This window comes from Poecilia mexicana, unplaced genomic scaffold (assembly GCF_051168715.1).
Source record: "Poecilia mexicana isolate PSO_F unplaced genomic scaffold, ASM5116871v1 scaffold_6, whole genome shotgun sequence".
Classification (NCBI taxonomy): Eukaryota; Metazoa; Chordata; class Actinopteri; order Cyprinodontiformes; family Poeciliidae; genus Poecilia; species Poecilia mexicana.
In genome coordinates, this window is record NW_028263375.1 from 4,733,954 (window position 1) to 4,871,648 (window position 137,695).

General features: G+C 41.7%; 1 protein-coding gene and 1 long non-coding RNA gene across 3 annotated transcripts; one reads left to right on the forward strand and one right to left on the reverse strand.

Annotated features, from left to right (window-relative positions):
* Window positions 1-1,223: 1,223 nt before the first annotated feature.
* tmtc2b (transmembrane O-mannosyltransferase targeting cadherins 2b) lies at window positions 1,224-94,698 on the reverse strand. The gene is made up of 12 exons (XM_015000261.2): window positions 94,052-94,698; window positions 50,767-51,343; window positions 30,917-31,745; window positions 28,628-28,742; window positions 28,202-28,287; window positions 25,001-25,185; window positions 23,653-23,731; window positions 20,861-20,982; window positions 15,303-15,384; window positions 14,156-14,270; window positions 11,653-11,716; window positions 1,224-5,439 (listed from the first exon to the last, which is right to left on the reverse strand). Exons 1-12 carry the CDS (start codon window positions 94,132-94,134, stop codon window positions 5,260-5,262), a joined length of 2,517 nt encoding a protein of 838 aa, XP_014855747.2. The 5' UTR covers window positions 94,135-94,698; the 3' UTR covers window positions 1,224-5,259.
* Window positions 94,699-114,389: 19,691 nt separating this feature from the next.
* Window positions 114,390-118,380, forward strand: LOC148158602 (uncharacterized). Of its 2 annotated transcripts, none has more exons than XR_015762997.1 (4): window positions 114,390-115,299; window positions 116,086-116,179; window positions 116,746-116,901; window positions 117,683-118,380. It is a non-coding gene; the product is annotated as an uncharacterized LOC148158602 (long non-coding RNA). The 2 variants fall into 2 exon arrangements; XR_015762998.1 differs by having other exon boundaries at window positions 114,390-115,096.
* Window positions 118,381-137,695: the final 19,315 nt, after the last annotated feature.

Consider the following 137,695-nt stretch of genomic DNA (forward strand, 5'->3'; position numbering starts at 1 on the left):
TTTTGGCCTATGAATGAATACTTTATCCTTGATGATTTTGGGCCCTGTGACAAAACGTTTGGTCACCAGTGCTCTAGAGTTTTACTTTTTAATCACATAATAATTCATAGATCTGCACCTGGCTCTGCAAGAACATATTAAATCTTTCAACTGCTTTCTACACCATGAAAGATGAAATGTGTTCTTGTTCCTCCACAGACTCAGTTTCTCACCTCTGTTGTGATAAGAAGAGTCAAAGCGAAAGAGACGGCGTCGGTGGCGTCCGGTCCAATAAGGAAAGCCTGGAGAGCTTGGATCAGGGGAGCAGACGTGAGAAGCATCACTCGGCAGACTGTTTTGTTCACAGGGACGGCCCGGTGCTGATCAGCGGGGTCTGAGCTGTGGGGGCGGCTGGAAGTGGAGCTCAGCCGCCATGTGTTCACACTGCGCTGCCCCTTTTCCATATGGGATTATTTACATGTCGGCTTTGTTGTTGAAAGATCAAAGCGGGGCAGAGATGCAGCTGAGATGATTTTATGACACATTTTAGCAAATTTGCGAGGGGAGGATTTTATAATGGCCCGTAAACCCTGCTGCACAGCAGAGCACCACATTAACTCTAATATCCCACAGGAATAAAAAACTACCTCACTGAAGCTGTGGACTGAAAACCTGGCAGATAGTTTTTTTTTGATAAGTGATGTTATTGAGGGATCCCCAACATGGACATACAGTAAACTGGACTTATTAATATAATGTGTACTCAGTGCAAATAATACACCGCTTCCTTAGTTTGTGTTTCTATTATGTTTGAATACAAATGATATGGCCTAAAAATGCTGAACAAACTGTTATTTTTCATGAAAAGCATAACTTTTAACATAATGGGCAGATTTTTGCTCATTGAATTTATACATTTCTAACTGAAGTACATGATTTATCTCTCCACAAACAGATTAGCAGTTAGCCGCTGAGCTAGCGAGGAAACTGGTATGTTAGCTCCGAAATGCTAACACAGTAGAACAACTATTTCACTCTCAAAAGCAAATGTTATATATAAAAACTTTATGGGAATCATGCATATGCGCTTGGTGAACATTACCAACCTGTAATTAAACAAAAGAAAGACGGAGACTCTTTAATGTTTGTGCTCTTCTTCATGCTAATCCCACGATGAAGACCTTTAGTTTTATACCAGTGAGCAGAAATATCAAATGCTTTGTGAAAAAACAGGATGAAAAGGCTTCTTCTTGCACATTGTTCAGTTTTTATTTTACAAAAAAGGAGGACAGGGCTACAAATCCTGATAATTTATACAAATACAACACATTTCAAAAATAAATTTTAATTTAGTAAATTCTCTGTGAACAAGTTTCTGCAATAGCCCACTGCTTGAGATCCCTGAGCAGAGACACAGAGTGAAACACTTTTTCTTTTCACACCTTCTTACAGACATTAAAAATCTTGTTTCCTCATCAACACTTTAAATATTTACACCAGGAATGAGTGTATGGATGTGTGAGGGAGGCAGGAAATCAACGCCAACTCTTAACGTTTCCTTACCACCATCACAGTAAAGAAACAGCACCGTGCAGACGACAACGTGACTGCTTCACATAAAGTCTCAGCCTCCTGAAGCAGGTGTTGTGTAAATAGCTACATTAGCCGTGTTTGTGAATTTTCTTCAGTAATGACCAGAAACGTGCAGAAGCTCCATCAAATGATCTTCCTTCATTTTACATGTGAAAAAAACAACACAGTTCCAGCTGGTTCTGTTAACAGCTGGGATCAGAATCGTCCCAGTTGGACCCTTCATTAGAATCAACGCTACACACAGTGCTATAAAAAAGTTTCTCCAACAAGTTTTTTACTGTCTGCTGTTTCAGAATATCAAAGAAATGTTAAAATCAGCACAGATAATCTGAATACATGCAGAAAACAGAGTGTATAAACGATTATTTCAATTAATGAAGGCATTTAAAGGTTATGTGGAAATGAGTCAGAGTGAGTTTTGAATCACTCTGAAAAATTGGGTTATTTCAGCCATATTGGAGGGTTTTTGAGTATGAACCAAATGCTTATCATAGCACAGTATACTAAACGGGAGATATGAAAAAGCTACTTTTTTAGCCCTTAAATACATTTTGTTGTGTAGGAAAGTTGGATTTAGTCTCTCCTGGAGCTGCATAGATATCGTTATATTCTGTTTATAAAGTATTTGCTGCAGAACTGCTAAACAAGGTCATGGGTTTCCTTGTTTTTGCAGATTTTGTCTTGGGGAACCCATGACCCAAACGCAGTCAGTGACATTCTTGGTGCTAACATAACTCTAACTGTGCCTTGTTTACAACACGTGTTCATTCATAATGTGGTGACATTTCCTGGCTCCAACCTGAAAGGCTGGATGGATAAGTCATGTGTTGTTGACATCTTTTAATAAATTTGGCAGTGAAAAGTTTTTGCGTAACAAGCTAATCAAATCTCTGCTATCTGCAAATTACAAAATGACAGACCAGAGTGAAATCATCATTTTAGTTGTACTTTGTTTGTCCAGTTATCTTTGCCTGAAAGAAAGGTTGTCTGTTTAATTCTGAAACACTTAAGTGACAATAAAAAAACTACAGAGATCTTTGAAGGAAATACTTTTCCAGAGCACTGTATGAGCCTTAATAGTAGCTTTAAAGTGCAGTAAAATAAAAACAACACAAGCATGTTTGTTCTCAGTTTGATAAAGATTTCATAATTCACTTTGTAAAATATTTCAATCTTGTTCCAGTTGGTTTTGTGCTTTATAAACTCAGATTTTTTTTTAGAATATTTAAGTGATTCAGCTACTTTGTGGGGACAAATGAGAACAACATTCAGCTTCCAGTCAGTCTGTCTGTCTCCAACAGACAGACTGACTGGAAGCTGCTGTCCGCAGTAAACTCTAATCACCTTCATAAAGAGTGACTTTGGGGGAAACCCAGACCCGCTAGATCAAAAAGAAATGTGCTATATAATACTCTTGTAATAAACATGAGAATAGATTGGGATATTTAAAAGCTGACAGCACAAAACCGATGGTCCAGCTGATGAAAAGACTCAACAGGAAGTATCTGAGGTCTTGATCCCGATCATTTAACAACGCCTCTATCTGGAATCCGATCTGGTACCTGGGTTTAGCTCTGGACAGTGGTGGGCACCGCTAACTAAAAATGTCAGCTGACCGTAAATATTAGTTCAGGTAACTTTCTGCACCAACATAGCATTGAGCAGAAGCTAATGCTTAAGTGCTAAATTCAACATGTTGGTACCCAACGTGCAACAATGACACAATATGTTACAGCTTAGTACATCGCCCTCAACAGGGTGGAGTTGTCATTACACGCCTAACAGTACGGTTCGCTCTTCACAAAGGAATTTTTATTTTTCACTCATGGTTTCAGTTTTATAGTTGAGTTTTGCTAAATCTGTTGCTAATTTTGCCTAAAGGTAGGGCTTCAGTCAGAAAACACTGGACATTTTAAACTATTTACTGTAGAACTACAGCAGTGCATTCTGGGTAAAGAATGAACTTGCTGCACTGCACCATGAGTGAAGAACATAGGATATAAAAACACTGGATATATGCACCTTGTTCAAGGTATTTATGTCAACAATCCTCAGTGGATTCTGTTCACCTGTGTAGATGTACATTAGTAACTGCTATGAATTCATTGTATTTTATTTTTGATAATGTTTTGAGAAAAACAATTGTGAGGACAGGAAGTGGAACAGTCTTCACACACTTCAAAATAAGAGCATGAAGAAAAATGTCTGACAACTTGAGGAATTCTTGACAGTTGATAAAAACTTCAACTCAGATGATGAACTTTATTTAACTTAAAGTTTCCAAAACAGGCAACTAAATTAGAATGTATCTGAAAATATTAATTTAAGAGAAGCTGAGTGTGTTAAGTGTTTTCAAAGTTAGCAAAAATGCTAACGCGCTAAATGAAAAATTAGCTCTGCTAATAGCATGCATGTACCCACCACTGGTTCTGGATACCACTAATCACAGGTATCAGAGCAATAACTCTATGAATAGGACTGGGGCCAACAAATAACAAATACTGTACAAACTTTAATGAAGGTGCTCTTTCTTTTACTAAAAACTGACAAAAACAACCAAATATATGAAAACTAGACAAAATATATACAGATGAGACCTAAGAACAGCTTTAAGGATACCGAAAACCCTTCACCGTATTGTGACAAGCCAAACTCACTCAGGTATGGAGCTACAGTTTGCTGTGTTGTTCTGTGTACTAAAACATGGCAGCTATATATTAATATTTATTCAAACACAATGACATAACTTTACCTAAGCATAAAGGCATTTAAACATTTCCCTTTCAAAGAGCTGTGACTCTGTGTTGATCTATGTAAGGATAAAAGTTGGACACTAGCTTAGCGTTAGCTTAGCATTTCCTTTTGGCTGGTCGAACTCTTTTGTTGCAGGTCCTGTTGAGCTTCTTGGAACCTGGGAAGGTTTTCCATCTGCAACCTGAAGCTTTCAGCTTTTAATGGTGATGGTAGTTTAATATTTAGAAGTGAGGAATAAAAATACCACTGGAATGAAGACCATTTCAAAGCTTGCTAAAACAGATTAGTGAGGTTAACTGCAGCCCTTTGGAGGCCTTACAGACTCTTATTGTGCTGAAATAGATACTCTGCATTCCCTTTTTATGTTTTTCTCTGAATATCAGGACAGTTGCTACTTTAGGAATCAATATGTGGTGCAATTTCAGATTAAAGTGAGAATGAGAAGGTTTAAAAGCAGAGACTATAAATTAAATTTTAAGAAGTTAAATTGTGTCCAGTTCTTCATATGTACCTTCTTTCCTTCATTTTCAAGAAAAAAACATGAAGTGAAACTAAAATTTGACAGAAAGTCCTTCAGTGCTCCCCTCTGTGTTTTTCATACCTCATTCTGCGGCAGCGATGAACCTGTGGCTTCACTTTAACTTGAAGTATTCTTGAATAAAAAATGAAAGCAGTAAATCTGCAGAAAGGAATCCAGATATCACGCAGGGCCTTCCTGACTGTAAGCAATCCTGAGCAAAGCTGCAGGCCTGAGGTGTTTGCAGAGCTCAGAGATGATTAGTGGGGGGAGGCTGTTCGGCACATCGTGTCTCTGCAAACGTCCTCCCTCGGTCTCTTCCTTCTCTCCTGGATGAGAAAACAGAACGAGGGCACGTAGGCCGCCCGTCTCCCCGGGTCTGGAGCGCAGATGGTGTGTAGGCGGGACGGGAGATCTCAGGGAGTCGTGGTCCTCAGGCCCTGCTTCTCCATGATGTTCCAAAGCTTACGTAAATTCGACTGGGTGATGGTGTCGTCTGGTTTCAGCTGAAGAGCCCGGAGGTAATTGGCTTCGGCTTCTTGCAGTTTCCCGTTGAGGTGGAGGATCGCTCCGAGGTTCATCAGAGCTGCAGGGTACTGAGGCAAACACAAATGACCATTTTAGGATCCAATCAGCTGTCGTTGAGATATTTAGTTGGTGTACAGGAGCTACTAACTACCTGAAGTTTTCTACTATGCTTCCTTGAACAGGTTAGGATAAGTCTATGGACTAAACAAAACATGTTCATGACATTTTCTGCACAAAACCATTCTTAGATGATGATATTTCAGTCTGCCTAAAACAACAGAGTGAGCTGTTTTAGGGCCTCTGTTGCTTTAAATCCAAATAAGCTGCTGCTGGCCACGCCCCCCAACTCATCGTTTACATTTATGTGTGAAAATGGCTGCAAACAGATGCACAATTATATAAACATACAAGAATGCAGCAAGTGGTTTCTGGATGGCAAGTCAACAGCAAAACATTGACCTTATCCAGCAGCCATTGTACAGCGGTTAAACCAGCTGATCAAACGTGCTGGAGCTCAGCTTGGGTTGCCAGGTGACAGGTGGAGCTCAGCTTGGGTTGCCAGGTGACAGGTGGAGCTCAGTTTGGGTTGCCAGGTTACGGCAGAGTGCTTATTGATTGTGACTCAATCAGGAGTTCTTTGAAACAGTCCATTTTCCAGACACTAAAAAACATGAACTTACAACCAAAAACACGGCTGAGTGGTTTTTTAAAGTGCTTTGGTTGTTTTCAGAAACAGTTGAGACCTAAACTGTACAACAATATGCAAAACATAAGTTTTGCATAAATGTTCACCTCTAATAGTCGACAACCAAAACTTCATCACCGATGTCAAACTTTATTCAACTGAAAGATTAATAAACAACTGAGTAAATTAACACACTGAATGCACAATGTGCTAAATGTTTTTAAAGCTAGAAAAAACATAAACGCGTTAAACAACAAAGTGACGGATTAGCAGATTAGTGGATGTGTGTCCAAAACTGGAAACAAAAGTCAAAAACTAAATCTGACAGAAATTCTGTGGGGTCCCTTTAAGAGAGGAGTAGAAAAATCCTGACAAATCAGAGCGTTTGGAAGAGTTACTAATTACTAACTCAGTATGCTGGATGCTGACTGAGTTCTGCCAAAGACGACTGGACCTGCAAACGAATCGATCCGATCAGCTAAAAGCTTCCTGAGAAAGAGCTGACATACTGTCTAAACCTGATGTGTTTAGACTGGAGACATAATGAGATTAGAAATTCACATTTCACCACATCAGTGCTGATGAATAATGCAGCCTGTCTGTTCATACTGAATATTTTAGCAGGGAATGATTTGTGGTTCATCGTCTTTTCTCTGAGTGACGACATGGAGGCAGTAAAACTCCAAAAAACACAAACGCTGAATTTCCTCACAGGCATCTCAGCTTCTGTTACAAACATCTGATCCTGCAGATGATTCAAAGTGTTACATGATATGCTCTTTAGCCGTAGTGGAGCATTGAGCCATCATAGCAGAGCCTCAGCGATACGAGCGCGCCGTTGTCAGATCGGCCGAACTGCGCGGCGTTTGGGAAGAACGTCGCCGCGCCTGTTCCTGCGTCTGGTCTGCGGCCATCGATGTCAGAGGGAGCAGCCGCCGCTTTGAAGTGGCTCAAGATGTTTATTTCTGCTGGTGCCAATGGGCAAAGTCATAATCAGTGTGACGGATGAGTCATGGAGATATAAGTACAGGAAAAGTGCCTCGGGTGCAATCATGTCAAGACCAAGAAGTATGTAGGCCAAGGGAGGGGCAACATCTGATCACCATTTTGGTTAGACATGTGGAAAAAATGCCTCATGCAGCAGAGCAGCTCCGGGTCTGCTGCTGAGTTTATCAGCATTTCTGCATTTCACAGAAGAAAAATCATTTTGTTCCTTGAAATCTATGTTTTCCATGTAATTATTAACCACTGAGACGTCTCTTTAATCAGCTGAGGTTAATTTAATCTCTGAATAAATGCAGCTGTTCTGGTGTTGGAGAACAAGCTGCAGAGGAGACATGCAGATCTACTGGGACACGGACGTCAACCTGGGCTGACAGCAAGGACAGGTAAAACCACCTGGTAACTGTGGAGGAGCTGCAGAGAGCTACAACTCAGGTAGCAGAAAACTAAAATCTTCAACTCTAAACATACAGGAGCAGCTGCAGCAAAGCGTGGGCCACAAAGGACTCAGGGGGGCAAATATAAATACATGCCACACTTTTCAGATTTTTCTTGGTAAAAAAAATCCTAAAACCAAACATTGTTTCCCTTCCATGTCACAATGATGAATGTTTTGTTTAGATCGTCAGAAAAAACCTCAAGCAGATTGTGATTGTAACAGAATATGAACAAAGGGGCAGAATGATGCAGAGCGACTTTTTAAAGCTTTACATCATGTTAAAATGTTATCCTCTCATCACAAAACTACCTGCAGTGTTGCTTTGATTCAGACATGCATGACTGAGGAATCTTCCAATCTAACACAAGTTTTTAGAAATTGTACTGTTTCCATCAATCTTTCCTTATGCAACACTTCAAAATAAAAAATGTTGATGGAAACAGCTATAGTTACATCGTGCTATAAAATGTCACAATGTGCCAGGAAAGTACACAACAGCCCTCGTTTAAAGGGTGTGGTTACTTTTGCAAAGCTCTGTGTCTGTATGTATGAGTGGAATAATTAGCAAAATAATCAGAAATATGTCAAATTTGGGTTACAAGACATTTCTACCTCCCAGAAATGAAAAGACTGAGATGTGGGGAAACTTAATGACTGGAAAATTAATTGTCGATTTTGAATGAATTATTCTCAATTGAGAATCAAACTAACAAATAAGATAAACTTTGTTGTTATTGGCTGCCCTGTGGCCTGGTCTGAGCGACCTCCTGCCGTCACTTCGGGACTCTGGCTGAATCTCCGCTGCCTCTCCTTCATGCTGCAGAAGGAGCTGCAGCTCTGCGACGTAATGGCTGCTGTCACTCTGAGACTGTTTGTGCAATAAATTACCTTCAGCTTGACCTCACCGCTTTAGGGCCACACCACAAAATAATGCTTGGGGATGGATTGTTTATACACATGGACGTGATTTGAAGTAATAGTAGTAATGAACAGACCTCACACAAACACTGCATCCAACATCTCCAGGTGACAAATAGGTGTTTATCGTATAACTATAACTTTAATGTTTTACTAAAGATTCAGAGTGCAGTCGCATTTTATTGTGAGTTTGTGAGCTAAGTGGGTTTAAATGGTGCATTAATCATAACTCCAGGGAGAAAAGCCTTGACTGGAAAACGAAATGGTAAAATAATAACCTGCCTGGCCTCTCGACACGGGCGGCGTAAGTTAAAGGAGAAAAGGTTCACTGAACAAATACAAATGCTTATTTTTTTAGATTGAAATCAATTTAAAATGTGCAGATTCAACTAAATTCAAAATGTTTTCATTTTCTTGTTTAAAACCTCAAATGCATCTGAAGTGAGCAACCAGAGGTAAAACGCAGGAAACTTCAGATTAAAAGCATAGAGGTGAAGATTCCCATCGGCTCGTCTGAATTTATGCATTAAATAAAGTTAGAAGTTTAAAGAGAACAACAACAACTAAAATCTACTGTTATGTGTTTGAAACTTTAAAATGATAAACAAAATAAACAGTATTTGAGCAAAAATATTTATTTTAAAATATCTGCAAAACCAAGTTGTCTTAATTTGAATTCCATAAATCTTCCTTCATGTCCAGAACAATCTTCTGCCTTTTTCACTTCATATATCTGAGACGTTTTTTTTTCCTGGCTCCCCCAGATTCAGCAGAAAGTTGCTGTTTTCAGAAGCCTTTATTTCTCTTCATCCCTCATTTCCTCCTGCGCTGCTGCGTCTCCGGGCAGAGCAGAAGAGCCAGGGCCACATGGCAAACTGACGGAGGAAAGGCTTGACCTTCATGACTTTAGAAAGAATTTGAAGGCATAAGAAGGAAAAAGGCTGCAGGTTGCAGAGACCAGATGGTTCTGACCGAGAATCAAACTGGATTTATCTCCTGCTGAAGGACTTGGTTGGGAATGGTTCTCTCAGCCTGACAGCGCGCATATGCAACATGATTAATGCAAAACAGCTGCGCTGATTAAGAGCCGAGTAAATTATACCGTGCATCTTCCTTTTGCTGCGGTGGTGTAGGAAGATGTGAAGCCGTGATACAAAAGTTTGGTAACACCTTCCCACATCTGACGGTTCAGTTTTCATCATTTGATCACAATTAGGAAAACTGCCACGACTACAAAGAGATTCACTGTTAGTTTAACAACAAACTTTATCTGAGACACATTCAACAGGATGTTTAGTTTTTATTAGTTTAAATAAAACACACAGTGTCATTCCCACTGCAATGCATCCTGGGTAGATGGCGCTAGGTGCTATGAAGCTAGCCCTGTCAAGCCAGAACAGTATTTATTGCTCAATTAGAAACCTTCAGCCCTTCCAGTTTGAACTGGGAGGATTTGAAACAGAAGGAAATGGAGAAATAACGAGTAGAAATGAAGACAAGGACGAAACAGAGGAAGAGGAGAGAGTCCTGTTGGTTTTTCTGCTGCTGCTGAAACGCCGACCTGAAAGGAGAGCCAACGCTGCACAATGCTGATTATGCTAACTGTGCTTACAGTTAGCATCGGGATCAAAAATTTTCTCAAATATATTAGAATGGTTTGTTACAAAGACTCTCACTTTAAGCATCCATTCATTACTTTTAATTTGTTTTGGTGTTTGCTACTGCACATCCAGAGTGCAAATCGACTCGTTGACACGTGATGAAAACCGCATCATTTTGTTCACAGAGAGTGATTTACCTTCCTTTCTCTGTTTGTCTCCACATAAATATTTTTATATTTTCATATTCATCTCATAGTGTGGTGAATCCTGCCAGCTGCTGGCTGTTCCTGTTTTTCACTCAGTCATAGGATGAGTTAAAGCTCTAAACCATCATGGATACTTACTGTATAAATGTTGTCTGACAACAAAATGGATTAATAATCAGTAACATGATTAAAAATCACAGAGCCTGTTGTTTTACTGTTTAACAATCTGTTTGCATTTCTCCTGGAGCCGCGGCTGAGCCAGCAGTAGGCGGAGCCAAAGCTGCATCTTGTTTTGATGTGGTGAACTGAAAGGTTCCTGACTCATGCAGCGACTTTCACAACAGAACCGCGTCTGTTTTTAACGCCATGCAGCCTGGAGATCCTGCTCTGCTGGGATCCACTGCATCAGCAGGATTCTCTGGATTCTCTATAAACCACGTCAAACAGGAAATCTCCTCGTTTTTCCAGTTTCAGACTAATAAAATTCTTTTCATACAGGGGTGAATCCTTCCAAGTCTTTATTTTCAGAAATGATCTTATTTTGGATTCTTAGTGATTATTACTGACATTCTACTGCCCTGACACACAGGTCATCAACCTGCGGCTTCCACACTGGTTCTCATTGATTTTGGATAAAAATTACTACCTCTGATAAATGCAAGGTTTAGCAGTTTTTTCTAGTTTTTTCATTATAATTGCATCTACTGACACAACAGGATGTCATGTCCTCACGGTGGGAACCTGGTGCTTTATAGTATTTTCCACACACATCAAAACATTGCAAAAGTTTTTCAGCTGAATTCTTGCAGCTTCAGGATGAGGCAGATTTCTCTCATTTGTTCTGGGTTTTAATTAGATGTTTGGAGAGAAATCTGACTTTAATTTGACATTTTTACCACCAAACCTACTCAGATCTGAACTCAGTGACTTCTGTGGAGTCCTGCCTGCTCTTGTTTGACAGCGTTTCTTCATATTTTACCCGGGTTTGTGTGCAGAAAAGGCCAAACTATGATTCCTGTAAAACATTGTAAAGATGTATTTGATCATTAATCCACAGCTGTCTGTTTCCAATCAGCGCCGGGAAACAAACAGGATGACCGCATGCTAAACACACTCCCCCCCTCAAACAAGCGGACCCGTCCTGTCAGTTTCAGGATCCCCGTCCTCCGGCTCGGTGTTCGTATCATTATTCTTTCCAATCTGCTTACTCCGGCCCCTCCTTTGAACTTGTTGATGGATGTTGCACAAGCAAACCTCTGAGCTCAGGAAAACCCAAGAACTCATTATTCTGAGCAGGACTGACAATGAATCCAGTTGTTAGAGGCAGAACGGCCAGTAATGATATTGGAAAGTCAGTCTGACCGTAATTGCAGCGCGTCCATCAAAGTAAAAGGTAATGAGGAGGAATAGCAAGTCAAGGCTTTACTCACGTTGGGTCTCAGGCTCGCTGCTTGTCCGTAATACTTCTCGGCTGCTTCATTGAGCTTGGCTTGTCTGAAAAGGGAAAAACAGGGAGAGGCGATCGTTAGTCAGTTTTATTGCTGCTGGCTTTGGCCCAGGCCTTGAACCCGGAGTGTTTACCGGTTCCCAGGGGTCATGGAGAAAATAACACGGAGGAACTGCATGAAGAAACGCAACGAGAACTTTCTGCTTTCTGCTCAAACCTGCAAATCACCCGACTGCTTCAGGATGAAAATCAGATTTACGGATTACGGCCTGAGGGTTCTTTACTTGAGGAGTTTCAGTCAGTCATTCACATCCAGTTGATTTGGGATGTTTGGTTCACTGGATATTCAAGAAAAATTCACTTCAACGAGATAAAAGAATACTGATGGATTTCAAGCGGTTATTTCAGTTCATTTTGATAAAAACCTCAAATTCAGAGTCTTCAAAAATGTTAATATTACATGAGACCAATTAAAAAGTATTTTTAACACAGAAATGTTTAGCTATGACGGTGGAGACAGCTGCTCATTGGAGGCTACAAATAAACACAGTCTGAGTCATAAGTAGTCGGTGTTTATTGCAGTTCAATATATTCAAAGATATTCAAAAAAGAAAACATGATTACTTTGTCATGAGATTAAAATGAATAAATGATAGATACAAAGAAAACGTCTCATTTCACTGTGAAACAGGATTTGAGGAAAGGTCGTTTGTCAGGATCTTTACCTAAAAATGCGACGCCTGAGATCAGCTCTGCAGTCGAGTCATAAATATTGTGTTTTATTTAAAGTCTGTGGTGTTTCGTTCTCAAACAGCAGCAACGTTTCCTTTATCTGAACTAATGCAGAACCACCTTCAGGATCCACAGCTGCAGGTTTTTCCCTAGTGGCAGTAACGCCTAATTGCAAATAATTTCCCTCTGACAAAGTCAAGGACAGCGGCTGGACGGCTGAGTGAGCAGCGCCTGATATTACCTGGATCAAAGCCGGCGGCCGTCTGGACCCACTGCTTCATTTAGGATGTCAAAGTCTGTTAGCGAACCGACGTCAGAGAGGACTCAGGATTCAGGTCAGAGGCTTCAGAGTGAGACTCCATAAATCCTGGTGAGTTTATAACCAATCAGATTTCTGCTGGTTTTAATTTAATGTCTTCACTTTGAACCTGGATATTAACTGTGCTGGGCACACTTCCGCTAATCCACTAAGGTGCTAAAATCACAGCTAATTTTTGCTAACTGTGAAAACTCTTAGCGCACTTAGCTGAGCTTCTCCTAAATGAATGTTTCCTGATAAATTCTAAATTATTTGGCTGTTTTGTAAACTTTCTGCTAAATAAATTTTGACATCTGTGTTGAAATTTTGGATACTGACTGTCAAATCTAACTTACATTCAGGCTCTTATTTTGAAGTAGCTTTGGGGCACTCTGTTTGGATTTCCAACGACCAGCTCAAGATTTAGATTGGAGGTTTATTGAACGGCCGATTTAACCACCTGAGAGAAAAAGTGCCTGAAAGGAGACATGGTCACACAAAGCAAAAAGTTTTGTTTTACTCTGAATTAAAACGACAACTGCTTTGTAATATTTGGCTTTACCCAACTCCTAACCATGAAACAGTTTTTAATATCAGTCATAACCTGGGAAAAAAGGCAAAAACCTTAAAAATTCAAACATGTACCCTGGCATTTCTACGTTCACATTTTCAGCGATGAGTTAAAGGAGGCAGGCGGGAATTATTAGTTCAGAATCCAAATGCTGACGCCCCGAAAACCCCAGAGAGCCATAAACAACATTTACACACTGGTAAGTATCTGCTTCTCCCTGTGATCTCTTCTCTTCTCCTGCACAGATTCACTTCTGTCTGCATCTAGTAGGTCTTTCCACGTCCGTGTCCAACACAAACACATAAAGAGCCGGAGCTGCAGAAGAGCAGGACCCCATGCCAAGCAGGCGGAGATGAGTTCAACCCAAGCATTGCCTGAGAGACTCCTAGGCTTCCAGCGGTCTCTACGCTGAAGTCTGTTCGCGGTGGATCCCGCAGGATCCCAACGATGACGCATGAGAAGTTTTAACTAAGATGTCTCTGCTGGTTGAAGTTGTGTTCAGCATTGACGCTTTTTCCAATCATGACTCATGTTCACCGACTCTCCGGCTGCAGAGCTTTTCTGCTCAGCCTCATCAAACAAACACATTTCCAAGTGAGACTCAGATCCAGAGACAGCTGAAGCTTGAACATCTCTCGCTGCGATGAGTTAAAGCTTCAGTTCTGGATTCCACCACCGTTCAGAGAGAGAGGGATTACAACGTCCAGCCAAGAAAATCACGCAGGCGGAGGAATGGAGTAAGCCCTCGGATAAAGCGTGCAGACACACTGCTTTCGGCCCAGCCAAGGAAAACCATTCTGGAATACTGTGCAGCATCTGCGTGCGCGCACCTAGACCGCGGAAATCAAAAATAAGACAGAGAGAGGTCTGTGTTGATGGCCTTACCTGAGCATGTGAGCGGCGCTGAACACCACATCAAACTCCCCTCCGTCGAGGCGGGCGGCCGTCTTCGCCATCTCTGCTGCTTCCAGGAGCCGTGACTCTTCCAGTAAAAACTGACCTGCAGGAGAAAACAGCAGTACTGTTAAAACATGAGCAGATCCTCCTGAAGGCGCAGAGGGACACGCTGTAACAACGTTTACTTTGGCTCAGGCCTGCGCTGGAACACCAGATAGGAACTTTACTAACCATCCCTGTTTGATCAGATTAGCTGACCCTGATAGATCAGTGGATGTTTGGTCAAAACGTTTCTTGGAAAAGATTTTAACTTTCATAGGCATACCTGCCTTACAGTGAACCTCTGATGGGATCAAGGAGGACCAGCAAGGCTGCAGATTTAGGGATCCTTGGAAGGTCCAGAATAAAGAGGAATTATCACCGTGTTTGACTTTGTTAGCACCGTCACCGCCGAACCTCCCACTGACCTTCAGCAGATTGCCTGACTGACCTCAGGGACGTTTCTCAACCACTTCTGACTGAAGTCACAAAAAGCTCAGTGGCTTCGGAGGCTTTTTTTTTTGTATGCATACATTTAGGTTTGGAATGTCACCAACATCGGTAAAAAATAAAATGTATCTATTTTTTACATTTCTAAATTTTTTCTGATCTTCCCTCCAACTTTCTGAGGTCCACTAGTGTCTTCATGGTAAACCCTGTCCCATAACATCTTTATATCAATACAAAATATAATTTTCTTATATTTTGTATTGACAGTCAGCTGACATCTTTAAAGAAAAATATGATTAATTTAACATGATAATAAAACTGAATGTTTATAAGAGATTTAAAAATGATGGAAGACCAGAGAGACGCTGAAATCGTCACGTTCCATGTCCGCATCAAACTGAAGTGAACAATGAGAGGAAGTCATCCTCTGTTCTCATAAAACTCTCTAACCACACACAGATAGAGATCCTTGATGTTTGGAGGGAGACGTGACAAAAAGGGTCAACAAACACTTGTCCAAACAGGCGTCCAAAATGTGTAAATTCCTGCCTTTGTGCAGAACGTCTTCAACAGCCAAATCAAATAACTGAGCTGTGAGAATAAAAAGTCAGGATGTGTCAATTTGAAATAAAAACAGAAATCCCACCGTAATGCATGTAGCAGTTGCCCTTAGTGGGATCCAGTTGGATGGCCTTCAGGAAGTAGCGCTCAGCTTCTGTTTTCTGCCCCTGAGAGGGAAGGATTAGAAGCAGCGTCATTATTTCTGCACCCACTTCTCAAAGCTGCTCATTATGAAAACACCAAGGTCTGCTCAGCAGCCCAGATACCTCTGCATGAACCCAATGCCCTGCACCTCAACCACAGGCTGCTGCAACAATAAATCCCAATAAACGGACATGAAACATGGGAACCACAAGTGTTATTCTCTCCTCCTCACGTGTCATCCGTCAAAAGTGCACAGTGTCATGTTTGGCCCAGAGAAGGCTCGTTCATTACCGCTTTAATCTGAGGGAGAAACACTTCCAGAGCAGAAGCATCGGAGGCCAGCATGTGTGTGTCTGTGTGTGTGTGGCCTGATGAAACAGGACAGTGTGTGGAAAGTGTGTGAGCGCAGCCAAAGAGAACCTTATGGGTCTGCAGGGACTTGGAGACTCAGATATTTATAAGGATCACACAAGTTTTATTCAATCGAACGGTTACTCCGGCCTTTAGAGAGACGAGTGAATCAATACTGGAGGCTGTTGGAACAGCAGGTTTGAAACTCTTCAGATGCACAGAGCTCCTTTACTCTCTGCAGACTGGAACAAGGAACCAATCACAGCTCAGACCGACCAGAGCAAGCAGAAAATCTGAGGATGTTTAACACCTGAAAGCCCAGTAGACTCGGTTCGATTGGAGACGAGAACAGCAGCATCTGCTGCATCTCCAGCTGCTGTGGTTCTTTCTCTCTGCTCCGAGTCAAACCAACCTGTTCCCCTCCTGGCCTGTGGGGGCGCTGCACCAAGAACCACTGAAAAAACCTCTGAAGCGCAACGTCCTTCTTCACCAAATGGAAACAAAAATGGAGTCAGATTTTAGCACTTGGAGGATTTCTCTTTTGTCTTTGGTAAAAGACATTTCTCCCGCTATTGCTAGGCTAATGTGTTTGTTTTGTTTGTATTTACCCAGAATGCCCTGCGCTGTAGTCCACTTCCTGCTTTTGGAGTGGTCTCCAGTCTCCCAGGTGTTCACATATGTATTCAAACCAAACCAGAGTTTATTTCAACCGAACCCAGACCGGCGTTTGCATTCAGATTTTCCCAGCCGAACCGGATTTCTAGACAAACGGACTGGAGTTGGATTAAGGCAGACTGGAATTGGATTAAGGCGGACTGGAGTTGGATTAAGGCGGACTGGAGTTGGATTAAGGCAGACTGGAGTTGGATTAAGGCAGACTGGTGTTGGATTAATGCGGACTGGTGTTGGATTAATGCGGACTGGTGTTGGATTAAGGCGGACTGGAGTTGGATTAAGGCGGACTGGAGTTGGATTAAGGCAGACTGGTGTTGGATTAAGGCGGACTGGAGTTGGATTAAGGCGGACTGGAGTTGGATTAAGGCAGACTGGTGTTGGATTAATGCGGACTGGTGTTGGATTAAGGCGGACTGGAGTTGGATTAAGGCGGACTGGAGTTGGATTAAGGCAGACTGGTGTTGGATTAATGCGGACTGGTGTTGGATTAAGGCGGACTAGTGTTGGATTAATGCGGACTGGTGTTGGATTAAGGCGGACTGATGTTGGATTAAGGCAGACTGGTGTTGGATTAATGCGGATTGGAGTTGGATTAAGGCGGACTGGAGTTGGATTAAGGCGGACTGGTGTTGGATTAATGCGGACTGGTGTTGGATTAATGTGGACTGCAGTTGGATTAAGGTGGACTGGAGTTGGATTAAGGCGGACTGATGTTGGATTAAGGCAGACTGGTGTTGGATTAATGCGGACTGGAGTTGGATTAAGGCGGACTGGAGTTGGATTAAGGCAGACTGGTGTTGGATTAATGCGGACTGGTGTTGGATTAATGTGGACTGGAGTTGGATTAAGGTGGACTGGAGTTGGATTAAGGTGGACTGGAGTTGGATTAAGGTGGACTGGAGTTGGATTAAGGCGGACTGGAGTTGGATTAAGGCGGACTGGAGTTGGATTAAGGCGGACTGGAGTTGGATTAATGTGGACTGGAGTTGGATTAATGTGGACTGGAGTTGGATTAATGTGGACTGGAGTTGGATTAAGGCGGACTGGAGTTGGATTAAGGCAGACTGGTGTTGGATTAATGCGGACTGCAGTTGGATTAAGGTGGACTGCAGTTGGATTAAGGTGGACTGGAGTTGGATTAAGGTGGACTGGAGTTGGATTAAGGTGGACTGGAGTTGGATTAAGGCGGACTGGAGTTGGATTAAGGCGGACTGGAGTTGGATTAAGGCGGACTGGAGTTGGATTAATGTGGACTGGAGTTGGATTAATGCGGACTGGAGTTGGATTAAGGTGGACTGGAGTTGGATTAAGGCGGACTGGAATTGGATTAAGGTGGACTGGAGTTGGATTAAGGCGGACTGGAATTGGATTAAGGCAGACTGGTGTTGGATTAATGCGGACTGGTGTTGGATTAAGGCGGACTGGTGTTGGATTAAGGCGGACTGGTGTTGGATTAATGCGGACTGGTGTTGGATTAAGGCGGACTGGAATTGGATTAAGGTGGACTGGAGTTGGATTAAGGCGGACTGGAATTGGATTAAGGCAGACTGGTGTTGGATTAATGCGGACTGGTGTTGGATTAAGGCGGACTGGAATTGGATTAAGGCGGACTGGAGTTGGATTAATGCGGACTGGAGTTGGATTAAGGCAGACTGGTGTTGGATTAATGCGGACTGGTGTTGGATTAATGCGGACTGGTGTTGGATTAAGGCGGACTGGAGTTGGATTAAGGCGGACTGGAGTTGGATTAAGGCAGACTGGTGTTGGATTAATGCGGACTGGTGTTGGATTAAGGCGGACTAGTGTTGGATTAATGCGGACTGGTGTTGGATTAAGGCGGACTGGTGTTGGATTAAGGCGGACTGGAGTTGGATTAAGGCAGACTGAACACTTGAGTTCATGAATGTTTTATGTTTACATAGTTTGGCTGTGGATGGAAAATGAGTTCAGTTTGGTTCCGGTTTCCACTGGAAACTTTGCATTCATCTGTTTCTGCTACGCTCATGAAGAAAATGCTGCTTAGTTTGTCGATAGTTTTTGATTACAATGACATTAATTACAGATCCTGAATTAATTAAATGAAAAGTTTCATACAGTGAGTTATGCTCCATTTAAAAACCACATCTTCTACTCTAAAAATCAGGTACATGTTTACCAGGCACTGAGCTGGTGGTGTACTAGTCTGGGTCAAAGTTCATGTCTGAGCAGTATCACATCTGTGCGTTTTTGTTCTGGTCTGGATGGAGGGATGGGTGCCTTTAAGGCCCAAACGCATTAAGAACAGACTTAGAAAAACAGAACAACGTCCTCAGAGGTAGGAAAACGCAGAGAAACTTTTGCAAATGAATGTTCCTGAGATGAGTCCGCTGTTAGGTTCTCTTCCTCTTGTTGTGAGAGAAAATCGAAAGCATAATAAAGCCAACAGGGGGTTGAAAAGACGGATGAGAAAAGCAGCTGTATGCGCTCTTCCTCTTGCTCCAAACATGCCGAGCTCACTGCAGATTCCTCACACCTTAAATCCCTGATAGCATCAGGCGAGCTGCAGATGCAGCTCCGACTCTGATGTCCGCTTCGTGTTAGCCGAGGAAGTGACGGAAATATGGCAGAAAAATGTCAACATGCGTCCCAGCAGGCAGCGCCTTCATGACCTGAAACCCAGGACTGATCTTCATCATGAACTTCTTCATCACTCCAGATGTCAGCTACCATCCTCAGTGACTCCTCTGTGACCCCTGTGTGACCCTGTGTGACCATGTGTGACCCCTGTGTGACCCTGCAGCAGAGCGCCATCCTGCAGCCTCCCTGCAGCTTGCGGGGAAGTGAACCTGAAACCCAGGCAGCATCTGAAGTGTCTTCATCATGAAGAGTTGTTCCTCAGGGAGCGAAGGCTGAGGGCTGCAGGCCGGTCCACTTCCTGCTCTGCGTTTGATCATTTAAACCTGCTGACATGCGAGGCGGCAGCTAAAGGCTGTGATCAGGAGCTGCATGCAGGCAGCAACGGGCAGCGATGATCGTCCTGAAGGTCTGAACTCTGTTTTCACCTCAAACCAGCTCACACAGCGACTCTTAGCTCATCTGTTTGTTCAGACAGCAAAAGAACAGAAAACTCATCCAGCCTGATGCTCAAAACCCAATTTAAACTCATTATGCAATGATTACCAGCACGATAACACAGGCAGGTTATGTCAGAACAAAACAGGGTTTATATTCAGATTAAGACAATTTTCCTTTGCTATTACAATGATGTAAATGTAAATGGAATTATTGTTTTAGCTTTGCTAAAATGTAAAACCTGAATTTATGCCAAACTATTTTCTGGATCTGTTGACATGAACAGAACCTCTGAACGACCAGCTCCAGGTTTTACTCCTCAGGTTCTGCATGGATCTATCAGCCGACCTCACAGTGTGATAGATATGGATCCTTGGGTGTTGCTAGGTGTTACAGACAGAGCTGAACTTTTCCTCTCCTTAATTTAACAGCAGAGAAAGCAGCATCGACATTTACTTTAGGTTTTGGTTATTAAACCTAAACTTTTAAACTTTTGGAGAACAAAGATTCCCTGCAAGATTCCAAGACTGATAAGTGAGGATAACAAGGAGAAAGCTGGACATGCACCAATCAAACACTTGATAGCTGATCAGTGATCAATACTGAAAAATCTGATTTTATTTTCAATCATTAAATGCATCAAACTAATAATTCCCATCATTTTTCAAACATAAATACAAGAAACAGAATCATCCATCCATCCATCCATCCATCCATCCATCCATCCAGACAGACAGACAGACAGACAGACAGACAGACAGACAGACAGACAGACAGACAGACAGACAGACAGACAGACGAAATTTTAACTTCTGTTCAGGTGGAAAATTCAGAGTTCAGGAAGTTTTCAGTAGGAATCAAAACATTGCCTTTTATTCACGTCTGTTCCTTTAGGGCCAGACAGTGAGAGAGAGAGAGATTCAATAAAAGATGAATCTTTAGAAACTTTTTCTGCTCATTGAGATGCAGAAGGAAGCCAAGCAGCTACTTTTTTATTTTTCACTATGTTTTAGGAAGTTGGCTTTCTGTTTCTTCAAAGATACAACATGAATGAGATTTAACTGAAAGAAGGTTTTAATGTTGAGCTGAAACCTAAACCTGAGTTTGGGTTCTTCAGTTACTATCCTGAAACGTCTGGCTGCTGCAGTGCAGCTGAATCCCCTCATCAGCAGCCTTTCATTCAGCTCTGCAGGCTGAATGAATGTCTGGCATGTTGGAGAAGAGACAAGAGGAAATAACACAGGAGGACTGGCGCTTCATTCCACCACTATCAATATTGTGATGAGGAAACCTCTCCACAGAAACATAACTGTGAAATAAGAGATAATGAGCTAAAACTAGTTGCTGCATTGAATTACAGAACATCCTGTAAGCTGAGTGTGATCCAGATTACTTATTCCGGAGCTTCAAGTGAAGTCTTACTGTGATAGCCAGGAGTTTTCCGTAGGTGAGGTGAGCAGGAATGTGGTCCGGCTTGGCTCTCAGCGACTCCCTGTACCAGTGCTCCGCTTCAGGCAGCTTGTTCAGGCGCATGTAGGCTTCACCTGGGGGTCAGAAGGTCAGATCAGGCGTCACGGAGTCACAGGCCAAGACACCAAACTGCTTCCTGCTCTTCTTCTGGTGACAGTCCTCACAAACGGTGGCCGACAGGCGCAACAAGGAGCTGCAAGAGCCAGACGCTTCAAAACACACAACAGACGCAACAGAAAAACACAGCAACCAAAAAATACCCAGAAAACAGACAAAAAACCTACAACCAACAAAACAAATGCAAATGGAAAACGATGCAACAACAAACAAAATTCTGCAACAACAGGAGCAAGAGGGGAAACGCCACAATGAGTAAAAACAGCAGCAAAAATGAAAAGCTGCAAACTCACTGACGAGAAAGTTTGTTACACTTCATGTCTTTTTCATCAGCATCTTAACTTACATAATATTACTGATTCCAGACTCCCCCTAGTGGCCTGGAGGACTTCCTTATTATGTAGCGAGTTGGCAACATTTTATGCATGCAGTTGTTTTTGCAGTTTGCAGCGTTTCCCTGTTAGCATCTCCTTCCTGTGTCTGCTGATTTTTCATTCACATTTTTTTATTAATTGCAGGTTTTTGGTTCTATTTTTTGTGACTCAGTTTTTATTTGCAGCGTTTTTCTGTTGCATTTCTGTTTTTGTGTTTTGGAGTTTGCATCATCCATGTGTTTTACTGTTGATGTGTGTTTGTACGTGTCGGCCACTGCACTCATAGTCAAAGACTGACTGAGTTATTTTTACGTCCCACAGACAAATACAAAAACATAAATACATAAAGTTCATCTGATGTTAGATAGCAGCCTGAAGAATTGTTTGAAACGTTCTGAACCCGTTAAAAGGTTTCCTCTGTTAACGGGTAGTTTTTCCTCTCCACTGTTGCCACATGCATGCTCAGTCACAGCAATGACTCAACACGTGACTGCGTGCTGTCGCCCCCTGCTGGTGCAGAGGAATGAATTCTGTAAGTCAATGGCTCGATGGGCTGCTGAGTTTCCTTAGAACATTTTTAAGATTATTTTAATAATGAACTGAAAGTGATTGAACTGAAATGCCTTTGTTAAAATGGCTTTATAGAAATAAAATAAACTGAATAGAATTGAATGGAGCTGCAGTCTGGGAGGCAGTGTGTTAAAACTTGCTGATTTAAATAATGGATTATTTCATATAAATTTACAGCGGGTTAGAATTGGAAAATTAAGAATATGGCTCCATCTATTCAGCCTTGTTTTTATCAGGTTGAAAATCCATTATTTATGTTACATTATCATGAATGCGGTTGCCGAGAAACTGAGATTTATAGGAGACAAACGTTTTCTTCAGAAACCACACGGTTTCCATTCTGTCATTTCTTTTTCATATTCCCATGTCTACTATGCAAGTTCTGAAACTCAACCCGAGTCCTTAACCTCGTTTTGGATTCAATAAGGGAGCCCTGCGGTTACTCCAATAAATAATTATTGCTGTAACCTTAATCTAATCTGAGTGTCTGTACAGTGAGGTTTATCTGGATTCTGTTATTTGCAGGTTTTTATCTCTGACCTCCTGTTTTATTGATGGCTCTGCTCCCTGGCAGAGGTTCTGTGTCTGAGATAAGCACAAAAACTAACATGCAATTAGAAGTGACACTGAGTCCAAGGAGCTGCGAACCGGTTTGAGAGTGAGCAGCATTCCTGAGCCCACCAGAGAGCGTTGGAGGGAGACCAGCAGGGTGCAGATTACCACCCAGGTCTGCCTCTGATGAAAGCTGCTGCTCGCTGGCGTCTGACAAGCAGCATGAGAGGAGCAAAGTGAGCGAAACTGGAAACAGATATGAGCACCAGAGCCAAATGTGCAAATCAGTCCAGCGAGGAAGCGGCACTAAGCAGCAGAAATCACAGATCTCTGGCCCAGCGCCTCCATTTGAAACGCCGTGTCGCCCCTTAATGGTGCCGGGAGCTTTAATCAACGTTTTGACATAATCTCCAAAGCTCTGTCATATTGTATTCTGCCAACACACAAACAAGCCCGGGGCATTACCAGGTCTGGATTACAGACATCCCAGGTTTCAACTGTTTGTCTCTTTGTGTAAATATTAAACGGCAAAGGTTTGAAAGGAAGAAGTGGGAAGGTTAGAGGAAAGATAATGAAATCAAGAGCAGAGGAATGAGTCTGAGAACAGCTGGTGTGCAGCTGCAGTCCAACAACCAGAGCTGCAGATTAAATCTCTTCAACATGTTAACAAAAACCTATTACTGCCTTGTTAAAACAGGTTTTTCTGTCAGAACGCCCCCGTTCAGGTCAAACTTCTCGTTTCACAATGTGAGAAGGGATAACTTTGATTTGTTTTCTGAGGCGGTTATTGAGCTATATGAATATCTTTACTTTCCTGGGTTTTTTCTTAGCTTCAGCTCCATACCATGTTGGTTTACCATTAGCTTCTGCTAATATTGTGTTGGTGCAACGCTTTAGCATTAGATCCAAATATACTGTGTCAGTATAGCACTTTAGCATTAGCTTCCCATAAATAGCGTGTTTGCTTGTCCACCATTGCTCACAGGGAAGCAGCGTGTTTGAGGCGTTACCTTAATGCAGGTTCACAGGAATCAACCCAAACATTGTGAATGATCATCATCTGGGATTTCTCAGACTGTTTAAAGGGACAGTAATATTGATTTATTCTCCCTGAAACAAAAGCACACTCACCCAGCATGTTGTAGAGGCTCTGCGGTGCAAATTGCCTTGGCATTTTCTGTATTGCTTCTTTAAACATGGAGATCGCCTCCTGCGAAAGAAACAATGAAATGAGAAAAAGAAGGTGGGGGATGTTTGTGTAAGAAAAAGCAGATAGATCCTCCCAGATAAAAAAAAAAAAAAACTGGCTTTGGGGAACAAGAGGCTGCTCCGGCGCGGCTGGGTCCGGCCAATATGAATAAATTGGGGGTCTCCGGTTGGGTGGTTCATACAGAGCTGAGCACAAAGCCTCCATCCTGCGAGTCACGGCTGTTAGCACAACCAGAACAGAGCTGGTTACTGACGGTGGTACAGCGGATGTGGTGCATGTCAACCGACTGACCTCAGAGGACCCCCGGGTTTAAATGGGGACTGTTTTAGGCTCAAGCATGCAAACAGTTTATAAAGTACAAAACCAGCAGAACTACAGCTGCAGCTTTGATTGAATCTACAGCGTCACTGCTTATGCTCAATATAAATGTGCAGCATTGGAAAAACGGCCATTTTAGCCGAGCCCACTGGGTCTTTAGGGGCATGAAATAGAGTGAATTTGTTCAGAACAGCCTGAGGATTATCTGTGCAAACACAACGTCCCTTATGACAGAAGCAATTTAAAAAAATGTCCGTATAAAAGCAAGTGTTTTACTCCCCTGAAGGCTCCGTCAGCAGCATCCTGCGTTTCGTCTCAGTTACTGTGGTTTGAAATCATAACGCTTTTCATTATGAAGGGAATGAAAAGCACTTCAACTCCCGCAGTAGCAGGACATTTATCAGACAAAAACATAAAAAATAAAATGGATCTACACTGCTGTACAAAGTATAACATCAATATCCAACTGATAACAAAAAACTAAATGGAATTTACATAAAAAATTACAAGAATTAACAATTTATCTCACTTTAGAAATAGAAATTTCTCACTATTTTTTAAAAGAAAATCCAGTTTATTATTGCTGCAGATTCGGACACTTAACCAGCTGATTCTGCTTACAAATGTGAGCAAAACTTTGTCATTAATGTGTTTCCATTAAATCAGAAGCTCAAAATCACGTGAATACGTTTGTTAAGAAGTTTACTGTGACCTTCCAAATGCTTCCTGTCGCCTTTGTGGTTTGATTATCTGATCCGTAAAAAGTGCTTCCATTACAGTTTTGCAAAATGGACAAATTCTGATACGGCCAAAAAACCTTTGATTAGATAATTAGAGTTCTTTTAAATGATGTTTCCATGAAGCTAATTGTATTTGTGTGACGACACGCTCAGTGGAAAACCGAGCATGTTTGGTGGCGTCAGGTTTGCTGAAGGCGTTTCGGTGCGGTACCTCCTGCTGGCCCTGCTCATGCAGCAGCTTGCCCAGGTTGTACAGGCAGCTGGTGACTGAACTCTTGTGGGCGTGGGGGTCCTTCAGGTTCTCGTCAGGGATGTCGGCGCAGGTCAGGAAGGTCCGCTTGGCTTCATCCAGGCGGCCCTGATTCATGAGGATGATGCCCGTGTTCAAGTAGGCGGCTGCAGAAGGAAACAAGCAGGAGGTGAGGGTCAGGCTAATCCCCGGCTCCAGGCGTTTCATCATTCTAATGGACTTGGTCTTGATGCTTTTATTGCATTATAACAGGACTGAACTGAAATCTGACTGTGACCAACTGAATGGTTTTTACAGGATTGAATTAGACTGAACTGGATTATTGCATGCATCTGCCGGGGCGTTTTGTATACGACTTGTGTGGACTGGTGCCGCATAAACAGATCGATCCAACAGCACTCAGCTCAGTGATGGCTGTTTATTGATTTCCATAATCATATTACATCCCTCACAGCTGTAGATCCAGTTCTTTGTGGTCGCCTGAAACGTCCGTTTCTCTGTGCCAAACGAGTTTCATTCCTTTATCTTTCCTGACAGCAGAAACATGTTTATATCTATTAAAGCTGTCCTAACTCAGAAGGGCTGGGTGCTTGATGAAGACGTTTTTTGAAGACAGTAAAATAAAATCATGAAGGTTTTTTTCCATCTCTTTTCTGGTAAAATCGGCATTTCTGTTTGAAACAGACGATTTTCTGGGATATAAAAATGTTTAGTTGTCTTCTTCCTCAGGATGCCTCAGTTTAAGAGCCGAGGTTATCCTGATCCGTCTCTGTAGATATGCTGCTGCTGCTGCTGCTGGGAAAAACTGACCACTTTCCTCACTTTCTTCTCCTACTACTCTCCAACTTGTATTATTTGCCATTTCATCTGTTAGCTTTATGTTTTCTCAGTTAAAGAAGTGACACCTGACTCGATGCTCTGCTGGCTTGTCTTAGAAGCTTTTTTAACTAATTTGAATAATTAACTCGTTTGAAAATGAACTTGTTGTGAATTGGCTCTATAGAGAAAAACTGAATGGGTTTGAATGAGTGCATGTTCCTCAGCTAATCCAAGTTTCTGAACTATGATCTTGTGAAACAGTCGACTGACTTGAATATTGATTCTCATTTTTGTGGATAATTTTTTAAAATAGCCCAGTCCTTCATGGTGGTTCTGAGATATTAAAATACCATCTCTTTAGTAAGACGATATTTCATGATGGATTATCCAGTTGCTCGTATGTTTTTTGCATTTGATCATCTCTAGTTAAATCTGAGCTGCACTTAATTACACCAACATATATTATATGAAACACAGTCTGAGATTTATAAAAGTTTTATTCTGTTGGGGAAAACACAAAAAAGGATACATTTCTATTCTTGTTGCAGCTGGATCGGATTAGAACTGATGAACGCTGGAATGTTTGAAACTCTTTATGGGTTTTGTTAAACTTGTGAAACCCTGTTTTTATAAAATCTGGCTGAAGTTTTTCCATCTTTTCTATTTGTTTGCAGGCATTATGCCGAGTTATCTGGAGGCGCTTCTTCTGTGCGACTGACGGGATCTTCTGATCAATACCTGATGGTGAGTAATTAGTCTCAGAGGAGCTTCCTCTTTAAAGAAAGAGCCTGGTGGTTAGAATAAATAAACTGGACGCATCGGATCAATCTGCCAGGCTCCTGAAGACAGTAACAGCATAATGGAGGTAAAGGTTGGGAATCAAACAGTTTTCTGCTGCTTTTATCTCGTTATTTTACTCACCCTGCACATTTTTATCTGTTCCACCTGATTCTGCAGTAAACACTTTCCTTTATAAAGAAGAATTAATAAAACGCAAAAAGACAAAACAGTCTTTCCGTAAAATTTAAGCACTTTTCCAGAATTTTCAAGGTAAGTTTTCATATTTTTCCAGCACCAAAACACAAATGAACACAGAATGGCAACAAAGTTTTAATTCACTACATGACATAATTTATTACTGCTACTAGTCATTTTGGGTGTTAATATTTTACACTCAACCACAGAGACGAGGTAAACAAAAATATGTAATATTTTATGTTTTGAAATCTCTGATGGGAGAACAAAACGCTAATTTAACAGCAAGAAAAAAACAAAAATCACCCAATTTCAATAACTTTGTTTAATGTATAAAACATAAGCATAATAAGTGACTGATCTATTAGGAATAATAAATATTCTGAAAATAATATAAAAATGTTCTGGCTAAGTTCTCTAGCATTTAGCAAATGGAATAATTGAGGTAATTCTAACAAACATAAGAAAAGTTTAGTGTGATTTAACTTCTGACTGTGTGAAAAAATGTGTCTGTAAAATATTTGGTTCAAATGTAAATAACATTTTTCAGATTTAGGCTTTTAATCAAAAAGATTTCACTTCATAACTAAACTGTGCAGCTTGAATGTTAAGCTCTTTCAAGGACTTTAAACAGAAATCAGACACTTTCTAAACCTTGAAAAATTAAAGTATTTTCAAGGCTTTCAAGCACCTGTGCAAACCCTGACAAAGGAAGTCATTTTAACCCTCCAATAAGCAGCCAAACAAAATGTTTTTTTGTTTTTTTAACAGAGAATAAGATGTGGGCTGAATAAAAAGCCAACAATGTGGCCTAGTTAGCTCACAATTAGGCAGTGAGTGATGGTGTAACCTTGGAAAGAACACTGTCGCATTAACATTCTGCGTTCAAAATGTCAGCAGCTCGGAATAATTAACTAACTCTGCTATCGGCTACTGCAGATTGGATAATTGCTGAATTAGAATTTCCCAGTTTTATCGCAAGCTTGATTAGATGTTCAATTACTCTGGTGGAGGAAGGATGAGACGGTCAGGACTGTTTATCTGTCATGAACTGGGAGGAAGAAATAACAGAGCAGAAGGTGAGAAAACTGAAAAAGACCAAGACTGAAGGAGGAATGAAAGCAGAAGAGCGCCGCGGCCCGAATTCATGGTGAATGACATCATGCCTGATCTGTTGACATGAGAGGCTGAGAGAGCTGGTCACACAGCTGTGCTTGAATGCTGAGCTCCGCCGTAGACCCGCTGCCCTTTGCCATCCATTACTTCCCTTTACATAACCACAGCCTTTGTTCACTGTTGCCTGGACACGGCACAGCCACAACCACCAGGGCTGGAGGCTGTCAATAAAAAGACAAGAGCTGTACTTACAAGCCAGCGTTGGCCGGCTCCCAATGGCCAGCTTATAGTAGTGGAGCGCCTCGGAGAACTTGTTGCTTTCCTGCAGCAGCAAACCACTGGAGCAGACAAAGAGAAACCAGGACGGCATGTGAGACGGTTTACAGCTCAACGCAGGCAGTTTGCAGAGCTAAAGCTCTGAATCAAGACAAAAGCAGCTGATAAGAGAGGAATCAAAGAGTCCTGGTGTTCTACATTTCCTCTTTGACTAAAACGGCATCATTAATGCTCCTGTCAGCCCAACAACACGATGGGGAATAGAAGACAAGAGGGCAGTTTCTCAGAGAGAACAGCTGGGATCAATGCACTCCGTCTGCAGCCACTTTACAGAAACATCCACAAGAACCAGAGGAAAATAAACCCAAACGGCACACAAGTCTGAAAATAACACATACTCACAGGTTATACAGCATGTCGGCCATGTTGCTGCGGTAATACAGAGCGTTTCTGTAGGCCTGCTCAGCCTCATCCATCTTCCCCTGGCTCTTCAAAACATTTCCCAGGTTGCCCCAAGCTGACAGGCCACAGAGGAAAAGGTTAATGATGAAGACTTTATTAGAAACAGGAAGGACCTTTTGTAATAATACTAAGTTTGTTAAGCAGTTTCTTTTCTCAGGTTTAACGTCTAAAACGATGCAGTTCTGCTGCAGCTGGTGATCTCACAACAAATGTCTCTGCAGGGGAGCGCCATGAAGAAAAAACGGTTTTCCAGGGACTGAGCCTGAAAGAAGACCACCGCAGCGCTGCTGAACTGCAGTCAGCAGCAGGAGCACAGACTGACAGGTGATGTTCGGCTTTTCCACTGAATACAGTTTATAGAAGATCCTTGATTAGCGAAAAATAAATGCAGATTAAAACACAATAATGCTGCATGTAGAATATGTTCTTTATGTGAACTCAGATTTTATCTGGCAATAAGACCTAAAATCCATAAAGTTATTAATAATAAATCACAACATTTCACAGAAAGTCCCGCCTCTAATAGCTGCTGTTGGTGTCGGGATTTTGTTTAGCATGTTTGATCAGCTGTTTATTTTCTGATCAGCTTTATAATCCAGGGACATTATTCTGATGAAAACACAAGTTCTTCATTGTTTATGTTGAAGCTTCAGTGGAAACAAAGTCCAGGGAAAAGAAGAAAAAGATGAAAACTGAATGTAGAGAAAACCAAGTTAAATGAAAAGTTAGCTCTGCTGCTGGCACGTTAGCAGAAGAGCTGAAACTGAAAGGGAAATAAAATCATAAAGTATTGTCGATTTGTTTATAGAATCATGGCAAACAAGTTTTTACTACATTTGTTATGTCAAATCTCAGTTATAAACTCAGTATCGTTGCTTTTTATTTAACTATCAGGAAGAATTGTTTGGATGGATATTTGGAAGGAGATCATATTTCAAGTGGCACAAATGTAAATTCTGAATGATATGAATATATTTGGTCTGCTGGACAAACTGTCACTGATCTTTATGTCAACATTTGATGAATAATTTAAAACCTAAATCTCAAAACACGGCAAGAGACAAGATAACAGTAAACAGTCATTAAATGTGGGCTGATCTGTCCTGGTCTTCAGAATCTATCAGCATTTTAACCATCAAAAAGGAGAAATTAAAACAATTCGAGCTACAAATCCAGACTGATCTGTTTTCTTAGCAGCCTGCGTCACGTTTTCTATTTAAAAAAGATTGTGTGGATTCCAGCAATCCAAACAGTTTGTGTGTCTGATGTTGGGCTCCCTTCAAATCTCATATTAGCTTTGTTGAATGTAAGGCGGGACATTGCTGCTACCGTGTTGGCCTGCCAAAGCAAACAGCTGTCATGCCTCAGCTCCGCTGCAGAATCTGAAAGGGAAATTAGCAAACTCAACGTGTCCTTCTGCTGCGCCGTGAGGCCCACGCCTGCTTCCCTGCTCAGCAACTCCGCAAACTTAGCTTTGGGTTTAAATCTGCGTCTGATTAGTCTGAAGCCTTTTGAATATTTTATGTGCGGCTGGAAGTGACAGACGGGGACAGGCGAGGACGGCGTTCTGAGCAGGAAACGGCAGGAAAGCAGGAGAAAATGCGTCATCAAGACTGACAGCTCCGTTTTAACTCACTGCTGTACTGAAGGCAGGTGAATATTACCATATGCAGAATTTATTTTATCCTACTTTTCCTCTGTGCACTAAGGTCTCCGTCTATCTGTGGAGATCCTGAGCGATGGAGACAGTTTGAAGCAGATTCACTTTAAATTATTTAGTATTGCAGAAAACCGATGGAGACAAGAACACACTGAAAGCCGAAAGACCTCCTCCAGTTATCCAGACAATAAAACGTGATGTGTTGGACGCAGAGATGTCTGCTTAACTGTGGATGTGCTTAAGTTTAAACAGTTAAAGGCAAGGATTAGGACCGCTAAGACTATTTTAGGAATTGATCATTTGGTGATTAATCTGATTTTTAAAAACTGGCGCATTCTGCAGATTTTCAATTTTTATTTTATTTTTTTACAGAATTTGAACAGGTTGAAGCTAAAACTGGGTAGAATATATTCACAGTTTTGGTTTAATTACAGTCCTGTTGATCTTTCAGCAGATGGCCATTTTTAGAGTCTGTCCAGTTCATTACCAAATTAGTTGACAGTTATTTCAATAATCGACTAATCCCAATTATTGCAATTAATTGTTCAGCGGAGTCAGGACAGTCTTACCTTTAGCAGGATTGACATAGATCCCTGACTTGTAGAGCATCTCCTCGTTCTGCCAGTCCTGATTCCTCACCACGGTTTTCATCCCAAACAGAAGGAGCAGGGCGCCGCTGCAGAGCAGCAGCATCCTCCTGCAGGACCTGCGTCGCACAGACAGCGACCGCAGCCCCACAGCCACGAGCAGGCAGAAGCCCATGCTGGGGATGTACAGCACTCTCTCTGCTATCACAAAGCCAACGTAGAAAAACAGGTTTGTAGCAGGTAAGAAGGGGATGGCCAGAAGGCCCAGGGAGAAAGCCACCACGTTCTCCGTGGTCGGCAGTGAAGTCCTGCTCTCCGACAGGCTGCTGGTTCCGTTCTGGGTGAGAATATTGTTGGTGTCTGTGTGAGAGTTGTTTGTGTGTTCGTGGCAACTGTGTCCATTACTGTTCCCATTCCTGCCGTTAATGTAATGGTGGCTTTTCCCATTGGTTTCCTTGGTCCTGGTTGCTGAGTGCATCCACAGGCCAAACCAAACCAGCAAAAGCAACCCGAGGTAAAAGAGAACCGTGTGGACGTTCCTCCAATCGGCCAGGCTCCTGATCAGAGGCAAGGCATCCATCGACCAATCAAAACTCAGCGTGTCCGGGCAGAGGAGGAGCCAGAAGTTGACGGCAGGCAGGTGGAAAAAGGTCAGAGTCCTGGCGAGGAGCGAAGGCGAGTCAGCGGCCGGGTTGTCCGAGTTGGAGAAGTTGGGCGGCTTGTTGCCCATCCAGGAGAAGCGGCAGGCCAGCAGGACGACTCCCCACACGGCCAACAGCAACACGTTCAGCAGCAGCTGGTGGTTCTTCCTCTGCCGGACACAAGAACACAAAACTGGATCACACAAAGCAACAAACACCAGCCGAAAGCATATCAGCTAGCTTAGCATGGAGATAGCTGCATTCTTTCAAATATGCTTTAGGAATAATCTTTTCTGGTATTAGAACAGTTAAATATTGGGACAAGAGAGAAAACTAATAAGAATGGTTGAACGTTGGACTAAATAGTTGTATTGATTCCAGATTATTTATGACATGGTTGGTTAAGTTTATGATTGTCAATTATTTCTATTTGCTAAACTCCAGAAAAATGAGAGAGAGAATTTATTTTATTTTACTTTAGTCCACCTGAGCGGGTTGTGTGTGAGGTAGAACCTCCTCTGGTTGAACAGAACTCTGCAGTCCAGCTCAGATCGTTCAGGCTCAGCTCTATTAAAACCAGAACATTTATGATGAATCAATTCACTGGTTGTTTAAAATGAACGGGAACAGCAGATCTTTTCTTTACACACATCATTTTTCCTCTTAACTTCACGGCCTCCGCAGACATAAGAAAACAAGCACAGCTGTATGAGCTCCATTCATCATAACAGAGTTGATATTCAACACTTTCTCCAGCGCGTGGAAATACTGATGAAATATGTAGAGTGTTCGGCTGTTCAATAACTTGTTGGCATAGCGCTGAAAAATAACCCGACATATTTCTGCACGAGTTCGGACCAGGCAACTTACACTGGAAAACGTGCAAAAGTTTCCAATCTGCTCCGTAGTTTTAACTTTCTGAAAATGATATTCAGATATTACATTTAGAGCTCAAGGGAAAAGAAGATACAGAACATAAAAAGATGAAGTGGAAGTTAATGAATGCTGGAATTAAAATCTCCAGAGGGATCATAACATCACATCCTGTGATATTTAATCATTTAGAAGATCGTTACATTATAATATTCCAAAGTTTGGCCCAGAAGACGTGATGTTTTAACCATCACAGCTTCGGGGCTGTACTATTGATTGCTTTGTCATTTACAAACTGAGTCTGTAAAGAGGGGCATCATTAACCTTTGAATCCAGAGTCTGTCTGCTAATGATCGCTGCCAGCATCTGATGACTGGAAGGAAACGAGTCCAGAAACATCCGGAAAACGCCATGACAACAGCCTGACCCAGCCGCCTGTTTATGCAACTTCTGAACCGGAAAAAGCTGAACAGAGATCAAATATTCTGGAGATAAATCTCTGGAGCTGGAGCCGAATGCATCTGTGATGATTTATGGAAATATGACAAACATCACAGAAAAAAGGTCAGGACTGAAAACGACCGTGGGTGATTCTGGGTTTCATGGAGACGGGCGAGGAAGCTGTTTCGTTGCTTAGCAACAGAAGGTCACAGTTTCAATCCAGATGAGCACTTCACATTGATTTCTTCTCACAGAAAAAACAAAGAATTCAGTGGAAATTTTTTGTAATCAAGATGTTAACAGAAGAGAGTAAATAAATGAACTGCTTGTTCAAAGTCAGTAAAGAAAAATCTGTTTTTTGCTGAATTTCACAAGGAAACTCCAGATTTAGTCAAATATTATTTGAATGTTACAAAATAAGAAAAAAAGACATATTTCTGTTCAGACAATAGAAGCTATCTCAGAAGCAGGAAGGTTGAAATGTTCACTAATTAAAATAAAACTGGAGAAATAGACAGTCGTTCTGCCATGTCAAGTTTCAGAACTACAAGTGAAATCCAAACGGTTGGTTTGAAACCCAGAGAGCCTGTGCAGCTTGGAGCCGATCGGCAGAACGCCGTGACCTGAAGCTGATCAGAGTTCACCAAAGAGGCTTATGGGTCGGCGTTGGACCCCCAGGTCCTGCTGTGCCGACATTCGGCTCAGATTTAGGGAGATTTTCACCTGGATCTCAGGACCTCTGGCAGCTCCAAACAGCAGCTTACAGGAAACCCCACTGTGGGGAATCCAGTCAGTCTGGAGAACGTTTCACTAAAACCAGGCATGAATCACACAACACCCCGATCTCTGCTGAGTCTGTGACTCATTTCTGCAGGTCTGTTCAGCTGCCGCTGTGATGAGAGCCATGAGAGAAGCCATAACCAGCGTATTTATTTGAATCGAGCGTGTTTGCCTGTTCGGGATCCACCGGTGATCCACTGGAATCACCCCAGAACATGCTCACTCCAACTTGGCTCAGCGACAAACAGATATGTCATCCCGACTCTTCCCAGACTCGGCGCACACTCAAACGCTGCCATCCTAACTGCATCCACATGTCACGTCTTGCTTAAAATTCTTCTTCTGCATTTCAACATTTGGGTTTTCTTTGTGCAAAAGAACATTTCTGGGCTTCAGTGAGAACATAAAACCCTGTGACTGCACTTCAGTCCGTAGCTGTGACCTCAGTGCTGCTGCTCAAGGCTTAAATCACCAAACGCTCCGACTTTCTAAGGAAAATAAAAGGTGACAGAAAAAAATAGACTGCCAGCATTGTTCCAGGAGTGTAATGAGGCACAAGCTACGGAGGCAACACAATCCCGATGTGTATTTTCTCATGAATAAATAATCTTGTGCATCCTCCAGTTAAATATCCATCAGTTCAACCACCAGCCTGGAGCTTCAGCCCCCATTATGCATAAAAACTCGAGCCGTCCAGCTTTGTGTCTTTTGTCAATAATCCAGTTTAGCCTGAAATAAGTGGTTTAGCGCAACCCCAGGGGAAGTTTGAGAACACAGTTTTTTCATCTCTTCTATGCTTCCAGCACATTCAGTTCTAAACTGATACAATTTAAGCTTTATTTGGCATGCGGATGAAAAATCCTTGGAGAAATGCAAAACAGGCTAATTAAGGGAAACCCTGCTTTGAGCTGTTCCCGCCTCTTTTAGCTGCGGCTGTGTTTTTTCCAACAGCACCTTGTTTGTTCTGAGCAAAGGTTGCAGCAAAGTGGAAATTTAATTAGTTTAGAAAACATTTTAGAGAACATGCACAGTTTTTTTTAAAGATAATTGGCCGCTGTGCTGTGCACCACACATGTAGCAGGTTTTCAAGAGTATCCTAAGAGCAATCCATCACACCACACATCTAACAAGCCCATCAAAGTGCAAAGCCATGTCTGGCTCACACTCCAGTGAGCACCTGAGCAGGGATCCTGAGAAAGAAATGGCACGTCTGACCCTTCTCCTCCTCTTCATCATTACTGAGATCAATTGTCTACAGAGGCTCTTTCATCAAGATCCTGCCTTCCACTGATAGACTTGTAATGGAAGTGAAAATGAGCTCAGGGAACCAATCAAACAGCATTACTGCCTTCAAAGCCGTGAGACGAAGGGACACATAAACACAAAGGAAGCTCAGGTTTAGTAGGCTCGCCACATCCCCCTCCACCTCTGCATAAATCTTTCTGAGGTGGTGATGGATGGATATGAAGTCTGCTTTTGTCCTTGCTCCCTAACCGCTGGAACAGCTAATCTAGCCCGAACCACAACTTCTCCATCCATCTCTCTTCCTTATCAGCCACAGCTGGATCCTCCAAGACAGAAAAGTACCCTTGGCTGGGAAAGCAGATTCTCAGCAAGCTGAACAAGATAAGAGTCTAATTATTAATTTCCCAACATGTGTTTAGGATTACCAGCAGCTGGCACATAAAAAATCCCTCATTAATAAGATTTTACAGTTTGTTCTGGATAGCATTTCTGACAAACTTCATTAATATTCCAGATATGCCTCATACGTACATCAGGAAATTATCATCACCTGCAAAATAGTGTGTTGGTCCAATTTTTGGTGCCATAACATCTCTGAGCTGTGGGAGCACAAACTCCCCTCAGCACCTAAGAAGTGTTTTATTAGCTGCACTGCTTCAGTCCAACACACCACAGATTCTGGAATGGAGAACTATCTGTACAGTCCTGGGGACGGCTAACTAAAAGGTTAGCTGCTCTAACCCTAAAGCACTAACCATAAACATTAGTTCTGCCGACGGTAAAGCGCCAAACGAACATGGTATTTAGCTAATGCTAAAGTGTCAAACGAACATGGTATTTAGCTAATGCTAAAGAGTCAAACGAACATGGTATTTAGCTAATGCTAACACACCAAACGAACATGGTATTAAGCTAATGCTAAAGTGTCAAACGAACATGGTATTTAGCTAATGCTAAAGTGTCAAACGAACATGGTATTAAGCTAATGCTAAAGTGTCAAACGAACATGGTATTTAGCTAATGCTAAAGAGTCAAACGAACATGGTATTTAGCTAATGCTAACACACCAAACGAACATGGTATTTAGATAATGCTAAAGCACTATATTAACTTGGCATTTAGCTCATGCTAAAATGCTAATTTTGGTAATAATGATACCTACCACATGTCTGAAAGCACACAGGATATCTGTAGATTTTAAACTGTTTACTGTAGAACTACAGCAAGGCATTCTGGGTACAGAATAACATGAGGAGCATCTGTCTGGGGATTGTTGTCATACAGGAATATTCTGGAAGGAAATCATTTACTTTTTTCATAGCAACATCTGCAACAAAAACCTAATTTCCATATTTAATTGTCTTCAATTATATATAATCTTTATATAGAGTCCTACAAATCAAAATTAAATTCTTATGCCTATCAAATTATATCTGTCCTTGAAAGATTATAATCCTGAAGCACCAATTTAGTTCTGACATTATACAGTGCATGTTTCATAGCGCCCCCATATATTGTCTTTATGCTTATATCTTATTCTCTAAAAGCAGAGTTTTATTTTGTTCTGGTATGTTTCTTGTTTTACATTAAATTAAGAGAGAAAAACGAGAGAACATGAAGAGAAGAAACGGAGTCGCTGCTTAAACGCCCTTCACCCACTTCAAAATAAGAGCATGAATATAAATGTTTAACTTCTAGAACAGGGGTCACCAACTCCAGTCCTACCATCCTGTAACTTTTAGATGTCTCTGCTCAAACACACCTGGATCAAATAAACTGCTCGTTTCCAGCCTATTGCAGAGAGGAATGAATGCTGGTGAGGGAATTCAGACATTTTGGAGCAGAGGTGAATCTAAAAGTTGCAGGATGGCCCTGGAGTACTGGAGTTGGTGACCCCTGATCTAGAAGAATTCTTTCCAGTCGACATCAAAACTTCAACAAAGACTTTGAACTTTATTCTACAGGAAGTTTGTGAAAACAGCAGAGAAATTTAGCAATTTAGAATTGATTTAGAAGAATGCACGATGGGGAAGCAAAGTCTGTTAAAGGTGAGCAAAAGCGCTAGATGGAATGCTAGCTCCACTGTTAGCAGATTAGCAGAAGTGTGTGCCCACCTATTTACCAGAATACTTCCCTTGTGATTCACATTTGTTTTCCTCTGCCTGCTCCCTTCTCCAGCTGCACCCACTCACCTGTAATTAGCTCTTGTCGTTCCTTTGTCTCTTCCACTTCTTACTCAGCATTTAATGACTGCAGTAAAAAGTAGTTTTTGGTTGTAAGGAGTGATTTAGAGTATTTCTATTCAACTACTTTCATTTCACAGCTAAATGGGAACAACAATGTGACATTTTGCTGGCTTTTTTATGCCACAAATAAAAGTTGGGCACTGTTTAAACTTCCACTAAATTAGCTGAAGCCAAATTTTGCAAGCACAGTGTCCCATTGTGAATTTATTATTTTTAAAGTAAATTATCTAAGCAACACTGCAACACATGCAGCATCAATATCGGTGCTGACTGTTGGCACTGGCTATTATGCCAACAGTCATAACAGCCAAGGAAAATGGAAAACCCTACAAATTTCACACAGAAAAGAAAAAAAGTACTCTCAGTGCTTCTATGTTAGCTGATGCCACCATCACAGGCCACAGACTTGATGGAATCACACTGGGCTCTCAAACTTTTACCAACTGAAATTTCAGGTTCAACCAAGTGGGATTTTGTTGCCATGATGACCAGAGAGCAGCACTTTTCTCCTTTATCAATGGATGACCAAGTTCACAAGACTAAACTGGATGCATTTAAAGCCAAGTTAAACATTTGAAACAGTCAAAGTGACTGAAAGCACAATGTAGAACAAATTCCACAGAAAATTATCTGAAATTCAACTCAAATATTTATAGATGCAACAGACAAACTACATGGATCAGTTTAGGATATGAAGCTGAGTTGAGTAGCAAAAGGTCATGAGGTGAAACCTCAGAAATCTCCCCTTGATCTGCTCAGGAGCAAACTTTTAACTCATGTGAACCAGTCAGAAACCGTCCAGTCAGTTCATCTGGCTGGTCCACAAACAGCCGAGTCTGAAAGAGAAAATCACTGGAAAAGAGCCAATAATCACCAGAAATTTATTGGAAATAAAACCAATTGTTTAATTGACTGGTAAATATTGTTATTTTTACTGCTGCCCTGATATCTAAAGGCCTACAGTGGAAAAAACAGAAGAGCCTACACCCAAATGACTAAAGCAAATACATCTGAGTAAGAAACTTTCCAACCGAGATGTTGTAAAACATCATGATCATGCTGTCTTGGTCACATTTTATTAACCATAATCACTGGACCAACGTGGGATTCATTTCCTTCAAAACCTTCACTCAACATTCCAGCTTCCTGCTTCGCTTCACTGAGCCTCCGACCCTAAAACACTCTGTGGACGAGGCAGTGATGCTGTAAAAGTTGCTCTCTTCAAGTTTAAGCAAAGGGATCTTAACTTAGGGGCCACCAGGGGCCTTCCTCTAATGGACTATAAACTGTATGAAAAAACAAACTTTTTTCCTATTTTAACATTTATTCAGGCTAAGCTTTGCTGGTTTTAGGTCAGTTGGGATTTACAAACATATTTCTGTTTGGTAAAGCTAAAATAATAAGAAACATTGTCAAGATTTCACAAGTTTTACCAAATGTTTGCTGGACTTTTTGTTCGTTCCTCCATGCAGAGAGATCTCAGTAGGGAATCAAAACAGGGACTTGGTCGTCTTATATACACTGAAACTGATTGGAAGAGTCAGTTAAGTCCACGCTTGTTTGTGAAGCGCACCAGTCCCTCTTGTAGCAAAACACAATCACATCATGATGGGGAAACATTTTCAGGCTGGCAAGCTTCTCTCTTTTTGCCTCTAAATCTAAAGATGATCATTGTGAGCAAAAACTTTAATTTAAATTTTTATCAGACCAAGGGAAATCCAGATCACTGTCCCCGTCCATCAGAAACCAGATATTTACATCTGGACCAACAAGAAAAAGAGCAACGTTTCTGTTTTTTTTCTCTCAGTTTAGAAAAAAACTCCCGAACGTCTGGTCTAATGTAAAATGTTTTCTTCAGGTATGCAGGATAAAAATATGAGCAGCCCATGAAAAAAAGAGAATAAAATCTCATGATCAATGGAAAATTCTCCACTTTGCCAAGTTCTCATAGGCTAGTGAAACCTGAGCTTGAAATATGTGGGGAAGAGCAGCAAAACTTTTGGCAAACAAACACGTCCGAAAGTAGAAGCTGCTGTTGTAAGAGTTGACCTTCTACCTGCTGAGCTGGAGGCTGAGGAGGAAAGTTTTCCAAAAGTTTCTGCTGAGTTGCAAAGCTACAAGAATGTCAAATATAAAAACTAACCAACTGAAAAGCTTTAAAAATGCAAAACGGACTGTAAATCTGTCTTCATTTTCTCCCAGTGCAAACATCGGATGAAACATGACGTTAAAGTGAGCATGCTGCCTGAACAGGTGAGTTTGAGTCCAGGTTCGGTCTGAGGGAGGGAAACACGACGGAGCTGTCGACTGTGAGAAAGAATTTGTCAACTTGAGGTGACACAGGAAAGTTGAGTTGGATGAACTGTGTGTTGTTGAAGTTATTATATATGTAAATGTTTTTGTTGGTATGGTTTCTCAGTTTGGTTTTCTCTCTTTCTGCAGGCCTAGAAGCAGACTTCCAGACTTGTTCTCTCCAAGTTTCTTTGTGTCTCTACTTCTATCTCCTTCTTTCTTCCCTTCAAACATTTTTCCACATTCCTTTTCTTTCCATCTCCATGTTTATTACATTTGAATAAACCCAGAGTAAATTTGTTGGGCTGCCTGACATAACGCGTGTAAAAAACCAAAAAACTGCTAAATTTGTAAACTGCTTCCTTCCTTAAGTGCTGAGTGGATCTAATGTGCACCATACCTGGATTTACACTACCAGTAGTTATAATGTTCAAATTTATTTAAATGTAGGTTTGACTGCAAAAATACAAGTGCTATAATTTTTTGTACAATTTAATGTACATTCAGGGATTATGGGGTTAAATTATTCTTAAAACCAAATCAGTCAAGCAGACAGAGCAATAAGAGCTTAATGACAATGGAAAACCAACGTTGACACAGACCCCTTGACATTTCAGAGGAGATATTTATTGAGTGAAACCACAGTAATGGTTTGAAAAATAAACCCAGTGTGTCTCGTTTCTGGCCTTTCATTTCCCCCATTTATTTGCACTGTGAGGGTCAAGTAGACTGTGTGACCACGACTGCAAATTTACTGTGACAGGATGCTGATTCAAGCTTCAAGGCGGAGGAGGAAGATGAAGCAGGTTAGTGCTGCGGGCTGGCTTTGTGGAGCACAGGATGGAGGGGAGAAGTCAACAGAAACAAAGTTTGTCCTGTGCATGCAGGATTCCAAGGATTACTCTGTGGAGGCGGTGAGTTCCTGCAGCAGAACACGAGCATGAATGAGTCCAAGCTGGAGCTGAAGGACCGTCAGAGGGAGAAATCCCCAGCTGAACTCTGTCTTCTCTTCTCTGGTGGCTCAGGTTACAGGGTGACCACCAGGCCTCACTGACACCACAGCATTTGTTGCTGTTTTTACTGGAAAGAGGTGAACGTGACTGGAACTCTGCCAGCAGCACAAAGATGGCTGCTGGTGAGATGTGACGGCTTCCAGTGCAGAAAAATCAGAACCCAGATGGGGAAGATGTGCTGCAGCTTGCAGCTTCCGCCACATCTCCAAGCAACGTTCATCAGCATTACAGGAATAACATTATGATAATAAAGTCATTATTTTAGGAAAATAAATATACAAATTCTGGTAATTGATCTCCATTATTATTACTTAATTTTCATAATATCAGTTTATCCTCGTGATATTACAACTTTATTTTGGTGTTATTTAGACGTTATCATCTTTTCACTTTATTCAAATAAAAAAAAAGTAAAATAATAAAGATAAGGAAGGAAATAAAATCAAATTCTAGACTTTTCCAGACTGCAAAAGAAACCCTGCTAACATTTATTTATTAATAGGAAACATAAACATTTTTTCTTTTTTGTTTTCAAAAGTAAATGTGCTGACTGTACAGAATATTGAAGCTTGTGTGGCATTAGTCCAGCTATCTGCTCCAGTAGAGCCTGAGATCAGCTGCTTATCTTGACAAGTTTGCTGTTATACTGAAAAACATTTAAATGTGAGAAAAGTAGGGAGATCTGGTGAACTGTGTGTGTGTTCCTGAATAGCTCAGATTTATTGGGATCAATGATGTGGGATTCCCAGTGAGACACATCGTCTTGGTCTCCTGTCCATCTCATTACTGTAATATATATTCATACATCTGTTTGACCTTTTGGGGATGAATATAAATGCTTAATGGATTCCCCCAAATACTCAGATAATTATCAGCCACATTATTCAGAAAGTAGGTCAAGCTGTCAGTTTAACTTTCAGCATTTGGAGTGAATCTTTATCAGTGTCATGCTACAGGTCATTGCAGAACTCAGAGCGTTGGACTAGCAGTAGCTTGGTGCAGGAAGACGTTGCAAGTCGTGATTCTGTCATAATTTTCTTATGGTATTGATTCTCAAATGACAGGAAGTCAGATCGGGCTGCCGAGTGTAGAAACAGAAATCTTTTAAAATACTTGTTTTACAAGTTAAATTTTTGTCACTAACTGCTTCAGTATGTTGAGTTTTAAATAGGATTTTTCTACAATACCAGTATAAAAGCACTCCACTGCTCAAAACAAAATCTCAGGGCCAGGTGGAAAACTAAGAGGCATTTGTGTCGATAAGAAAATAGTTCAAACTTCCCTTTAGCTCCTGCACAAGCTAATAAAAAGATAACGTCATCATAAAAGTGATTGCAGTATCACAGAAACCATTTATGACTTGGTGGATTGCTTTAATTCTCAGTTTTCAGTGAAGACGGTAAACCAAAGATGTTCACAGAGAGAAAAAAGCTCCAGCAAGAAAACACAGAGCGGGTCGGGGAAAAAGAAAGACGGGACAGAACGAGAGATGAAAGAAACCTTTAATGCTGTGGGAGTATTCTGGGCACACCACCCAAGTTTCTCAAAGTCTGCAAACGCAGACTCAAATTCACACAAGGGCATAATAACTCACTTATTATGCTGCACCGGTGTGTCCGAAGATTACCGCTGAGTCTGACGACTGAGAAGATTTTCCAGATGTGGAAGCAGAGAAAGAAAGCACCGTTATCTCCTTTAGCTGCAGCAGAATGCCGAAGCACAAACTAAACGTGATTATTATGTATTTTTTTAATAATACATCCCCAGCGTGGCTGGATGTCGTGCTAACAGGTACGATGTTTGATGAGGCAACAAGCTGCTCCTGAGACGTTCATTTTCAGATTCTCTCTCCAGGAGGATCTTTCCACCGTCTGCGTCCGTGTTTATGACTCCCCGACCGTCCCGTGTGGTTTAGCTTCACCGCTGTGATAATCATTCCAACATGTCACAGAGCAGAAATTAGATCTGGGTGTGGGCCAGCGCACATTTCACTCAGAGCAACCCAACCAGTGTTTGAGGAAGAAAACTGCAACTCAGCAACTGCACAAGAAAGAAGAGAAAACAATCGGGCTGTTCTGTGAGAGCTGAGACGAAGGGAAAGGCTGCCAAAGAGCGACACTCAGCTGCATCAGAGTGGCCCAAAAAAATCAGCCTGTGCTTCTTCACACAGGCTGCTGAGAGCCTCAGAGCATCGCATGGCTGCTCATGCATCACTTTCTCTCTGAATACCAACGGAGCATGTAATGCGAGAAAGCAACCGCAGATCCAAAGTGACACGAAGAGGCTCAGAAATCATTTAAATAAGAAATGAAAAACATACAGGAAAAAGACGAGGCAGAAAAATGTGTTGGAGCAGAAACAAAATACTGGAACCGTCTCAACAGAGAATGTCAGCCCTGAGAGTTTGGTATTAAAAAGACAGATTGTTTATCATAACGTTAGATTCAAGACTATTTCATTGCACAAAGGCATCATAGAAGCTAACAGCCCATCAGTTTGTCTTAGTGAACTAATGGCAACAGCAGTGATTTCCTTTTCAGCATCCCTCAACACAAAAAAGGAAAACAGAACCGATAAACAGCAGAAGTCCTTCGTGTTGTGATAAAACCTACATTCATGGTTTTGGCTCAGTGACACTGCTGGGTAGGAAAAGCTCCACACGAACCAACATGGAACAATAAAAACTGAATTAGGATCCAAATCTTCCTCTGAAGATGTCAGTAAGATTTTACTGCCAGACTAAGTACTGACCCGGTTCTGTTTGGCTGTGGTTCCTTCCTGGAGGATGGGATCGGCTGGCATAATGCTGCCAACACCAAATCGCTCTCCTGCTGCTAAATTTATACTTTTTACATCAAAAGTTCTCAGTTCTTCTGTTTGTGTCTCTGCTCCGTCTTCTCAAACCTCAAGCTGGTCAGGCGGCCCCGGGTACTGAGCCCGGTTCTGGTTCTGGTCCTGAGCCCGGTTCTGGTTCTGGTCCTGAGCCCGGTTCTGGTTCTGCTTCTGTTCCAGGTTCTGGTACTGAGCCCGGTTCTGGTTCTGTTCCAGGTTCTGGTCCTGAGCCCGGTTCTGGTTCTGGTCCTCATCCCAGTTCTGGTCCTGAGCCTGGTTCTGTTCCAGGTTCTGGTCCTGAGCCCAGTTCTGGTTCTGGTCCTCATCCCAGTTCTGGTCCTGAGCCTGGTTCTGCTTCTGTTCCAGGTTCTGGTACTGAGCCCGGTTCTGGTTCTGTTCCAGGTTCTAGTCCTGAGCCCGGTTCTGGTTCTGGTCCTGAGCCCGGTTCTGGTTCTGGTCCTGAGCCCGGTTCTGGTTCTGTTCCAGGTTCTGGTACTGAGCCCGGTTCTGGTTCTGTTCCAGGTTCTGGTACTGAACCCGGTTCTGGTTCTGCAGCAGGTTTCTTCCTGTTATCAGGACAGTTTTTCCTCTCTACTGTCGCCACATGCATGCTCTGAATGAGGGGTTGCTGTAAGCCACATATGTCAGAGTCAAGGCCCGCGGGCCACATCCGGCCCGCGAGAAGGTTTTTTACGGCCCCTGGGATGATCTTGATTTATTATTAGAACCGGCCCGCAGCAAGCCGGCACCCCGTCTGAAAAAAAATATCTTCCTTATTTGAACTGTAAGTAGTTCTTTAAATGTTCTGTGAGATGATGTACTTACCCATGTATCCATAACAACCGGAACTTTCAATATCCACCAAGTTATTGCCGAAATATACCGTCTATTAAACGAGTGCCCCCCGGATTAATTACATTCTCTGCAGCTGCAGCTGCGAAGTTACCGTATTAACCCGATACTTGCTGGAAAGTGCAACGTCTCCCCTTTCAGAAACCGTTGGAATTTTTCCACTTAGCGCTACGTGTGGCGGAATTACGGTACTGCAAATTTAGATGTGTCGACGGCAACACATCTAAATGCCTTGACTCTGACATATGTGGATTAATAGATTTTTGCACTTTATTTTATTGTATTTCAATCCAATTATATTTTAAAAATATTTCAGTTGTGTCTGTTGAAAATTAAAGATTACTGACAGAGCCATAAGAAAATATTGCTTTATTTATCTGATCATATTGGAATATATTTGTTAGGTTTTCAGTAGGTTCAATTAGGTTCACTAGACTATATGCGTCATTTAAAAACATTTCAATGAACATTCGATCAGTCCGGCCCTCGGCTTGTAGCTAAATTTTTTATTTGGCCCTCCGTCCATTTGACTTTGACACCCCTGCTGTAAGCGAAGTGATCGTCTGCAGTCGCCCCCTGCTGGTCAGGAAGAGTGACTGCTGTAAGTCAACGACTCGATGCTCTGCTGGGTTTCCTCAGAAAATTTGTAAAATAATTTCAATAATAAAATTAACTGATTGATAACTAGGATCAACTGGAATGATGCGTGATTGAAATGAAATCATTTTTTATAAAGTTACTGATGTCCTGCCTGGTGCAGCCAGACTCAGCAGGTTGACACCATGCAGGCGTCCTCCACACAGTCAGCCTCCCAGGAGAGAGGCAGGTGGGAGAGGGCAGGGGGCGCGAGCCGAGCCCACCGGGCTCAATCTATCACGCAGTGACAGGAACCATTAGAGCACGAAGGAGCATCTGTGGAGCCGCAGGTAAAACGAACGGCCTGCCTGGGTTTCCCTCTGCTGCTTCTAAAACACAGAAGCTGTTTTAACGCTGGTTGTCATTTGTTCTAGGATGATCCAGCAGGGCGTTTATTATTATTGAACACAAAAATTCATGATATTTACTATTTTATCAGCTCAAATAATGCAAGCTTTTATTGAAGCAAACATAATAGTTTGTTGATTTTTTCAGGGGTTGATTGGTTTCTCAGCCCAAATCTGAGAAAGAGTTTCTGGATGTTTGTGATAATATAATATTACAAAATAGCAACAAATGCAAAAACCTGGTCAATGAATAGGAAACTTGTGTTGAATCAAACTTTTTTTTTGTCATTTTAAGGTATAATTGGTCTGTAAAATTTGCCGAGCTAAAAGAAATAAAAAAAGTTGACCATTGCCTCTGCTTACAGATCTTATTTGTCACACAAAATCATCCAGAGGGCCACATACAGCCCCCGAGCCACACTTTGGACAACGCTGATTAACATCCATGGGATGAAAATATGTTGCAGAGAAACTGCAACATCTCACATCTGGAACTCTGTCGGCTCTCAGGCTTTCCAGCGTTCCTGAGGTCTGGCCTCTCTGACACGACCCACTCTGAAACACCTGAGCTCTTCGCCTATGTAAACTCCATCAGCTGCATCCCACAAACACACACGCACACGAGCGCGCCCTGAGCAGTGACCTTGAACTAACGGGAGAAGTGCGAACAGAAAACAGGAGGAGAGAAAAGATGCAGCCTGACTTCCACTCAGGGCCAGCTGGGTCTCATCCCAGATCTGGGAATTATTTTTCTGCTGTGCACTTTGATGATTCTGGAGGAATATTTGGAGTTTCCATGGAAGCCTTCATAGCACTGAAGGAATGGATGGATGCAAGGGGCTGACATGACATCAACAAGATGAATCTGCTTCCTCCAGTTTACCGTTTCAGAGCGTTACGTTTCAGCGGAACGTTTTCAGAAGTTCGCCGCGGTCGTGTTGGAAGCGATGGCCCCTCAGGAGTCCGGCTGATGCTGAATGCTCCAGAAATCACAAACATATTCCCCTCCCAGTTAAAAATGTGACTTCAGTCACAGGAACAGTGGTTGCTGAACTCCAGAGAAAAGAGGCGATGCACAGAGCCGAGTTTTCCTGGAGGCGTTTACACTGGACCGCCTGCTGAACAGGAATTGTTTTCCTATCACAGCTCTTACATTCAGGGTCGTTTCCACGAGTTTAACGTTCATTTTACTGGTTAGTAGAGATGCAGAACAGAGCTCTGTATCTGCTAAACACCGTCTGACTGCATTTGTTCCTCAGCTAAATTAGGAGCTCTAATCGACTTTCAGCGTCTTGCATAGAAAACGAGCCTATTAACTAACGCTGTGCAGGAAAGAGCCTCATAAAGAGCCCGTTTTTCCACATTAAGCATGATTATGGCATCAATATGTTACATTTGAACTCCATCAACTCACTGCCTGAGTTCGTAGCATGCGGCCGTGACGGGGTTAATAAGCTGCAAACTGGAGGGAATCAGATAGTAACGGTCCATCTGAGTAAACAACATAATGACACTCTTCTCCACTTTTCAAGGCATCACATAATGTGGAAAGAGCTAATTAGAAGACATTGTAAAACAGAAAACTACCAAACTGTACAAGCTGCTGGACTCAAACCAAACATAAGACCTGCAGCAGGAGGGAGCTGCTGCTTTTTAAAACTAAACTGAATCTAAGGCATAGTTGTACCGTCGTTGGATCAAGACTGTCAGCCAAACTCTGGAGCAGCATCGCTCCGGCGGCAGCATGCTGCAGCCGCTCTGCTGGTTCTCATTTCTTGTTTTTCCAGACGTTTGTTCAGGATTTTCTGGCCGAATTGTTGCTGTTCGGTCAGTTGTTCTCTCTGGTTCTACTGTGAGTTTTGCTCTTGGCTTTTTACTTTCAGACAGTTATTTTAATGCGTAACCATGGCAACGAGGTACACTGATTAACATCTCAGTAACTGAACTTTGACCCCAAATAATAAGAGGAGCTAAAAAGGAGGCTTCATGGATGCAGAGAGAGAGGAGGAAGTTCAACCATCTCTCCATCGTCTCTCTGCCAGACCGAGATTTGAAGAGGAGCAAAAGCAAAAGAGATGGATTAGCAGAGCTGCTAACAGCTGATGGTGTGTTACTGTGAAACATTGTACATAACAACACTGAGATTTTCTAAAGTCACTGGCTTCATCACTTTGGTTAGGAGAAATCAGAAACATTTCCATCTATAGAGATTTTACAGTTTGGTTGAATCTCTTTAAAGATTCCGTTCACCAAAAAATCAGCATTTCTTCATATTTTAGGACCTGACATTTCCATATAAAGGATAAATCTACTCAAAGGTCTCCAGATGAATCTTGTTGCCTGATGCAAATGTATTTTTTAATCAAACAATTAACCAAGTGTTGCTACTTGGATTCAGAAGAGCAGCTCCTCTTCATCGACTGCCAGGCCTCACACTAACGGGCAGAAAGCAAAACGCTCTGAATGTGACGGATCATCAGCCGTTTGGTTCAGAAACACCCCCCATGTGACCAGCGTCTCTCTGCTTCGCTCACCGGGACAGGAAGTTAGCATGACTGCGTCTGATGGAGGTTTTCTAAATGACAGGTTTCAGGAACCAAACTGCGTCACATTTTAAATGTTCTGCTTTAACTACTTCCTCTCCTCATAGGAGGAGGAAGATCTCCAAAATAAAAGGAGAACTCACACAGTGTGTCATCTCTCCCTTTATGGACGACAGCTGCAGTGTTTGCAGAACTAATGATCATAATTCATGTTTTGTCTTTGGGCAGAACAAACTGATTTGGTGTCATTTTATTCACCCTTTCATCCGAGATCTGATCTTGGTGAACTTTGTTGATGCTGCAGTCATAACCAATCATCACCATCTACCATCAATACGACTTTGAAGATATGAACTACCAAGCTTTTAACATTTTAGTTAAATATCTACAAAATTACGCTGAAAGAGTTCAGGAGTTGCAAACCGAGTGAGCAAATATAAAATATAATGAGGAATATTTAGATTAAGAAAGGAAATATTAGATCAAGTTTTAAGAATATTCTATGATAAGATAATTTATTGGCTTTAACAGGAACAAAAAGGTTTATATTAGGTGGATAATAATATCTTTAAATCTTAGCAGGATGGTGTGACGTTTGGACTTTCCACTTATGTGTGACCTCTGATTCCATAAAAAAGATAAATCCTGCATTTATATTTCAAAATGTGAATATTCATTGATTTCTCCACTGTAGGAAAAAATATTTTTTAAGAAAACAAAGATTTTAGTACCTAGCATTCCTTTAGTGAACACTTGATCATCTGTAGCAAAGGATGCATCTGCAGCTAAACAAAATACTGTTTACTGATCTGGTGATTGGGTTTTGGATTAATAACTGGAAAGCAAAAGGTGCTCATGTTGAGATTTCTTTATCAGAATTTGAATCAGGTGAAGTTAAAACTGAGGCTAGGAGAGTTCTGGGTTTACAGAAAACCAAGGTTTTTCATCTTAAATGTAAAATATATAGATTTTTTGTACATTTTTGATTGAATTACTGTCCTGTTGTTTCAGCAAATGGTCATTTTTAGAGTTTGTATATTCGTGTAAATGATTTTTATTTTATTTTGATAATCAATTAATCACGATTGTTTTCCTGATATTGTGCAGCTCTGTTCTCAGCAGCGCTCGTTCCCATTGGCTGGTTTAGAGCAGCCTGGGCAGCCATCTTGTTGGATCTGCTATGTTGGGGAAAATGTGGACCAACAAACAGGCAGAAAATGGAAAACGCTTCTGACAGGTGCTTATGGAGAAAAGGTCTTCTGAACAGACCGGGCGCTACGGCAACAAGGAGTTATAAAACGGCCATCACATTTTGTTATTTCAGCTAGTTCTCCAGAAAAATGCTTTCTTTTCTTTCTGTTCTTTTGTTGAGCATGTGGTAAAAGCATGAAGACATGCACACACACACACACACACACACACACACACACACACACACACACACACACACACACACACACACACACACACACGTTTGTTTTGCTATCTTTGTGGGGACTTTCCATTGACTTCCATTCATTTCTACTCATTTCTACAGCCTAAACCTGACCTTTACCCTTTTCCTAACCCTAACCATCACATACCTAACCCTAACCAACCAAAACTCAATTCATACCTTAGCCCTAACTCTGACCCCTGACCCAAAAACAGGGTTTCCCCTCGTGGGGACCAGGCTCAGGTCCCCACGAGGAGCGACTGGTCCCCACAACGTAGCATATGTCAGGAAAATCGTCCCCACAAGGTATTACAAACAAACGCACACACACACACACCCCCATACACACACACACACACACACACCCACACACACAGACAGGAAAAGCCACAAGCTTCATGCAAAGAGCAGCTTCTACAACACGTATATCTAAAATGTGCACCATCCATTAAAAACAGACACTTCAGGTATTTTGCATGTTATGCTTCATATTCTGAATGATTTTAATAATGCATAAGTCAGAAACAATGACTGCAAATCTTTAAAATGTTCTTCTCAAGGCCACAGTGAGGAATATTTACATTCATTCAACACATTTTTAGAATATTTTGTGTTTAGTTGAGAGTTCAAGTCAAAGTTCACAAAGTTTAATAATTTATCAAGAGACATTTTAAGGGGAAGTTTTTAAAATACAATAAGAGACAATAATGTGGTCGGAGGTGGAGCCATGATTTAAAGATTTAGTCGTTGTGTGAACCTGATTTGCATTATTTTCTGGTTTTCCTCAGGCACAGTTACACTTTTAAGCATAAATTCAAATAGGATTTTTACATCATTATGATGCTAACTGAGAAATGTCGTTAATAATCCATCAGGTCTTGTTCTGAGGATTTTATTAAAAAGCAAAGCGGTACAAATGGAACGAGGCGGAGCTCCAGGGCAGACTGTGAGCTTCAGAAAATATTCATTTTCACAGAATGTTTTATCAGAGTGTAGAGACACATCACCTGTTGGAGAGAGCGCCACCTATCTCTGCTGGAAGCTTAAAGAACATCAGGTGCCTTTCAGGAACTTCCTGTTTCTGCAAATATTTTATGGCAAATATCAATTTATAAACATCTCAAAAGACACGAGGCCTTTTCATTGATGTAATAAAATACTTTTTCTACGATGTTTTTATTGCCTTTCTTGTCTGGTATTTTTGCATGTTGTGTTATTAGTTTGGATTCTAATTAATCTGATGTAATTAAGGCAACATTTTACATTCATTAATATGGTTGCCCAATATTGAAACAGAAACTGAATCTGGATGGACACCGAATCCAGATAAATATCATCACTTTTTGTCCTGCAGATAAAATCCCGAAAAGATTAAGGTGTCATTTTGTCATGCTTTTATTATGAAAAGCTGTTTGTTTGCATACCAGACATAAAGATATTCCTCTCATATCAGCCACCAGAAGCAAATGAAGAGCTGTAAACCATCAGCGCTGCTCTGCTTGTTCAGATTTGTTTGCTTCTTTTGCAAACAAATGAAACCAGCCAGTGATCCCCGAAGGACGCAGCTGTTCACACACTCGGAATAAACCAGCGCTGCAAACACACCTCTGTGTGACCCACCTCCCTTCCCTCTGAGGCAGAAGCAAAGAGTTTTACCTTGTAAAGCAGCAGAATGGTCTGTCTCAGTTTGAGTCTGTGGAAGACGCAGACGTCGTATAAAGCCGCCACGGCCAGGACGGTGACTCCCAGCTCCTTCCACAGCATGCTGCAGGCGGCGCAGGCCAGGCTGCTCAGGAGCCACGCTGCCAGCCGCCAGGGCCCGGCGCGGCCCCGCAGCCCGCAGTGACGGACGTAGCACAGCAAGGACAGCAGGAAGAACAGGGCGGCGCCTTCGTCGGCCCGCCCCACCACGCCCGCCACCGCCTCAGTGTGGACTGGGTGGGAGGCGAACAGCAGGCCGGCCAGCAGGCTCCACGGCCCGCCGCCCAGCAGGAGGCGGGCCAGAGAGGTGAACAGGACGGTCACGGCACCGTGCAGCGCCACGTTGACGGCGTGGTAGCCCCAGGGCTCCAGGCCGCCCACCGCGTAGTTGAGGCGGAAGGACAGGGTGCAGAGGGGCCGGTAGGACTTGTGGCTGCCGCTGTGGGTCAGCAGGGTTCCCCAGAAGTCATCGTAAAAGATGTTGGTCCAGGGCGTCTCCGGAAGCAGGTCCTGATTGGTCTTAATGGCTCGGCTGGGAAGAGAAAACAGAAAAACGTTGATATGTGACTCAAATCAGTAGCTAAATGAGCAAAACATACATATGATCCTCTACATTCTACAAGCAGAAAAGACAATATTTAATTTTTGTTTACAATAACAGTCAGAAAAAGTGATCACATGGCTACACCAAACCAGAAATGAAGCCGCATTCAAACAGCAGGAGGATGAAACCAAATCTGATTTTTTCATTTAGTCTGAATGGAAAAATTCTGATCTTTTCACCACCAAAAAACCCAGTTTGTGTCGCATGGAACCAAATCGTTCCTGATAGTATTCAAAGCATCTGCAGTCTGAAGGTCATGTTGCATTTTATCCGACTTTCACGTCGTTGCTGTGAGACGTGCAGCATAATTCTGCTCCAGGAGAAACCAGATGGATGTAAACAATGTTTGAAGATGATAATAATGAAGTAATGAAAACAGTCTGAGTCAGTGAACGCATCACAAACTGGTCCAACAGCATACTGACTCACAAAGAAGTCTGGTTCATTTAATCAGAATGAACGAACGGGAAAAAAAATTATTTCAGCAAAACAAACTGAAACTGAGCATCAAGAACCGTCTGGTTACTGGCTAACGTCACATTTTACTGGCCAGCCGGATTTAATGGATGGACCAAATTTAAAACAACTAGTTTGCTCCAACGACCAAAGAGAGAAAACTGAATCTGGGATTCATGGATCCAGAGAGGAACCAAAAGCTCCTCTATGTGGCCGTAGCCACATAGAGGAGCTATGTCATACAGAAATGATCTTCAGTCAGAGGCCTCTTCAGATTTGTTGCAGGACTGACTGTTACTGGATTAGCATCATCATCCACCACAACTCTCTGAAGATACTTTTATGATCCGAGCTGCAGCATTTAATTGGGAACATTTACTGTCCCTCTGGGAAATTTAAAGTATCTTTTAGCTGAACTGAATCAAATAAATCTGTATTTTAATTAAAGATCTGAGCAGGACAGTCATCACAGCAGAGCTCTACGAGTTGTTGCCTTTAGCAGTGGAGAACGGCTCGAAATCGGCGGTCAAGAAAACACACTACGGGAGGAAAGGAAGAGTTTAGAAAGAGGACGGCTGTGGGAGGCTGTTTGCTCCTGCTGCCAGGATCAGGGCCAGCAGGGCAAAGCTGCTGATACGTCCACGTTTAAAGGTATTTAAGGACAACAAATGTGGACGTTGGGTTTCTCCTTGTAGGCAGCAGCATTCACCAAAAGGAACAATTGGACCGGCCCATTGTGTGGGATGAGCCTGCGTGACCTGACCCAATGCTACTTCATCAGCCACAAGCTGTGTGCGTGAATGGCTGCTGGGACCGCCAGCAGGGGTCAGGGGTCAGGGAGGGTGTGTGTCTCTCCAGGAGTCCTTACAGAGACAGCGAGGCCTTGTCCAACGTTTCCTGCTCTCTGACAGAGCAGCACGCCCATCATGCTCTCCTTTCAGACAATGATGGTTACAATTTGCTTAATGAGCCCCCCTGTGAGAGAAGCTGCAGCAAAAGCCGAGCGAGGTGTTGTAATTGCAAGTTTGATAAATGACACATGACAAGTGATAACAAACCGAGCGAACAAGGTTGTAATCTCCCTGTGGTAGTCACAATTTACACACGTAATTAGCTCAAGGAGAAATGGGTGAAGAAAAGGTGGAAGTGTGTGTGTGTGTGCAGGGGGGGCTCCTCATGCAATTCATCACATTTTTATTATGTGGGACAAAAATTGAATCAGAGGAAAGAGAAGTGAAGTTAAACACATTTAAAGGTATGAATGCATGAAATAAGACAGCCATGTTTTTAAATTAAATCCACATAAATCGGTTTTTAAAATATGATCCTTTGTCAAGAAGAAAGTTAAACTGATCATTAAACTTCTGTTCTTCTCTACTGCTACATTTTCTGCTATAACTTCTGCAGCAGTGTCTCGCTTGCATTAAAAGGACAGCAGACCAAACATCGTCATCGGTCCAGTGCAGTTGGATTCATATTCCAGAGGATTCAGATTGTTAAATACAGCACCAACTAGTGTGAAAGTTTAATGAAATATCCTGATTTCTTACCAGGATAAAAGTGGAAACTCTAAATATGAACAATCTGAATTTTTCCAAATGTGAACAAACATAAATTTTCCTGTGCAGCTGCAGCACGGCGTGTCTGCCCCACCTGCAGCACGCCACCTGACTCTGGCTTTGCTCAGGCAGGATGATGCTGCAGACCAGCTGCGTCTCTGAACAACTGGAATGTGGAGGAGAGTCACCAGAAAGCTGTGCATAATGTGGGTGAAAAGGTTCTCTGTGCAGCATGTTGTGGAAAAAAATTTATTTCCCAAGCACTAATATCATAGCTCAGGATTACTGGCAAAACTAGAACTACTGCACACCCAGTGGTGGCTACTTCCTTATTGCAGGAGGTCAGATCCATCCCATCCCTGCTACCGTTAACGTTGGAGAAGCTAGCGACTAGCATGCTGAGGCTGGTCACCCTCTGGGTTTCCTTCTTCCTATTCTGGCATTTAGCTTAGATATGTTAGCATTAGCCTTGGTAGCCAAAGTGAGTTTTTTTGTTTTTCTTTAACCCAAATTTTAGAAATGAAAATGTTTGAGATGCAATATCTGTAACGACATCCATTGGACGGCATGATGTCCTTTTGACTGAGTTTCCTGTAATCCATCATCACACCAAGCATGAAGTTGGTTTCTGAATAAGCAGACGGCTAAAGGTTTTCCGCTATTGTCTCTCTACTTTACTAATAGTATCTTTAATTTGATCTACTTTAAAAACTTCAACACTTAGAGTGTCAGTTTAAGACTCTTTCAACAAGGACTGGATTGCTCTACCCTAAAAGCAGAATATTTCAAACCTAGTCTGTAAAAACCTAGTCACTAAAATGAACTTTATTGAACTTTCACCAGCAGCAGAAGAAGTCAGCCCAGTGGGTTTTCAGCTTCTCCAAAGTTAACGTGAGTTACTGCTCTCCGTCTCCTCTCCCAGTGTGAACCGCTCAGCCGCCGGCGCCGGCCTATCATTAGTCAGATCAGTAGATCAGGCTTCCTGTGACAAAGAAGTAGCTACTGCTGGGCGTGAAATAGTCTTAATTTTAGCACCAGGCTTATTAGGAATCTTTAAAGAAAGAAGAGAGCAATAAGTGTCAGCTCTAACTTAGAGTTTAAAACATCTTTTACTCCCAAAGACACAAAGTTCAATATTTATAAGAGAATATATGAGGACAAGCTCCTTCATAAGAAACATATTCAGCTTATCCGACGCTGCAGCTGCAGACCTGATCCGCTCCGGCAGGCGGCTTCAAAACACAGCAGAAATAAACATTTATCATAAACCGTGTGTGGCCAATGCAGAAGGTCATTTGACTTCAGAAACCAAAGTTCAACACAGTCATAAAGACTTTAGCACCATCACTTTTCTATAACAAGCATCACCATGACAGCTTGAAAACAAGTCTTATGGCACTCACTCTAAGATTTTGGAAAGCGGTAAAAATCATGAACCTGCAAACCTTTAAACTGCAGTACTTTGTTGTATTCAAAATGATTTTTTATTAAACTTATGGGTGATGTTTGGTTACAGACCCATTTCAAAATGCAGGCATGGAGAACACCCAGTGACGTCTTCCTTAGGTCATAATGAAAGTGAAATCCCTCTTAGTCTGTTGGGATGCTGCAGAGATCTCCCACCATAGATTGCAGCATTCATCAAATCATAAAATGTGGTGAAATAGTAGAAATTGCAGCTCTCGAATGTTAGTAGCCAGCAGGAAGCCTGGAAGAGCGCTGCAACAATCAGCAGGGAGATGGGAGCAAACTGCTGAGCTCCTCAGCACACAGCCAATCAGGTTTCTGCATTTACTCTGGTCACAATGATGGAGGTGGTGCAGCTCAGCTCTCTACTCCATCCTCAGACATGCCTTTCATTTTACTCAGTCTATTTGTCAAGTGAGGTCTTTATTCCAGCCCAGGAGGTTCATATGAGGCTCTAATGGTTCCATGACATGTCAAAGCTTTTCTGGATTCAGCTTGGCTCGGCGTTGCCGAGCCACTGCAGCCAGATGCATTAATGCTGCTGAAAAACCACACCGGATTCTTCTGGCAGCCAAGCTGAACACATCGGCAGAGTGAGGCTGTCAGAAGCCAGCAGCTCTTACATCCTGGCATGATGAGCTGCCAAGCACACGTTTCACTGCTCGGACTTTCTTCTGCTCATGTGTCGCAGATCCAAGCAGCACCTGACAGGCTGACAGCCGAGTAACGGAGAATAAAGACTGGCTTTTTAAACTCACTCAGCAGATAAATGAGAATCGTCTGCATTATAACCTACAGCTGGGATTTCAGGCAGCTCCCTGAACATATGGCTAATCCAGTGCTGGGTCCGTTTATAGCAGAGCTAATTAATAAAGAAATCATGTTTTAAGTTCTAAAGCACTAATGTACTTGACTGTTTTGTAAACTTTCAGGTAAGAAAAGTTTGACATTTGGGTAGAAGTTTTGGTTTGGGAATTCGTGAAGTAGATGTTTATATCCATGCTCTTATTTTGACGGGGTGAAGACTGTTTGTCCAGCAGCTCCAAACAAACATGAGATGTACAGATTCATTAATCACTAACATGAGAACTGATGTTTATGATTAGTGCTTTAGGGTTAGCATAGCTAATTTTGGTGTCCACCATTGGGCAAATCATTAATCCATGTGGATGTTCATCACCATCATCATCATCATCATCACCATCATCCCCTGCTCCTGTACCAGAATGGAGGCCATCTGGAGAGCAAGGCCAGCTCTGGGCTGCTGGCTCGGATCAGGCTCTAAGTAGAAATGGCAGCAGGAAGGACCTCTGTGTGGACTGCGAGTGTTTTCCAGCCGGGAGCACATTCCTCCCCAAACCGCCAGCCTTTACACCGACTCCCACAGGAGCAAAAAGATCATGTGGCCTCTAACAAGGGAGGCCACTGAAAAACTTTTACTTCTTCTTGAAGCTGTGCTTCAAGGCTGCAGCCATCATTCCCTCCACAGCGTGTCTGGATTTCATTCATGAGGCTCAGTCCGTCGTTCCTGCTCAGCTTGTCACAATGATGACTGAGGCAGAGACATTTTTCAGTTGGTAACTTTCCAAAAGCTTGGGCTTTCTAAGTAAAGGGTAACTTACTAATAAAGAACTTTTCATTGAATGACGAGAAGTTTCTTTGTTCACAATAAAAAACTAATTTGAGAAAGTTTGCTTTCAGGCAGATTCTAGCCAGGTCCATAAAAAATGCACAGTAAGATTTATGATGAGAAATAATCAAGAGAGAGCAAACCACTTTGTCAGCGAAGCAAGTTTCAGTCATGAGATGAATGCAGTATTAGGATGGAGGTACAAAAACTTAAAAAAAAAAAGATTGATTTGGTGGTGCAGCAACCAACCAACCAGAGCAAACATGAGGCCAGGCCGGATATTAGAAAAGGACTGAAAGCCCAGGACAAGTCATCACATCATCAGGATTTTCCAAACTCAGCGACTCAACGAGTCCAAGATGAGAAACCAGGCAGAAAAACCTGCATGACCAAACTACGACTTTAATATCCTCCGAAACACAGAGGAGGTCGGCCCAGTTTAGGGTGGAAGAGGTCACTGATGTATGCTCTTCTTGTTTTAATAGTTCAAACAGCAAATACAGCTTAACATGCATCAATGCACACAGTGGAAACCGTCTTATCACTACAGTAGAAGCTCATATCACAGACTTTCTTCTCTCCACTGTTCAGCCAATCAGCACCAATAAAAATAAATGCTGCTCCTGGATTGGCCACTTTGCAAATGCCAGTCAGTAGTGCCAAGTAGTGTAACTCCAAGGGATTTCAGTTCCCTAAACTTTATTTTCTGTATTATATTTTATATCTAATCCACCTCGGTGAGGGTCCACTGTGGAAATGCACGGAGAGGGTTCCTGATAATCTGGCACCAGAAAACACAAGGAGGAAGGAGCAGACATGAAAGAAATAGATTTGATTTTCAAATCCTAACCTTAAATCCTCCTAATTCATGTAAAACTGCTGCATTACAAGATCACCAGGCAGATTTATTATGGGTCCAGTTAAACCAGTACAGCGCAAAACATCTCCATCCTTCCAGCCAATAAAACAGTAAACACTGTTTACTGGTCCATGATTGAAGATCCAGTTTAGATTAATTTCTGTGCATATATATATATATATATATATATATATATATATATATATATATATATGTAATTTATTTATGTCCAATTCACAACACATGACATCTCAAGACACAGAAAAAGTAAACTTGATCCAGTCTAGAAGTTTGTGCTCTAATGCTTTTAAAATGTAAAGATTTCCATCTGTTAAAATAAAATTCAGTCTGGTGAAAGTTTGGTGAAAGTGATTGAACATCTGTGAGTTATATGTCATCATCACCCAGATCTAATATCACAAAGCGGCTCAGGCGTATTTTTAGAGCGCAAACGGAGAAACCAGGGTATCCCGCTTCGTGTTTCCGGAAAGTTTTTGTCTCTCTACTTTCTAGGCAAACAGACTGGAGTTCGATTGTAATAAGCATTTAACGCCAACAAAACCTGCACAGCACTGGCTCAATCCAGGCTGAGAGAGAGCAAAGCATTCAGCAGATAACAAGAAGGATGAACAGAGTAAAGCAAAGTAGAGCTCTGTCTCTTCTGGCACATATCTGGAAGCCTTTTAGATCCTCAGAGTTAATTTCTCTGATCCTGCTGTGCTAATCCGACTCTTTCCTTTAATCCTTTTCCCAAAGTTTTATCTTTAATATGTATATATATGAACAATCACAATCTGACAGAATCTGCAGCAGCAGGTCAGAGAGTTGAAACAAAAACCCAAACCAGTGAATCTAGTTACAGAATAACCCATTAGAATGAATTCAAGAGGTTTGCATTTACCACTGCCAATTCAAAATAGTTCATCTAAATAAAGTATTCACTTATTAACCACTTAACTAAAACTAAAGCTTTACAAGAAAGACGTGTTTTAGGACAAATACGGATTGAAACTCAGATGATTAAATGTAACTGAATTTATAATTAATGATTACATAACTGTGTCCCGACTGCAAAAGTAGAATTTGGAAAATGCATCCAAACTGGTAAACGTTCCATTCCAGTGAGACGGCAGGTTTTCAGTGGTGGGACTGGTTCCAGTTCGTGTTTGTTTCCTCCCAGCCTGACCCATGTCTAATGCTCTGCAGCTCTCCTGCTCACAACAGGAGGCTTTTGTCACAGTCTGACCTTTCTGGCCACATGGTAATAAATTTGTTTGATTCGTTCCTCCTCTCGTGTTCAGGGTGCTTCTCTTCACATGGAGAGGCAGATCAAGCGAGGGGAGGTTACTCTTGTGTTTGCGTTTCATTCAAGACCCATCCAGCCCTTCATACCAGCGGCTTGTTTACATTCTAGTTTGGGTTCAGAGGATGTTGACCTGCAGAGCGGGTCAGAAGGACCTGTGTGAGCCAGATGGACCCACAGAAAGCCTGTAAGCCAGAGATAATGTCTGAGGCAGAGACGGAGCACTCTGCTTGTCGCTCTACCTAAACCTGTTTGCAAGGAAAAGGTTTTACGAGCCGCAGCCGGCAGCATGAGCCTGCATCAGGGGACACCAGAGCAGAGCTCACCGGGGTTTACTGCAGGGAGATAAAGTGCAGGAAGTTCCTCTGAAAACAGCAGTGATGGAAAGACGAGAAGTCATCTTTAATGACCAGAACCTCTCAGAGCTGCTACATTTGAACCAGCTGTTTGCTACCTGTTCTTCTCACTGCAGCAGTGTCTCCGTTTTAATATCAACACCTCAGTGAAACCATGAAATGGGACACTTAGTGTCCTGTAGAGAGGAGTCTTATGCAATGGAGCCCTTTTCAAACCATTGCTGCTGTTTAATGGTGCATTCATACCAGACCTGCTCAGTTCGCTTTAATCCAACTCCAGTCCGTTTGCCTAGAAAGTCCGGTTTGTTTTGGGAGGTGTGAATGAATAACCCACCTCTGACTCATTTCCTTTTCTCACTGGACCCATAAGATCAGATCAGATCAGGAGCACATTGTGACTATAACAGCTGATCAGCATCCTGAACACTGATTAACCTTTTATTGCTCTCAAATCGTTTCTAAAAAGGCCAATCAGAGAAACTTAGAAACAATATTTAACTTCAAATATGAGACTAATTATGTTATTACAGCAAAAGAAAATGAAAGCTCAAGTCCACCGTTTTCTTCCATTCGGTAAATAAAGTTTCAGCGTTCATTTAAGCCAGGAAGACAGCTGAGCAGAGGAGAGGAAAACAAACAACTAACCTAAATATCTCCAGTGCAGCTTGCCGTTGCGTGAGAGCAATGCCTCGTAAACCTATAAACATGTCCAAGAGGAGAACAAATAGCCTCTTACGTGTTTTTAAATGCTTTGTCTTCCACATGGTGTCAATTTGCATTTTTGCAAAGGAGCCCATTTAACAATTTACAGCCACCAAATCACCCAAACCGCACCACCCTTGAAACCATGGCTTGTGCTTTTTACAGACTCTGTATTCCACTGACTTTTCCATTTACAAAGAGCAGAATCTTAAATCAGCAGCAGTAAACGCTGGCCTGACACGAGATAACTCCACGCGCTCAGATGCTTCCTGAAGAGCTGCTGAGCAGTTCGCTGTTATTATCTTTGGTACAATGCAGAAGGCAGACGTTTCATTTGGGTTTTATTTCTCCAAGTCGGACGGGTGAGAAATGTGCAAATGAGTCAGAACAGAAAAAGCAAAGATGCTGGTGAAGCTGGTCAAAGAGCTTCGTTATTCACAGAGAAAACGTCCACCGTGGTCCAACGTAGCTACATGGGCTGAACGGCCGTTCAGAGAGGAAGAAGCCATAACGGCAAAGCCAGATAACGCTTTGGAAATGTTCGCAGGGACAAAGAGTTTAGTTTGTGGAGACGTGTCCTCATGAAACTGGAACAGTTTGGAGGGTAAAGGGAAGCTAGCAAGGCAGCATCAGACGCTAAAAGGGAGAAAGAAACACATGAAATCGTGCTTCGCGTAGTTTGGCTGGTTCACTCCAAACCAATAGAAGTAAGAGTCTATAGAATTATAAATTATAATTATCATTCTTTTTTGCTGCAGTTTAAATGTTTGCTTAAAATTGACATGACAGTTGGATGGAGCCTCATCTGAAGGCAGGAAGTTAAATCTGACCCAAACATTCAGCTAAAGTGGTCATAAAGTAGCTAAAGGACAACAAAGTCGTCCCAAAGCTCTGACCTCACGCCCATAAAACTGAGACTAGGGTTGAAAAGCTGAGTGAAGATGGCAGCCATGCTGAGTTTCCACTGATGAAAAAATGTGGAATTATAAAAATAAATTTACCAATTTGAAAAACATGTTTTTCGATAAGTTTTTGCATAAGGATGAGGTGGGTTTTTCATCACAGTGAAATTAATTTCATAAAACTGCAGTGAAAACAATTCTTCACATCACATGAATTACAGCAGTTTGCATCCAGCAACAACATGCTTGTTTGTAGCCGCTGGCCTGATTGGACACAGCTGGCTCCACCAGACGGTTCTGCATCGTAGAGTCTGTCAAGAGCTGAGTTCATGATTCAAGAGTCGAATCCAAAACTCTTCCGTAAATTCACCGACTACAATAAGGAGCTTGTTGCTCCAACGGCTGAAAGACGTCGACTGACTTCTTCTCTGATGGCTGAAAATATCTCATGTCGACGTCTACATCCATCACTACCATGATTTTATTCACTTGTCGTGTGAACAGACTTATTCACATGATTTTAATTGCATTTCTTATTTAATGGAAACCCTGAAATTGCAAAATTCAATTTTTTAGCGATTAGCAAAAAGAAATATCGAAAATATCGACGTTTTGCGCACACAGCTAGTGAAGGAAAGCAGGTCACATGTGGATATCTGTACCCACGGTAATAGTTTAGGTCTTCAGACAGAAGAGTCATCCTCCTCCGGCAGGAAGGTTTCCTCTGCAACTTGTCCTCCATTTGGTCACAAAGGCTCCCCATAGATAATCTTTTTTCCTTTCAAGCAATAACATTCAGAGGCAATTTTCTTCTGTTCCCATTGTTGGGCTAAATTGAACTCTGCACTAAGATGCAGCAATTCTGCAACCGTCAGCAGTATTGGATTTTCTAAAAGCATTGAACACAGACCGTCCTGAACCTAAAGAAAATCCCTCCTACAACGGGTCCAAACTAAAAAACCTCAGCAGCAAAGTAATTATTCATCCTGATGAGACCATCATTCAAATCACAGTGGAATGAGCCAAACAGAACCACTGGGACAGAATGAGAAGAAATCAGTGTGTTTTATGGGCATCCCATCTAAAAGTAGGTATCACACGATAGTAATCTAATCAGCTGCTCTCCTCAGGGAAACTGAGGCTTAAACACACAGCTGCTTGTTTCTGGTTCCTGAGTGTGTGTCTGAAGGACCTGCGTTCAGTAACTCCAGGAGGAGATCAGCCCAATTTGAGTCATGAGTACCGAGTGAAAAGCTGGGAATCGTTTTGTCCCAGATGCCGATCCAATTTAAGAGTCATTTACGATTAAAGATCAGGCAATTGATGACACAGCGTCCCACCCTGATAATGCATTAAAGATAATAACAGGCAGATGCCTGGAAAGTCAGGAAGGTTAAAGTTACAATTCAAATGACATTGAAGCAGTTACACGGTTTGAACTGCTGCTGTGTAGCAGAGCTGAGACGTTTTCTCTGTGAGAATAATGAGGCTGACGACGATACAGATCTGACAAAATGTGGACCAAATCAAGTCCAGCTTCATTTAGAACAAGATTTAGTTCTTTAATGATTCATAATACAAATATATAACTACTGTTTATATGATAAACAAGGGAAAAAACTCATTATGATATAAACAAAATGAAAACCTCTGTTAAAATGAATATGCTGAATTTCAAATAGAATATATTTTTTCCAGTGTGTTTTATGGTACTAAAGTGTCGGGGTGTGACGGAGAAACCTCATGAACATCATCAAACAGAAAACAGAGAGGAAGCAAACGTCATAAGCCCTCATGAAAACATTTATAACTTTAAAATGAAGACAGAGGGCATGAGGCATGTTACTTTTCAATTATTCTGACGCGTTTCTTGCCTTTTCAATCCACTCAAGCATGACATTATAGTTAAATTACAATTTCACCACAAATGAAGGAAATTAACTAAACCTGAAGCAAACATTGTCAAAGTAAAAAACCTTTCTGGTTGAATTTTACCCAATGAATAATCCACATTATCAACCCAGCTCAATACCAACAATCATTAGCAAAACCTTGAGAGGCCCAGAAAACCACAAGCCTCCTTACTTCGCTCTTTACTTTGGCGCATTCAGGCTAACAGAAAGAAATGCATTCATTACATTTCTGAAATACTTGTTGGTGGCATATTGTAGGTGCAGCAAACAAAGCTGAGGGAGTGGACTCGGAGGCACCGGCCCCCAGAATGCCGGACAAAGGGCCCAGAGGAGCTCAGGCGTAGTGAAAGCCAGCAGACAAAAGGGCTGGAGGGTTCTTTATGGCTGCGTGAAGGAGGCAGTGCTGGGGACCCGGTGCCTGTGCCCGCCGACCCAGGCTCAGGGTTTTGGTGAGCCCTGAAGTACGACCATGTGTGGTCCACAATCACATCCAGCGAGCGGTGGGAACCACGCCTTCCTCTTACTGACTGCTCTGCAACCTGGTAAGAAAAGTCCAAGGAACAAAACCCATCACCCCCTTCCTAGGAAGATGTGCATTAAAAAGGTCACAGAAGCATGGCTGCCTGCTTCACTCTTCCTCTGTGGAGGACAATAGAGTTGACAGGTGCAGCAGAACCAAAGACAAGAGGAGGGAGACGGATGGGTCTGAGGGAAGTGGAGGGAAGGAAGACCCTCCTGAGAAACTAACGGCTTCCTGAGGGACTTCAACAGATAGGTGTGCCGTGCATTCCTGATTGGCTCATTGACTGATGAAGCCAACAACAGGAACCTGCTGAGTGAACTGGGTCCGTTTCCTAACCTTGTTCCTTAGGCTGTGGGTCATTTAATGCCCCCCATGTTGAAACGATGCAGTACCTTTTGTCAATGTGATTAGGAAATTATCTATATATTTTTAATGATGGTTCAGTATTTTCACAAATTATGGAGACCAGGGGCTAACGAGCTAATAGCAGAGCTGATTTTCTGTTAAGCACTTCAGCGTTTTTGCTAACTTTGAAATCATTGAGCACACTTAGCTTCTCCTAAGTTCATTTTTCTGGATAAATTCTAATTTACTTGGCTGTCTTGCAAACTTTCAGTTAAATAAAGATCTTTGGATTTTATTTTCTCCTCTTCATTTCCACCCATGTCTGGCTCAACGTGTCCTTAAATGAATCTACCAGATGTGTAAATATTTTCAGCAGAAACGTTTGTTACAACATGAAAAGGTGGTGACTCTTTCTTCTGCTCAGTCAGTTCTGATCCTAAAGTCAAGCTGTGAATGCTGCAGCCTTTGGGGCAGGAAGCAGATGGAGCCGTGTCCTTCATCGCATCTAAAATAAAACAGAGGGCACTTCAGCGTCTCTTCTTAAGCGACTCCCTGCGTCACCTGCGCTTTGCACCGTTTCCAGGTCAGCTGCCAACATGAGGATGAGAAAAGGAGACGCTTTTTCCCAGGAAACCTTTCCTTAAGGAATTAGAGTCAAAGAGAAAGAGCCGCTGACCTCCCAAGAGTCCAGGATCAGGAAATCAGGAAGGAATGGAAGGAAGAATGAACAGACACTTGCGTCATTCGTCATCTCTTCCTGCCCTGGATTTGTTGACAAGGTCTCTTACACAAGAAGATTTAGAGATGCATTATCTGCTGCTAACAGAAGATAGAAAGGGATTCAGAGGCAACCAACCAGCCATCCCTCTGAACTGTCACTTCACATCTGTCAACACCGAGCAGAAATAGCAGCAAACATGCAGACTCAAGCAACAGTCTGCAGCTTTTAGTGATACAGGCCTGCAAGTAGCCAAGAAACTTTAAAGTATTCCTGTTTTCATTCACTAAACCATGTGGATTCAACTGCGATACGTTGAAATAAACCGCAGCATGCTGGGACACTTTTAGTTCTTAGACAAGGGTCTTTGTGTTCTAGTTGTAAAACTATGCAGTTACACATCTATTCTCATTACTGCAAGACACAAAACAACAACTGATCCCTGTAACGTCGTTTACTCTGAGATGAATCATTCAAGCTCTCAGGAAACGTTCAGGTCTTCTGGAGTCCAGAGGGAGAAAAGGGAAACTCGTAAAGAGAACAAAGAGGTGTCGGTAGGCATCTCCTAAAACCTGCCAATTTAACAAAACACATGAACAGCTAAAAGCAACATAAGCACAGACAATGCTGTAGTAATATTCAATAAGTTATAGAATGGATTTGATTAGATACATTTGTCAGCTTAAATGTAGCTTTTGAAAATCACATTTAAGCTGGTATTATGTATATAATTTTAATGAATCCCACATTTCTGTTTTAACAAGGTTTTTTATTGGTTTGTTGTTCAGATTTCAGCCTCAGTCTGTAATCAAACAGACTGGATTAGGAAACATCAGCAGCCTTCTGGAAAACTGCAGTTAGGATGTATCTGTGGATAAGCTCAGAGAACGATGTTTACAATAAGTAACGGTAACCATGGTAACTGTAACAATTACTAACAGATAATAAAAGCTGCTTGAATGTCACCTTTTTAATAGTTTTAAAATATGAGTTAAAACTTGTTTACAGTGATTGATGGATTATGAAGTGACCAGTCACACATGCAAACACTAAGTGGACCAGGAAACGCTCCAAAAGCAGGAAATGGACTACAGCACAGGGCATTCTGGGTAAATAAATCCAACCAAAGCCAGAGCAGGTTTGAGAGTCTGTTGCTAGCAGGAGAAAAGCCTCCAGGTTTTAAAGTGGTGGTGTTTACAGAGCAGAGAGGAGGAGGACATTGGGCTCAGGGTCTTCAGAGGGTTTGTTTCATTTCCTTCAGTGGTTCTTGCTGCAGCGCCCCCACAGGCCAGAAGGGGAACAGGTTGTTTGACTCAGAGCAGAGAGAAAGAACCACAGCAGCTGGAGGTGGAACAGATGATGGAGTTCTGGTTCCTAATCGGACCGGGTCTACCGGACTATCAGGTGTTAGCCATTTAAACCAAAACTAGTAAAACCTGGAGACTAAAGAAACATCCATGACTGTTTAGTGGTTCACTGTGACTAATTATAAACCAAACCCAAAGCATAACAACGCATAACAGCATCACCTCAGATCCAGAATTCATCACAGTTCAGCATCGCTCTGTTCTTCGTAACATGAAATAGACAAAACTTCAAAGATTTTTACTGTAAAACAAACACAAGTCAACACAGAAACCGTCTTTCATCAGAAGGCCAAATGTTGGCTGAAACAAACGCAGTGAGGAACAGTAATGAGGTGATCATCCAAGAATCTCCAACTGTTTTACAGCAAAATGATCCTGTAGTTTATTTCCAGCTGACTGATGCTTTGTCACACTGAGTGCAGAAACATGTGCAGGTAAGAGCCAACTGTATCCAAACTGACTTACGACACGGTGATCTGTTTATCTTCACTCAGCCTTCCTCGCTCATCATCACTCGGCTCCCACCTCCACGTCAGATAAAGACCCGACACCCAGATATAAACCCAAGGAACCGGATCAAAGTCGCTCAGAGCTCGTCTGCCAAAAACACCATTCTGAGCAGAGAGTCTCTCTCCAAGTATTTCTCCAAGCAACAAACTGTCAGCTTCAGTAAGTGCTACTGAATATAATTTGCTTGGAAGCTCTCCTCAGGTAGGTTTCTCATCTTGCAACACCTTCGTCTAGATTTCGCATGGAACCCCCAGACGTGCAGAACATGAATAAATCTGGATAGAAATCATCCGGAGGGCTGTTTTTGGATGTTTCTTGGACACTTGGGAGTAATTTGTTATTGCAGGTGGCCCCTTACAAGCCCAGCGTTCCTTCTCAAGTATCCCAGAAAAAAAGAAAACAAAGCCTCTCAGGCTGAAAGTACAGCACTTTATTTAATTGCTCTGCGCAGATATTTCACAGAAAAGCTTCAGCTTTTGATGATGAATCATTTCTTTTTTTTGCTTTAGTAGCAGGGACTTTGCATGAGTAAAAGAACAGCATTATATCAGTCTAACCCTAGTTTTCCATAATCCCCTCAGATGGCAAAAGGGAGGGATTTGTGGGTCAGCGCTGAACGCCTCCCCTCCCCCACCCAGCAAACATTCAGACACATGCATGCATCCCGCCCCGAACAAACCAGAAACAAATTGTATCAGAACAATGACCTACAAACCGCATCCCAACGGGAATTATTCTCAAGCTTTCAGATCAGATTCCATGAAAACCCTCAGCAGCAGCAGCAGCAGCAGAACAAACCCAGGAGAGTCCGTACTTCCTAACGTCACATCAGCCAATGAGCTCAGATTAAAGACAAGCTGCACACGGCGCTGCTTCTGGCATCCCGTAGAGATCCATTAATGGACCTGCAGTAAAAGATGTCAGCAAACATCTCAAACAAAAGATGAAGGAAAACAGGAAGTAGAACATGATCTCATTTCTGCAGAAAAGATCCTGAGGCTGTCATTTTTTCTGGGTGAATCTCTGCAGCACAATTATATCTAAGTTTAGTTGAGCTAATTAACCTCACACAGCTAATTACTTCAGTTATTGATAACAATCTCTGCTGGAAGAAAATCACAGGAAATAAGTAGAAGAAAGATGTACACCATCTGGCCAAAATGGAGAAGGAAAAAAAGATCTCCATTGCATTAACACAGAGTAGCATTTATGATGACGAAATATGACGTTTTCTTTTTATAGTCGTGTTTAAAACCTTTATAACACGACTGAATGTGTTTCTGCAGTTTTATGCCAATGATGCTTCAGCTTCATCCCCATGCAGTTCAAAGTCAGACTGCAAATCATTTACACATGAAACCATACGAGGCAGGAGCTTCTATCAGGTAAATCTGTAGAATAACAGCATGGCAGACAATGGCTGCATACACTGAAAAATCAAACATTATGGGCTTTAGTATTTTCAAATGAAAAACTTTACATTTCCGGACATGCTGACCAACCTGCTCTCCTTATTAGCTTGAAAATACATTGCTATTAAAAAAGCAATCTTGAAAACCAGCATGGCTGTGCAGTTTGACAAATCAATTGTAATAAACTAAATACTGAAAAATCTAAGCTAAGTACAATGGAAGGCTCATTCTAAGTTCTGCAGAAGCTCTGTCTACACGGAAGAAGATGACAGATTCTGAAGGGTTCAGCTAATAACTAAAACTTGGAGCAGTAAAGCTGAGATGATGAGTTGATGAATTATGGAACAAAAAAAGTAAAGGATGTGACGATAAGAGGGACATCCTCCGTTCTTCACCACACTGAGTTTATTCACGTCTTCAAGACTGAAAACTAAAAGACGTCAGATTAAAAGTTTAATTTATGAACAAGCAAAGCGCCGTGCTGCATATTTTAGATGTTATGCATTACATTTCCATTTTGTCAACACTGGATTTACTGTAGTCACATTAGACCTTCTGTCAGTCTGCAGTGATGATTTAGATAATTACAATGTTTACGCTGCAGTCCCACATGCTTCCACTTGTGTCAATTGAAACAAATACAACCATTTCTGAATATGATTAACTTTAATTCAACAGAATCAACATAAAAATGTTTGAAATGGATTTCCATGGGTGGCTGCGAACTCTGCACACATCAGTGGCTTTCTGCAGGAACTAATGTTTGCCTCACGCAGACGATTCTCTCGTTTGACGTACTAAATCTGTGTTGAGTGGAATAACATAAACTGGAGCTGCAGATGGGAACAATTAACAGTCAAGCCACTTTTTCAATCCACTTTTTAGTTCAGCTGAGTAAATTGTGTTTTATTAGGCCTTCAGAGTGGGATGAACAAATTAATTTGTTTACGGTGTAAATCACAGGCTCTTTACTCAAAGCCAATATGTGTAAATCAGTCAGTGAGCTGTGGGCTTTCACACATCTGTGCATTAGATAATTTATTTAGCAATAACTTGATCCTGTAGTCGTCTGCTGGAGGCGATCCCAGTTAACACACAGCGAGAGCAGGAGAGCTCCCAGTTCAAACCAGTTTAGTCAAGTAAAAGATGCTAAATTCACTCTGGAGGATCCGGAGGCGTCTGCAAAACCCACAAAACCCGAGCTGATCCAGGAAACGCTACGTTACCTTTTTATTGAAAGGGAGAAGTATTGCTACTGGTTTTTAGAGTCTAACTGGTTCTACTGGTCGCCACTGGTCTGATGCACCAACTGTTAGACGAGTACAGTCTGGAGAGGCTCATCAGTCTGGAGGCTGCAGACAAAAAGTCCCACTGGCTGTAAACTGGAAACGTACTCTGATGGGGTCATAAAAATACAACATTTACTCACATACACACACCCACACGCACACATGCACACACACACGCACACTCACACACGCATGCACACACACCCACACAAACACACATACACACGCACGCACACACACACACACGCGCGCACACACACACACACACCCACACGCACACACACACGCACACAAACACACACACACACACACACACACGCACCCACACACACACACACAACTCGTCAATGTACCCAAATGAACATTTTACATCTAAATGATCCCTGAGGAATCACAACCTCATTTTCCTAAAACTTTTTTGACAACTGATTTAAACTAAATTACTTTTTTAGTCTGTAAATGTTTTGATTTAAATTCATTCATTCCTCTTGAACTTGTTCATATTTTCTTGTGTTCACAGTGGTCATGTTTCCATCAGTGTTTCTTCTGCACATTTTTTACATCACATTAGAAAATGTTGATGGAAACGGCAACATTCAAAAACTTCCACTTATTACAGCCACGCGTAGCGTCATCATCTGATGAAATCACGCTTCATGTGTCCTGGTGGAGTCGCTCCGCACCAGCAGATGGAAACACGCCTGACTCTCATTTTATTTTTGAAAATTTCAGACTTGTGTAAACCAGAAGCAGAAATGTGATGCTGCAGAAAAGATGCTGAAATCAAATGTTACCTTCTCTTAATTATTCACTACTCTGTGTTGGTTTGTCCCTAAAATCCCAGTAAAATACACTTTAGTCTGTGGCAAAACACGACAAGGTTCAAGAAGTACAAATACTTTTTCATCGTATTTCCATTCCAACACTGCAAACAGGAAATGGTTCCTATTTTATGACTCTTCTCTCAGATCCACCTGAGCTGAGTGTTTGCATGGATCCGGCCTGCTGGGTTGTTTTCTCCCGCCGTGTTTTCTGCTCAGGAGGAAAACGTCAGCCAGAATCCCAGCAGCCCTTCACAGGCTCAGGTTGCAATGTTTTACATGAACACGGGAAGTTTTTCCAGAGGTAATGAGATTCTGTGCCAGCTCATGAAAAAGTGCACTCAGAGGGCCCCAGGGGCAGACAAAACAGCATTAACTATTAAGGCGGCTTAAATGGAAAGAAATTCCCTGTGTCAACCTCATTTCCCAGTGAAGGAGAGAGGAAGCCATAATCTGGAGAGGAACATGTTGACAGAACGTCTGTTTTCAGCTCATGGTTTGGTTTTGGTCATCAACGAAACAGAGAGGTGTGAAGGAAATGTCCTGGCTGCGGACTGTGATCCTCTGACTCACATATTAAAGCTTCTGTAGCAGAAAAACCAAAATGATGAATATATCTGATGAAGCTGCATCATAGAAACACACAGCAGCTAATAGAAACTAGTTCTACTAAAGCACTGTGGAATTTACTAGAAGCTAATGCTAAAATGCTAAATTCAACCTTAATACCCACAATAACACAGCATGGGTCACAGAGCTGGGTAGTAACTAGTTACATTTACTTTGGAGTATTTTTACTGTGCTGTACTTTTTACTTGAGTAATTTTATTATTATTTGATCAGTTACTCGGTACTTGACTAGACGTTTTACCAAACACTTATTTACTCTTGAGAAATTTCTTGGACAGATTCATGAAAAGTTCTTACCAGATGATAACAAAACATCGACAGTTTGTGTTTTCAAATTTATCTGGAAAGGTTCATTTAGGGGAAGATAAGTGTGCTAAATGAAACATTCACTCATTAGCAGAATGTGTCCACCAATGGGAACACATTTTAGTAAACAGAAAAAGAAATGCAAAGTTTTTATGAAGAACAGCAATATAAATGAAAAGCAAGATTATTTTCTGGTTTTTATTTTTTTACTCTGATAATCTTTGGGGAACTTGTCTGCACAAAGTTTCCCTGACTTGTTGAAAACGTGAGTTATTTCTGGCTGTGTTGTGATGTCGTGTGGAGTTGTAGCAGATGCTCAAAGTGTTTGTGTTCCTGTTGTTTTAGTGTCACTGAACCGGGCCGCTCCATTAATCCTCTGCTGATCTAATCAGGTTCAGAGAGCAGCGTGGCCTCGCTCTGTTTACAGACTGTCCGCTGTGGGCGAGTCATGTCCGCCACAAACATGGACCTCAAATCAAGACGGAAAACAGCCTGTAAGCCTGCTGCATGCAGCTGTGATTAACACTGAGCCGATTTAATCACATGACGCTGTGAACAAGAGATCTTTGATAAGAGAGTTCAGAGGAGGACGGGTTTTCTCCGAGGAAAACATTTTCTGTCTGTTTGACCTGAAATAAGTCAGGAAAGAGGGAGGATTCCTTTCAGCCTCGCAGTCGTTTATAAAGCTGAATTACAGCTGCAGCCAAAACGTTTTGGCCTCATGATGCAAACTCTAATTCTTCTCCCTTTTTGGATTTTGACTTACAGCCCAGGTGCAGACAGCGACATCCATCTAAATGTTATTACAGCGTTTGCATCAGTGGACGTCGTGTTGCTGTATGACCAGCATATTTCACCGAGGTGATAAGCTCAAACTTCTCTTCACAACATGAAAAACAAAAATGGATCATGAAAAGATTTACCCCAAAGCTTTACTTATATTCCTCATATCAATCTTAATAAAATAATCTTTCTACATCCAACACCATAAACTTAGCAATAATAAGGAATCTTCATTTAGCAGGAGTTTTACATAGTTTTTAAGGAATTTAATATCTTTTTGTTGTTTTAGAGCAACACAATTGTTATTAGTCAGGCTATCTGCACATGTAGCCTGACTATGTGTCAGGTACTTCACAGGCAACTTTTAAAACAGTTTAACCTCAATATGACGGGTGGTACTTCTTTAGTTTCCAGAGCATGACTGTCCATGTGTGACCACACCTAGAAATATTTCAAAATGACTGAATCTTTTCTCATAAGCGTGGGATTAACACTCCGACATAATTCATCCGTAATCCTGATGTCAGCTCTGACTGACGTAGACGGGTGATGAAAACTGCTATTTTGTTCACAGAGAGCCGTCCGCCTCCACGGCGTGTCGTGTGATTGGTCAGAAGTTTGTTGCCTTGTTTTATGCAGAAACAGAAATTACGATATTTTACTTTAATTAGTCCAGTAGCTGCCCTGAGTCTCTGTCGTCCTGCAGCAAAGCGGCTGCAGTCAGACCACCGCAGAGCCGTTCCACTTCATGTTCACATTGCAAATGAGTCACATGTGCAAAGCTCAGAAACAATCAATCGATCGATCAATGCTCGCTATTCCAACTCCTGACTCTCCACCAGGGGGCGTGTCTTAGTGACATGGTTTCACTCCTGAACCGGGTCTGAGTGATGCATCAACCAAGCTCTACCGTTATAACCAGGAGAAAAATTCAACTGAAGATTCAACCCTAAGAGGGCAGCACTGAGGCGGCTTAAGGCAGAACATTGCTGACTTCAGCAAGTTAACATGAAATGTCATAATTTACACAGAAACATAAAGGTTTCCCCCTTCAGGACCAATTTGGATGGTTTGTCTGGGTCTAGTTACACTTTAAGGTTTTAGGGGCTTCAGGAATGAAAAGCTCGTACTCCGTTGGGCCCGTTTCTGCATTTCCACTTTACGAAATGAATTCATGGAGTTTGCCAGAGAAAATCATGCAAACTGGGTGGAAAAACAAAAGCCACGTCGTGCACACACTTAGTTTAACTCGGCAGTAAAGGACTTGTGCCAGACTGCTGCCTTTCTGGCGTAAAATGTAGTTTTTAGTGTTTTAGAAAGTCTGCAGCTGGGGACTCGCCAAGAGCCAGCAGGGAGATGCAGCTGCATGTTCAGCCCATTAGGACGGAGGTTTGGGTTTTTTAAATCAGCTGCATTTCAGGGTAAAGATGAAGCTGTGGGTAGACAGACGGTATCACTTTAAAGCCTTCACTCCTCTTTTTAAATCCAGAGATCATTGTAGGGAATCTTCAGCAGCACTTGAGGTGAGCTCCTCTGCTTTTATGAGGTGCAAAGTGAGGTATTACTCCCTGAAAGCGTTCAGCTGCCTTTCCTCAGGCGAGTTATTCTCTGAAAATATTCCTGTGCTGGTGTTTATGACTTGAAAAGTGCCCCTGCAATTGACTGATCGCCTTTCTTGGCTGAAAATTGCTGACTTAGAGGCAAATATTGCCAAAGTCTGAGTGGCTGGTTTCAAAGCCAAAGTCAAATTTTTTTGTGTTTTTTTAAATGCATTCATATCATACAACTCATTCCTGCATTTTTTATGCAATACCAACAGAACAGAAGATTATTATTTTAAGTTTTGTTTTATGAAGTTTCTGTCTTTGAAAGTGATTTAAATATAATCAGGATTCCCAACAAAGACGAGTAGCTAAAAAAATATTTTCTTGTTCCAGAATGTGACAAGAAAATAATAAAAGAAATTCAACAGCAGTATTCATTATATCAAGATGCAAATTTCATTATAAGGACATAGTTTCTTGTTTTAACAATATATAAAACTACGTCCCTCTGACAGATTACACTTGTTAAAAAAGCTCAGAGTCTTTATGATTCTCCTTCTACTCGCTGTTTCTTCTTGCTGATGTCTATAAATTCCAAGTGGTTTTGCTGTTTAACTTTCTTATTTAAAAGAAAATAAATATTTTGATTTTAATAAGATATAAATCAAGTTTTTTGCGACTGAATTTATTTTCAATCTCTGACAGTGAAAAGCTTCCATATAAATCTATTCAAACTGCTTGTCTCTTATTTTGGTCAAACTGTTTGTTGAATGGTTGGATGATGAAGTTTACATCCCGTCTAAGAGCTGCCTCAACTGGTCCCAAAGCCTCAACTGGTCCCCAAAGCCTCAACTGGTCCCCAAAGCCTCAACTGGTCCAAACACCTCAACTGGTCCAAACACCTCAACTGGTCCAAACGCCTCAACTGGTCCCAAACGCCTCAACTGGTCCCAAACGCCTCAACTGGTCCCCAACGCCTCAACTGGTCCCAAACGCCTCAACTGGTCCCAAACGCCTCAACTGGTCCCAAACGCCTCAACTGGTCCCCAAAGCCTCAACTGGTCCAAACGCCTCAACTGGTCCAAACGCCTCAACTGGTCCCCAAAGCCTCAACTGGTCCAAACGCCTCAACTGGTCCAAACGCCTCAACTGGTCCCCAACGCCTCAACTGGTCCCAATGCCTCAACTGGTCCCCAACACCCCCAGCGCCTCAACTGGTCCCCAACACCCCCAACGCCTCAACTGGTCCCCAAAGCCTCAACTGGTCCCAAAGCCTCAACTGGTCCCAAACGCCTCAACTGGTCCCAAACGCCTCAACTGGTCCCAAACGCCTCAACTGATCCAAAAGCCTCAACTGGTCCCCAACGCCTCAACTGGTCCCAAACGCCTCAACTGGTCCCAAACGCCTCAACTGGTCCCAAACGCCTCAACTGGTCCCCAAAGCCTCAACTGGTCCAAACACCTCAACTGGTCCAAACGCCTCAACTGGTCCCAAACGCCTCAACTGGTCCCAAACGCCTCAACTGATCCAAAAGCCTCAACTGGTCCCCAACGCCTCAACTGGTCCCAAACGCCTCAACTGGTCCCAAACGCCTCAACTGGTCCCAAACGCCTCAACTGGTCCCAAACGCCTCAACTGGTCCCAAACGCCTCAACTGGTCCCAAACGCCTCAACTGGTCCCCAAAGCCTCAACTGGTCCCCAAAGCCTCAACTGGTCCAAACACCTCAACTGGTCCAAACGCCTCAACTGGTCCCAAATGCCTCAACTGGTCCCAAACGCCTCAACTGATCCAAAAGCCTCAACTGGTCCCCAACGCCTCAACTGGTCCCAAACGCCTCAACTGGTCCCAAACGCCTCAACTGGTCCCAAACGCCTCAACTGGTCCCAAACGCCTCAACTGGTCCCAAACGCCTCAACTGGTCCCCAAAGCCTCAACTGGTCCAAACGCCTCAACTGGTCCAAACGCCTCAACTGGTCCAAACGCCTCAACTGGTCCAAACGCCTCAACTGGTCCAAACGCCTCAACTGGTCCCCAAAGCCTCAACTGGTCCCAAAGCCTCAACTGGTCCCCAAAGCCTCAACTGGTCCCCAAAACCTCAACTGGTCCCCAAAGCCTCAACTGGTCCCCAAAGCCTCAACTGGTCCCCAAAGCCTCAACTGGTCCCAAACGCCTCAACTGGTCCCAAACGCCTCAACTGGTCCCAAACGCCTCAACTGGTCCCCAAAGCCTCAACTGGTCCAAACGCCTCAACTGGTCCCAACGCCTCAACTGGTCCCCAAAGCCTCAACTGGTCCCAAAGCCTCAACTGGTCCCCAAAGCCTCAACTGGTCCCCAAAACCTCAACTGGTCCCCAAAGCCTCAACTGGTCCCCAAAGCCTCAACTGGTCCCCAAAGCCTCAACTGGTCCCAAACGCCTCAACTGGTCCCAAACGCCTCAACTGGTCCCCAACGCCTCAACTGGTCCCCAACGCCTCAACTGGTCCCCAACGCCTCAACTGGTCCCCAACGCCTCAACTGGTCCAAACGCCTCAACTGGTCCCCAACGCCTCAACTGGTCCCCAACGCCTCAACTGGTCCCAAAGCCTCAACTGGTCCCAAAGCCTCAACTGGTCCCAAAGCCTCAACTGGTCTGAAACTGAAGCTCAGGCTGGCAGGTGGGCAGAGTCATAAACCTGCCAAAGGCTGCGCCACCTACAGCTCAACTTGCATCGCTACAGTCCTACAGATTGTCAAGGTGAAAGCTCTCAGCTGTGCCAACTCTTCAATTCTAATTTATTTCATGCAGCACTCCAGGTTTTAATGGACAGTCCTGCGTGGTGAAGAGACTGCAGAGGAGCATCAGGATGCACGGCAGTGTCTGCATGCAGCTGCTGCTTTTTAATCACTGAACATGAGAGCAGAAAAACATCAGCAAACATTCAAAACTCAACAAGATGTTTTTCTGAATATCTGACTGGTGGTTTTGAGCCGTCAGACTTTCTGCGCTGAGGTCGAAGCAGCTGGAAAACTGCTTCTCATCTTTCCTTCTTTCTTTCTCTGGCTTGGATCAAAACAATGTTAGGATTCTTTGATCTCTCGTCTTTTCCAAGAACAACGTAATATTTGCCTCATCTGGTGGCACTTTGATCCCAGTGATCATTTTTATGGTGAAATCTCTGATGCAGATCACTTCAATGTTAAAAATACAAACATTTAAGTGTTGCTTTAGGAACTCCCTCCACCAAATGTAATGAAAGCACTCCCTCAGGAGGAATTTATACGAGGAGATGAAGGCAGGCTGACAGATTTCAGCATGAATCTGATTCAGATCTCTGGAGGTGCAGAAACCCAGGAGTTCACTGAGGCTCAGTAAACCGGAGAAGTCAGACGCAGTGTGGGAGAAAAAGCAGCAGCTTGCTGTGGATCTGTTCGGAGGATGCAGCATCATCCATCTGCTTTCTGATGGATGATGAAGAAAAGTCCTGCATTGACTTCCTGCAGCAAAAAGTTCGAAAAGAAACCCAACATCCGTAACAGTTTCTGCAAAGTGTTTCTCAGAATCAGTCGGAGAGAACGGATGAATGTTGGCATTACTGCTGGACCTGAGAATGTCACATCAGCACAGTTTCCTTTAGTCATATTATAAATAAAACGTAATTTAGTTTGAGTCACTATTAAACTTCAAGAATTCACATTCAGTTACTTTTCTGTTAAAATGCAGTTGAATAAAATATGAGGCCGTCTTTCAGGTCCGCTAACGGCTTTAAGGTGAATAATTTATTCACGTCTGTGTGAAATATTTATCCAAAATTTAAAGTTCATTTGGAAAAGAAACAAATGAGCTTTTGTTAAAGACAATTTAAAAGTTTTGCTTGGATTTGGTATTATGACAAAGTTTTATCAAAAAACATTTAATATTAAACCTCAATGAATGTTTCAAGCTTGTCTCAACTTTTCAACTAAAACAAAATAAGTATTATTTCTGTCAAAGTTTCTGTACAATGGAGTATTTATTTTATGAATTATGACAATAAAGTAATTATTTCTCTTTTTGTGTTATTCCAAAAGCCAGAAATTACAAATCAGCCAAAAAAGAAAAAAATGAAACCCATTTCTGTTCTAAATATTCATATTTCCATAAAGAAAATGATGGTTTAAAAGGTTTTTTCTTTCAGCAGAGCAGCTGAAATTACGACCCTCATAAGGATGATTGTAATTGTAGAGAATGAAAGCCAAGTTTAGTCTAAAACACAGAGAAGCCGTGAAAACAAAAGCTAATTGTGCTAAAACAAATGGATAACAAAAGCCAAAATGTGAATAAGGGATAATTAGAGTGTTGTGTTAAACTAAATCAGGTTTAATAAAGTTGCTCTGAAGTAAAACAGTCTTCAGAAAAGGTGAGTAACAAGAAAATGCTGCACCTACTTATCCAGCTCTTAGCTTGGTCTTAAAAACTAAATGTTTTATAAGTGTTATTTTTGTTCCTGGAGGGTTTTTCCAGAAACTACGTGTAAATATTCAGGTTTACCTGCAGTTTGAAGCATCTCAACAGTCTGAGTTATTCCTCTTGTGTTCCCTCCCAGAGGTTTGGTTCTCTGATTTCCAAATAATTGCCTGATGTCGAGTTGTTACCGCAGATTAAAAACTCATTGAGGAAGCAAACGATGCCAGTTTGTCTCCTGCCAACTCATCTGTTCAGGATGACAAGCAGCATCCATCATCCATCCTCTGGATTTACAGCCAGACATCTCCAACTCTGACACGCAGACGTCTTCTAGACAGATGCGATTTTAAGTTGCTGGGCACACGAAACAGATAAAAGAAAAAATTTCGGGATGTGATCCAGAACTGGACTGAGCTGCAGGTCAATCCGGGTCCAATCCGCACATTTTCTGGCCGCATTCAACACCAGCTCTGTTGAAATAGACCTGAGCGCTGATTTTCTACACATCATTAATAATTACAACGTTCAAAGTTTATGAAGTATGCAAGCAGCTCTTTGAGCATGTTTTGCCCACACCCAATTAAATATAACTGCAAATGAAAAATGTTTTGTACTAAATTATTGCTCAGAAACATAAAAACTCAGGCAGAATGCTAACGTTGCCCCAGAACCTCAGAAAACTTTGTGCAGTGATTTGTGAAGAGTCAGATGGTCAGAGAGAAAAACTGTTACTAAACCATTAAAACATCTAAAACCCAGTTAATGTTGTAGAACAGAAAGTTTCTGATACTTACTGCTGACACTATATTGCACCATGTGATACTGATGAAATGTAGCACAAGGTTTCCACTAATGCGCTAGCAGCAGAGCTCATTTTTAACTGCAGCGCTTTTGCTAGCTTTGAAAACGTTTGGCACACTTAGCTTCCCATAAATTAGTTTTTCCAAATAAATTCTACTGCGCTAATGTTTGGCTGTTAACATCTATGTTGAAGTTTTGGTTACACACTAAGAAGTATTGTTCAAGTAGTTAGACATTCTTATTCATGCTCTTATTTTGAAGGGTTAAGACTGTTTACGTAGCAGTTCCATTTTCTTCTTCTCACTTCTTTTTTTGGTAACTTTGTTTCAACAAGAAACAAACACAATATTTTAGGGGCATTATAGAACATGTAAATTATGGGTTGTAGCCATATGGAATGGCAGATATAATTTGAATTCAAGTCAGCGCTCTAGCATTAGCTTCTGTTAAACACAGTGTTAGTGTAGTGCTGTAGCGCTAGCAGAGCTAATGCTTAGGATTAGGGCATAAGGCTAACAAAACTAACATTTCTTGTTATTTTTAGCATACAAAAGCCTAACCAGAAACATAATTCTGACATTACAAGGATTACAAGTTTGCATTTAGTCAATACAATAATTTAGCAGCAAAAAGAAGTTTTTGAATCGAGTACGTTGCTTATTTTGTTGATGGCTGTTTTTTTTTTTTTTTTTATTAATTACAGATCCTACAATTACTTTCTTTAAATTTTTTAATCGAGTTCCTCCCCTAAATCTTTTTCAGCTAAGAAGAGCCAGTCATCTGTTTGCTCACACACAGTTTGAGGAAATATGCTGAACTGCTATTTTCCTCAATGAGCTGCTGACTGTAGGTGAATCCACCAATCACAGTCCAGAGTCAGGCCACGTTCCCAGGAAGCGGACAGGTTGCTAAGGAAGATGACTGCAGCCTGCCTGCTTTCCTTACGCTGCGACGTGGAGTAGCATTAGTCACCAGCCCCATCAGACAGGTGGAGTCATTTTTGTGCTGCATCAGCAGATATTTCAAGGTGATATTAAATCATGTTTGACAGAAGTGAAGAAAATCTGCTGTGATTTGTTAGTTTCTTCTCATACGGAACCAATTTGTCTTGAGAAGTGCAGCGATGTGCCGGTCCTGCCCTCAGCGGTCCGTTGTCCTTTTCCACCACGGAGCAACGAGTTTCTAAAGCTTAAAACAATAAACCGGTCCATGATTCTACAGGTTAACGTGTTCTGGCAGATTAAACAAAGGTTTCAGGTGTCTGACTGGCAGCGTGTTTAAACTGAGATGCACAGAGGTGAGGCTTTTCATCTGGGGCTCCAGCAGTCACTCACTCAAATGAAAATAAAGTTTTTAAGCCAGGAAAGGTGAAAATGGACGTTCCCCCGGAAACGGCTCTAATTAAACCGGCTGCCATGTGCAGCGAGGAAATGTGCTGAGTGTTGATGAAGGAGGAATCTGGTGCAACTCCCAACCTTTCATCAGGTAGAGGTTGCAAAGTTTCCTGCTGCAGCAGTTCATCGTCAGGGCAACGCATGACAACGACTCGAGCGTTTGAAGTAGCATGCTCAGTTTCTCGCAACCCAAAAAAACTTGAATCCATCTGAGAGGGGAAGGAAGAGGTCAGTTCATGGAAAAGTCAGTGAAAGTCAGGACAGAGACGGAGAAACATCTCAGCCCGAGACTCTGATGGAGCGCATGCAGCTAAAATAATCAAGCATGATCCCATCAGTCAGTCAGAGCTGGCGAACTGTGAAGCATGAAACACAGCAAGCTGTTTCCCATGTGGAAATGTCACACCCAGCAAGCCAGGACTGAATTCATTCAATCTGCATTTGATTGGATTTCATAAAGTGACATTTTACTGTGGAAACATTGTTAGAGAGCTGGATGATGTTAGGAAACCATGTGATGTGATGATGCTGGCGAATGTTGCAGGATTAATGTAAATCTGCTCTGAGTCCAGAAACAATCTGCTCAAAAAATAACATTAAATTAAATTTCCACCGTTGAAAATGTTGCTCCTGGTAAATTGAAGTGGGTGATACAGACTTAAAATTTCATCATGATATTTTGTGTGATTTATGGTGATAATGATAAATATGATAAACTGATAATGTATTAAAATATTTACACAATTAATCGCTTTTTTTTAAGCACAAAAGTTCTTCAAACCTCTGAACTCAACTTCTACTTTCACCAAACGGAAACAAAACGACGTCAGATTGTAGCAGTTGGAGGATTTCCCTTTCGTCTTCATTGAAAGACTAGAAAAACAGTTCTCCTACTAGACTTATGCATTTGGTTTGGTGTTATTTACCCAGAATGACCTGCTCTGGTCTGCTTTGCTTTCATATGTATTGGAACTGAACCAGATTTTGCTTTTTTGATCCTCGATATCTGAAACTGAGTTACACCTGGTGAAACCCACAACTTTCAAGAAACTCACTAAATACGCCAACAGTCAAAGGTTTGGACACAACTTCTCACTTGATTCAGTGAGAAGCTGTGCCCAAACATTTAGCCCAAATCTGTAAAATACCCAAAATAAAACACTTTACTGAAGTATCTGCAGATGTGACTGAAGTATAGAGGTAATGGATGAGTAGGAACAGAAGCAAAAACCTCAAACTACAAAGACGAGCAATTCTGTGTGAAAATCTGCTGCTGAGTTTTTATGTCCTTCCAGGCTAAGAGTCTTTAAAAACGCTTGCTGAAGACTTTCCCATCATGTGGTGGATCTTTTTGTTGTTCTGCATCCTCACTTAAAAAAAGCCCATCACATCCTGGACCAGACTGGTTGTCTGGTTGTAAATAGGCTGCGGCGTCCCAGAGGGTGGCAGTCAGGCTGTTGAGCTTCGCACGCATTCTGCAAAGGACTGAAACCACACTGTGCGTTCCTAAGGCTCAGCACTATCAATTAGAGGCAGCCTGTGAGAAGATGTGCTTCCTCTGCTGCTGTGGTCGTAGTAAGAGGTGGGGAATGAGGAGACACACTGGGAGGAGCAGCTCCTCCAGCTGGCCCTTCTAAACCTCGGCTTTTAGTTTTCTCATATAAAAAGCAACCAGACCCTCCCAATTACCAATTTTCCTTTTTATTCCACTAAAAGCAAATCGTAATAATCCTGGAGAACGAAGTACCAAAGCAAGTCCTGCAGGAGGAAAATCTTAGTGTGTCAGAGTTAGAGGTCAGGCTGAGAAACCACAGGCCCTCCTGAGTTATAACACCACCTACAGAGCTGCATACCTGCTTTCATACGTGGAAACCGCCTGAACCGCAACTACAACTCAACATTTCATGTTTCCTCCAGGGAATTAACGGCACACAAATTATATAGTCCAAATGTCTGATTTTTAGAATGAATGCAGAATATCAGGATTTCTGACACAATCTGTCCTCCTGAAAAAGCATGTGGCAACAATGGAAAACAGTAATTCCCTTTGAACAGGAAGAAATCTCCAGCAGAACCAGAACCAAGCTCAGTGAGGGCGTCCGTCTGCCACAACTGACAGAGAAAACAGAGCACACACCAAAAATATCAAGCTGATATAGATATACATTTGTTTTATACCTTTGTATTAAAACTATTACATGGAATCCCATTGCTGCCATGAAAGACAAAATAAAACCAAAGTTGTAATTATGAGTTTTAGTCATAGTCATTAAAATAAAAGTCACAGTTACAAGTTTAAGTCATAATTTTGAATTTTAGTCATAATAATAAAAATAAGTCATAATTACAAAAGCAAGTAATAATGTTTATGTTTTAAAGTTTTCATAAAAATAAGTCAGAATTACTAGTTTTTAATTCATGATGATGAGCTTTAATGTCATTATTTTGAGTTTTCATTATAACTACAACAATGGTCAAAATTAAGAGTTTTAAAAAAGTTATTTTCAAACTACACATAAAACTGGTAATTATGGCTTTAAAACTGGTAATTATGACTTCCTGTTGGGCTTTAATTTGTTCCTTCATGGCAGGAATGGGCTTCCATAAAACAAAATCCTGAAACTGCTGCAGTTTCATTCAAAGTTGTCGCACTGTGAGCTCAAAACGAGAAAATATTCAATCATTTCTGCTGCAGTCATGGTTTCTACTTACTCCTGACTTTAGCGATGCACAAAGAAAGAGAAATAAATACAGTAAATAAACTTTTCCATCTGCTTTACTAACTGTAGGGTATGTGTTTCAACTGGTTCCAGATGTTCCCACTAATTAACCCGTGTCACCCAGAACCAGCGCCAGGCTGGCAGATCCCCGGCGCAGCAGCATCTGTGAGCTCATCATCTGTGAATCCTTTGTCCCACTAAACCAGAACCAGAACTCTGAGAACATGTGTTCTGGAGCACGTACGACTGGGTCAAGTTTACACGACCGGTTCTGACAGGTCCGGCACCCGGCGCTGCAGGTCTTCTGCGGAATGCCGAGGTGTCGCAATTTTGGTCCTAATAAACAACGAGGCAACACAACAAGAGATTAATTCTCCTCAATTTGGCGACAAATGGCCTCCCTCGCTGAGTCCAGGCAGAACAGAAGGACCACACAACCCCTTCTTCTTACAAAACACAAAGACGCTGCCTCTGAACGGGCCAGCTTGTGTCATAACCTTTTCAAATGAGCCAGCGCTCCTCGATAGGGAACAATGCCCCAGAGATGGAGAGGGGAGAAGGACGTTTCCGTCTCCAGGCTGAACTAAAGCGTCCCTGCTGGATCCGGGGGTCTGGCTTGGGGTTCTCTGCTTACACGTCGTGCTCCCTCTCATCAACAGCGCTGGTAATCCCATTAATATGAAGAGGGCCAAGAGCCTGAGAGTGGCCACTGCTTAAGAGCCATCAGCCGGCTTTAGCCCAGGAAATCCAAACCCTTGTCGGGACCCATTAACAACTTAGTCCAGCGCAGTCAAATCATTTCAAACCCGTGTCAGCGGCGAAACCCGAAGCCAGCTGTTGCTAATTGGTGGACCATTTCAAACATTGTTGCTCACACAACACAAATTTAATGCCATTTAGTCAGAGTCTTGGCTAATCCTCCATTGTTGCTGCAACGGTCCGATCCATCCGTCATTTTAAACTCGGTGTATTTCTTGGCAACTTTGTTGCTTTTCTCACATGACTGAACACCGTCCTGAAGCTCTGCCACAAATAACCAGCCGAGACGACGAACCTCTCACTTTAACAAGGCAAATTATTCCCATTTAAGGCAGTTACCTGCAGGTTCCTGACTGTCTGCAGCATGTGGTCAGGCTGTGTGCTGCCATGACCACATGATGTCTCAGGAAAGATAATCTGCTGGCTTTTAATTAACACAGAAAAGAAGGAAAATACGAGAGGACTGGAGGCGATCAGTAATGCGTCATTTTACCAGAGAGCGTCTAACCCAACATGCATGCCGCATATGGCCGGATTCTGGTCTCAATGCGGACCAATCAAGTGATTACAGAGCATCAGAACCTGATTAATGCAGCTTTAAGACAGATTACTCCAGCGTGGCCAGCAGGCCGCTCCAGGAACGCCGATCCTGGTGACTCCTACACTGAAGCATGTGGTACTACAAAGTGTATGACATAGAATCACAAAGGTCTGCTTGGACGCCATCTTTGGTTGGAAGTTATGGTTCAAGAACCAAGGATGCAACAGATTGGACTCAATTTAAAAATACTTTATTAATCCCAAAGGAAATTAAAAGTTGTTATAACTCAAAGCATCCAGATATCGTCAGAGTCACTGATTTTGGTGATGCTATGCAGGAAGGAATGAAGAAGCCACGACTCAAGACTCTCACTGTGTGTCAGTATAGTGACTATTACAACATCAGAAAGCCTGGTTCAAATGGCAGGATTTTAAAATTGTCTGCCGATTTTTAAAAGCTGAAAGACTCCACACACACCGGTAGAAAACCGAAGGTTTGCCTGAACAGTGTGGGCCGTGGAGCCACATGTCAGGAACAACACCAACCGATTTCACTCACCAATGTTCAGATGTTGGAGAGGAAATCTCACAAAACCTCGATACCAAACGTGAATTCAGAGTAAACAAACATGGCCGACTGGGAATAGCCATGGCGATAGCTTAAGGACGATGTTTAACAGAGAAAAACGATACCAAGACGCCTCCAACGTCCACCGGACTTCCTGTGCGTCACGGCAGCAGTTGTTTTTAGTTTCTGCCAACTTGCTTTCTGATTGGCTACCATCACATTCAACAGGTTCAACGAGCTCTGCTAATCCACCTCCTTTGCTTTTGCCGCTCCTCTTTAAATCCGCCTCGCCATACGGGGAAAATGTCAGAGAAATCCGAGTTATTCATAATCAGGATTGTTTGAACATCAAGTTGCCCTCAAGAAAAAACAGCTCAGATCATGATTCACTAGAAGGAATCTGATTTCTGTCATTCCCTAGGAAAGCTGATCCTGTGTGATCAACTGGACTTCAGCAGTTCCTTCAGACCGCAGGAAGTCTAGACACCATCTGGCCCTGCAGCTTACTGGTTTCTGGGCCTGCAGCTTACTGGTTTCCAGCAGTGTGGAAGGACCTGGGTCTGTGTGAAACGAATTCAGGATTACGGTGGTTTAAGTGACAACAGTTTGGCTGCTAGTGATTATTAACAGGTGCTGCTGGTCAGGATACCTCTGGACAGAAATATCTTCAAAGGCTTTTTGAGATCAAATTTCCTCCTATTTGAACCTGAAAACCCACAGATTTATTCTTTAGATCTGTTTAATTAGTTAGTTGTAGATCAAAGGTCAATTTTTAAAGTTTTAAAGAACTTTAAAATCTAATCTAAAAGCTCATTACAAGCCAAACTCAGATCTGTACCTGGAGCTAATGCCTCTGTTTAACTTTTTGCATTTTTCTTGTAATGTTCAACATGTCTGCAACATAAAAATAGACTGAATTTATTGTGGATAAAATAGTGAGAGTATCAACTGGACATATTCTTTATATTTCTGTCTACCTCCACTGTGACCTGCTGCTCTGAGATTTTCCAAACCATTAATATCGATATCTGATAGCACAACAGCCGTCAGCTCAACCTTCTGCTTTACTTTTATTTGTTTCAACAAAGCTTTGCTGCTTTGTTTTCCCAATGAAATATAAAAATAAATCTTCCTATGGATTTCATGATAAATCTTTTTGTTTGGATTTAAAAGCTAAATATTCTAAAACTAATAGTTTTACTTCTACACTAGGAGAAAGGGCACTGAAAAAAATCCTTCAGCTGCTTCAGAGACTGAAAATCAAAGGGATCCGATTGAATGGCTGGTCTATGGTTCACCACACGACAGAGCAAACGGAGCAAACAGAGGCTGGGAAACGTCACAAACAACATTTATGTGTTTTTCTCTCTGAGACAAACAGAGAGAAAGACTGAAGTTTGTCTGGAATAATGTTCTTTGGACAGATGAGCCAAAAGCTGAGGTTTGCAGAGAGATGTTGACCTCATACCTAAAGCACAGAGGTGGAAGTGTCATGCTTTGGGGTTGATTTACTGGAGAAGGACCTAACCAGCTTAACATCGCAGAATCCACCATGAATTCTACCAAGTACCAGAGGATGTTTGCGTAAAGTGACCAAAGACTGGCAGAGGATTGGGAATAGGGCCTAGTCAAATCTCGGAACAAGAAACATCTCAAACATGCAAAATCTGTAGATCAGGAGAGGGACAAATCTTTCTGAGACCGATGCCAGAGACGGTGACGCTCCTCACTCCAGCTGATGGAGTCATTCATATTAAAAAGCCACAATATTTAATGGTTTGTCTTCATTTTTGATACCTGTGTGTCACATGGTTTTCAAAGAAATCAAATGGATATCAACTGTTAGCTCAGACTAGAGCAGCCTGTGGAGATGATTCATCAGTGAATGAAACAGACGCTTCCTGTGAAGTGGGAAGAATGAAACATTCCTGTAAAATGAACGTCTACATACTTTTTACAAGCACAGAAGTCAGCCAATAAAACACCAACACTAGTTTAATCCCTTTTGCACATTTTCCACATCTTCCCTCAACTACAGAAAAAGCAGCACAAAGGCCAACATGTCTAAAATCTGCTGCTGTCTGCAACTTCATTAGGAAACTTTAAGAGTTATTGAGACATTTTAAGGAGTTGGTCACTGGAAGAAGAAATCAGTTGTTTTCTATTAACATAAATCAATTTTGTGGGATTTTTCTGAGCAAATTAAGATTCTCACAAACATTAAAACTCCTAACAAGTGGTACTCTGTTAAGCAATGAACTTTTAAAATGTCTGATCTTAACATTTGTAGTGAAAATTATGCAAATTTTAATTAAGCTTCCAAGTTTTAACCTACCCTAAATAAAATGGTTTAGTGGACTTTGTCTCCTCCTCAGTGAGTTTGACCTGAAGGCAATGTGGGGAAAAAAAGAGAAGTATTGAAGTATTGAAGAACAAAAAATGACAGATGGATCGGATGTTTTGATTTTACTACTTAACTTCATAACTGTATTTTATAAATTGGAATCATTTCAGAACATTTACAAACTAGAACATGAGTGAATTGGAGTGACGCTCAAGAATGCTCCCCTCCTTTCTGAGCCGATCTGTTGCAGAACAGAATCCAACAAACTCATTTCTGTTCTGCCAAAGGATGTTACTCCGAGTGTGAGCTCAGAGGGAGAGGATGTTCACGCCATCCTCCCACCGCTGATTCATCACATCTGTAGGCGTCTTAAACGTGACCCGTTAAACGTGACCCTTGACCAGATCAGGATAGGTCTGTGGGTGATGCAAAACATGTTTACATTTTCTGCACAAAATCATTCTTACATAATGAGATTTTAGTTTGCTCAATTCTGCCTATTTTGAGCTCCTTTCAGAATGAGCTGTTTTAGGGCCTCTGTCACTTTAAATCCAAGTAAGCAGCAGTTGGCCACGCCCCGTAACTCGTTTACGCTCACATAGGAAAATGGCTGCAAACAGATGCACAATTATACAGCCGTACAGCTTTAAAAAGCATTAGTAGAGCCTCCTGCACAACCAACCAGAATGGAGCAAGTGGTTTGAAAGGTAGCAACTAAACATTTATCTTTTCCAGCAGCCATTGTACAGCACATGCAGATAAAACCAACTGAAAAAATGACCTGGAGCTCAGCTGGGGTTGCTAGGCGACAGGCAGTGCCTGCTGATTTGTGACTATACATTCTGGTTTTTGAAACGGCTCATTTTCCAGATACTAAAAAACATAAACTTATTGCCAAAAACTGAATGGGTGGGTTTTTTTAAGCACTTTGGTTGTTTTTAGAAGCGGTAGACCCAAATGGAAGTAAAAAAACAAATTAGCAAAATTTGAATTTGCATGTCACCTTTAATTTAAACCTGCAACAGAACTTAATTTTTCAACATGGGTGAAATATAAAGGTTTCTTATTGGGGGATTAAAAAATAACGTTTTTTATCCAAGAAGCCAAAATTGAGCTGAATGTTGTTCTAAGATTTATATCAGTGGAGAAAACATCCAATTAATAATTTGTGGGTTTTTTGATGCTGGTTGCATCCATGCTGATATAATTTATGCATGAGCCTCTTTCTCTCAGTGCTACCTTAACTCATTCTGTTATGGGCTGTCCGGGTCAGGGGAACATTGATGTCTCTATTCTGGCAAACATCACATTTTATGTTTGAATCCACTTCAAACGATCCCTTCACACTGGTGCCAGCCGGGCACATCTGGAAGCACTGGATGATGGGAGCTGGAGGCCCGAGGAGCTGAGGAGGCAGCGGAGCCACTGAATACGCCGAACCGTGCAGCCAGTCTCAGTCTGCAGCCTGGAGGGTAATTACAGGATCCAGACGCTGAAGTTTGACCAGAGATACTGAGGCTGCTGGGTTGCCGCCTTTGGCCTCTCAGCAAAGCAGCTCTAACCACCTTAACCTAGAGAACAAGCTGTGAGTCTGGTTCCACACCACCGCACAGAGACAGAGACACACTGATACCAGGCCAGCCGGGACAGTACAGTCCGTTCTTCATCTGAGATGGACAAGGTGAAACTAGAACTCTGTTTCTGCTGCCCTTCATCATCTGTCCTCTGTCTGTGAATTCAGAGGTTGGAGTAGTTTTGCTGTCATCTACAGTTTGACTCCTGGATATAAATCATCCGCTACGCCAGGAAAGCTGCGTCCTTCCTTTTGACCTGCAACCTTCACACATCCTCACCCAGCCAGGTCTTACGGTACCACAGCAGGACAGAGTAATGACGAGGATGCAGTCCGTCAAACATGTCGCCGTCCTGGCAGGAGGGCTAATCCATAAACCCCGTCTGTCTGAGTGGAGGTGAAACTAACAGAGCCTTGCAAAAATTATACACATTTTCTCACAAGACAAGAATAAGCCCACTTTATTCACACTTCAGGTAAGTGACCAACAGCGTATAATTGTGTGGAAAGAAAATGCTCATTTGAAACCAGGCTACATAAATTCTGACGTTAAGCATAGCTGTAATGAACAGAAAGAGACTGCTAACTAGCATGAACAACTCATCTCAGATATGGAGAGTCCTTCCCTCCCCGCTGAAGGTTTGGACTTGGACACGTTTCCAAGCTTCGTGTCGCATAACGGCAGATCCACCAGTGGATGGGAGTTTGCTACGTCAGATCTTATTCTGTCGCACTGAGTCTTTTTAGAAAAATCCAAGAACATCTCAAGCAGCGTAGAAAGTGAGGAAGTCATTTAAAATTTTACTGTTTCCATCAACTTTTTCATATGTGATGGTTGGAAAATGTTAGCTGCACAGTCCGTGAAGCACTAACCATAAACGTTAGTTCTGCTAATGCTAATGCTTTACCAACTCAGCAGGTTTTATTCCGGGATTGTCCAGATTTAGCTCCATCCATTTTCCCATAAACTCTGACCAGCATTACATTGTTGTGTGTAGGTCTGACGCATTAAATACTAAAAGAAAAAGTTTATTTTGAGCTTTGTTTTAGGAATATTACAAAACCTAAATCATTGTGTAACCTCAGCACCGCATAATGTTCTTTCCTCCGACTTTATCGGTGCTATCCACTGCTGTCAGACCTGCAGTGGACAGCAGCAGCAGAGATATGAACTAAATGACTCATTATTTCTATTTTCCAGAGCAGGTGTCAAAGCTGGGTTGCTGAGTGAGGAAGAGGAAGAGCATCCCCTGGGGCGATTTGGCACGGCAGCGCGGGTCACTCCTCCAGGAAGCCATTTTTCTGCGGAGAGCTGCTGGAACTGACTGCATGCTCACTAGGGCTGTTGTAAACGAATATTTTAGTAATCGAGTAATCTATCGATTATTCTTACGATTAATCGAGTAATCGGATAAAAAAAATTATAAAATGAAATATTGGTAAATCTGGCATAATACCGGTGTTACTATCAGATATCAATATCAGTCCAATTTTTCATATTTGAGCATCCCTAACAGTTGCTTTTTTGTAGTTTAGAAAACTAACCTGTAACAATAATAGCTCACTTTCTAAGTTAACCAGAAGAAAAGTTATAGAAAAATCTGAAATTATATTGAATTTAACAAAGAGGCAGGCTCACAAATATGCTTATAAAAAATGTCTACAATCCAGCTTTTAGTTTATGTATTCATCTTCAGTGAGTTTAATAGATTAGTTAAACTCACCTTGCCACCTAACCTGTCACGCTTTGGGTTTGAAAATACGGGAAATGCCGCCTGGAGTGGGAGGAGAGGGCGAATGAACGAACATGGGGTGGAGGGGAGGAAATAGACCAGCGGACTGACGAACCGTTAGACCGGGGGACGAACACGGGGGGAAGCAATACGGGATATTTACGACACCTTCACTGGTCACACTCAGAAACTCATCTACCAGCCATGTACGATGCGCTCCGCCACCCGTTTCTTCAGACCGGGATATGAAATGTATTGTGCGGTTCGTCGGTAAAGCTACATTTACACGGTAAGCATCAGCTACTCAGCCGCCCGCCCTGTTCAGGCTATCCGCTCACCTCAGCGCTCTTCCCGCCGTTCGCTTTCAACCAGCAGCCCCGGAGGAGAAATGCTGCCGTACTCCAGGCATTCCCCCAGTCATTTTAAGGATGCTTATTGGTTCCCCAAAAACGATAAAAAGTCGGGCATTATCATCAATCAATAAAATCCCCACGGGCCAATCTTGAAGATTGGACTTTATGCCGCTGAGACTTAGCTTTTGTCAACAACTCAGAGGCGGAAGTGAGAGCTCCGCGCAACGCAAATGAAGTCCCGGCCGGAACACGGTGCGCTAACTAATAAAACATAAATTAACGAAGCTTCGAGGCAGGTAAATTTTCCTCGAGGAATTTTAGTAATCGAGGTACTCGAATCATTCGAGGAATCGTTTCAGCCCTAATGCTCACAAAACTGTTTTGGTCGTTAAAATCTGACCTCCTGGTCGGCCCGGTCGCTAGTTAACTATACGATCCGATTAAAGTGAAACCACTGAACACACATTGGAGAGCAGCTTCATCTTGTTTCTGTGAGCCAATCAAACACCAGGAAAAGCCGAACATCATCAATCATCTCAGAGATCAATGTTACTCTGTGACAAAGCAGCCAGAATCATTTCCTGCTAAATTATCAACCAGATTCATTCAACTCTGCTTAGAGGCACAAAATGGAAAAACATCAGCAATGGATCTTCCTTCTCTCTGCATAAAACGTTACATTATCTATGACTGATGTCTTTGCCAGTAAATTATGGACACCTCTGGTCTGCATGCCTGCAGGGTGTTTGTGTAAGCTCATGGTTTGATTTATTGCCGTCATGCATTCGTCGTCTTCCAGCTTCTTCACCAGTCATGTGAGCTTTATCTCCACTCCGACATTAGCAAGTTAGATCAGTCTGTGCATCCCAGACTGTTTCCTCCCTAAATAAATATATAAATAAACGCGGCTGCACCCGGCCTCCCTCCCTCTCTGTCCCCCTCAGTGCAGCCCGTGGAGACATACGGCTGCTAATTGCAAGCCTGAACGCGTGGCGTTAAAAACGGATAAGGCTGGATGACAGATAGCCTGAGATGAAAAAATGATGTCAGCTGAGGCTGGCTAAGCACGCCGTCCGCACGCTTCATGAGGAACCTCCAATTACTCACACCATGGCGAATAAAATATGACTTTTTGATAGGATTTTCTCATAAAAACAAGAATATGGCTTTGTGAAATTATACAGCAGCTCCTGCCTCTTTTTACAGCTTTGTGGACATAGAAACAGAAACAGAGTGAGGACAGCCTGACGTCTGATAAACTTCACTGTTTCTACACCATTTAAAACCTACAAATATAACTTGATCTAAGAGCTTTTAATTCATAAAGACAAATAAAAATGTATAAATGTACTGCAAAGATTTATTGGATTATTTCTAGACCAGTGTCACTCTGCTGGTTCTGTTTTGTGACTTTTCTGGTTGAATTGTTGCTATTTGGAAAATCTTTCCCTCTGGTTTGGACGCTGTGCAACTGGAAGGATTTTAGCTCTTTTTTTGATGTAACCATGGCAACAATATATTGTTTTTACAACCGGGAAAAGCTGATTAGCATCTCAAAAACTCAAATACCTGACCTTTGACCCCCATCCCCAGAGGAGCTGAAGAGGACGCTTCATGGATGCAGAGCAGAGAGAGAAGGAGGGAGTATTAAAAAAACGTCTCAGAGATTTAAAGAGAAGCAGCAAAAGCAAAGGAGCTGGATTAGCAGAGTTTGTCGACGACACGGAAGACCCGCTACTCTGGAATATTCTCTCTGCTGTTCAGATTTTCTGCAGTCAGAGGCTTCTTCAGATTAGATGTGAGACTGACTGCTACTGGAGATCCTTCCTGCCTACAGCAGCAGCAGCAATGACTCTTGAAAGATACTTGTTGTTTCCCTTTGGCATAAATAAAATATTTTTGAATTTTAACATCATAATCTTATCTATGACAGGTATTTGCTATTTTTTTTAAAATTATAATTACAGTTAATTATGCTTGAATATGAGCAGCATTTTCATTGCAAAGGATTAGTTGGATGCTATAGGCAGAATGTTTCACTCTGTTTTCCAATATTAGAAGCAGAATGAACTTTTATTACCATTTTTACCCAAACCTGATCCAGATCTTAGCGGCTGAGATGCTAACGCTCAGAGAAAATCTGGGAATTATTGTCCCAATAAATACAATTTATTGTACAATTTGTACAAATTGTACAAATTCCCAATTTGTACAATTTGTAAAGCACATAACAGAGTGAAGCACCTGCTAACACTTGAAGTAGTTATCAGTAAAATGCTGTTTGTGCAGTAATGGAATATAATTAGTTTTACTGCTGGAAATGTTCCCAAACAGGTAAAATGATCTTTCATGTAAACGAAGGACAAATGTGTCAGCTTCCATTCATCCAGCTGACTGGCAGTGTGCAGCTAAAGACAGGAAGGGGACTGAATAAAAGTCCAGTGCCTGCACAGGTTTCTTTGGCATCTGCAAGTATTTCTGTTGTTTTAAAACCGTAACTTTAAAAAAATAAAAAATTAAACAACTTCATCCCAGAAACCAAACAATGACTGGTATAAAATGAAGTGAGTCAAAAAAATAAGAGAAAAAGGAAAGCAGCAGTCTGTCAGCCGTGGAAGTCTGGAACAGGAAGTGTTTTAATCCACAGCAGTCAGTGGAGTTGTAAAGGAAACAGTTAATTCACTGTTTGTTCCCTGAGATCAACATTAGATACACAACACAGCAGAAAACTGAGCCGAATCATTTAACAGCTTCTCTTTAAAAGATGAGGTGAAGACAGGAAGCTCATACGAAGAAAGGAAATGATTGTGACCTACATGAAGACATGGCTGGTGAATAAAGAGCCTGAGGCAGTGACAAGCATTCAGCCGTCAAATATCAAAAGGCCAGCTATGAGTAATGCATTACCCCGCGTGAGAGCCAGCCGGGCCCCGCGCACGTCCCGCCTGAGAGCCCGACAACGCTCCATATTTTTAATAATAATAATACAATATGCTACTCCCAGTTTCACATCTTAAAAGTCTGAAACTGAGGCCAGAGACACTTTCATTCAGCTGCACGACTCCAGCTTCTTCTGCGAGGCTAAAACACGATAAACTGAGACATCCAGGTCAAATTTCACTACACTGACGTTAAAACGATACATTCAGGACGGCAACTGATGACTGCTTCAGTAATCGATTATTCTGATGATTAATCATAATCGATTAATTACTCGTGAAAACTTCAATCATGATAAGAATTTTTATTTATTTTTATCTTGATAAATTTCAATTAATGTTAAAAAACAAAACTCATCTTATCAGAAACACTAGTTTTATTTTCTCTGCTGTTTGTTCCACAAGATCAATAAATAAAGGTCATGGTTAAATGTAGTTACTGTCTCAGTGATATAAATCACACTTTTTTAAGTAAGAAGCTCCAATTTCTAATGAGTCTCACTTCAACGGGAGTATTTCTATGATCGCTGTGTTGTGGTCACATCAATACAGATACCAAAAAAATGAACCAATAAATAGTTTTTCCACCACAATTTTTTATCTTTTTCATAATAGTACTACAAAATATCATAATAAAGCTTCAAGTCTAAATCGCCCACCGAGAAGTTGAGGATTAATCCAATTAATCGTTCAGTCCTGGATATATCGCTGCAAAAACTTCAATATCAGAAATATCCTGAAAATACTTTCAGGAAGTTCTCACTCTCGACTTCACTTAAGGATGTTTGCTTATTTACAACTTTCACGGTTAACCTTAAAGGAAAGTGGATCCACAGAGATCCACTGCAGATTTAAACTGTGGGATGAAATTAGAAGAGCCGAATCCACGCAGAAAACACGTGTGAGAAATCCGACAGAGATTTCCCGAACCATCACTCAGCAGCTGCTCAAACCCACATTCCTCTCCGATACCTGATGTTCGCCCTCTGCTGCTCGGATTCATGGAAAGGGTGAACAGAACCGAGCCAGAACCGAACCGGCGGCGCTGGACCCGCCGATTCGGAGTGCGCTTCATTCAGTGAGGGAAGTACCTGTCATCGTAGCAGAAATCGGCTCCCAGAGTGTTGACGTACAGGACCAGAGCCACGGCGCCGCACAGCAGTTCAGCGAACATCTCTGCTCCACGCAGACTTCAGGGAATCACATTAATAATAATTAGAATAAAAAATATAGAAAAAAATGGTAACAAAAAAGAAAAATGTGCAGAGCGAGTCGGATTGGGGGGGCTGCCGATCCGGTCACTGTTCAGTCCCCGTCTTTGTCAGGATGTCTCTCCGAAAATAAGTCCATTCTGTCCCCCCCACCCGAGCCCTTCATCCTCCATGAAGTGCATAAAGTGGATAATCCATAGGTGGCTTTCTGTCTAACCCATGGTGGGAGCTCTACACCCTGCTGGGAGTTGGGCAGAAAATAAAACAGCGTTCAGTGGATCTGTGACAACATGCTGCACGCCTCCCCGACACACACTCACACACACACACACATGCACACACACACTCACACACACACACACAGAGAGAGAGAGGAGGATCAGCGCTCTGATGCTCTGAGCAACGGCCGCCGCTGCTGGAGAAACGTCGTGATTTACACTGAGGTCAAACTGCTTGTCATAAAGTCGCTGCTTCCCTTTACACTTTCAAAATAAAGTAAAACTAACATGTAAAACAAGCAAACGACAATGGAGACGAAACAAACAGCCCAGTGGTGGCCAAGCTTTTTGTCACGTGGGCCAAAATCATCAAAAACAATTACGGCTGTTTTCACACCTGATAGTCAGATGGACTTGATTCATTGGGGACCAAAACTGCGTATAGGGGGCAGTAGAGAGTATGTTGTTGGGAAGGAAAAGATGAGTGGGAGAAACTACCGGTTGTTGTAGCTGCGGGTGATAGTTTTATGGAAGCCAGTCGTCCAGCACGCCGTACATGTTTCACCCTGCCAAAAGAGAATAACGTTCTTTAAAGCGTTCATCTCCCTCCTCTCTGCTTTTGCGCCGCCAGCGGAGCAGGACGGACGGACACGAGTTTACCAGCAAGCGAGCCGATCTACACACCAGCCTGTTCTGGAGGGAGGCTAACAAACTGAAGTATTGCTTCACGAAATGTAGAGGCGTCAGATTTCAGCCATTATTAGTTTTCCATTTTGTATTTGGTAATAAACTACAAGCCATTTCTTACGCTAGCGCTAGACTTGCATGTTTGTATTTACCCAGAATGCCACACAAGTGCCACGCAAGGCCTTCTGGGTAATGCCACACAAGGCCTTCTGGGTAATGCCACACAAGGCCTTCTGGGTAATGCCACACAAGCGAAGTGAACTCCGCATCAACCGAACCGAGACCTTCTCAGCATCAGGATTTGGGTCAGTCTCTTTAGAAATGCTTGCTGCATTAAGCCAGATTTAATAAAGTAATTAAAATTGGATTTAGGTTCTCTAAAAGCCCAAGTGGAAATAATTTAATGTGTTTTTTACTATTAAAGAGAAAACAAAAGCCTTGGTTACTGAAAGACAATGTTTGTTTGCACTATTTCCTATTATTGAAATTTTACTTTGCCAGTAATAATTTTGATTTTATTGTAGAAAAAAATCCATCTGCATCAGACACTTTTTCTGTTGAACCACACAAAAACAGTCAACAACATGCGATGAACCAAAATCAATACAGTTCACTGTTTCAGTGATTATTTATACATTTATATTTCCTGCATGATGGCTTCTGGTTTTGCTTTGCTTAAAACTTTATTAGAAATCCAAGCATTACAAAAAAAACATGAGATTAAAAAAAATGAAGAGTTAAAATCTGGCTTCAGTTTTGCTCCTTTTATTTTGGTAGTCTCCTACTCAACTTCCGTTCCTCCGCCTGGTATTCCTGCCGTTTTGACGCATTTGTGACCTGAGCTCATGTGGCCAGGACATCTCCAGCGCATGCGCAGACCTCCTGTCATCAAGTGATGGCGGGGTTAATCCGGTTTCTAAATCCTGATGAGGAGAGTCACTGAAGACAGTCAGCAGGACTGCAGTTTGACTTCAGATCAACACGTTGTAGGGGGTTGCCATGACAACCACTGGATACTTTCACGTGTTGCCATCATTTTCCAATAAACGGTGACAATAATGTAGTGAGGACAGTTTGTTCTACAGTTTGTTCTACAGTTTTAACATGCAGGTGAATTCAGACTAAATCCAGTTAAGAGAAATGACAAGTAGAATTTTGATATAAAGTTATAAAAATGTGCAACTAAAACAAACATGTTTTATTTAGAAGTAATTATTTTATGAACCTGTTAAAATGAATACATCTAGTTGTTTGAGGTAATTTATGGATTAAAAAGGGGATTTATCGCCAATGTGGGAAAATTCAACCTGATTCAAATATGGAATTTATAAATCAACCCAGGAATGTCTAAAACTGGTAAATTATAGGTAGATGTCACCCATTCACTCCATGGTCAGATGATTTATCACTTTTAATCAATGAGTTACTATCAGAGGGAGGTAAGTGCAACTCTACAATTTGATCCAAGAAAGTTCAGCTCTCTTCACATTCTGGATTTATTCTAAATGATTAATTTAATACATTTTCATATATCTAAACATAATGACATTCTGGTCAGAGAGAGAAAGAACTGAAACACACAGAAAACAGATTTATTGAGAAATTAAGAAGACAGACTTTAGGATGTGGGGTATTAGCAAATATACCAAATAAGATCGTCTCAGACGTTTGATGTGACACAAGTTCAACTTCAACCGTATTTATTCACATTTAGGTGTTTTATGAAAAAAAGATCACAATTATTCTAGTATGCAAATATTGTTTCACTAGAAGACAAAACAAGTGCAACATAACACACTTAGAAGAAGCTCTGAGAAAAAAAGATGATGTTGATGAATCTGTTTTATCGGCAGGTTCTGGTTCACTGAGGACCTTAACACATAAATGAGCTCAGTTGTAGAAGAACAGTTCTTCCTTTATGCACTCCTGTTTTATAATTAAACCTCAATTCTTCACTAGCAAGATCAACAAACTGACCCAGTTACAATAAACAAAATTGCAAAACAAAACCAGCTTTTACAATGAAAATCAAAAGAGGTGTGTGGCTGTTCTCATGCCGACCACTAGAGGGCCCACCGTGCATAATGGTTTTACTGATTGGGAATAATGTATATTTTGTTTGGCAATGATTCAATCTCTATTATACAATTAATGAATGTGTTTGAAAGTGCATAAAGTAATGTATTCTTTTACAAAAATGATTAAAGTTTAGTCATTTCAATCCAGAAAGGGGAAACTGACTGATCAGTCTCTAAAGTTTGAAATCTGGATAAAAAGTTTCTTTTCTAAAATATAAAGCATAAAAAACAGAAATATTTTTGCATGAATCAGATCATCTATTGCTCAATAAGACACAGAGAGTAAAATAAGTTGACAATTAAAATGCTGCACTGTATTTGGAGCTACTTCCTGTCTAAATCTTTACTTGTTTTCCTTCTTTGCTCTGTCGAGTCTTGGCCTCCTTTAATCAGGGAAAACATGCAGGCTGCTTTGTGAGCATGCAGCTCCCAAATATTCATCTCGATATGGCTTACTCAGCAATAAACTGTCAGCACTAAATTGCTTTTCTGCTCAGAGCTAATGGTGCAGCTGGAGGGAATGAGAAGCTGTCGGACAGATTAAGTGCAGCAACAGAGGAGAGTGTCTATCAAACACGGTTTCATTCATGCAACCCTTTGTTCGTTTTTAATGACAGAGTTAGCGGGTCTGATCATGTTGGCAGGCCCATTAGTTCTTGGTTTTTATAGATTTTCTTTTGCGGAAAATCATCTTGTAGCTCAAATTGATATCTGGAGTTACGAACTGCCTGCTTTTTTTTTCATATCAGAACAAATCTTGACTTTAACTGCAGTCCTACATCTGCCAGCCAGATCTCAGCAGAGCCAACATAAAAACATTTTCAATTTAAAAAGCAATTAGCCTCTGATCAGAAATGAACCTTCCACAGCAGACCTCCATTATCTTATTGATTATCTAACCCAACACCTTTTCCATTTCTTTCTTTTCCTTTTTGTTTTGATGTCACCACAACCATCTGGAGACTCCAAGGCAGCGTCTGAATTTCGATGATCCTGATACCCATGCAGCATCATCATCATCATCTTCATCATCATCAGCTGCCATGCTGATCTTCCTCCTGAAAGGCAGGTCTTGATCTCAGTTACGAGGAGTGCAATGCTGCCTTCAAAATAAGATAAAAACCCCCATCAGATCTCAGGTAGATTCTTGTCTTTGCTGGTGAATTTTAAACAAGCTGCATTAAGTCAGACATTAAATTTTGATGGAAAGGTCAAAGAGATGCGCCACAGCTTCAGGGGTTTATGATAAATGTTGGTAGAAGTACAGAGAACCAGGAGAGTACAGGAACTAAAGTAAAATATACTTTTGATATCTGTGTGCAACCTGTCATTTAAATATCTGCTTTTATCATTACCTTTATCTAAGGAAAAACACTGAAACAATTAATTGATTTAATCATGATTAATCGGTTACTGAAATAATCGTCAACTAATTTAGTGATTGATTAATCATTAACTGGAGTATATAGACTCCAAAAATGACCAGCTGCTTAAAGAAGAAAACACTCAGAGCTGTAATTAAACCAATCTCTACAAAACATAAATACATTTTACATTCATGATAAAAATCACCCTTGTTTGTATGTAAATACATTTTTACCCAGAACTCCTGGCAGTTTTAGCTTCACCTGGTTCAAACTCTGTAAAAAACAAACAATAAAAACCCTCCTGTATTATCTGTACTGTACTGCTGTTAAGTCCAGCACATGTTGAGGTTATTAAGTGTTATTTTAGCTGCAGATGCATCATTTGCTATACATGATCTGACGTTCACTAAGGGAATGCTGTTACAGCATGTCGGGTCATAAAATGCTTAATTTCTTATTTGAAGAAGGAACTGGATGATTTGTTTATTCACATCTTTAATGTATTTCTAATTCTGTACATACAAACTTAAATGGCTAATTTAAAAAAAATCAGTAGAATGTGGGGATTTTCTTTATCAGATGAATCGTCGGAATAATTAATTACTAAAATAATCGTAAGTTGCAACTGTAGTTTTGTTTCACAAGCTGAAAACGCCAACGCAGCACTAGACTGCAATAAAACATTTTAAAAAGAAGAAAAACAATGGATGACAAACTAGAGTTGAGCTGAGGCGGCAGAGCCAGAGCTCCCATCTGTTTCTGCTATGCAGACTGGGGCATTGTCTGAGGAATGCTGTGGGGTTTTTCCCCGGGTGCCATGTTTTCCTCTCAACTCGACCCAAGGAAACAAGATAAGTGGTGGAGAGCCGCTGCGGCTGCGGTGTCTGGACTGCAGGGCCGTATGCGTCCTGCCCGCCTGCGCCCGTCCCAGCACAGCCAGGGGGGCACGAGCGCATCGGCCTAATCAAATCACCCACAGCGAGGCAATGCCAGGGTTGAATCAACCGCTCCAGTGCTGAGCCAATCACTGGATCCTCTGCCATATGCCAGAGGACCAAGGACCATGGATCCATCCTGGATTATTACCGTCAGCTGGAAATGAAGTAAAGGGACGAATGCTTGCAAAATATGTTTAATAACATCTCAGTCTTCAAGAAAAACTTTAAATTTAGTACATAATGATGATATAAATGGAATTCCCTCCCCTAATGTAAATGTGAAAAGTGTGGCAATTCACTGCATCTGATGCAGTGAATTATAATCAGACGCCACCTGCGTTAATTTAATCTGTGGATTAATAATTCTAGTATCAGAAACTGAACCAACCATTTAGCAAACACAATGTTTGAAAATTAAACATTCAGCAAAGTCTGAAAACGTTTGCAGATGATGTTCGACAAAACGTCAAAGTTAAACTTTCAGTTTAACGTAACATCTGAACATTATGTGAACGTTCGCTGAATGTTGGACAGACGTTCTCTGGACGTTCGCTGAATGTTTAATGGTGTTTTATTTTGACATTCAGTGAACATTGTCTGCAGATGTTCCCTGAACAGTGACGTTCAGGGAACTTTGTCCGAATGGCCTAGTCAAAGCTCACACTTTAATTGATGTTCACAGACCCTCACCATCCAATCTGACTGAGAAAAATGATCAACATTTCAGGCTCTGCAGGTGAAAAGCTGATAGAAACGTTTCTCCAAACACTCGTCTCAGGAAGCCTGAAAATAAACGTGTTATTTTTGTTGGACCGTCAAATAAAATTGATTTGTTTCACCTGCAGATTAATATTTGACATATGTGAAAGTCTTTATGATTTTTTTGGATTAGTTCTTCGTACCAGAAGTATTTAATTGGGCAAAGATACAATAATTCACAGGAACCCTTGTATGAATTTGTCTGCCTGTGAATCTCAGAGGTCTTGTTGGCGCAGAAGGAAAGGCTGTGAGTGTCTGAATGATTTGCTGAGGCTCTTAAACCAGCAGATCCGTTTATAAGGAGGTATGTTGATACACCAATCTTGGCTGCTTTTTTCTCTGTGTTTTTTGCTGCTCTGCCTGTGATGAGAATGGCAGCTGATCCGGACTGATGCGTTCAGCAGACGCCTGAAGAGGCTCTGCGCCGAGGTTCAGGCTCTTCGGCGGGTTTCCTCGGCTCGCCGCGTCAGGAAGGCATCCAGACGACGGTTAGCTTAACCACGCATTACAACCTCTAACATTTTAACGGATTGTACAGCCTTTTTTATGTCAAGGCTTAAAATTCACACAGAATTTTATAATATAATTAGTTGTTGGAGTCTATTAAAATTTTAATCAAATCAATTTCATGGTCTGTCATTAACTAGGCCTTTTTGTCAAAATATGAGCTAAACAACAAACATGTAGTTTTTAACCTGTTATTTACTATCAGATTGGAGCAAAGTGTTACTCCATCCATTCAGGGAGTCCTGATCATTCATGGAGCTTCTTTAGAAATGTGGACTGTGGGCGCCAACACGTCCATGTTGCTGCAACAAGATGCGACTCATATCCGACTTGTTCACTGCAGTCTGAACGGCCCAGTTCTGAACTTTTCACCCCACAAAAACATCTGATCTGTTCCACTTCCAAATGTAAATCTGGATGTAAGCAATGGCTGAAAGGAGTCAGTGAACGCATCACATCTCAACCGACCACTCCTGGTCCGACTCCACATCCAAACGGAACCAGATCAGAACCGGGTCAGAAGCTGCAGCTCCATTAAAGGCCGCTGCTGTTCGCTGTTGGCTTCCTTTTTATCAGCTTCCTTCCTCTGCTGACCATCTGGTCACCATGCTGTCCCTCTCAGCATCTTTACAATCCATCCAGAGACGGCAGCCATCTTTAACGCTGTAATCAGAGCGCTGCTGGTGCTATGTTCTTCTTCTGCACATGTAGCAAACCGTTCCCACAGAAATCTGATTATGGTAGCATTTAATTAGTAGCATGAACAAGAAGCAAAGAAAATTGTATGTAAGCTAAAAATCCAAACAGAGTATTGAGGCCTGCTATGTGAACGTAGCTGTAGTTTCTGTACAAAAGTCTGTCGTTGGGCTTTAGACGAAGCTGGCACTCATTAGCCTCAGACCCACAGAGGAACCGCATCACTGAAGCTTTTGTAAGAAACTCCCAGAACATCAACAGGATAATGACGTCTGTCTGATGTTTGTGAAATCTTTTTATTGAAGCATTCTTTTAAACATCTTTAGTTTTTCAGACGTCAGCTTGAGGTTTCCAGATTTGCACATTAAGTAAAAGTCAAATATGTAGCTCTGCTGTGCCGTTTGGTTCATGGTGGACTGAGTCCACAGTGGAACGACGACACACACGACTCCAGTGCCAAAGCTGAGCTGAGCTAATGTCCTCCTTCCCTTCAGCAGCACACTTCATTTCCTCGTCTCTGTTCTCTTTATGCAGTGAAAACCGTTCAGCTTCACATATGTTCCTTTTTATGTAAATGGACAGTTTAAGTAAAGACACCAGTAAAAGCAAGCAAAGCCAACTGGTTCTGATTCCTCCAAGTACTTCAGCCACAGAGACAGAAGTTCACACATTGCTCTAACGCCACATACCGTAGTGGATTGATGGGTACAAGACGTGCCAAAATGTCTCGTCTTCTTCTTCTAGCGGAACTGAACCAGGGTATAATTATGTATTATTGTACTTCAGAGAAAACCGACATATTCTTTTCTGGTAATAATATCATTATATGTGAGACAGAACAAAGATGAATGTCTTCTGAGACAAATGAGTGGGATCAAATGCAATAAAACTAAAGATTGAAAAATCTGCCCTTTTCATTCTAAATGCTTAATGGGGATCATGTGTCTCTGGGTTTCACTCTGGGCTTTAGTAACACTGTGGGCTGTTCTTCAGCTCTTCATGTGGGAGAAATGTATATTACTTGACTAATATGCTCAGAAACCTGACATCTAGCAAAGACACATTTGGGATCATTGAGGGATTTAAGAACAAAGCAACGTCAGTTTCAACAAGAAAACGACATGAAATACACGGAGAAAAGCTGGAATCTCAAGGATCGAGAATCTTTCAGCTTTTCTTCACTTTTAATGAAACAAATGAGCAAAAACCTGAAGAAGAAACAGAGAAATCCTTTCCCAGATCTACCAATAGGTTACTGTGCCTTTTCCAAGGCAGGACACATCAACATCGACCTGCTGGATTTCTCTACCGGCGTGCAGCTGATGCACTGACAGGAGAATACAGACAAACAAAGACCGATGCTCAGATCATCACAACACGCAGAAAAACCTCTGGATTCTGAAGTTTTCATGGCCATTTGTTAAACACAAGATATCTGCTAAAACAAACATGATCAGCTTGTGATCTACAGTCTACTATAGATGCAGGGGCTAGCGCCACCAGAGGGAGCTAGTGCCACCGGGGGGAGCTAGTGCCACCGGGGGGAGCTAGTGCCACCGGGGAGAGCTAGCGCCACTGGGGAGAGCTAGTGCCACCGGCGGGAGCTAGTGCCACCGGGGGGAGCTAGTGCCACTGGGGGGAGCTAGTGCCACCGGCGGGAGCTAGTGCCACCGGGGGGAGCTAGTGCCACTGGGGGGAGCTAGTGCCACTGGGGGGAGCTAGTGCCACCAGAGGGAGCTAACGCCACCGGGGGGAGCTAGCACCACCAGAGGGAGCTAACGCCACCGGGGGGAGCTAGTGCCACCGGGGGGAGCTAGCACCACCAGAGGGAGCTAACGCCACCGGGGGGAGCTAGTGCCACTGGGGGGAGCTAGTGCCACTGGGGGGAGCTAGTGCCACTGGGGGGAGCTAGTGCCACCAGAGGGAGCTAACGCCACCGGGGGGAGCTAGTGCCACTGGGGGGAGCTAGTGCCACTGGGGGGAGCTAGTGCCACCAGAGGGAGCTAACGCCACCGGGGGGAGCTAGCGCCACCGGGGGGTGCTAATGCCACCGGGGGGAGCTAGCGCCTCTGCTATCCCATTAGCACAAGATCAAAATGGGAGGATAATGAATGGATGTTTAAAGTGACAATAAAACATCTTTAAGTCTTTGCAACAAACCATTCTGATATATTTGATAAAACGTTTAGATCCCATGCTTACCGTCCACAGACAGAACAGCATAACCAACACGACTCTCCTCTCCATCGGTTTGGTTTGTAGACGCTCCAAACTGCTGGAGGCTTTCCACAAAAACCTTCAGCTTTCACTTTTCCAAAAGCACCAAACTGTGTATCATTTTCCCTCCACTCCACTGGGTTTTAGTCTTTGACAAAAAATCGTAACAAAATACTTTGAGGTTTGCGGTTGTAACATACTTCTGCAAGTCAGTGTTTGGGTTTTTACTGGGACAGTTTAAAGAAAATGTTTAAAAATGACATTTTGATCTCATTACCATCTGTGTTTATGTGTGTGTGTGTGTTTAAGCCCTTTGTCTTTCTACTGAGATGTGACTGACTGAAGGTAATTATTAAAAATGAGAGAAGAAGCATGCGCTCTGTGCGTGCAGCACACCAACATGCTACCTGCAGCCTTGCATCAGAATCTTGCAGCTGGATGCATCAGGCTCTGTAAGCTGGAGCAGCGTTATGCTGACCTCCTGCCTCTGTGCAGAACCCCTCAGTGATCCCGGATAAAGTGTCACCGGGTCGCTAATGGCGCCTTTAATCTGTGCATCCTGTGAGCGCGCGGCCCGGCTGCAGCAGACGTGGCTCTGGACAGACATGTTGGATGCTGAGGAAAATATTTTGACTGTTCGTAAACAGTGGCTGGATAATGTTTGGATGCTTTCTGCAGGACTCAGATCCTGCAGGAGGTTGCCTCCCGCAGGTCCACATGTTTGTTTGAGTTTATTCCCGTCCAGAACATCTGGAAGTGGGTCAAGAAAAGCTTCAGGGGTCGGGGTGTCGCCGTGGATCATGTCGTTGTTCTGGTTTCTGTTTGGGAGAGAAACTTTTTTGGACCGTTTGAACTTTTCTGTGAATTTCTTTCAACAATTTGAAATGAATTCAAAGTCCAGCATAAAGCTTCAGCTTGAAAGATGAAGAAACCTCCATCAGGGTGTTTCCTCTCTGCTGACCATTCATTCATTCATTCATTCATTCATTCATTCATTCATTCATTCACTCATTCATTCTGTTCAGTATTTCGGTGTAATGTCATCATGATGTCTATTTAGTCAAATCCTCAGCATGATGCTGCCACTTCTGTACTTCACATTTTCAGACTTCCTGTGTTTACACACTGATTGATGTTGGTTATCCTTTGTTTCTGTTGATTATGATGATTTTCCACTTATATCTAATGAAAACATTTAATTAGAATCTTACATCAGACCAATAAAAAAGCTTTTTTAAATTCAGAAATCTAGCTTTGATAGGAGCAGCTTGTAGATTCTCAATTTTCAAAAAGTGTTTTTAATCTGATGGAGAAGCTGAGTTTTACTTTCTGTTGGATTTCAACGCTCCGGTTCAAATTGAAAAGGCTTAATGACGTTACTGAGCCGTTCTGGCTGGACGGGTCCAGAGCTGTCAACTCAAGCATGTGTCATTTACCCAGAATCCATTGCAGCGTAAACAACATGGTGACGTCTGTGTGACAATGTATAAAAACTAAACAGCCTACAATATTAAGATTTTGTTTTTCTAATATGAATATTTGTCAAAGTCTGTTGCTACAACTAATCACATTGTAGCAACAGAGAACAATTAAAACAATTATTGCTGTCTGACATGAGCAATACAAATATGGTTAATCCTAACTGATCGAAGTTTTGTCTGATTGAGTTTCAGTGAGAACAAAGTTTTACGTTTTGTTCTCCAGGTTGTGTAAATGTCTGATGTCTAGAATCTGAAAGCTGCATTTGGGAAACGTGACGAAGACAAAGAAGCCGTGTTCCTCTTATTGGAGTCAAAGTTTAATCGATTATCTGCTATTGGATCTTCAGGCTGTAATGAAAGACAGAACTGATATCAGAACAGCTGCTTTCAGTGCTCAGGATTTCATTTAATCTCCATCCAGAGTTAACCTCACTACACTATATTGAATTAGTTCAGCGATCTGCAAACTGACCACATTCCCCTCAGTCCTCCTGAGTGTGAGTCATTTATTTAGAGGCCTCAACATCAGCCTGTTGCTACAGCCACATTATGCTGATTTTGGATTAAAAAAAATATGCATACAAAGAGGAAATATCAAGTTGTTGGTGCTGATTAATGTGCTAAAATTCTGGAAAGTTGCTTAGCAGCATGTAAGTCAAGATAAAATAAACACATTTTTAATCTAATTTGCTATAAATTCAGAAGAGATTTTTGAAGAGCCACAGATTTATTAATCACGTTTTTCATACTTCATTAATAATGTTCAGGGTTTGGGCTTCCTGGAGTCAAACCAGCTGTTCCTGGGCTGACCTGGGTTTTTCACGCCATAAGCAGGAAGTGGACTACAGCAGAGCATTCTGGGTAAAGATAACAGAAGCAAACATGAGTCTAGAGCTCAGAGGAGAAATGGGTCTTTTACCCAAGACAAAAGAAAAATCCTACGACTAAAATGTGACGGCGCTCCAGCAGGACGTGGCGCTCGGCGTCTTCTTCAGGGCTTTGGTCGTTTCCTGCAGTGGTTCTCAGGTGCGAACAGGTTCCTCAAACACTTTGGTAGCACTGCAGCTGAAAATGGAACAAATGTTGCAATTTTGGTCTAAAAATGGGTCAAGCCTTCTGGACTATCAGGTTTAGAAAGATGCAAAGAAAGCAACAAACTCTTCCTGGAAAAGTCCGGTTGAAATCTAAACTGCACACCATGAAACGTCCCGTCAGAACCTATAACTCTGAAAATGTCAGTTGTCTGTCAAGAGAGAGAGAAAATATTTTTTGGACATTTTGATTGCTTGCAATTGGACAGTGGTAAAATGGAGTGTTTGATAATATAGTGTGATTTGCCAAATATTTAGTGCCATGTATAGGATTGCAGATTTTTTTTTATATAATAAGTTTAGTAATTTAGATTTTTATAGGATTCCTGGTGCAGACTGTCAGAACGCACAGAAAATTAAACTTCTGGTTATCAAACTAAACATCATCCTGGAAAAGTTAGTCGGTTCCTTTTCTCTCCTTTCCACCTTTGCTTTGCATGTCTGTCCTCTCATGGATTACATTTGGGAAACATCTACAGGAACCCCAAACTGCTCTAGTGGCCAGAAATCCAGCTGGACATTCTGCAGTGTTCTGCCTTAATTAAAATAATTCAGCCTTACTTGTTCTCAAACATAACTTGTTGCTCTTAAATCTGAAAAATCAGACGATTCTGTAACGTTACCACACTAAACAGAAACTTCATCTGTTTTTGGAGAGCAGTTCATTTGAGTAATGTCTTTCAGATGTTGAAGAAGACCTCTGGAAGCCAACACGCTCGTTTTCCACTCTGTTTGTGCAACAAGCTCTCCGCTTTCCATCCCTCTGCGAACAGACTTGTTTTGCTTTCAGCACACATTCTTGAACGCATCTCGTCGAACTCTCAGACATTTCTTTTGCTCTCTGAGGTCAGTGATGTAGTGTGTTTACTGTTGTGATGACAATGTGGCTATTGTGCATCTGCATGCTTTGTGACTATGAACCAAAACATGCAAAGACGGGAAAGAACACGAATAGCAACAGAAACCAGGACCTGACAATGCCGGGCCGTCGCCTACACTCTGCTTTAAACAAACATGGGACACATTGAATTACTCAAACCAGGACTTTTTTTCTTTATGTGGCTTCTCATATGGAGAAGTGGTGAACTGTTTGAACTGGACACACTCCGCCCGTCCAAAAACATGCAGATTAAGGTCTCGGTAAACCGATTTGACCCGACAAAATAGCTTCAGGGATTAAAATCAATCAACCTGCAGGTGAACAGGGGTGATTGATTTTATTTGTTGCTGCTCTTAAGAACCATCTGTAGGAGTTGAGCATGATGCTTTGCAGCATTAACAGCCCTCCCACATCGGTAGGCTCTAAGCTGCAGCCTGTTAAAGGTCAAGTGTGAAGCAGCAGCGGTAAGCTGACAGCCTGAAATAGTAACTAGCTCACAGGCATCGACTCATTTCACATATTTTCCCCTGAGGGCTGAAATTCCACTTTGATTTGTGCCTGCATGCCCGGCGCTGCATGAACGCTGCATACAGAGCCGAGAGCCGGAGTTTCTCCCTCCTGCCTCTCTGGGTCTCGGCTCTGCAGACAGGAGAAAAGGAGAAGATCTGTGACACATTCTGGAAACTTCTAACTTTGGTTTTTCCAGTATATTTTTTACATATAGTGAAAACTGTTTCCATCTTGATGATTTTCAGCACACTTCTGCTAATCTGCTAATAGATGAGCAAATGTTTTGCTTTGTTTTTGCTAACTTTGAAACGGTTTAGTGCATTTAGCTTCTCATAAATGATCCAGATAAATTCTAAAGTATTAATTTACTTTCAGTTAACTAAAATTTTACATTTTGTTTAACTGTTAAGAATTCTTAAATACTCAGACATTAATATTCATGCTCTTATTTTGAAGTCTGTATGCAGCAGTTTCATTTCCTCTCCTCATGTTCTCTCATTATTTTATAAACTATAAAATAGCAACAGCAAAATAAAACTTGAAGAGTAGTAAACAAGATATGGACATGAATACAATATCTAAGAGCTTTATAGGAAATTATGTCAAAATTAAATTTCTGCTTGAGGGTGGTAGTATTTCTAGGGCAGATATAATCTGAGTTGTAGCGCTTTAGCATTAGCTGAACTCATTTTAGTGCCTTTACAGGCTAACGCTTTAGCTAGCAGTCCTAACCCCTGCTGGGTCTGCACACGTTTGGATCCTCAATCATCATAGATGTGATCTTTAATGTTTGAAATCTTCATCTCATTTATATACAGCATTGATTTTGTAGTTTAAAGGTGACTGAATGAGTGAAATGTGTCTTACTGTGAAGCTTCAAAGCAATAATTTTATTTTTCTGGATTCTGACAACAAACAAAAATCCATGTGAAAGATGGATAAAGGGGATGTAGCTACGTTCAGACTCAGTTTATGTGAGGACAGCGGATAGGAAAGAACTTGACAGACGTAAATAACCTGCAGAGCAACATGTGAGCAGCGCTTCAGTAACACAGTAAAATTCACACCCAGAAACATATCGAGCATTTATTTCTTGGTAGTGTCATAATCACTGCCAGAAATATTTCAGTCTATTTTTAATGAGGAACAGAAGACCTCAGGAGTTGGTTACCTCACAGAGACCCAAGCTGAGCAAATCTGGCCAGCAGATCCAGAAATCAGCGATCTGAGATCCTACATCACAACGCCACAGATCGTCTGTAACTCTCCTCACTCCAACCATCTGCTGCACGTCGTCACGCGGCGACACGCCGTCCTCATGGCTGGGAACAGCACAAGCTGCAAGGACATAAATACATAAAACGTGAAAAACACAAAGCAGCAGTGTCAACACTGACTGGTGAAACGGAAAACATGGATAATAATGAAAGACCATTAATTACAAACCAGAACCCAGATTTCACTCAGCTCAGTTATAATCTGCCATTTTAGAAATAGTTTTAACTCTCTGCTCCTCTCAGCAACTTAGTAAAAACTTTAAAAAAAAAATAATTTATAGTTTTTTTTGTGTTTAAATTCTATTGCATCTCAAATGTTTTTAGAGAGAAAGACAACCTGAATTATTTTTTTATCAGTTGAAAACTTTACATAAGCCATAGAACTAAAACCTGGATGTTCCACCGACTAGAAATTACTGAGTTTATTTCAAATGTACTGAATATAAACAGAACGGTGGGTAAGATGGCTTTAAGAGAAGGAGAGAGAGACTGAGAAGACAGGATGCCTCTACACCTGCAAAAAGAGATAAAAAACTTTACAGAACAACTGAGAGTAAAATATACAGGATTACTGACCAGGAGACCTTTCTTTATCTGAGGGTTAAATATTAAAAACTAACGCTTGCCACCAGAAAGTCCGACCCGTTTCTCCAGTAATGTTCAAGAATTCTGAAAGCTGTTCTGCAAACAATGTAAAAGTATTTACATATAGATTAAAAGACAAAATAAAATCTGAAATTAATATAAGAAATGACAATCTGTTTTCTGCTTTGCTGTTTGTTCAAACGTTTCCTGTTCAGGGTCAACTCAGACACACCAGACAAATCATTCAAGCCCTCGATCACACTGAGGGTCAAGTTAGAACCAGTTTAACTAAGATACATATTTTGTAAATTCCATGCATGATGAGAACATTAGACCCCACACACATTAGGACCTCACCCTGTGTTCAAACCAGAGATGCTCCAGCTGTGGGGAACAAACTCATTTGTTTTCAAAGAAAACAAATGAGTTTCTTCAGTAAGGCAGATTTCATTCATCCTCATATTAAGAGTTTTAGAAGTTTTATTTGTATGAAGCGACATGTTATTAAAATGCGAAAAGGATGCAGATGAATTCAAACCACCCAAAGAAAAGCACTTTGTGAACAGGACTCGTCTGACAGGTGGGCCTTATGCATCAGCTGTTGATCAGTGACAACCTGGTGTCGCCTGATTGCTCATGTAAATTTATGTAAAGTTAATGCTAATGTACTTCTGAACTTAGCAGGGATTTGTGATGCATTTGGAAAAAACCAACAGGAGGAAAAAGGTTGAAAACAGACAAAAGGACGGGTGAAGACGCACGTCTTCCCAGCGACATTAAGTCCTGAACTGATGGGACTCCTGGATCTTTACCATCGTCTGAATCCTCAGCATTTCTTCCCTTCAACGAGCTGCTGAGCTCATCCACTTTTGAAACTACATTTTCTCTGAACAAGTCAAATTATTCCTGAAATAGCTCTGTGTTAAATGTCTTTGTGGGTTAAATTCACAATAAAAAATTCAACCATCTCTATTAAGTAACAAACTGCAGTATTTTCTTGCTGGAAAAAAAAATTAATGAACCTTACAATTTTTACAAGTGTTGCATGCATTAACTGCATTTTAGTGCTATTTGTAATTTAGAAGCAGAGTTGAGAGAAAATAAAAAAGTAGTGGAAAAAGTGGATTTGATTTGCTTTGGCAAAAATAAAAATATTCTTCTGTGCCATTAAATATTTAAGGCACATTGTGTCAAACTCAAAGCCCGCGGGCCCGCAATGTCATTTTATGTGCCCCCCCCAGCATTTTATAGGCCCATGATTGACTTAAAATAGGTTGTGAGCACGAATTGACTACAACCCAGCCAGCATGCATAGGTGGGCCCCACTTGGGTTTGATGTGGGCTACATGGGTTATGAGTGGGCATGGGTTTTATCTGGGCTAACTGTATGGGACCGATATGGTAACCTAAAATGGGACCCACTTGGGCTGGCCCATTAGGGCTAAACATATGGGCCCCATTCAGCATTAATGTGGGCTAACTGTGAATGGGGCAGAAGTGGGCAACACTATGTGGGGCCCATGTAGTTTCAGTATCATGGGCCCAACATGGGAAGCCCATGTGGGCTGACCACATTGAACCCACATGAGATAAGTATGGGCTGACCGTACATGGGTTGGACCTGGGCATGCGTATGTAGGCCCCATTCCTTTTTTATGTGGGCTAACTGGGGATGGGGCAGAAGTGGGCAACACTATGTGGGGCCCATGTAGTTCCAGTATCACGGGCCCAACATGGGAAACCCATGTGGGCTGACCATATTGAACCCACATGAGATAAGTATGGGCTGACCGTACATGGGTTGGACCTGGGCATGCGTATGTAGGCCCCATACCTTTTTTATGTGGGCTAACTGGGGATGGGGCAGAAGTGGGCAACACTATGTGGGGCCCATGTAGTTTCAGTATCATGGGCCCAACATGGGAAACCCATGTGGGCTGACCACATTGAACCCACATGAGATAAGTATGGGCTGACCGTACATGGGTTGGACCTGGGCATGCGTATGTAGGCCCCATACCTTTTTTATGTGGGCTAACTGGGGATGGGGCAGAAGTGGGCAACACTATGTGGGGCCCATGTAGTTCCAGTATCACGGGCCCAACATGGGAAGCCCATGTGGGCTGACCACATTGAACCCACATGAGATAAGTATGAGCTGACCGTACATGGGTTGGACCTGGGCATGCGTATGTAGGCCCCATTGCTTTTTTATGTGGGCTAACTGGGGATGGGGCAGAAGTGGGCAACACTATGTGGGGCCCATGTAGTTCCAGTATCACGGGCCCAACATGGGAAACCCATGTGGGCTGACCACATTGAACCCACATGAGATAAGTATGGGCTGACCGTACATGGGTTGGACCTGGGCATGCGTATGTAGGCCCCATTCCTTTTTCATGTGGGCTAAGTGGGGATGGGGCAGAAGTGGGCAACAATATGTGGGGCCCATGTAGTTTCAGTATCACGGGCCCAACATGGGAAGCCCATGTGGGCTGACCACATTGAACCCACATGAGATAAGTATGGGCTGACCGTACATGGGTTGGACCTGGGCATGCGTATGTAGGCCCCATTCCTTTTTTATGTGGGCTAACTGGGGATGGGGCAGAAGTGGGCAACAATATGTGGGGCCCATGTAGTTCCAGTATCATGGGCCCAACATGGGAAGCCCATGTGGGCTGACCACATTGAACCCACATGAGATAAGTATGAGCTGACCGTACATGGGTTGGACCTGGGCATGCGTATGTAGGCCCCATTGCTTTTTTATGTGGGCTAACTGGGGATGGGGCAGAAGTGGGCAACACTATGTGGGGCCCATGTAGTTCCAGTATCATGGGCCCAACATGGGAAACCCATGTGGGCTGACCACATTGAACCCACATGTGATAAGTATGGGCTGACCGTACATGGGTTGGACCTGGGCATGCGTATGTAGGCCCCATTCCTTTTTTATGTGGGCTATCTGGGAATGGGGCAGAAGTGGGCAACAATATGTGGGGCCCATGTAGTTTCAGTATCACGGGCCCAACATGGGAAGCCCATGTGGGCTGACCACATTGAACCCACATGAGATAAGTATGGGCTGACCGTACATGGGTTGGACCTGGGCATGCGTATGTAGGCCCCATTCCTTTTTTATGTAGGCTAACTGGGGATGGGGCAGAAGTGGGCAACAATATGTGGGGCCCATGTAGTTCCAGTATCATGGGCCCAACATGGGAAGCCCATGTGGGCTGACCACATTGAACCCACATGAGATAAGTATGAGCTGACCGTACATGGGTTGGACCTGGGCATGCGTATGTAGGCCCCATTGCTTTTTTATGTGGGCTAACTGGGGATGGGGCAGAAGTGGGCAACACTATGTGGGGCCCATGTAGTTCCAGTATCATGGGCCCAACATGGGAAACCCATGTGGGCTGACCACATTGAACCCACATGTGATAAGTATGGGCTGACCGTACATGGGTTGGACCTGGGCATGCGTATGTAGGCCCCATTCCTTTTTTATGTGGGCTATCTGGGAATGGGGCAGAAGTGGGCAACACTATGTGGGGCCCATGTAGTTTCCGTATCATGGGCCCAACATGGGAAGCCTATGTTGGTTGACCGCATAGAACCCAGATAAGCATGGGCTGACCGTACATGGGTTGGACCTGGGCAGGAAAATGTAGACCCTAATCCTTTTTTTATGTGGGCTAACTGGGGATTGGGCAGAAATGGGCAACACTATGTGGGACCCACATGGGCTGACTGCATTGAACCCACATGACATAAGCACGGGCTGACTGTACATGGGTTGGGCCTGGGCATACATATGTAGGCCCCATTCCATTTTTATGTGGGCTAACTGGGGATGGGGCAAAAATGGGCAACACTATGTGGGGCCCATGTAGTTTCAGTATCATGGGCCCAACATGGGAAGCCCATGTGGGCTGACCACATTGAACCCACATGAGATAAGTATGGGCTGACCGTACATGGGTTGGACCTGGGCATGCGTATGTAGGCCCCATTGCTTTTTTATGTGGGCTAACTAGGGATGGGGCAGAAGTGGGCAACACTATGTGGGGCCCATGTAGTTCCAGTATCATGGGCCCAACATGGGAAACCCATGTGGGCTGACCACATTGAACCCACATGAGATAAGTATGGGCTGACCGTACATGGGTTGGACCTGGGCATGCGTATGTAGGCCCCATTGCTTTTTTATGTGGGCTAACTAGGGATGGGGCAGAAGTGGGCAACACTATGTGGGGCCCATGTAGTTCCAGTATCATGGGCCCAACATGGGAAACCCATGTGGGCTGACCACATTGAACCCACATGACACAAGCATGGGCTGACCATACATGGGTTAGACCTGGGTAGGAAAATGTAGACCTTAATCCTTTTTCATGTGGGGTAATGGGAATTTTTTTTTTTTAATCTGATTAGACAATGTGGTTACCCTGTCACTTTTAAACTTTTCACTATATGTCAAAAGCAAAAGCTGCAAGAGCAAGATTATAAAAACTTTGAAAAAAATTATGAGATGTCAGATTGATGGCCTTTAGCTAAGGAAATTGTTACTCAGTTGGCCTGTATTGGAGCTGATAAAAGGTAAATTGTTGAAGCAATTGTATAAGCTTTCTACAAAATGAAAAGCTCTCCTTGGATGGTGACCTCGTCTTGGAGGTCATAAAGAGGTATTGTATTTGAACCATGCTCACTACATGATTTCTGTGTCTGGCTCATTTACTAACACCGACATTACACTAGGCTTCCAGAAGACCAAAATATGTTTCAATGCTTTATTTTTTAAACCAGTTCAGTATTGTCCAAGCTACACTTTGAAGTCCTAGCATTTTTTCTTTTTATTATTTTACACTAGAACAGTCCATATGTCCTAACATTTTTGTGACATTATCTGTTTTAAATATGCATAATCTTCTGCTGCTCAGAGTGGTTCAGAGTGGACTTTTGTCCTTGCTTCTTTTTTTAAATGTAATTTAATTTTATTTTATTATCAATTGGATGTTCAGACATCCAAGTGTTCATTGCAGCTTTTTCAAAGAAGGACTTAATTCTTATTTGGAGAAATAGTTCAGATCAGATCATCGTGAAAAATATTACAAAATGTTTAGAAAATGAATTCAAACAAAACTCAAGTGAGAAAGACAAGAGTAAAATTTTTAGCATCTGTTTTTTCATCTGTAAACATTTTCCAAGTTGTCAGCATAAATAAAATAAAAAAACTAAACATTTCTATTTATGATTATTTTTATATCTTTTAATCTTTTTTCAATAATCTTTTTAACCTTTTTGTTCATTTTTTCTCTGGCACCGTTGCCAATAAAGGTTGGTGAATTGAAGTAGACACTTTACACATCCACTAAAGAAAGTAGTTCCAAAACACATTTGAATAAGGACGACTATATTTATTTATTTTTATTGAGAAAATTTGTGAGTGCTACATCGGTTTTACATTTGTTAAACCGATGTATTACTCTCAAAATTAATCTCGTGTTTCTTGGAGAACGTACAATTGTTAACGGCGGATGGATATGCGGTTTCAAAATCAAACGTAGTCCCATCAGTCCGTTGGCGTGGAGTCTGCAGGTTCGCTGGCCTTCTACTAAAGAATCTGTAAGTACACTTCTGTCTGTTTTGTCTGTGTCAAATTTTAGGGAGAGATTTTAAATCGTTAGTTAAAACATTTGTTGCTCGTAATGGTTCGGATGACCGGAGTACCCCGAAAGACCTTATTAGTTGTTTCTTCTTTTTTTTGTTTGTTTTTCTTTTAGGTGATTTTTTTTAACACACACAATAAGTCATCTGCCATTATTGAGGTAAGAATATTTGGATGCAGAGCGATTTCAAACTGTTCTGGGCCAGATCATTTTCAAATACGCTGCGGCGCCATTCACCGGTAAATTTGAGCGCCAACGCGGCAGAATAAAATCGGTTCACTAATGAATCTACGTTGCTAGCGGAGGTTGCTTTTAAAGTACCTTGACACGATAAAACCACTTACATTATTTATAAAGAGTAACTACTTCGCTTTCATTCTGTGTACATGGGTTTTTAACAATCTTTCTCGCAGCCAATTAAGCCAGCATGCATAGCTGGGATCCATTAATTGTGCATTTTTAATTATTATTATTTTTTTTTTCATGAAACTGCATTGAATCGTGTCGTTATGGGCTAGATAGGTAATGATGAATGGGCATGGGTTTTGTCTGGGCTAACTACACGAGGCCCATATGTTTAACCTAAAATGGGACCCATATTGTCAGCCCATTTGGGCTAAATGTAGACTGTATTCAGCATTATTGTGGGCTAACTGAGAATGGGACAGAAATGGGCAACACGAAATGGGGCCCATGTGGTTTCAGTATATTTGGCATAAAAGCTTTTTTGTAAATAGAATGAAGGCATAGTAGTAAATATTTTAAAATCATGTTTGTTTTATTGTGTAAGTGACATTTTAAAGCGTTTTATTCTGTCATCGTTTGACTGCAAAAAACATGACAAGTGGGTGTTTAGGTCTCAACTAGCCATTTGTTTGGTCAATGCAAATGGGAGCTTTAGATTTACCAATGTTTTAATACTTTTTAAAAATTTATTTTCTACAGACTACTATGGAGAAGCGTGAAGAAGGCTTGCAAGGGCAGAAGTGACATCAGATCTTCAAACAGATAATGATATTCCAGAAAAGCGACGTAGAAGGTAACGTGGAACAGGGACTTCTGTAACACACAACTCTAGATCAGTGGTTCTTAACCTGGGTTCGATCGAACCCCAGGGGTTCGGCGGAGCCTCTGCCGCGGAGGGAAAAAAACTTGTGTAAAGTCGTGATGCGCCGCTTTGCCATCATTTGCTGCAGAGGATCACGTTACATTGCTTAGCCAATCAGTGCTGCGGAGGAGCACAGGGATGGGGCAAGGAGGGGGGAAGCGGGGTTCGGTGAATGCGCATATGAAACTGGGGGGTTCGGTACCTCAAAAAAAGGTTAAGAACCACTGCTCTAGATCTTCTGTCTCCCTGGTTGTCGTTTGAGCTGCTCTCAGTTCTTTTACCCATTTGGTTCTCCTTGCTTTACTTTTTCCTTCTAATCCTTCAAAATTTATTGACTTAAATTGATACAGACATTAACAATTGGCATTTTGTCCATGTATAAAAGTAAGCTTATAAGCTATATATGTGTGAAACAATAACAAATCAATTAATAAAAACTAAATGTATCATGCGTCCTGATTTTAAAATGTTGTCCTGTAATTGTCATTATACTTAAGGTTGTCATGGTTGCAGAAATTGGAGGAGGGTCCTTAGATGATGCAGTACAACAAGCTGTGCGATTCCTCATGTCCCCTGAATTGGCCCTCCAGTTCAACCTGTTTGGCCGACATAGGAAACAAGTTCCGGGACCTGCGTCTCTGATGTTTTGTATGGTAAAGATCAGTTTTTATATTCACTTTTTTTCTTGAACATTTGTTAATTTTGGTTGTCTTATGCCTTTTGTTCATTTTTAGTAATCTTTTTTTTTTTTTTAGATTAAAAACTGAGACTTCAATTTTTGGTTTAATTCACATAGTATTCTTTCACTGTGCTCTCAAGAACTTAAAGATTTGATTGCTGACAAAATTTGAAGGTAATATTGTTTGCATTTCAAACAGTATTAACAAAATATACAAGACCATGATAGAACCTTTATGTCAGTAGTTGATTTATATACATTAATATATTTTAAATTTACAATAAGAATATAGTGTGTGTACTAGGGATGCTCCGATCAGGTTTTTTGCTTCCAATTCTGATACCGATCACCCATGGGGCCCATCGCTGCCGATCGTCTGGATTGGCTGTTATTTTTTCACTTTAGGTATAAATGATAACATGTTATCTGGCAAAATTAAAAAGTGCGCAGTGTGACGGAAAGAGTAGATCAGCTGCACATGCAGGCTGCGAATGAGATACAGGTGATCTGCAACAAGAGGCCGTGATCAGCGATCACCAATCAAACACATTTTCACGGAAATTAACCGCTTATGATTGCTGATCGATCTGCACACCTCTATCTACATAATAATAATGACTCGAGAGTGCTTTGATTTTGGCAGATCCCTGCAAGCATTTCTGCCCCTTGAAGGGGAAGAGATGCACATTTCATTAATGTTACATTGTACTAAAAGTAAAACACTAATGCAATTTCTACCTTTGCTTGTTTTTTAGGTGCACTTAAAAGAAATGGATCCATCCACGGAATCACACAAAGATACGGAAAAGGCACTCGAAGTGGGTTACTGGAGCCCCGGACAGAGGTGGAAATAGAAAAGTTAGAGCGACTAGGGAGGCAGCCAGCTCAGACTCAGGTGGGCAGGTTCCAAGATGGACAGTTACAATGATGTATGAGAGCTTTCAAGTGTGGCATATAGGTTATTAAAAATATTTGACAAAAATGTAGTGTGAAAGAGCTATGTAAGTGTGTGTGTGTTGATATATATTTATATGTATTTATATATAGATGTACAGATCTATATAGTTGCATATCTAGATATAGATCTATATACATGTATGTATCTATACATATTTACATAACTAGATGCATAGTTATCTAGATAACGAGATGTAGAAATATAACTATCTAGATATATAGATCTATATATATAGAGATAAATATATATTTACATAGCTAGAAATCTAGTTACATAGATAATTATATATCTACATATAGATCTATTTTTATACATTTGTTATATTAAACTAGTTTCTGTTATTTTCAAATCTGCAATATGAATAATTTTGTAGATTTCTTTTACCAGTGCATTTCTTGTGGCATCATTTGCTCTGTGTTAATAAAGCTCTTATAATTGACGAGTTAAAAAAAACTGACAATATTTAAAATTACCAAATAAAAACCTTGACCAAAAGACATTTTTCATCTCTTTTTTTAATGCAGGTTTTGTGCTAAAGCATTTTAATACTTTGGTTTGTTGATTAAGATTGTATATCTATTAATGTAATTCACTTTCAGGTTAGGTGAGACAGACCCCATTGTTCCTACAGGAATGAGGCATCTGGGCCCCACTGAAAACCCAGTCAGCACCCATTTAAATCTACCTGGGCAAAACCATATGGGGCCACCATGGAACCCGTGGACAAACCCACTTGGTACCCATATTCTAGCCCAGTTTAGCCCCAGTTGGGGCCCAGGTAAAAAATGAAAGCTCCCAAGTGGGGCCAAGATGGGCCTCATGTAAGGTACCCATCTGGGCCCCACTGAAAACCCAGTCAGCACCCATTTAAATCTACCTGGGTAAACCCATATGGGGCCACCATGGAACCCGTGGACAAACCCACTTGGTACCCATATTCTAGCCCAGTTTAGCCCCAGTTGGGGCCCAGGTAAAAATGAAAGCTGCCAAGTGGGGCCAAGATGGGCCTCATGTAAGGTACCCATCTGGGCCCCACTGAAAACCCAGTCAGCACCCATTTAAATCTACCTGGGCAAACCCATATGGGGCCACCATGGAACCCGTGGACAAACCCACTTGGTACCCATATTCTAGCCCAGTTTAGCCCCAGTTGGGGCCCAGGTAAAAATGAAAGCTGCCAAGTGGGGCCAAGATGGGCCTCATGTAAGGTACCCATCTGGGCCCCACTGAAAACCCAGTCAGCACCCATTTAAATCTACCTGGGCAAACCCATATGGGGCCACCATGGAACCCGTGGACAAACCCACTTGGTACCCATATTCTAGCCCAGTTTAGCCCCAGTTGGGGCCCAGGTAAAAATGAAAGCTGCCAAGTGGGGCCAAGATGGGCCTCATGTAAGGTACCCATCTGGGCCCCACTGAAAACCCAGTCAGCACCCATTTAAATCTACCTGGGCAAACCCATATGGGGCCACCATGGAACCCGTGGACAAACCCACTTGGTACCCATATTCTAGCCCAGTTTAGCCCCAGTTGGGGCCCAGGTAAAAATGAAAGCTGCCAAGTGGGGCCAAGATGGGCCTCATGTAAGGTACCCATCTGGGCCCCACTGAAAACCCAGTCAGCACCCATTTAAATCTACCTGGGCAAACCCATATGGGGCCACCATGGAACCCGTGGACAAACCCACTTGGTGCCCATATTCTAGCCCAGTTTAGACCCAGTTGGGGCCCAGGTAAAAATTCATGAAAGCTCCCAAGTGGGGCCCAGATGGGCCTCATGTAAGTTACCCATCTGGGCCCCACTCAAAACCCAGTCAGCAACCAATTAAATTACCTGGGCAAACCGTGTGGGGCCACCATGGAACACGCGGACAAACCCACTTGGTACCCATATTCTAGCCCAGTTTAGACCCAGTTGGGGCCCAGGTAAAAATTCATGAAAGCTCCCAAGTGGGGCCCAGATGGGCCTCATGTAAGTTACCCATGTGGGCCCCACTGAAAACCCAGTCAGCACCCATTTAAATCTACCTGGGCAAACCCATATGGGGCCACCATGGAACCCGTGGACAAACCCACTTGGTGCCCATATTCTAGCCCAGTTTAGACCCAGTTGGGGCCCAGGTAAAAATTCATGAAAGCTCCCAAGTGGGGCCCAGATGGGCCTCATGTAAGTTACCCATCTGGGCCCCACTCAAAACCCAGTCAGCACCCAATTAAATTACCTGGGCAAACCCATGTGGGGCCACCATGGAACCCGCGGACAAACCCACTTGGTACCCATATTCTAGCCCAGTTTAGACCCAGTTGGGGCCCAGGTAAAAATTCATGAAAGCTCCCAAGTGGGGCCCAGATGGGGCTCATGTAAGTTACCCATCTGGGTCCCACTGAAAACCCAGTCAGCACCCATTTAAATCTACCTGGGCAAACCCATGTGGGGCCACCATGGAACCCGCGGACAAACCCATTTGGGGCCCATATTGGCAGCCCTCTTTTTTCCCATATGGGGCCCACATGGGTATGCTGGCTGGGAAACTACATCTCCCACAATGCATTCCGATTGTTACCAGCCAACATTACGGCTTCTCGCCACTAGAGAGCAGCAGTCACCTCAAGCTGCTTATTGATTTTCCCAGCGAATAAAACTGAGACATCGACAAGCTAACATCAAAACGTCCAAGAAAAGAAAAATCGATTTACAAGCAAAACTGTGAATGAAGATGTGTGTGAGTTGGTGTCAGGGCGGCAGGTGGCGCTAGACTTTTGTTAACCGTTATCTTGACCGACAACATTAAAAAAAAAAAAAGTCGGTCATGTACTATTTTTATCCGTGAAATTACAATCATATTAACATCGGATATTTAGCCGCATTTTATGCGGTTTAGTTAATATTCACCGTGAATCCAGATCCCATCACAAATTAAGCAGATACATGTATCTACATTTACTCGTAGTGACAAAAACCACTGACTGAGGCCCCAATAACTTTTAATAAATTAAATTAAGCGACTTCACTTAAATTAGCATCACTTCACCCGCTGGGGTCTGAACGCACTTCCTCCTGGTTCCCATCTGCCCTTTTACCAGGATTATTTATTTTTTTTATATTTATTTTTTGCGTGGTTTCGCTTCTCCGAAACGGACAGATGTTACGTCTGCAGCTCCTCCAGGGCGCCGCTCTCCTGGGTAACGTGAACCCAGAAGTCTCCATTTCTTAAAGCCATTTTTTTATGGTTCAAAAATACATTTAATTGTAAAGTGTTGATTTTATTTTTGAAACCTTATTTATTGTAGTGTTGATTTTATTTTTGAAACCTCTTTTATTGTAAGTGTTCATTTCATTTTTGAACCATTATTTTTTTTGAAGTATTGATTTTATTTTTGAACCCTTATTTATTTTGAAGTGTTGATTGTCTGAAGGACCTTAGACATGAATTGCCCCATGCTGGGTTTGAACCGACGACCTCGGCATTACCAGCAGGGTGCTCTAACCTGCTGAGCTAACTCACCTACCTTACAAACTGTTCAGTTTCCATGGATTTAAGAAGAACTTACATGATGGTACCATAATGAAGATTTGATAAAAGTGCTTATATTCTAATGTTTTTCAAAACAACATACATCATATTTTATTTTCCAGAGATTTTGTATTTTGAAGTGTTGATATTATTTTTTAACCATTTTTAATTTTCAAGTGTTGATTGTATTTCAGAGATATTTTTTATTTTAATGTGTTAATTTTAGTTTTGAACCATTTTTTACTTGTAAGTATTGATTTGATTTTATAGCCATTTAGCCAAGTCTCTGTAGAACCATTTGTCTCTGCTAATGACATTTTCAATACATTTTTTTGATCCCAGGCTTAGTTTATGGACTGTAATGTGAAATTGGGCACAAGTATAAGTCTGACAGTTTGTTCACCAAGTTACTGTGCTCTCTGAGAGGATCTGTAAGTATTTGACATTGTTCCATGTCCATCGTTGACGTTAGTCTCTAACAAAATGTGGATCATCTACCAGGAACACTGCAAAGAGCATGAGTTTCTGTAGTGTAGTGGTTATCACATTGGCTTCACACACAAAAGGTTGCTGGTTCGAAACCAGACAGAAACAGATTTTTGCATGTTCTGTTCATCACAGGTGTTTACTAAAGGTCAACAAGGGTTGTGTGGTGTCATGGTCTGTACTCTGAATCCAGGCATCTGAGTGCAAACTCAGTTAAAATTTTCATGCGTTGCATCTCACATCATCAACTTTGGAACCTCAAACTGAAACAAAGCAGAGCAGTTCAGTTCCTGTAGTGTAGTGGTTATCACGTTTGCTTTACACGCAAAAGGTCTCTGGTTCAAAACCAGACAGAAATGGTTTTTCTAGGTTATGCATCTCTTGGGGTGCAATGAGACAACAAGAGCTTTCCTCTTTGGTGATGGTTCATTTGCCAATCGACTTCAATGTTGGCTTCTTTGAAATCGAAGCTACTTTACTTCAATTGGCAGTTCTATGGCGTAATGCACATGTGTCAAACTCAAGGCCCGCCGGCCACATGTGGCCCCCCAGCATTTTATAGGCTGATGATTGACTTAAAATAGATTTTGAGCATGAACTGACTACAAACTACATTTCAACCAAAGGTTTGTATTCAGAAAGAATGTTTTTAATTAATTGGTTTCAGTTGCCTCTGAGACTAAATCTTTGCGTAAAGTCTATAATGTCTGCCCATGTGACTTGTTTTTATTATTTGCTTGCTCACCTTTAATCACTGATTTAAATATTGTAATTTTTAAACTGAGCAGTAATTTTACATCCATGGAAACTCAAATGTAATATTTAAAACTTCAATACATAAAATCAGTTATTTAACAATATGAGGTGTTTAATTTATTTTTAACATTGTATTTTTATACATTTATGCTAGGGCTGCCCAAGTCTAGTTTTCCAGAGCTACCATCTGCAGCTTTAGATGCATTCCTTCTCTAACACACCTGGACCATTGACTCATTATAAGCCTCTACAGAACTGAATGAGGGAAGTCAACCTTTTGTCTGGGGTGTTTTAGCAGGGATGCACTCCTGATTTGTACCATCAATGTGGCCCGTTGAGGGGGGCCAATATGCTGAAGTGGCCCTCGGTGAAATTCAGTTTGACACCCCTGGGTTAAGGTAATGCGTTAATGTAATCAACACGTAACTATAAACATTAGCCTAGCAACAATAAGTAAAAAGAAACCAAACAAAGGAGCAGACTGTACCATCCTCATCATCATCTGCATGCAGAGGCGCCGTAACGCGTAATCTAACAGTTAGTGACGAGAATGTGTGCTCATATGTCCGCCACTTCCTGGTGTTTTATTTATTTGCCTATTGAATAAATATAATTTTAAGTAAATAGATTAGTAACAGCTACTGCAGAGTGTGCAGAGCATTGCAAGAAAGCAAAGAACATCTGTCACTAAGTGACTCCAGTCCCATCATTCAGGGTAAAAAACCGTTCAAAAGAATCAGATCGCTCGTGAACGCCACATCACTAAAGTCTTCAGAATAGGTTCTATAATTATGGTTAAATGTTTTACTGTCAGAAGTTCCCCCTCTTTGTTGTCTCTGTGTGTGTGTGTGTGTGTGTGTGTGTGTGTGTGTGGGGGTGTGTGTGTGTGTGTGTGTGTGTGGGGGTGTGTGTGTGTGTGTGTGCGTGTGTGTGTGTGTGTGTGTGTGTGTTTGGGGGATGTGTATCTCGACTGGCACCAAGCAGTCTTTGCAACGTCCAAGTTACCAAGTGTTCTGCTGCCAACCTGCTGGAACCGGTTCTGCAAATAAGAAGAAATTAAACTCAATTGCAAGTAATAGATTAAGAACCTTTCTTCCACCAAGTCTGGAAACTCTGAGGGAAGGTGTGAAAGTTTATTTAGCTGTTATAAGACTAAAACTGTTCCAGGCCTGATCAGCCAGCTCCACAGTGGCCTCCACTCCAGAAAGGTTGCAGTCATAATTAGTTACAGGCGACGTCCTCCGCTCCGACTCCAAGTCAAGCAAAACTAAAGATTAATTAATGTCCCTGGGTTGAACCTGAGCATTACATCCAGCATGCACAGTGTTTTTAAATGGCATTAGGTTGTGCAACACATTTTTGCAGATCATATCTGTCCTGTATTACAGGAAATTCCACACAATGAGATCTGGGAGACTGTCAGCTGGAAAAGTGATGGATAGATACATAAAACATCTGTGCTGATGATCTGAGGTCTTGCAGAAATGGAGTCTGGTCTTTATCGAGCCAATAAGACAATTAAGTTTACGCCGATCATCATGAAGCCATAACTTTTAAGTATAATAACCTGGAGCAACATTGTCTGTGGTTCAGTTGCGGCTTTCAGAAAGAAATGAAACTGAGCTCAGATTGTACCCATCTTACATGACAAACGCTTCCAAAGTTATGAATCTCCACTCAGATAATCATCGGTTTTTTCCAGTGCGTTTTTGTCCTTTCAGCTCCTTAGTCTGTCTTTGTGGAATCATCTGGGAATCTCATGGAATCACATTAATCTCCCTGATTTAATTCCTTTTTATCCCGTAAACATTAGCCACTGCATGATGAGGGATTTGCAGAATAAAGGCGGAATGAAGAGGATTTTTTCTCACCACTTTAGTAAGAAGTGATTCTCTTTAAAGCCACAGATCAGTTCAAACATCACAGCTTCCTTTAACTAACGTCTTGATTCATCTGTGCATTTTCCACAGCCGTTAGAAGATCACAGGATCTCTACAGAAAGGCCAATTGTTGCTCATTCCAGCTCTTTTTTATGTCCGTATGAAGTGGATTCATATGTTGGTATTGAAATGATTCTTGGGATTTATAACAAAGAATTTATTTCTTTTTGTTGCCATCATTTCCCTTTTCATTTGCAGCTGTAGTTTCATCCATAGTAAAGCTTTCTTGCCATGTCGGTTCAGTTGAACTGAAGCCGGGCAGCTTGGTGGGACGGCTGGTTGCAGTAGAAGGTTCTGGGTTTGAATCCCACAACCTTCACATGTTCTCCTTTAAACTTAAGCAAATCAAAAACTCGCTTCATAAACTCTGAACTTTACAGCATCAGATCACATTAACAGGAACCATGTTGAACTTTGACCCCACTCAGCATTCTTACCCGTGGGTTTGAAGCCACCGCTGTGACGCCGCATGAGGCGTGTGGAGGGAAGAGAGGATGACGGGGCGTGTTGGAAAGAGTAGGAGCTTCTTAAAGAGACAGAGCCCAATTTCAAGGCTTCAGTTTGCAAAGTCAAATATACTCAACATTTTTAAAGCAACTGAAGGCAACATAATTATTGGTTTGTCCAGAAAATGTCTCTATGTGCCTGAAAAACAATACTGAGCCTTTTAAAGACATAGAATTTAATAGTTTCTTAAACAACAAAAGCAGATACCTTGTAATAAATAAAAGTTTTTTTCTTGGTTAAATTAAGGACACATACAATCATTCATAATAATTTAGCATTTAGTTGTGCTAAAAGCATCTAGTCGACGCGGACACACCAGCTTTTCACCGTTTCATTTTCTGAATGAGTCTGGTCCAAAAAGCCGAAGAAATCTTCAAAAGGATGTGGTTTTCCTCAATCAAAGCAGATTACTCCAATGCATTGCACACATAAACACACATGGCCAACCCTTAAAACAGCCTTAATTTAATCTGCGCTCCATTTGGCCCTCAGGTTGTTAGTTTTGGTGATTATGTCTGCAGACGCGTTGTCGGCGTGCGGTGCAGATGTTTGTGTTTTCAGGACGGTGAGTCCGGCTCAGAAAGGTGTCCTGGTTATCATTCATGTGTCAGATCCTCAGTGTTTCCATCAGTCAGCTGGACCGTCTGTATTGTTGCTGTCGCCTCTTATCTCTTTCCATAAACCTTACATTCCCTTTGATCACACATTCCTTAATTAGTTTGCTGCTTTTCTCTGGAGCTTTTAATTGGGCAGCATTGGTTATTTTCCCGGGTTTTCCTCGTTAGCTGGTCGTTAAGAAGTGTCTTCTAATCAGTTCCCCTCTCATTCATTAGCCATACATCACAAGTTGAAGTGTGTATATGTGTTTAATGTAACCCAAGCCGTGTCGTTTCCTGTGTTTAGGACGTTTTCGTTCCAAACTGAGCCTTGGCAGGAAGCTGCTGGGGGCTGATTTGGATCTCTGCAGGTTCTTCACTTTGGTTTAAAACTTTAGAACAACTTTTTTATGCTGTCAAGACATTTCAGAATGCTGTTAGATCTCGGTTCTGCGTTTGGCTCCGTTGATTGTGACAAACCGATTGATAGATTATAAAAAGTGATCAGGATTTTGATTTGCTGGGTCTGATTTGTCCAGTTGGGACTAATTCATATCATCTAAAGATGAATGTGAGTAAACTTGTTGGGTTCCTCTTGTCTCTGTTGGCTTTTCTGATCCTCGTCTCTCAAACGACAGTCGATGTCTCTCCATTACAATGACTGTCCTGATCATAGAGACAACTACTGTCCACTACAATCATCAGGTCAGTTGTGGGTTAAAGAGTTAAGCTAAAGGTCTAATGATCTTTATTTTAACATTTAACCCTGAACATGTTCAGGATTTGTCATAAGGAGCATTCATATTAAAAATACTCGGATGGGAATGACGACCAGAAGAAAGAAAGCTGCTGAGCGTACACACACTTCACCACACCAGCTTTGTTGTTCTCACAATGAAAGCCACAGTTTGTTTGTTCCCATCTGAAACTCATCAGTTCCTAACAAACAGAGGTTTGGCCTTCAGCGACTGACAGCAAAAAGCCCCAGAACCGTCCCGTGTGTCAGCGCATGGAAAACAACAGAAATGATGCAGCGGCAACAATATCTGCTACTGGGAAACAAAACTGCCCAACCGCTGAGTCAGCAAATGTACAGATGGACTCCAAAACAATCTGACTTACAGTTCAGCCTCCGAGAAACGAAACGCGACAGGCAGTTTCATGTTAAGTTATGAAATTTACCGTCACAACGAAACAACACGTGACTCTGTGTTAGTTTACAGATCAAATTGTTGTTTTTAATCTGTTTTCTGTAAAACTGCAGAGAGTCGCATGCAGAGATCTGCTGCTGTGGGACTCTGAGCCCTGCAGGGCCAGCGTTAGCTCTGTAACAATAAAACAGCACAATCTGTGCAAACAAACATGAAAAGTGGAAATAATTTATGTTTTAATCTGCTTCAAGGCTTTGGCATTTCAGAAACTTTAACACAGATCATATTTTTCCCACTATTTGCTGTAGCTAAATTCACAAAGGGATAATAACGTTCTTTTCACGTCATTCTTCTTAACAACAGCCTTGTGCACAACTCATCACATAAAAAAACTTCAGCTTTTTCAAGCTTATAAATCAATAAGAAGTCAGGGAAGAATGGGCCTACTGCAGTTTGTTTCAGAAGAACAGAAGAAAAAGTTCAACATTTCTGTAAACCTGAGGGAATGTCTTCTGAAGTTTGTGGATCGGACCTCATTGCTCTTCCTACCTCTGTCTGGACCCGGAGCAGCCTCGGGTCGGCCTGTGTGCCCATCCACAGCATATGCAGAAGAATTTATTGGCCATATGGTCTGCAGATTTGCACCATACGTTATTTTGGAGTAGCACAGAAAAGAAGATATTTGATTCATGTCTTCTTGCTCAGCTTCTTATCTTTTTCACAGAACACATTTTACTTCACAAGAACAAAAACAAGAGAAACCAAAAACACATGAAAACATGGAATAAACTCAACTTTATGCCGTGTTCAGTGATTTACTGCAGCTTCGCCTGGGTTCGCTGTGCAGCATGTTCTCCATTTAAATGAGTTGAGATTGTGAACCATGGAATTAAAGTGAATATATGTCATTATTTTTAAGCAAAGGAGAAATTGTTTTAAAGGGCTAGAGGGAGAAAACTATTTCTAATGATTATGTGTGCATTTGACCTTGGCTTCAGGAATATTTTTTATTTTGCAAAAGCCTCAAATCTCCAGATCATATCACTTTTGATAAATTTGCATAAGCAGTAATGGTGGAGGAGTGCAGTGTTCTGCATCAGAACCAGGGCTGGTTCTGTTCTGGGAAATGTTCTGGACCTGGAGATAAAAACACAACAAAGGATTCTTCATAAAATCACAAACATTACAGAAAACCCTGAATATTCTCTTAAATGCTCTTAAATTATCAAGTCAACCAGAGCTTGTCAGCTTGTTAGTGTGTGAAACTAAAGTCAGTCACTCGTTTGATGCTTCATGTTAGCAACTGATAAAAACTTCTGACTTTTAGGTGTTTTTGTGTTTTTTTCCTTTGAATTGTTTTTCTTCAAACCTACAACAGAATCGGGACAAAATTTATAAGTAACTACAAAACACTGAAATAACATTCTGACATGATTTGTGTGCGTCTTCTTAAATAAGGCGCAAAAACTTATAATTTCAGAGCAAATCAAAACGAAATCTTTTTTGAACTGAGAAACTAAAATATATAAATAAATACAATTTTAAAAGGGAATTTGAAACCACATCGATCCGATACTGATACTGACTTGGCATTGATATTATCGATACCTTGTGTGGCTGTTAGTTATCACGTGTGCTTTTAGCCACTACAGAGAGGACACTAAATCAGTCAGACATGGAGGAGAAACTTCACCAATCAAAGCTCATCCACCACAGCTGATATGCAAAATAATTATTCTTTTAGAAAAACTATGTCATTCATTGTCTTTATTCCAACAACATCCATGCATCATTTGCCTCCATTTCAAGCTTCCAGATTTCATTTAGTTTATGCAGAAGGTTCCAGTAACACTTGATGCACATCTTAACTTTGGTACCATCAAAAAGCTGCTTGGATCCTCCTGCTGGCTGCTCACACAAATGGACGAAGGCTGTAACTGCGTCACTTCGCTCCATTAAATAAATGCACAGTGATGACAGAAACTAATTACACTGAGTTGTTTCTGCTGCGGCTTCCCCTGCTGGACCCTGCTGCAGGCAGGGACTGAGTCCACCAGAGACGAGCAGAAGACAAAGTTTCTTTTCCCTTTTGCAGCTAAACATTTATTTACTATCCTAACCGCAAAAATTATGAATTTCTGTTGAGGAATTTTGAGGAAAAGCTTTTAAAAGCCGCACAAGAAGGTTGGTTTCTACTTGATGAATGTGGGTCACCTGATGTTAGGTATAGTAATTAGGGACTAATCCTTAATCCTCAGATTACAGGTTAACAGCAGGTAGATGGAAATAATTGTAAACAACAATGAGCGACAGAAAAAGACCCATTTCGTGGTGATTTGTTGGCTTTAGTAAACATTTTACTGGATCAGACTTTCGATGTATTCTGACTTTAATTTTGAAACATTTTAATTCTGTGAGTCTGGACTGTTTTTCCTGAGGATTTGCAGGTAAAAATGAGCAGGATTAACAGGTAGCATCTATTTCCAGCTGCTAGTCCTCTGGTCCTCTGGCTGCAGACGCTTCAGCCTTATTTATTTGAGCCACAAGGTGGAAACCTGCAGGCTGAAACGAGCCGTGGGATCATCTTCAGCAACTTAAACTGGAACGAATCAACTTATACTTTTGTTTCATTTTTTATTATTATTTCTGTGCTTGTTTGCACCTGCAAAGAAGTCAAAAGAAAAAATTCTGCTCTGAGTCCAGCGGATCTTCCTCATGACCTGCTTCCATCTGTTTTTTGTTACAAAAGTGCAACATGAAACTTTTAAACTGTAAGACAATTTTATTTCTTTTTTGAATCATTCAAAATGTTTAGGATGAAACAGTTTGTTAAAAATGTGCTAAAAGAGATTTACATGAAGGTTTTTGACAGACTGCAGGTATTTTTAAGAACTGAGTTATCCCATCGTAAGAGCACAGGAATGAAACAATGAATTTCAACATTATTCTTTGATTTATTCATTAATTCATAAGATCTCAGCTTTGTGAACCCAGTGCCTGCAGGAAGCGTTGGGATGTAATACAATTTATTTATTTATGCTTAAAAAAAATAAAAATTACTGGTAAAATACAAACATTTCACAAATTTCCCCCATAAGCTTTAAAGATCATCAAATCTGTTGAGGAAGATTTATGCTCGTCTTTAACTTTATATCCCTGAAAGTGACAGATTATAGTCCCAGATCTCTGCAGATTGAAGCCAAAGCAGCCTACTTTACATCAGATTATCATTCCCAGCAGTGCTTTCCCAGAGTGGGCGCTCTCACTCTGCCAGAAGTGCAGTTTATTTAAGGCCAGCTCTGAAAGTGTTCCCTCAGCTAGCAACACTCAAAAATGATTAATATGCACAGAGGGGCCAGCTCAACACCGCCATTAAGAAAACGAAAGCAGCAGAAATAAAAGTCAGAAGTGCGCCATCCATCATCAGTTTAGAAAAAGTGACTTCATTTTAGAAGATTGCTTGTGAGGGTGATCAGTTTGTTCTGCAGAGCTGGACACGTTTCCTCCTCACTGCACTCGTTTCATTTAGTGCAGCGTGTTTACAATATGTCAGGATTCACTGAACCAGCAGCTAAACTATTTTTAAGCTGATAAACATGATATTACAATTTAATCCTGGTCATGACACCATCACAGCACATCTAAATGCCAACTTTTAGAAAGGTTTTCTATCTAAAGACACACAGCGCATCATGTCAAGTCGTTCAGTTTGCAAAAGTCCCTCATGCTTAGCAAGCCTGAGGCGACAGTGAAACGAAACAACTCAGTTTTAACAGAAGGAACTGTTAAGCAGAACCTGCTTCAGTATAAACCGCTGGAACCAAACGGGCGTTTGAGAGGACAGAGCAGCAACACCAACCGCTCAGACTCCCTGATTCACCTTCGATTCAAAGGAAAAGAGCTGAAGGCTGAGCCTAACCCCTAAATATCAACATGTTGCATCTTTCCTTATGCTAACGTCTAAAAACTGAAATAAAAGGATGGTTCTAAAGTCTTTCTGTTCAAAAGATCATGTAATGTTTTCAGCTGTAAATAGTTTTATTTAGGTGAACTGACAGTAAAATGTTGCAGATCCTTGTTACAGAGTAAAACTAGGCTAATATTTGTTGCTTGGGTGTTAAAAATGTGATTCCTTTCCTGGGATGAATAAGAAAAGTGATCCGTCTTCATTGTGTGAACATTTCTTACTAAAGAACTGAATATTTAAAGGAGCATTCCTCATTCTTCACGACTGCTCTCCTTTTCTTTTAAAGACGAAGCATGGAGGGAGACCAAACCCTCTGTGGTCGCTCTGCACAGCCGTGTGTGTTGCCTTTAAAAAGCGCTTAGAGCAGACACTTGTGGAATATAAAATCCTTCCATGCTTTTCCATTTTATGGCTGAATTAAAGGCATCTGATGCTCTTTTCCTTCAACCACCAAAGGGAACAGAAAGTGATCATCGCCCTGCTAATGAGCCGACTGACCTGCTGTTTGACCAAACTGCTTTAATTGTTTCCAGGTCACTTGCTTGCATTTCCACCAGCAGTTAGTTGGATCTCTGTTGTTCTTTGGTTCAATTAGTCAAAGCTCAATTTGGAATAAATGATGGTGTTGGAGGGAAAGTACAAACATCATTAAAGGAGCATTTTATGTGTGGAAAGAACCAGTAAAAGATTACCTGCAGCAGTTCTTTTCTCCCTGTTAAGAACCACAGAATTGTGACTGCATGTAAACCTTCTTCATTTTTCCATTCATTATTATCCAGCAGTAAATGTTCCTGGTGCTGAAAGCTTTTGTCGTTTTATCCTCGCTCTGTGAAGCTGTTTTACCAAATGTTTCTCAAATCTTTAGTGGTGATGAAAATAGACCTCAGTCATTTCTGCAATTATTCTGCTTATGAATGAAATTTAAACTGTAAAGTTAGCAACGAAAGCACTGAGAACATTTAATGAATTTGTAATTTTTTTGCATTGAGATTTACAAAAATAATCCCCCTATAATCCCAATCTGGGACAAATCAGCGACCCAGAAGATGGCGAAAATGCGCCGCCATCTGCCACTTCTGAGTCCATTTGCTCACATTTTGTGATCCGGAGCTTCATGATCAAACTCAGGAAAAAATAAATATCTGCATGAGTAAAAGTGTTTTTTCAACTATAAAATATTCCTGTTGCCAAAATAATCCAAAAGAAGAGCTGGTCCAACATGGACGGTTATTATCTGAAGCCGGCAGCGGATCTGCTGACTCAGTTGGACCAAAGTGGACAAAAGTTAAAATCCTGACCAAACAGAAAGTTTTTCTGGTAAATGGAGAAATTTGTCAGTTTTCGAGCTGAATGAGTTTCACACTGGATTAACTGGGCTGCTGCAGCGTCTATAAATTAACTTTTGCTGGACTCTTCATCAACCTTGAGGTAAATTATAGCCCAGATTATGTTTGATTCCTGGATGAGGATCTTTCTGCACCCAGTTATTAAATCCAGCCTCAGGATGGTTTCAGGAAAACGGGTTCTCCGTGTTCCACTCTGGTTGAGGTTTTGGACCGTTCCTTCTTTCCCCTGCTGCTCGCTGTGACTGATGACCTTCAGTGCGCCAGGCCAAACCCAAAGCTGGCCCGGCCGCCGTGTTGACTTCTGGTCAGAGCAGACGTCTGACAAGTGGTACCACCCAGTCGGAGCGCAGTACCCTCCGGCCCACTGATCGTCAGTAGGAGGTCCGGTCGCTCCCTGCCTCGACCCGCATAAATCTCTTCAGATGAGGTCGGATCATTTTTCCTCTGCGTCTAAAAATATCCATACTCAGGGTTTCTGCAGGTTTCACCAACTCAAATGTTCGACTTTAAGACCTTTATAAGATCATTATGAAAGGAATTTAAACTAGTGTCAACAGAAATGTACGGAAGAAGATTTCACATTATAAAAGAATGGAAAACTACTGAGGAATAAATGGTTTGTGAGCTTAACTATAGAAGTTGTCCAATAAACACAACTGGGTGAATTAGTTTGCTTAAATTTAGAAAATGCACATCGGTCTGAGTTATAAGTGGACTGAGGATAAATAATGCTATCATTGATGTTTATGAGGATAAATTATGAGGTTTGGTCACACAGTGTGTGGTGTGGAGTCACATGGCAGGAGCAAAGCGAAACGATGTCACTCCAACATTCAGATCTCAGATGGAAAATCTCATAAAACGTCTTGAGACCAAATGTGAGGTCATAGTAAACCTCCTCACTGCTTCCTGAAGGTCGCTGACTCTCCTGGAGCATCTCTGTCCTTCAGGAGCTTCGTCTCCAGGACCAACCATGAGGCCTGAACTTCCTTCCCCTCTTCCCTGTCCTCCCATCTCCGCTCTCAGGAACCTCAGCCTCCTCCAGGCAGTCACTGCTAAATCCTCCTCTAAGCAAATGAAACCTTCTCTTAACCTAAATATGATCAAATCAAGCTGTTTTCTTTACAAACAGCACAGAAATCCTGTTTTTTTTGTATTCCTTTAAAGCACAACATGTGAAAAGTGATTTTCTTTCTTTACACCTCCAGAAGTTCCTCCTTCATCCACTCAAACTCAAAGTTTATCCCAAAAACGGTTTTCTGGCACGATTGAAATAACACCTGCAATTTACTTTTGTAAGTAGCATTTATCCTCAACTTTTTCAGGCTTGAAAATGGTCCTTTTTTCTCCTTTGGGCCCAAAGTTAACTACTATGGGTTGTAAAATTTGACACGTGAAAGCAAAGCCTGGGTCAAATAAAACATGCACAGGTTACCAAAGTCAGTGGAAACAAATCCGACGGGACACATTCAGATATGGCAGCAATGATTCTTTTATTACCTAAAACTATTTTTAGTGGTTGGCATGAAAGTCATATTTGGTCATATTTCATGTCATCCATCATGTCTGTGCAGTTCTGGATGTAAGAACTTTGTAAAACTTTTTAAACTGGTAACATCAGTAAAAACGTTTGAGTGCTCAGTTACAGCTGATGATGATGATGATGATGATGATGATGATGATGATGATGATGATGATGATGATGATGATTCCTCTCTGTCTAATGTAACCTACCCACTGATGAATCAGTGTTACTCATTTTCTCTGTCATATTATGACATATAATCTGTACATAAAAACATTTTGATTTACATTAACAGCTGTTAGATAATAGGAAGATCACCTGTCGTCATTATAAACATCTGAAGAAACCATTTTAATGAGAAGAAATGAGTTTCCTGTCTTGTTGCTTTTGGTTCTCATGTTTGAAGGTATAAAGTTATTTTAAGAATGTGCAGAAATCCCCAGTGAGAAGCTGAGAGCAGATCTTCACTCTGGCTTCATGTTGGAGTTACGTTAATAACTATAAAATCTAAAAAGCGTTTCTGGTGTTGTGGTGATGCAGAACATGTGACTTTGCCTCTCAGTGTGTCTGTATCCGTCATGCAGTGGAGCAGGTAAAAAAAAACACCCGCTCCCGTCATCCTGTTGGGTCTGCATGTGTGAGTCCAACTCGGCAAGCTGCCGGGATGCCACATAGCTTCACGCCAAACATCTCCTCTCTCTGCGAAAACAATCCGGCTGGGTCAGCTCTTTCATCACTGCTACACAGAAATACATGGACGTAACAAATGAAAGCAGAAACACATGAAGAAGAGACAAATACCAACGGGGTGTTTTCCTGTAACTGCAAATTAAGTTAGCTATAGCTCCCAGACAACGGCACATTAAAAACAAATCAACATTTCCACTGTAGTCCATATTTACTCTCCCACAGTACAAAGTTATTTACTCCACTGTAAACAACTCCCTTCCACACAAAACACCAGGAATAAATATGGAGCTTATTTTTCTTTGGGTTGCAAATATGTGCAGATAATAAACTGTAAGAGCCGAAACTACTCATTAAAACTATAGTTTCTGCTATGCAATAATGTTTTATTGCACATGAGGCCCAGTTGTGTCAGGTTTGTGATTGTGGAAATCAACTCAGGAGCGTAATTCATTCACCACTAACTTGCGTTGAAGAAGGCTGCCCCCTAGAGGTTCTTAAAGGTCATTGAATCTGCAGTGAGTCAGTTCAACCTGAGATGACAGAGAACAAGAAGTTTTTATGTTCGGTTTGAGAACTGACAGAAATGCTTCTAGCCTAGCATAAATCTGATCAGCGTAATCCCAGAACCACGGAGAGAAAAGTAAGATGAAGACATAGATGACTTCAGGAACCACAACCACATCCTCCATCATCCAACCAACCAAATGTGAGGCCAGCTGTTCCCAGCAGTGCAGTGGCTGCAGAGCTACCTTTTTATTTTTCCTCCATGAGATTAAATGATTGGCTGAGAGACCTTAGCTAATAACATGTAAAATAAATGCATGTTTTACTGCTAACACAGGATTAGGATTTATTGCCATCATAGTGTTAATAATCCCAGAGTGTCTGACGGTGTAAACACATCTGGCTCCAACTGAAGCAATGCGGCTCGTTCATCTGTTTCCTGCAGACGAGCATTTCAAAAACACTTTGAAGGAAAGAAAATCAAAGCAAAGACTCACAACCTCACAACATGTGTGGAACATCAACTCTCCACGCAGATCCATGAAACGTGTGGCAAACGTATCCTGCATGGGGACACGCCTCACACCTGCATGGCTGCTGCTGAGCCGGCTAGTGGTCCATTCTCTCACTGAGAGAAGACACATGCAGCATTTGTTGAAAAATAAAAGAGAGTCTGTCATAGAACTAGACTCTGTTTTCCCTCCTGTTTCTTGAAGATATTTCACCTCTCAGCCAACGCTCTCCCTCTGCTCTGATCATGGATTATCAGTTATACATCGTAACCTATGATCATAAGAGAAGAACCTTTTGGGTGACAAAAAGTCCAGTTTCCTTTCATTTAGGCATCTGCTTCAACATATCATGTTAAAATACTGACTTCTATAACAGGGTCTCCTGGTTAGCAAAGAAAAAATATGTAGCAAGGATGATTTTCTCTTTGTGTCATTTTAAGATCCATCCTGTACTGCCCTCATCTGGGTTATATTGGTACTGCAACTGCACACACAAAAAAAGAAACGAACATTCATCTGTTTTCACATCCAGACAAAATTGTTGATAGAAATAACAATCTGATTTTCAATGAAGCAAAGAAAATCAGATGTTGCTTTGAATTTTGATTCCTGGTCAGAAATGATGTTACAGTCAGAAAATAAAATTAAGATAGAGACATGTTAAAGTATGATGTGTCCTCTAATTAATCAGTCAGTTGGCCTATTAAAGGGGGACATGCAGTAACTGTGCTGAAGGAGAGAGATGACCCAGCAGGTTGAAAGACAATTACAGACCAGCATGTTAAAGGTAAAGGCTGTAAAATCCCCTCCAAGCAGCTTCATGCTCCACAGATTATTAAGAGTTTTAAGATCCACGGGACTGTAGGGAACTTCTCTGGTCACAGGAGGAAAACTGGTGCAGAGTGCGATGAAATCTCAAGACTACCGAGGCGTTCTGGAGAGACATGTGCAGCTTTGTGTCTCAGTCTCAGGTAAGGGATGTTCCAACAGGATAATGACCCAAAGCACCTGAGATTAACTGGGAGCAAAACATTGGACTCTTCTGGGCCGGCCTGTCTGAGTATGAACCCTGATCTGCATCCTGATGAACATCTGTGAGAGGAGCTGAAACATCTGGAGAAAGCATCTTTTAAAGCTGAGACAGATTTCACCTGAATACCTGTGGGCAGGTGCAGAGGATCACTGTCATTAGAGAAACTCAAAGTTACATGCACCATTATAATAATAATAATAATAATAATAATAATAATTATTATTATTATTATTATTATTATTATTATTAATAATAATAATAATAATAATTATTATTATTATTATTATTATTATTATTATTATTATTGTTGTTGTTGTTGTTGTTGTTGTTGTTGTTGTTGTTGTTGTTATTCTGCTCAACCACAATTCAGAAACAATATCTGATTTTCATTGGATAATCATCAGTACCATTTTATGTAGTATTCATTTTGTCCATATCAGGTTATAATTTAATGTTTCGCTCACTAACAGAGGGTTTGCCAACAATTCTGCCCACGTGTGTTTATCCATTTCAGTACCACATCCTGAAATTACAAATAAGATTATTTTATTGGATTAAAACCATGTCAAGTATAATGCCTAAATGAGCAGGGGCGTCTCCAGGGAGTTTCCAAAGGAGTCGGTGCCCAGATGTGCCCCTGACAGCACATCACATCCAAAACCTGCTGCAGACTTCCTGAAGTTTCACCATGTTGTCCTCACCAGGAGTGTGTGGGTGGCTCGTTTGAAGGACAAGAATTAGTCATGAGCCCAAATAAATCAATAAATAACTGACCTCTAAAGCCAATCACATGACAGGAAATCAATACGTCTCTGTATCCAGATGTGGTGAAGACGGCTGGCTGAAGTTTAAAAACAGCATCAGGATGAAGACTCCAGTGGTTGTGGAGATAAATATGATGAGTTTTAGGTCTAATATAACAATATGTTTATCAGATATATTCAAACACAAAAAGAAAACATTCACAGATACTGACCTTCAGAGGACCATTCTGCTGTTCTTACTAACCTGGAAAATCTGGCTCCCAAAAGATCATATAAAACATTTTAAATCCATATGGACATCAGTTTTTATGCAGTTATTAATCACCAGTTCTGTGTTCTTTGGTCACATTTTGCCGTTTTTGGGCTGTTATCCTCTGACCTGTTCTCTTTGCTCGTATATTTTGCTTTTTGTTAAAACAGCTGCTTTCAACTGCACATTTGAATGTTAACATTGTTTAAAATCTAAACAAACCGAAATGTTCACTAAAAATAAGTTAATTAGGACAATTCAATTAAA

Coding starts and splice junctions, on each gene's coding strand:
- tmtc2b (XM_015000261.2), bottom strand. CDS start 94,134: ATGTTCGCTGAACTGCTGTGCGGCGCCGTGGCTCTGGTCCTGTACGTC. Junction 20,983..23,652: donor GAGCCTCTACAACATGCTGG/GTGAGTGTGCTT, acceptor TCTGACCCCCAG/GTGAAGCCTACATGCGCCTG. Junction 14,271..15,302: donor CAACTGCTACATGCATTACG/GTGGGATTTCTG, acceptor TTTCTCCTGCAG/GTCAGTTTTTACTGGAAGAG.